The sequence below is a fragment of the Eucalyptus grandis genome, chromosome 11, assembly GCF_016545825.1.
Source record: "Eucalyptus grandis isolate ANBG69807.140 chromosome 11, ASM1654582v1, whole genome shotgun sequence".
In the NCBI taxonomy this organism is placed as follows: domain Eukaryota; kingdom Viridiplantae; phylum Streptophyta; class Magnoliopsida; order Myrtales; family Myrtaceae; genus Eucalyptus; species Eucalyptus grandis.
Genome location: NC_052622.1, coordinates 9,329,612 through 9,459,572, shown reverse-complemented (window position 1 = coordinate 9,459,572; position 129,961 = coordinate 9,329,612). Strand labels below are relative to the sequence as shown.

Below are 129,961 nucleotides of genomic sequence, written 5' to 3'. Positions count from 1 at the left end.
TTAAAGAACAAAAAAATATATGATTGAGGACAACTATATTTTGGTTCGGTTCGGTTGCTGGGTGGTGACAAATTCACCTGGGAACTAATCACCCCCACTATTGATCATTGACTTTTGGCAACACTTGACCCTCGACAACTAGCACTCCGAGACTAGAATCGGTTCACACAGTGCCTTTGGTTGAGAGAGAGAGACGATGAGTAGAGGGAGAGAGAAGTATTGTGCCAATATTCATGGGTAAAAGAGGAATAGCAAAAATTAGTGAAGGCAAAACTAGAATAAAAATTGCACTAATTATGAGCTCCAAATTCTGAAAATACTAGATGCCTGATGCTAGTGAATAGTGGCCTTGAGACAATGGCCTATAGAAGATTTTGAAAATAAGCTCACAAAATTGTCTACCAAACACTTTAATAATTACCCAAGGGCCTTTAAAGGCCAAAAGGACTTTGAGAATCACTTTCCAAATGCACCCTTAGGCAAATTGCTATTTAACGAGAAGTTATTTTGCATTAAAGTCATGTCACGTGACCATAAGACATATTGACACTCGAAGAAATCGACCAATTAGAGATGAGATTTTCTTCTAAGGTTTAAATGTAAATTTGATCGAGAATCAATGCATATTTCATGGACAGGTTAGTTGCACGACATTAGTTCACAATAGATGCACAAAGTAATTTTTTCCATCAAATGCCATTGTTATGAATCTCAATTTTATCTCATTCTTTCCACATGAAAATTGCCACAGCAAACATCATATTAGTGAGCTAATTAGTTAATGACTAAAAGATTCAACACAAATTATACAAGCGAGAGGACTCAATTTCCCAAATTGATCCTTTTTTCTTTAAATTATGATACGCCAAATTTACCAGTCGATTAGCATCAGGTATCTCGAATACTGTACGATGCGCGTGCATGTCCACGGATCCTCGGCTCAAAATTAGCGTTTTCATGTCGGAAGTGGGATTTGGGCCGACAGTGGAACGGCCCATGAGATGCATCTGGTATTTTTTAGAGGCAAGAGCGAGGAATGATTGGATTTGGATAAGGAACGGTCGTAAACCCTCTTTGCTTCGTCCAGGGTTTTTCACACCTTGGCTAAAGCTTAGCTCTAGCCTGATTGAAGCCGAGCTCAGGATCTCCTTCGAAGATTATTCATACAGGTAAAAGGAAGAAAATAAAAACATGGGATTGATTTATCTTTTCTTCTTAGGCTTTGGAATGGTGTTGAATGGAGAAGAAATTCATCTCTGGTGACTTAAACATCGTTTCTTGAACTGTTCTGAAGTGGCGAGAACTTGGGATGCCCTTCAGTTGTTTGTGAAAATGTCTGCTTGAATCGGACGGTGAATCTCTCTCGCTTTTTTCCAATCTGAGGTAATCCGGCCTAGCTTGCGATTCCTTGTTTGGGCGCTTCTTCCGTGTTTGATGTCTGTTTGATGAATTTTCGCAAAATTTGAGAGGAATCCATCGGAGTTTCCAGATAGATATGGCTTAAATCCGATGCCATCTAAACATGAGAATGAAATGCGAAATGGAACATTGTGAATGCTTCATCTAGGGCATTCCGGTTTCTGATAACGTTGATGAACAGCAAGGGTTGCAGATTTTGTGCCTGAATTTGTGTACCATACACCGTTGTTGGATAAGAAGCTGCATTTACAAACATGTCATTTATCATTGTTACATCTACATGATCTCGCATTCTTCCAGGTGAGCTTCATAAGGAGAGATATTCACACATACAAATGGCGAGCATCACCATGACTCCAACTTTCAGCTCTTCCTTTCAGAGAGCAAGCACTGGAGACAGCAAGAAACGTAGTCATGCCCTCAAGAGATGTTGCGGCGTAAGGGCAATGCGGATAGAGAAACCTCTGGAGGAACTGTACAATGTGAGGGTGGAGAGGAAAGTGTCAAAGGAACGGCTCGAGGAGCTCGGGGTTTCGAGATGGTCGGTGTGGAAAACAGGCAAGTGCCGCTTGCCTTGGGACTGGCAAGTGGATCAGCTGGTGTACGTCGAGGAAGGGGAAGTCAGGGTCGTGCCTGAGGGAAGCGAACGTTACATGCAATTCTTGGCCGGTGACCTCGTGCTTTATCCAAAGTGGTTTGAGGCTGACCTTTACTTCAATGGACCATACCAAGAGCGGTATAGTTTCCGAGCATACGGTGATGATTAGCGCTTTCTCATGGCTTCTACTGACAAACTAGTCCTCTATCCGGCACGACTTCTTTCAATTTACTCTGTTCTTGGTAGGTTGCAACTCGGAAGTCCTATGTCATGATGGATGGGTTTTAGATGGTGCTTAGGTTTTGAGCGAATAAGGTCCATATACGTTTGCTAATAGTTCGCTTATTGTGTACACCCATTTCATTCTAGTTCAAGGTGCTGGTTCTTATAGTGATATGAGCTCTGGAAATTTTTAAACCACATCAGAAAGGGGGATGCGTATTTATGTGATAATTTTTTAAGGTTCAAAACGTGACATTATTGGTTCGGAGTTCGGACAACATCAATCTTGCTGCTCAAGCATGCAAGCATTGATCGACATAAAACATGAAGAACCCTATCTGTTTCTTTTTTGTCAGATTTTGCTACTCATGCAAGTAAAATAGATCACGCGCTCCAGAAGTTCCATGGCTCGTCAATTACAATAACAGAGCAGCTAATGAGGAAACACGATGAAGTTTCGGACATGCCCTTTTGAGAAACAGGGAACGGAGCAAATTATAGCAAGAGAATGCTTCAGAGTCAAAAGAAAATAGGTCACGGGCGGTGCGTGATTGTTGTTAGTCAAGTGAAGTAGCTTGTTAGCTTACTTTCTAATCATCCGGGCAGGCAACGCAACTTCAGAAGTACAAAATATAGAGGGGACCAACTCCGATTAAAGAGAAGAAAACAGGAGTTTTGAGAACTTATCTATTGGGATAACTGTTGTCCAACATCAGACTGACATTGACCACCACCACCACGCAAACGTCTTATGATAAAGATCATCATTCCCCTTTCATCCCATTATAAGATTATTCGAGCAAAAGAAGCTTAAATGAGCACAGGGAATACAACTGAATCTTTGGCTCAATAAAAACAAACTGAATCTAACATAAGATAATAATCAAGAGTCATCCAACTTCAGCATAAATACACATTTGCTCTAAAGAGGGACGGACTCACTTTTCAGGCCACACTTAGGGGCAAACACGAAACAGACACATCCCAAGTCTAGCACACACGGAGACATCGGACACCATGCAAGGCTCAATTTTGTGCAAGCATGGTCTTCTTCTCTGCACTGTACAGTTTCACAACAAACACCACTGAAGCAGACGACAAGAAAGTAGGCATCCATTAACCGTTCACAACGTGGTCAATTTGTCATCTCTTCCGTCGCTTAGGCTCCACCTGCCATAATTAAATGAACAAGGTCTCATTAAAGGGGAAAAGAAGTATATCTTACTGACACGATGCGCAAGATCATACAAAAAACAACCAAGTGAAAAGGATAAAAGGTTCTGGTATCGCTAATTACAGAATCATCTAGCACACAAAAAACCCCAAAAGTAGCTGAGCCTGCTAAAAGGACTCGCATCACTGTCAATGTGTTGATAACTCTCATCATGATTCATGATCTTAACCTTTCCTATTTTTTCCCGGACCAGCTGCTTGGTGGAAACAGAATACTTCTCCTAAGGATCATCTCAACCATGTATGTAAGGGTATGATCGGTTTTCTTTAGCATTCCAAAGAAGTAATTGATTAAGCCAACTCGATCCTCTTCCCAAGGGATCCCTGATGAGGGAACACCGTTAAATGTGCTCATTAGCACCTGACTGTAAATAGAAGCTTAGAGGTCTATCAAATGTGTCATTGTGAAACAAGCATGATCATACTGAAGAACATAAGAAACTTCAGGAAGGATAACTCGTATTTGAGAATGTAATTGTAAGTTAGCCAATTTTGGAAGCTCATGGTTTAAATTGTCAAGATGGGAAATTCAGGGACTTCTGAAGGCTTCCAACAGTACAACAGAGGGTTGAGAGATTTCAGCATATAAAATTAATAGCATAAACTAGTTCTGTCCTTCCATCCAATAGTTTATGAGTGCCAGAATTGCATGCCTCTATCAAGAGCCAACATTATCTTATTTTATGAGTGCAATTATCTCAATTTATGGGAAACAGAAATTATCCTAATGAGAAATGCATGCATAATTAATGGATGAGGAAATATGTACAATGCCAAAATTCCTACATATCTGGCAAAATGCTGAAAATTCCTAAATCTGTCTTAAGCACGAATTACATAGCACTTGAAATGGCATCAAAATTCATCATACATCCCTCTCACGTGCACTTGCCAGTGCATGGCGCAAGAAGGGGAAGGGGGAAGGGGGAGACCTTAGTTTCAATAGATGGCGATACAGGAAAGTGATTTAATGATCTGTTCGCATGTTCATTGGGTGAGCAGTCAGAGCACAAGAACCGATCCAACTTCTTAGCATCTTCAATCGTCATACCCATACAAGAAGGATGAAACCTGCAATAAAGAATAACCATAAAAGTGGGATCAGATTTTCGACCAGAAAAAGGTGGGATGAAATTCTTCCAAACAACTACAGCAAAGACAAAGGATCAACCCTTAGGAAAGAAGGACCATGTGAAAGGAAAGGAACAGAACAACCAGATTATTAAAGGGTGCTAGTGTGCTTTGGAAACTAATGGGATGCAACTTAATGTATATGTAGTCCTAATAATTTTGAAATATGAATGACAGACTTATATATGGTCAAACCCAAATAAATTTCCATCAACATAGATTGCAACAACTTATGAACTCCATAAAAGAGAACAGCAACTGCTTCAGATTTTACCAGTCCTTGCATCCCTCGCATTGAACCATTAGATCATCCGGGTTATAAGGCATTTCGCACTTGCAATACCTGAAAAATGAGAAACCGAGAACAACCATTCAAATTGGAACCCCAGTAATGCCAAGTACAAATGCATAAATATCCCAAGAAGTAAGAAGAGACATCTTCAAGAAGCACTATAATCCCACGATTTGACATCCCACTATTCTTAAAGCCAAAACAGAGAAAGAAACCAAGCTACTTGAAGAAGACTAGCAAAATCATTCAACGAACAACACAGAAGAGAGGTAAGGAGACAGAATCGATATCAAAACGACATTTATATGCCAATGTCCAAGAAAAGTATTAGGAAAACAAAAATCATCTAAAGTGCCGAAATAATATGCTTAATCCAACGATTGACAGAAACTATCAAGAGTCGACATGATTCAACCAAATAACAGAACTCACACGGCCACTCCATCCGGTGTGAACCCACCGGTTGCGGCCTTGTACTCGAACCTATAGAAGTAATCCTCAGCCCCGACATTCTCGAGCTTGGTGTAGTTCTTGAACGTGTGCACGACGCACTTCCCTTCGATGGTGTGCGCGCTCTGCACGTCATAGTGATCCGAAAGAAAGAGCTCCTTCGCCCCGTGGAACTGCCTGCGCCCTCCCGCCGACTCCTCCGGCCGATAATACCACCGCACGCGGACCTTAACATTGTTCCGATGATCGGCCTCGATCTTCTCCACCCGCGCCACGTAAGGGGGCTTGTCGGACTCCGACGGGCGCATCAGCACGCAATCACCGGCTGCGAAATCGACGAACGAAAGCAAACAAAAACTCAAACTTTTCCCCACCCCCTCAAACTACGCCCAGCTTAACAGACACGGAGCATACCGCATGGCTATTGGGGAAGCGCTAAAGCTACCGAACCGACTCAAATCGAGAGAAAGGTCTTACATTTACAATGATTTCATGCAATCTTTTCCCTCGCAAGAAGGAATCACAGAGAGTGGAATCAAGCGATGACGAGGGCGAGAGAGAGGGAGAGGGAGAGGGAGAGGGAGGGAGGCGTTACGTCGGACGACTTTGTTGGTGCCTCTGATGGTGTAGGAGTCGAGGTCCTTCCTTCCGGGTTTCGTCTTGGCCATGAACGGGCTCGGCTGAAGCGAAAAAGACTCGAGCTTGGCGCCGGGAGCTGCGACTTTCGCGGAAACCGAAGGGACTCTCGCCGCGACGGAATGCGTCGGAGAAGATGCCGACGGAACTGCGGGTTCAGGCGGCGAGGTTTTAGGGCGTCCGTGGATTGCACGGTGAAATGGGTTCTGAGCAGCGAGAGGAACCCCAGAAACCCTAGCCAGGCGCTGGAGAAGGGGAGCTTCAACTCAGAGAAAAAGAGAGAGAAGAGGAGAGGGAGTTTCTTTTCTTGGGGGGCATGAACATAGCAGGGTGGGTGCCACGTCATCGATCACCATCCATTTCCATTCTTTCTTTTGATGGTGCTGAAAGTCAGAACCATTGCTTGGCAAAAGTCGACTGATGTGGATGCAATACACGAAAGAAGAAGTCAAAACCCATCTTTTCTATAAGTTCATAAATGCAGATGCATAATTGTACTTCAATAATTTCAAGACCCATTTCGTAATTACTGAATATTTACATAGTAGAGTTTACTTTTGAGCGAGAAACAATAATATCGCCGTGTTCCGATCAAGTGTTTTGTTCAATAGTATAAACGATGAATTTATATAAAAACATTGATGTAAGCCGGACATGGCAGTTATCGGTCTCAATCAAGCATCATACAATACGAAGAATCAAGCACAACCGTGTGGAGAAAATGGAATGTACAGGAGTTTTCAATGTCACTCAAACAATATCTCTGGCTTCTCCATCTGGAGAGCTCTCCTATGAAGTTGTACGGAAATGGGGTAGACTTTGCTCTCCTCAACAGAGGCTATTATTTGGCCACTGATGTCCGTCCCTTTTAGCCAAAAAACCAGTGACTCCTCCTAGTTCTCCACTCCAAGCTCCAGCATCAATGTGTGGTTCACTGCTTTTGCTGTCGGTCCAACGAATTGGATGGGACCTGGATTGGGAAAACAGAAAGAAGAAGAAGAAGAAGACAGTAGTTTTCACATCAGGAAGACTGAAAAGTTCGAGTTGTGTTGGCAAAAAAGATTCTATTTTCGACCCACTAGAGTTTTAATTTTTGGTTCCGAGGTTGCTTCGAGAAGAGAAATGGGATGAATCCAGAAAAAAATTTCACAGTTTACTCGACTGAGACCAAAGAAAATTCGATTCGCCATTTATTCTGTCAGTCATCAGCGAGTCCAGCTACATAATTCGGATGACCGTTATTGCAACGAACCTGGACTGATGAATTGATTCTTCAGGGCCCACCCATCACGCATCGACGCGAATTTCTTGAACGGTGCGCCTGAATTTCGCAGCAGGACAATTGCATTAGTATTTCGTAGTGGCATACTGCAGATTACTTGACATTCACTGAAAGAGTAAAATGTCGAAAGCGAAACCGCTGGCAGCTTTACCTTCAAGCTCCACCATCGCCTTCTTAATCACAGGCTTGAACTTCCCTGGAAGACAAAGAGTGCTTAGATCATAATTGCCCAGCAAACCATATCCTAGAAGTTTCTGATATGTTGATAGGCCTGTGCTCTATTCTGTACTGTCCCTGCTCAGCACATTGGTTTTCCAGAATATTGAAGCTCGACAGAGAGAATGTAGCAAAAGTATACCGTGTCTGCGCTCTACGTCCATTAGAGAGGTCAATGCTGTTCCGCCAACCGTCCACTCGTCGACTGGAGCGCTCAAGTTGGCCACCTGCAATTTTAGTTTGAATAGATGACTCATCAGTGCAGTCCTTCAAAAGTATTCATGGTTATGATGGGGGAAAAGGTGGACACAAAAACTAGATACTAATAGCAGGCACAGAAAAAAGATCAAGAAATACAAACCGAGCATATCAATCCGGTCTTCCCTGAATGCAGGAGGGCTCCAGCAGCATGGCCCAGAGCATAACAGTAGTTGGCGTCGAAATCAGTTGGTAAACCACTTCTTCCCTCGTAGCTAGAGAGTTAAGACCAACCATCACATTCAAGTTTGTGTAAAATCACAGAATGTGCTAAAGGAAACAACGCTTGAAGGTAAAGACCGGAGCTTGAATGAATCGAGGAAGTATGTCTGGTTACCCGAAAAAGTGGGGCTGCCCGATGAATTTCCGACCATAGGAACCCTCCTTTCTCCTTTTCTCTAGTTCGGTTTCCACCATCTCGATCAGCATCCTCTCTGTTTCTATTTTAGCAACCTAAATGCGAATCAAAGGATATGCAGCGACACAAAATCGTCAGGAAAACATTGATCATGTTAACTGTTGGAGAGCAAGCATCTTAATGGCAATAAAATAATCACCTGAACGTTGCCATGTGGATCTCTTTCTAGCAGCAACTGTTTCTGAATTTCCTGGGGTAAAAACTCAAAAAGTTCCTTAGATTGGCTTTGGAGTTTCTTTTTCCATATCCCTGCTTCATCGATGACATCATGAGCTAGTATCTCGTTAAGCTCTGAAATAAGCTGTTGAACCTGGAAATTAACCAAAAACAAACTGTTATATGGTGATGACAGTAAGGTTGACTGAAGTGGACATAGATTGAAAACATACTTCTGGAATAAAATCTATCAGGCCTTCTGGTAAAAGTATGACTCCATAGTTGTAACCAATGTCAGAGCGTTTGCAGATTATATCGGTAATATAATCCGTGACGTTCTTCAGTGTCAGCTTCTTGGCAGCCATCTGAAAATTAGAACTGCTTGATCAGTGAAACATCAGCCATGTATTAGGGAAGAATTGACCAAAGAACCAGGTCAAGGTTGCTGAAGAATACAAAGTACAGAAAAGATCATTTGTTTTAAATGGAAGCATCGTGACAAGTAGGCAAACATGGATCGCCAGTTTTACCTAGACACTTCATTATGCTTCTATCCAACAAAAGATATCGCCTATGCAGTGTCAAAGCAGATGTACATGCTAATGCACTATGTTTCAAAATTGCTCATGCTTATGTGAAATGATCAAGACTGGTGCACCGCCAAAGTTTAAACCATACTCAAGTATAGGTACCCACTTCAGAGAGGCTAAGAATCAACCACATAAAGAGGTACCTCTTCCCCAATAATGGTGATGTTTGGATGAGTCTGCAAAGCACACTCCAACGTAATGTGAGACGCTGCACGGCCCATTAACCTCACAACTGCAGAGAGCACGTAATTATGTTTTGTATCAACATTTACTGCTTCCACATTAAAGGCAAACTCCTCTCTAGTCTCTAGCTGTAAAATTCTGTACTATTGCAGTCATCAGAGTGGTGAGCTCGCTGCTGGTTATAACAACCTCACAATGTCCCAGAGCCTTACAATTTCATCATCTGGTATGACTGCGAACTTTAGCGATACAAATTTTCTGCGTGCGGTGTTGAGTTTAAAATGAGGAGGCTACTTACAGTGGTAATATTTCCCGCTAGAGCGACAATCTACCATCACATTCCCTATGAGTTCTGCATATACCTGCGCTTCCATAATGAGGACAACTCATCACTCATAGTAACTGTAGCAACTGTGCATGATTTCGAGAAGAACGTAGCAAAGACCGGATGTAAACTCTATGTTGCTGGGGGATATCCAACTTAAGCGAATATGTCTGGTCACGAGAAGATGATAAATAGTACAGACAAATGTCATTTGAGTATAATCACCTTGCACGCCGTGTCAAACCCAAAACTTGTGGGAACCTCCTTGCATTTCAGATCACCATCTATGGTCTTCGGGCATCCGAGAACTCTTGTTTTCATGTTTTTTGCCCTGACCAAAATGAAGAGACAGATTTTTAAAGGGTCTTCACATGATTGTGACAAGGCAGAGAAAAATGACCATGCTGCAGAATGATCACGTTCCCAATCCAAAGGTTACGGACCCAATAGCCACTGCATACAGATTAATCAGAATCCTAGTCCTACCTGAAGTTCTCGGCAAGAAGGCACGCATTTGTATTGGAATCGTCCCCTCCAATGACCAAAAGTCCATCCAAATCGAGCTTCTTTGTCGTTTCTTCTGCTTGCTTAAACTGAAAAGTCAAAAGTCCAATGCAGTTGCCGGTTAACCGCTCTAGGTCTGAAAGAAGTCTGCAATCTATGATCACTTCAACTTTCATATGAGCGGATTAGCGTAAAAAACCTGCTCTGGAGTCTCAATCTTGTCTCTACCACTACACAGCATGTCAAAGCCACCCTGTGGAGAGGGATCAAATTCGGTCAGCTTTAACCCTGGAGCTAATAGGCTGGTACACATCGCCCGATTGACAAGTTGGAAATAAATGATGAAGATTTCACTGACCTGGTTTCTGTAAGGATAAATAAATTCACTCGACAACTCGATGTATTTGCACTTCATGATCCCGGCTGGACCGCCTCGGAATCCATACAATGTACTCCCGCTAGCGTGCTCCTGCAAGTAATCTAAGTGACCGAAAAAGGAAAAGAAGAGAAGAGTAGAGTCATTACCAAATCCAAGTAATTTTGAGATGAAAGCGAAAACTTTGCCAGATGAGTCCATACCGAAAATCCCAGAAATCACATTGTGTCCGCCCGGAGCCTGTCCTCCAGAGAGAACCACTCCAATCTTCAACGCTTTCTGATCTTTTGTCACACCTGTTGATGAAGTGGATGGCACGAGGCTCGCCGATGGCTGCCCAAATAGATTAGGGAAAAGTTTTGCCATCTCATCTGCAGTGAGAGTAAGCAACCATTACTATGGTCAACGCAGTAACTGGATTGAAAAGCGCAGTTCGAAGGACTATGCAGTTCCTTTGCATTTTTCGACAGCATACTCTATTCGAGCTTTAAGCTATGATTGATCGAGTGTATTAAGACGACTAAGGGAACTTGCTATGGTGACAATTCGATCTCTTTCACACCACTAGCTACAGAAATAACTGATCATACCTCTTCCTGCGACTATATTGACCTGCGTATACTAAAAGGTCGAGCTTACCCAACTTGCCAAGAAATTTTTCCCCTGTTCTCGAGGTTGAAGCATCGAACTTGAGGTGTCTTATGCAGTACGATTACGAGAAACAAGCCGATCGCATTTGAAGATCCAGTATCGAAATTAGTCGCATCATTTTATGCAGTACGATTACCACATCACCCATGTAATGAGTCTACGAAAATTTATACTTTTGATCGAACACAATCAAACACAATCAAACACATCCACCACTCTCCAGTAAACTTTAGTAATATATGTCTGATGATCATAAGTTTCATTCATGTACAGAGCATTCTCATCAGTCACATACAAGCAAGCGTGATGCATAGACAGATAGATAGATACACGTACACAAATGCACACATACAATTCATCAACGCATACCGGGGTCTCCAGCGGCGGAACTCGGAGGGCCATCGACGACATGGAAGGATCCTCGGAGGACGGACGGGAGCGGGAGGGGGTGGTGGAGGCGGCTTCTCTGGACTTCCCCATACAGGGCGGCGCAACGGCCCAGCGCCGCCTGTTCAGGGGCGGCACGGCCATTGGACAAGGCGGCCGAGGACATGATGCCGCAGCAGAGATCAGGCAAACATGCGAAGCAAAGCGTGTTCCAAGAAGGTTCGCGGGGGGGGGGTTGGTTTGAGCGTTGAATTAGAAAATTTAAAGGGAAAGTGACAAATGGATGGAGGGGGGAAGAGCACGCGAGGTTGGGCTCCTAGGATTGTTAGTTGAAGCTTAATGTTGCCCCCAGAGAGATATTTTCTTGGAGTTAGAAAAATTCGATTTCTGTCGAGAATGTCGTTGTTCTTAGGATACTTTTGCACTTTTTATTCGACCAATCGTACGAGTGATTCGATTAGAAAAAGTTCTCCCTGGAAACCTCTTTTTTTTCTTTCTTTTTTTTCTTTTTTGGCATAAATTTTTTCCGCTTTACAGCTTTGAGATTTTTGCCTTCATTGGTTCCGACCATCCACGCATGCCCTCTTTGTCAAGATGATGTCCGTAAGTTACGCGTCAACCGTGAGTTCAACGATTTGGACAAGTTGTTATAAAAAAAAGTCAGCAATTCGAAGTCGGTCAAATGAAAATTAGACAGCGGCTTCGAGAAGGGTCGGTAATTTCATTGGAGAAAAGTTAGGTGATTTACCCAATTTAAAGCTGGTAATTTCCCTTTGACTGAAAATAAAAGTTACACGTTGTGATTTATCTAAGCCGGAGCCGGTGTTCTACCAAATAAATATCAATAATTTAATATAGGGTTAATACCGCGCAGGACTCCAAATTAATATGTTTTCAATAGATTTACTCAAAACTATCCAAAATTAATACATATGACAAATTTACTATATATTAATTTTTCGTTAAATTTATCATCAAATTACTGAGTTAGACAGCATGTGACAATTGATGAATATATAAGTTTGGGGTTTTACCCTCCATTTATCATAAGTATACTAGTTTGTGATTTTTTGTTGTATTAATCCAATTAACGAAAATTAGTAGAAGGTAAAAAAAAAATTAGTAAATTTATCACCAATATATCAGTTTGGAATTTTTTGTGGTAAAAAAAATTAGTTTTTGGTAAATTTATCACATGTGTAATAATTTGGGGTGTTTCGTGATATTATTTGCTAATTAATGGTGAGATAAGCAATTTATCATTCACTTTTTATACCAATAGAAATTCTCTTTTTCGCTCATTTTCTAACCGGTTAATGTCACGAAAGAATCTAAACTTGTACACTTATAAAAAAAAATTAACTCAAACTAATTTTTTGATTATCAAAAACTCTAAACCGATATACATATGACAAATTTACCACCAATTAGTTTCCATTAAATTTTACAAATAAATTACCGAGTTAGATAACATGTGGCGGTTGACGAGTATACTTGTTTATCACAAACGTACCAATTTATGAATGATGAAAACCACTAAAAGATAAATTTTTCATAAATATATCAATTTAGGGTTTTGATAGTCATTAATCTAAATTTACACCACAAATATATCAATTTGAGGTTTTTGGTGATAAAAAAATTAGTTTGGATAAATTTGTCACTAGTTAATCAGTTTTTGGCTTTTCATGGTATTAACTTTTTCTTCTTTTCTTTTTATCAAAAAAAAATTCCTTCTTTTCCTTTCACCAAAAAAAAAAATCCTTTTTTTTTTTTTTTTTTACTTTACCAAAAAAAAACTTTTTCCTTTTTTTTTTAAGTTGGGAGGTTCTCCTGGTTTGCTCGCATTTGAAGTTGGGAGCCCTTGACGGGCGTGCTTTGGGTTTTTCGGAAGCCTCTCCAGAGTTTTTGTGTTGTTGGTGGGGCTGCTTGTATACTGTTTGTGCCCCCTGTTTTCGGTTTTTGTTTGCTTTTGCCGTTGTTTTGGCTTTCCTCTGCTCTTGTGCAGGTTCCTTTCGCCTCGGCACATTTTCACTCACTTTGACTTTTGTCCGAGTGCAAGTTTTTGGCGCCGAGTTCTTATTGTATGTTTCTTGCAACTTTTTGGTTTAAAGTCAATATATTTATTACCTTTTACCAAAAATAAAATAAAATTAAAAAACTTTTCCTTTTTTTAACAAATGGAACGCAAGAGTAGAGCAACAGTTTTGAGACACCTAGAAGAAGACCAAACTAAAGAGGGACAAATTTCAGAGTCTCCTCTCCTGCGTAATATTTTCCCGGAAAGTGTATAGCATTTAAAGACTCTCAAACTATGGGAAAAAGATCAAGATTAGAGCAGCCAATTTGCGAGGACTGCAGTACGGTGGCTTGTCTGTCCCTTAAATGTGAAAATCGGAATCGATGTATGAACTTCTATGAACATATAGCTATGTGTATCTAACCGATATAATCAGCAAAATAGAAAAATTCAGAGTATATGTACAAAGCTTTGTGACTTTCTTCTAGCTCCTCACTTCTGATGTGGCTTTTGGTACACTAATTTGTGACCTTCTTTTACAAAGCATGACTGGCACTTCTTATGAGAGCACGGAAGGTTTGTCATGGAGATTCAAGATATTGACCTAAATCGGTGCTCTAATGTAAAACTATAGATTCAAGAGATCCACACTGCAGCGAAGTTTTGTAAATTCTAAATGCTCGATTACAAAGATACGCGATACTTACGGGACATTTCTTGATGCATAATCTTTCGCCGTCGACCTAATGGCCTGAGCTAGGAAAATTCAAATGCTCCTACTAATACAAGTAGATCAAACCATCTGAATCTTGATATTCCTCCAAGTTTTGGAAAGTGAGGTGTAATGGGAGAAACGAATCCCGTCAACCCCGAAGATCACACAAATTGAAGTTCTCCTTTCTCTTCTGCAATTAGCCCATTTTCCTTCCTGTCGCCATTCATCTCTTTTGAAGCCTTGAGTTCGTCTTCGTCATCGTTGTCGTCTCTGCCATAATTCTGGACTTTGTACTGGTGCCTCATCGAGAAGACCAAAAAAACCAGGAAATTTAGCACTGCTAGGCCTGCGAGCATCCAGTAGAAGTTGTTTAACTTCCCTTGATTCAAATCGCTTTTGAGCCAGCTATCATGTGTTACTTTGTCTACAAGGGACACCAACAAGCTGCTCAGGAAGAATCCCATCGAGATGGCACTTAAGAAAAGCCCTGTGCTCATGGACTTCATCCGTTCCGGTGCTTCTCTAATGAAGAACTCGAGTTGGCCGACATAGACAAAAGCTTCCCCGGCACCCACTAAGAAGAACTGTGGGACTAACCAAAAAGCACTTATCTTTTTACTGTCTTGAACGGCGATTTTCCTCCTCTCCCTTTCAACAATAGCTGCCGCCACCATTGCAACCATTGACAGAATAAGTCCCATCCCAATTCTCTGCAGACTTGTAAGTCCTTGCGCTGTGCGGGTGAGCCTTCGAGCCACAGGGACAATGAACCTCTCATTTAGAGAAGTAAAGAGGAGAATCGATATGAAGAGGAATGCAGAGTAAGTTCCAGCAGGGATGACAAAAGAACCGATATTTCTGTCCATAATCGTAGCTTGCTCAATTGTGAAGGTAGTCATCTGGGAATAGATTGTCCAGAATAGGATGCAGGTGGACCAGATAGGCATTAGCTTCAGTACAAGCTTTACTTCTTCGACTTCTGTCACAGTTGAAACTATCCATGGGTCGTTCATGCTTTCCTTTGTACCGGCATTCTTATCTAGGATTGCCGCCTTATCAAGGCACCTGAAGGACATTGGAAAATTGCAATGAAAATTTCTATCATCTCTTTGAAAAATTCGAGACATTACTGCTTTCAGAGCAGCGGAGCTATAACATCTCGGTGACACAGAGAAGTGCACGATACTTCACAGGACAAAAGCAAAATCTGCTGGCAACACATGCTGTTACTTTTTTCATCCCCTTCTTAAATTGACTCCCTATATTCTAAACATGAACCTCTTTTGATACGTTCTTGATTTCATGAACACATTATGTCTGAAAAACATATATGATTTTTTGTCCTCTGACAATTCTGACCTCAAGCTCTGAATTCATTGGACATATAATTTATCATTATGTGTTAGCTTATTGAATAGGAAGAAAAAATCTCTATTGTATTATTAAATGAGTGAGTTCTATCGATGCTATATAATAGTAAATACCTGAATTTCTGTGTGTGGGGGACCTTGGTATTCTGGAACTGATTCAGAAGGCTTGGGTCAGAAGGATAAGTGTAAGTCCTTTTCTTCCAAGCCAACAAGAACACCCTCCAAATGACAGTTAAAGGGCTTCCTTGTGGCTTCCTGAACCGATAAAATGCTGTCCCGCTTAGTAATATGGTGACTGCAATTACCATTGTCCCTGCTGATATACCATATCCCCATCCTCTTCCAACATTGTCTTGTATGTACACGAGCACTATTACCGCAAATAATGATCCAATGCTGATTCCGAAATAGAATCTATTGAAGAAAAAGATCATGGCCTTCTCTTCCTTGGGATCTGAGACATCAAACTGATCAGACCCGAAACCAGAGACATTAGACTTTATGCCGCCGGCTCCCAGCGCAATAGTGTAGAGTGCAGCATAGAGCAGAGCGAGTTGCTTGCCACTAGCCTCAATGCACTGATTGTGTTGTTGCCTGTAGTCATCGCATGGAGGAGGTCTCATGCCACTAATGGAGGTGGCCAGAGTCAACATACTCACACCCTGCAGAAAGGCAAAAGAAAGCCTCATCAATTGTTCAAGGTAGTGTTACGTACTCAAATTTAGGGGAAACATTTGTCTCTGAGCTAGAATAATGGATTCTGAGGCAGGGTTTCAACGTGTCTATTCTGTTGAGATTCCTCATGAATTTGTCCAAGTTGCTGTTAAATTTCTGTTCCTGTACCATGAATTTCATCTAGCACAGGCCATTGGAATAGATTGTGATAACTTAGCGTTTCTTTTCAACTTATTCTTGACCAGTCTGCTTTGGTCCGCTATCTTTGGGGACGCAGAACAGGCAGATCCTTGGACATGGAGCAGGCTGCTTTGTTTGATCATGCAACACAATCAGACACTAATAGTAATAGATTCAGAACTTTTGCTTTACATGTTCTTTTCACCGCTTCTTTCTCTCCTACACTTTCCATAAAATCTCAGCTCGTAATCTCCATTTTTAATCCCTACTTCAAAAGTATAGTAGCTTGAGCGGCAAAGCTGGATGCGATGAGTACAAATTAACACTTCCTAACATTTTATTTTAAGGACTTAGAAGAGATGGTCGAGAGATTGTATGTCCATCTTTTTTGTCAATGATAACGTTCTCGAGGGGCCAAGTGTGTGAAACGAGGAACTATAGTCTAAACCGGTCCGCATGCTGATAGGTTCCTAGAAAGCCCGAAATTTTGTTTTTTTCCCTTCTCCTTTTTTATTGTGCCGGGGCGAGGGAGGTAACTATAGGGCGAGAAAGGGAAGAGGACCACCATGGACAGCCTTAGGATATGGATATGTGACGGAGCTTGCAGATATGGAGCTGAATGAAATTGACTTTCCATACTCACCACAGCAGTTATGGAGGCGAAAATGGAAACCGTCAAGTAGCGTCCAAGCTTAGCATCGGCCAAGAAACCACCAAGAAGACCGAGAAGATTGAGAGTGCCCAGGAAATTGGTGACTATGTTGGCCGATGTCGACGAGGATAGATGCAGATCTCCGACCAAGTACGTCACCAAGTTCATCGATATTCCCATTACACATATTCTTTCCGAAAGTTCTGTTCCTGCAGTCACCATACATTCATGAAACCATAAGTACTAGCCTTTGAATTTTTTCGGATCTTTAGATGGTCAAGAAGGCTTGAATATAAACATTAGGCTGCTCCAAGACCACCTGCCTTTTATAGTGTCAGAAAGCTTCTACATATTAAATGGGGCTCTGAAAGAGGGGCCATGACAATAAGCTTATTTACCTAAGATTAGACCGGCAGCGAGCCATCCTCCGGTCTTCGTCTTGTCCGCCAGCTTCCCTCGAAAATTGACCACCTCCCCTTCATCGGCACCACCCCCTTTGCTTGCCACCAAAACCTTACATAGAGGAAAAAATGAGGGAAACGAATGAGGAACGCTTGCAGCGTGATGACTGACGAGTAATTTTTAACCTGAAGCGTTGAGGAGGCAGCATTACCATGCTTATTGGTTGCGAGAGAGAGAGAGAGAGAGAAGGAGAGAGATTGCTCAAAGTTTCCTTTGGGAATGAGGTTGTACAAGAGGAGGTGACGGGCTATAAAACCGAAGCAAAGTTACACAGGGAGACGCAGGGACTCAAGAGAGAGAAGCTCGGAAAAAGCGGGCCGACTTAAAGCCTTCCATGGTCCTAAATCTGCTGAGGTGTCCAATGTGGTGATGAGCGTTTCTACGGTCCTTGGATCATCTTTTCGAGCCGAAAGAAAATAAAGATGGGTTTTGATTTTATCGGCATCTTGTGTGGTGGTGGCTTTCGTGTAATAATGTGTCCAGGACATTGGGAAAGGGACTCCCTTCAATCCCAAAGTGGCTTCTGTCCTCTTCTGTTTCGCAGCTCTCGTTGGAGATAAAGCGAGGCGAGCGCTCAGAGCTTGCACGGCCTCTGTTTTTGTCGTGTAGGACTCTGCTCCTATGGGAAAGGGTAAATGTGTGAGGTCCCTCACGCTCAAATGCATCCATTCGGGTGGGGCACCTTGTCACGCGAGTCGGTACATCATGTTTGAGGTCTCCTCATTTCGGATTTGAATCACTTGGTTGGGATGGCAAAGGTGGTTTGAAACTCAATCCTTGACACGTAAGTTCACATCTTCTGCGATAGGTATTTATGAACGATATTACGTGAACCATTTATGACCAGATCATTGGGTTAAGAGTTTCGTCAATACCCAAAAAAATCGACATTGACATTGCATTCTCTTTAAATGGTAAGTCTCAATCAACTTATCAGCTCGTCTAGCTTGTTGAGTTGAGTGCGGTCGTGGTCTAGGAAATGACCCCGGTCCAAGGAGGACGAAAGTGAGAGAGAGAGGATGGCTCTAGAAGACTTAATAAGGACTCGCTCGCGGTCACGACTTTAAGCTCTACCCAACCATTTAGGTAAAGGAAAAGATGTTTGGCCTCAATGATAGCTTGGTAGGCCAGCGAGCCTTATCGTTTTAGGTGGGAACCGTCCTAGGGAGATGACTAATTTCGCGGTGCGATGAGCTTTCCGCTTTCAAGGTACTTGATAGTCTGCGCGAATCTGGGCGAGATGGATGCCTCCCTCCGATTCTGCCAAAGATGGGAAAAAGGGGTCGCGAGAGATATGAAGGGAAACTTGAATGTGCGAAGCGAGGAGGAAATGGTCGCATTGCCGACAGAGAGAACCACGTGCGAATCTGTGGGTCAAGTTTTCGATCAACTTGCGTGTCGCGATCGCATCGAGCTCGTGGACCATGAGACTTCGGCTGTTTTCGGTCTGTTCTGTCCATGTCCACGCTGGCCCCTCCTTCCATGGGATTCGACATCGGCATCGAACGTTATCGAGAGGCGAGCTCGAATGTGTCAGAACTCAGAAGGTAAATAGGGAAAATGTGGGAAGTTCCTGACATCGATTACTCCGAGTGCTTAACTTATGGAGACCGATGAGAGAGATTTGTCGCATTGCATGACACTCTTCTTCACGCAATGATTAAGTGTAGAGCGCAAGGATTTCCTCTGATACTTAACCGTAGAAGCAAATCAATCAATCAAGTGGATGATGAGCTAAACATGCATGTCATTTCTTAAAATTTTAAAATTAGTTACGAAAATACAATTAAGTCCTATAACTTTCAAAATTTGCAATCAAGTTCTAAAACTCGAAATGAAAATGCAATCAAGTTAAAAAAAAATTTCAAGAATTATAATTAAGTCATAAAACCCATTACAAGGCGTAGTCAAATATAAAATTATCAAAAGTGCAAGTACCAGAAAAAATTGATTAAACAAATTTAATAAGTCTTAGGATTTTATTACGTTTTTTGAAAATTTTAGGACTCAATTACACTTCATAACAAGTTTTATAACTTAATCGTACTTTTAAAAATTTTAAAATGTCATTACAATTTCATGACTAATTTTAAGAATTATAATATCCTTATTTCTTTTATATTTTTGACATATGTGAAGACGTAATGGCGTGGCATCTTCAACAAGGCGTGTTCCAATAGAGACGAAGAATCAAAAAAAAATGCCACGCGATGCACGAGTCGAAGGTGGTATTCGTCTACTTTGTTCTTCCGGAGGGGGTTCCAATGAGGCCACTGGCAGGCACTGACAGAAAAGAGAAAATAAGTGGGAGAACATTTTCTCTGTTCATTGATATCTTTGTACAATTACATTCGTCCAATTTGTAGTCTAAAGGATGAAAGGAAAAAGGGAAATAATGTACAGTAAATATATAAAGAATTATATCTTTCCTATACATTGAGAAAATCATGGATTTACTCCATAATTAGAATCGGTGCCAAAATGAGAATCTTCGATTATATCTCCAACAGGCGCATCCAAGACATGATGTATCCCCCAGAAAGAGATGATGATGCACGAATTTCCACCTAAATCTCCTTTTCTGCTCCTTTTCTGAAAGCAAAATTCCAATGAATCGAAACGCCGTTTTACTCTCTACGCGTATCCTCACGTGGGACGGCTTCATTGGCGAAGGGAGCTTTTCAATTGAAAGAAAGCTCCTTGCTTTTCACTAAAGAATTTTTTTGGATTTGATGTAACACAAAGGTTCCTTCCCCCTTTGTTCCTTTTTCTGGCCAGACAGAACTAAAATTCTTCACCCTGGTTTCTTTCCTTATACAACGAATACCCTTTTTTTATTGAGACATATGTCATTTTCTTTTTTGAAATATACCTGTAAGTTGTGTTCAAAAGGTCTCACGTTAGAAAACTCGTGTGATGTTGAGCAGTTAATATATTATAATTAGCATGTGACTCATTAGCTTAAATTTTTTAATCAAAGCAAATCTAATTAGATATGTCGAGGTATTAGACTTCTGTTGCGTGCTTCTAAAAATTCTTCTTATATAGAAATCATGGAAAAATGTATATAATATGATGCATTACAAGGATGGATTAGCATTTCGGGACACCGTTGAAACCCCATTTGAGGGAGCAACGAGGTGGGAATTCTCAAGCTCTCCTGTCAAGGTGGATATCATAGTTTTTGCATTGTCTTGATGAGATAGGCAAGGGCATACGATACATTACAAGGATGGATTGGTTTTTCGGGAAGTCGTGGAAAACCCCTCTTGAGAGAGCGACAAGGCGGGGATTCTCAAGCTCTCCTTGTCACGGTGGATGTCATAGTTTTTGCATTGTCCTGACGAAATAAACAAGGGCTTTCCGAGGCTTCTTGTAAACCATCCAGCCTGAGTTTATGGACCAAGCGGGAGGCTTGTTAAGTTTTTCTTTTTCTTTTTTTAAATCAGTCTAGATGTTTAGTCTATTGAAATAGGTTAAGAAACGTGTCCACAAGGTTCCCACCTCCCCCACAAGGCAATGACATTTCAGACAAACGGGTCAACGTGGAATAAGAAAAAGTTATGCGTATTCAATTATAGAACGATTAGATTGAAAGTGACCGCAAGAACATCGAATCAAGATTTCATATTTTTAGGTGCATGAATGGACAATACGTTTGAGGGCTAAAAAATTACCCAATCAATCTTAAGCTTTTTAAATTTTATCAATTTAGTCATAGATTTTTTCTCAAAACTCTAATGTAATTATTCTAATCAATTTTTGTCAGAAATCTCTGACGTGGGAAACTATTGCTCCCACCACTTTTTAGAATTTCATGTAATTTGACAAGATTAAGATTGAATTAACATCAATATAGTAGGTTTCGACTGATCAGACAATTTCACCCCAAACAAGGTATATTAGGCGGTTGTGCAAGCGAGACTTTGAATAGTATTGATGTCATGGGAAAAGAATCAGGAACTTTATACTCCATCGAGAGCACTTTCGTGAAAAAAAAGTAGGATTCTCGGTTGGATATGTCGATTCGCTAATGCGAACTATTGTGGGTTTGCCTTAGGGTTTTCTTTCTATTGAACCATGTTTTTTGGATTTTTGTTTATTAGAGAAAGTTTTTATTCTCAACTAATCCTAGCATCCATGACATTTGGAAAGGAAGGTGCTCTTTTTAAGTGGTCAACTACTAAATTCAAGTGATGCGAATATATATCGCCTTGTTTCCAATGGGGATACTGTTCTGGTCCAACAAAAAAACGTGGGATATACTGCAGAGAACCGTTTGAAAGTGACAAGCTTTTCTTTCTAGAATAAGAAATTGACATTTCAAGTTTTTCGCAAATGAAAAATGTGCCACACTTGTCGATTAAGGGGCGATTTCATTTCAAATTCAGATATTGAATAGAACAGACCAAGCTAATTTTTTTTTTATTAAAAAAAATTATATTCATCACTCAAAATGATGTAGAAATGTATAGTTTTCATAACAAAGCAAATCAAAACAGCATATGAATACTGAAAAATAAGCCAAATCCAAAACGCAAGGAGGATGATGGAGCATTTGCAAAGTTAAACACAAACTTGTTCCACATGAACAAATCTGTCAATTAAAATCAGCGGCCGATCATTGGATCTCATGTCTTTGTCAGTAAAGAAACACATACTGAAAATTTCTTCTTCAATAATTACAACGTTGCCAGTTGGTGGTCCATGCCCAAGTTGGCTTCCTTTACACCATCGTTGTTAAACAAATACAGATCTAACATGTGGAGGAGCAAGTTTTTATGATTCAACGAGACGCCATAACTCCTGCGATCATCATTGAGGCTAGAGGTAGAAAACATGTACATGAACAGACTAAAGAGACATCGAATCCCCAAAAGCATATTTATTGAACTCTCAAATCTAGATTGAGAGAGTATAGCATCCAAATCTAGAACTAAATTTCAAATCGAGAACAAACTAATTCAATTGTAGATTTTGTTCTAAACAGAATTACAATGGTTCCCAGTTTCAAGGCTGGAGCGGAGTTGAACCGGGCTTGAAGCCTCTTTTGAAGGGAAAAATTACTTTTACAACCATCAAGATTGGAAGCATAGTCTTCAATATGATCAAGCTACCATATAACCACTCGATTAAGGAATCTTTTCCATTGAACTGGTGCAATTCTTTGTCACTACAAAAATCTGGGTTTTTACCCAGAATTCGGTGTCTGAGCAGAACCGGAAACCCGCGTGAAATCGCGGCTCACATGGTTGGTTCGGATCCACCCAAGAACTGATCCTCTTTGTATAAAGATGAGGCCTCGTTCCCCCCATATATATATGTATGCTTTGCCTTTCAAGATTTTGGTCCAAAAAGCAAATGAAGACCCTTTGACATTTTAAGCCCAGGGAGATTACTACACGGGCTTGACAAAATTTCAAGAAAGCAACAAAATGAGGCTTGGAGACCTTCGTCCCAGGCCCCATAAAAAGGGAAAAGAGCACCTCTAAAGAAAAGAAACCAGACTCACTTCCTCTTGTACGAAGCGAGCAGAGACGCTTTCCCATTCGGATCGGCCTCTCGATCCTGCAATCTCAACAGCCTCGCGAAAACTCCAACCAGCGGCGCGGTATTGTAAGTGCAGGCCTCGGTCTGCATGTAATTCCCCCTCTCATCCTGGAAGTTGTCCTGGCAATCGGCCCCCCCGACCAGGGCACCGACGAGCACGTTCGGGTTCGGTCCGGGGCTGCTGTACCAGCTGTCGTACCCTTGGGTGCACCCGATGAACCCCTTGCTCTCCCTGTAGGACACGATCGAGGCCCCCCTGTGGTGGACCCTCGTCGGGTACCTCGGGCCGAAGCCCACCAGGTAGCTCATATTGAGCGGGTTCGAGCCCAGGATGTAGTCGACCTGGGACCTGGCAAAACCGAGAATCTCCTCGGGGCCAAGGGTCCCCTGAGGGCAGTGGAGCTTCCGGTTCCCGCGGCTGAGGATGTCCGAGTAGACCGTGAGGAGGAAGGCGGCGGACGAGACGTACTGCATGTTGTTCCACTGCCGGACGTAGAGCAGACCTCCCGGGGTCCGCTCGACGTTGGTGCCGTTGTTGTTCTTGTCGAGGCAGGAGCAGAGGTAGTGCTCGGCTTTCGAGCGGTACTGCTCGAGGACGTGAGCATGGTCCTTGTGCTTGCCTTCCAGGAGGAGCTGCAATAATGCAAAAGAGCTAGATTAAATATATATATAAATATAGATACAATTTGCATGCATGATTTCGGGTCCAGCACGTGATTCCATATGATCCATGTAGTAGAAAGCAATCTAATTCAGGATCCTTGATGGGATATTGAGGACCTCCAGCCTTAAATAGCCATAGGTCCAAAATAGTAAGGACTGGCTGGCCAGCTATACCAATGTGATAGGCCAGGTCACGAAAATATGCACCTTGTACTTATAAAAATTCATAGCTAGATTTGAATAAATGGGTGGATCTCAATCACTCATCTAGTGAGTTTGATAAGGACCCACATCATCGAATAGATCTCGGTCCATATAAAGATATTTCATATACATAGGTGATTGTAATGCCCTCAATACCTTAAAATCATCCGCATGCCCGCTATCGGAAACTAGACTTGGACTACCCAATTGCAAATTGGAGATGCTAGTAAGAGACGCATTCGCCAGCACCGTCGCTAGCTTTCCTTACCAAGTCCAAAAGCTCCAGCCCCCAAGGACTCTTTCGAAACAAAATAATGGCGAGTCAATTATTCAGAAGCAAATAATGTCCTTTCCACCTTCACACCGCCATGCCCAAGCCTAGGCGTCCTCAATAAACACGACACGATAAAAGTTGTCTAACTAGAAATAGTCATGAATTAGGAAGGACAATGATATTGTCGCTAGACAGTACTTTTACGAAGGAGTAGAGAGAGAGAGAGAGAGAGAGAGAGAAGTGAAGTCCAAAACACTGAAACAGCACGCGGCCTACGATCACTCGACGACGTCCTAGCCCGCCAATTTCCAGGATTGACGGAGATAAAAGCGCCTCTATCTTTCTCCTACGATGTCCTTTTGCGGGCAAGCAATCTTTGTCCATTTCCTTTCCACAATCGCTCCTCCTCCACTTCACCGGTCCCGTGGCGACAAAAATACACATTGACCGACGCAATAAATGGGAGAAACGTGAAGTGGTCTGGCGAGTGGGTCATGCACCCTCGCGGAAAACTCCGCAGCCGAGTCCCACTCAGGGGAACCCGACAAGCCAATCAGACGAGCCATGATTTCAGCTCGTTCGGTTTTAATGACTCGTGTCGGGTGTGCGAGATCTCGACTCGCTCGGCGGACGGACATGAGATGCGCGATCGGCAATTGCCGTGCGGACGGTCGCGGGTGGAAGGCCCCGCTCCGGGGCACGTGATTTTATGCCGCGAACGGGGAGATGAGAATCGATCCTCTTGTTCCCCTTTCGAGCAAAGCATCCCACCCTGATTTGTGCCTTGACTAGGGTCTACTCTATCTACGAAAGCTTTCGGGAAAGCGAAAGGTGCTATGAAGCACTAGTGTTGCATTATTTCTGTGTTTGAAAGCGAGGGAAAAACATGACCAAAAACACAAAAGTAGAGGGAAAAAGCACGATCCTATGAAGATTTGTCGGGCTGAAAGTTCAAATCAAAGCTCTTATGGAATGGGCACTCGCACAATATATTACCCAGGCAAGTCTTTTTTTCTTTTTCTTTTTTTGGTGTGTTGGCCCCAACCCGCTCACGACAGTTGATTGATAAAAATCCTAATGCGAATATTTATAGCGCGTGGGGCCGAATTTATTTGTTCGAGGTGGAGTTTCAAGGCATGGAAAGAAAACTACAAAGGTAAAAGGTAACTATTTTTTAAAATTTCCTCATCAAAATTTAAGACATTATTCAAATTCTAAAAGTTATGAAAAAAGAAATACGTGAATTCATATGTCAATTTTCTTTTTTCTTTTTTCTTTTTATTTTGGTAGGAAGAATTCATATGTCAATGATTATATGGTGTATAAAGTTTGGATTACTTCCAAACTTCAAAACCATATTTACTAGCTCACGAATGCATGAACCCACGTGGTATAAGAACCGACCCCATCTCCATTTAAAGCTCAAGTATCTTTTTTTTTCCTTGATCCTACCTATATCTATTTTACAAGTCACTCTATGTGTTATGTGCTGTGCATAGGTTGCAAAATCCTACTCCCTCATTTACGCGTCCTCCCGAGAAGGTGGGGAGTTCAATTATGGGAGATCGAGCTCCGTTTTTGTGTGGCCCTTATATTGCTATCTCATTCTTTGTTTAGGCGAAAGTGACAAGAAAGAAGAAAGGGGCAAGCAAAAGTCGAGGAAGTTTCATTTGCAAATTTTTTACCTGGGAAGCGAGCAGCTGGAGACCGGCATACTTGACGTCCCAGCTGAACTCGGACATGGCCCATCCGATCCCGCCAAAGCACCCGGCCTTGTCGATCGCGTACTTCAGATAGTCCTCCTTGTCGGTGGCCCTGTGCAGCCACAGCGCAGCCCACAGCAGCTCGTCCTTGTACCCGCTCACCGACGCGTAGTAGTTCTTCACCACCCCGACGCTCCCGTCGTACTTCCCCCTGTGCCTGTCGCCGAACTCGAACAGCTGCCCAACCATGGGAAATATGAAAGAATTCGTCATCGACCCGCCGACGTCGAGCCGCCGGGGGATGTAATTTCAGATCTCAGGGCTATAGTCGTCATAACGCCTCTCGTATGAAAATTATTTGGACCGTCGTCTTGCATGGATGCGAACATATATCGAAAGGTGAAACGACAACATCATAAGTATCTACGGAATGCGCATGACTGGAGACCATTTAAATTACGGGTTGCTCGGTAAAGCAAAATCAGCACGACATCATTCGAATGTGAACTTGGTAACCGACAATCTTTGAAATTAGGCCATCATGAGACGACCCTTTCCGACGTTTTGTCGCCTATAAAGGCGCGCTTCATTGCCAATCAATTATCGACCGATGGACGCGCCAATTACGTGGGGACTAGTATTAACTTTGCCAAGATATTGCAATTTTTACCTCTTGGGCGTGGTGCAGCAGGAGGTGGGCGTAGTGCGGGTTCGACCTCCGGAACACGATCGACGCCGCCGCCATCGCCGCCGCCGTCTCTCCGGCGAGATCCGACCCGGGGTTGCTCTCGTCCACCCTGTACGCCTGCCGGGACGTCGTCATGTCCTCCGGCCGTTGCCAACAGTAGTGGTCCGTATCCCCGTCACCGACCTGCGCAATCGTACGGTTTTGACGAATACACGCGAAATTAAACTAATCAAGGCATGGATTTTTGGAGCATTTTGACTCGGAAAACATTCCCATAATTAAATAATGACCAAAAAATCTCAGTGATGATTAATTAGCTATAATTTAGGTGACGGACCTCAGCCCACAAGACGTTGGGGCTAGTGTGCGCCTTGACGAAGTAGTCCGTGCCCCACTTGATCGCTTCCAGCGCGTGCGCCAGCTCGCCGGCGGCGTCGATCTCGTCGCGGTACTCGATCACGCTCCACGACAGCATCGTCACCGTGAACGCCATCGGGAGTCCGAACTTCACGTGGTCGCCGGCGTCGTAGTACCCTCCCACCAAGTCCACCTGCAAGGATCAGGACAAAAAAGGCAACCGCATTGGACTCGGTCGGGTTCGGAACTCGGGTTTAAATGCCGGACCGAAAGCTCCGACGCGGCGGTCGGGAGGGAGGGCGGCCACTCACTCCTTGCTCGAGGCCGTCGGTGAGGCCGGAGTGGTCGCGCCACGCGACGCGCTGGCCGTGCGGGAGGCGGCCGGAGCGCTGGGACTCGAAGTAGAGAGGCTCTTGGCGAGCGCGTCGGCGTAGTCGAAGGCTCCGGACGCGGCGGAGAGAGCGGAGGCGCAGAGGAGGAGGAGGAGGAGGAGGAGATGGACCCAATGCCGACATTGCGGCGGGTGTCGGCGAACTCCCATTACCCTTTTCTTCTCTCCAGCAGCGAGCCAGAGAGGGTGTGCGACGGAAGGGAAGGAGGAGGAAAGGGAAAGTGGGAGAGAGAGCGAACGAGATTGTTAGCTCTCTCCTCTCTCTCTCTCTCTCTCTCTTCTCTCGTTTGAAATGTATGGCTTTCAAATCAAAACTAGAGCTTTAGAGAGAGAGAGAGAGAGGGGGAGCAGTGAGTATCAGTTGAACATGTGCATTTCACATGTGATTTTTTCCTTTTCTCTGCATTGCCCGTTTCGCTTTTCTGACCCTTTGGCAACCGTAAATTCTGGGGGATGTCTCTTTTATTGCTGTTTTTTCGGTGCGGAACGTGGAATTTCGAGCGGCCCGTAACGGCCGTTGAAAAGGGCGGAACGTGTAGTAGAGAGTCTTCAGAGGACTCGTAGACCTTTGACTCCGGTCTGTCAGACACCGGCCGTCTGTTCGAGTTCAGCCGTGACAGGCGCTCGACTTGTCAATTTTGCTAATGCTGTAGCAGTGTTTCCATCGAGAATTTTCACGGTGGAGATCTGATCCGACTCGGATCTAGGCACGAATTTTCTCCATCTGAAAATTCCATTAATGAAAAGTGGATGCTTCGCTTGAAAATTGACCAAAGTATAGATGACGGACTTCAGTTGTCGATTGAACTAAGCCAATCCATGATTAGTTGCGCATGGCGACTCCGCGTGTGCGTGCGGTTCAGTCGCCATTTGCGGGGCCTATCGTTCAGCGCTCAAATCTCTTCGTGCAAAGGAGGCTCAATCTCACGCCAGCGCGGTGTCCTTGGAGATTCGAGAGGTTGTGGGAGCGGGGCATTCTGTCGGTGCCACCTGGTGCTTCCACGTGTCCGGGCAAGTTCCTGTACTCCAATCGGAGCTCGTGAAGTCGTCACCTAACTTCGATCTGCGCATATGAGCCCGACCCGAAAAGGCAGCTGACGTGTCCAGGCGATTTGGTTTTTCTGGAATTGCTGTGGAGTGGAGCTGGCGTGTTGCCTGGCCGACACTCCAGTTCGACTGTGGAATATCTGAGCCGGGTAAAAGTGTAAATGGACCGATTCAATTATGGCTGTCCTCCTTTTTACCGGTGGTGAAGTCCATCCGGTTCATGGGCAAAGGAACAGACGAAAGTTCACGTTTTTATTATTTTCTTTTCAGTGAAAGGGTGGGCGACGAGTACAATTAACACTTCTTAGCATCGGCCCTTTTCCATATTTTCCATAGCCAATCTCCAAATGTTCGATTGGAGCTATAATTGCACAAGCCACTTGTAAATGCAAGAACCCCTCAACAAGGTCCTAGTGTTGACGCATTAGAAACAGTCTAGTCTCTCCACGTCAAATAGTAAATGTCAAGGATAAAACTAATGATAGTTCTGGCTCAAGCACTTTTCGAACTCGTGATCTCATGGAAGACGATGTGACACATTTATTTTAGCTATAACTATTCTTTTGAGCTCGAGGTTGTGGGTCTCTTATATCTCCGTAAACAAGAATGTGAATCAGCAAAAGGAGCCTTATTACGTACACTAGACCGACCCTTTGGAAACTTACAAGGACTCGAAGTTCCATTCGACTACAAGCCCATGTTATGGCAACTTGTTAATGTAAGCCCTCTAAGATTGTCACCTCAAAAGAAAAGTAGTTGTTACGCAATTCATATCATCTTCCATCTATGCTGTTGGATTTTATTTTATGACATGACATGACAAATCCCGAAGGGAGACAATTGTCGCGGTTGAAAGTGATGTTATGTACTGGTCGCGTTTGAATTCAAAATAACCTCGGCGAGACAAAAAAAAGCCAGTTGCTTTCAATTGAATTGGCCAGGCCCTCGGACATGGACCAAATGCTCCGCACCCCACAAGGAGATTCTTCCCAGCAGACAAGAATCGACGGTAATAATTGAGCCCGCCAGAGCCCTTCTTTTTTCTAACGAGTACTTATTACATAAGGAAATCACGAGGTAATAATTGTTATCCCTACGTGATAACGATGCAAGACGTGCTTACTATGGACTGATTGTGTAGTAGGCGTCGTTGCAGTCGAACTCAGAATCAGATGGGGCGGGTACCGTCACCGGGCTGGCGGGATCTTGAAGCTACGATGCTTTTGGCTTGTTGCTCTGCGCTTGGTGCATCCAAGAATTTTTCAAGTACCGGTGATTAATCTTGTACCTCACCATTACACAAGAGCTCGAGAGAGCTTCGCTAGGGACCACCTTGCCTGCCTAGTAACTCAAATAAGTTGACAGAATTACGTTCCTTATTTTAATGTATTAATACTTGCATGTCTCAATTCGCAATTTAAGAAAATTATTTTTTCTTCTCCCTTCTCATAAGAATACCTCCGAAGCTCAAATGAAATAGTTTAAGGTCATACTCAATATCACCTCTTGATTCTTGTTCTCTTGAAAATGGTTAATATCATTTTAAAAAAACCCTAAATTAGTATACATATGACAAATTTACCAAAAACTATTTTTTTTTATCACGAAAAACCTCCAACTAATATATATATGAGAAATTTACCCTAAATGACTACAAAAACTCCAAATTTATCATCAAATTGACCTTCTGGGGGAACTGGGATGGGACGCGTAAGTTTCGGGCTTGGGTTTCGGTCCACGCCTTCCCATAGTGGACAAAACCTCTTGTGAATATAGTGTAGGAATAGAGTAGATTCTAAAAAAATATATATATAACCTTTATGTATATATGACAAATTTACCTAAATGACTACAAAAAGAACAAATTGATGTAACATTTCCTGAAAATGTACCCTTTTTAATTTTGTTAACCTCCAAATTGGTACATTTGTGACAAATATGACATATGTTAAACTACATTAATGCCACAAAAATCACAAAACTATTGTGATAAACGGAGAGTAAAATCTCAAATTAATGTCACCAACTTGTCATGTATTATCCAACTTAGTAATTTGATAATAAAATTTAAAGAAAACTAACAAAAGATAAATTTATCACAAATATATTAATTTGGGATAAACTTGTCAAAAGTATATCCAAAGTTTTTTGTGGTTAAAATATTAATTTTGGGTAAATTTATGACAAATTTTTAATTTGGGAATTTGAGATTTTTCGTGGTATTAACCATTTTCTTCTTTTTTTTTTGAACATTTTTGGCCTTTTGCCCTAGTTTTCTAAAAAATGTAAAGTCGAAAATTTTTATTTCTTTTATTTTTTAATATTTTTATTTTATTTTTTCTATTTTCTTTCTTATTTATTTTTCCTTTTTTATTTTTTCTTTTTCCTTTTTTTCTTTTTTCTTCTTTTGGCCGGCGACCTCGCCTTGAAAGTGGCTACCGAGCTATTGGCCTCGTGAAGCGCAATTGATTGTTAAGTTGGGAAAAAAGAAGAAGAAAAACATCGGCCAAATTTTGTTTGAAAACAAATGTGTTTTAAAAAAAAGCGAAAAAACGACAGCCTTCCAAAGTGGCTACCATATTGGGCCGTGAAGCGCAATTGATTGTTAAGTTGGGCCCAAATATTGGCGAGTCAAAGTGACACTTTCATCCGTGGGAAGTGGCAAGCCCCACACTCTCCGAGGATATATCGTTTTGTTTTGTTTTCATTTTATTGATTGGCGCCATATAATGCACTCGTCGGTTAGTCAGGAAATTTAGTAATTGTAATGTTATATCTATTACCTTTATCGACCACGGGGAATATATTATGGATTCAGTCGGTGAATTCACATTTTCTTTTAGGCATTTTATCAAAATGGTGATATGCAGCAACGAGAACAAGCTTCCAATTCAATTTTGGCATGACTTTCCATCTGAAAAAACGATGTACATGCATCAAGATCAGACTATTCAGCGATGCACTATTTTACCCAAGCTTCCTCGCGATTTCGTCATTCAAATTTCGTGGCTCATTCTCGGTTAAAACAAGTCATATATAGGGCGTGCCACAGAGAGAGTTTACATACCTTGTTCCTTTGGTGAAATGGAGTTGCTGAAATCGGCACCGATGGAGCTCGGAAACTCTAAAGGAAATCACTAGGCTCTTCACCTCCGAACGGCGAGATGTTCTGGCCGTGTCTTCTCAAGTCGGCCTGGCTTGAACCGTCCCCACCGAGGTCGAGAACGGCAACCACCAACAGAGAGAGCGAAGGGTGGTGAAGGAGTGTGCGCTAATGGTTTCTTCTGGAGAGATTTTTCTTTTTCTGTAGATGTCTCGTCTCGCTCTTTTATCAAATGCTTTCTTTCTCTCATCTACACGGTGGAAGTGAGTTTTATTAGAATATTAATAAGTTTTAGTAATACGGGTCAGGATAAGTATGGGTCGAATACGAATCGGGTCGGGTATGAGTCACTTAATTTATATTATATAAATAAAACAGTTAAATATATAGATCGACTAATTTTTTACCCAACCCAAATCCGATCCAATCCATCAATTTGATGGGTCTATCTCCACTCGACGTCAGCCCCCTATTCTCTCTCTCTCAAAGTTTTCTCACTCACCTCTCTCCTCTCGTCGAATGCTCCACCCTCCACTGTTGTATTTTCATTTGTTTATATATTTCTTTACATTTTTTAATGCTTTTGAGTGCAAGCAGTATTTATAGAGCTGTCCACACATCGAGAGATTGTCCATACATATTACGAAAGAGAATTTTGTGTCACCATAAAAGAGGTTGAAAAGTATGGTTCCCACATTCTATTGGGCAATATGGATGAGTTGGTATTGCCTTATTTGTCCTTTCCTCTTTTCTCAATTTACTTCTTGCTCCTTAACTTCTCCATTACCGCCATAGATTATTACGGAAAGAAGAGTGATGACCATGCCAACCTGGGAGAAGAAAAAGCTCTCTAAGCTGATAAATAAGGGGCTCAAACAGTAAGATTTATCATGGTGAACTCATTTAAAATATTTGCAATCACATGTTGATATTTTTGTTTTTCTAGTATGCGAGCCATTGTATTTTTCAGCACATTTTTAATTTGAAATTGATTATTTAGTGCAGAAAATGGGAGAATTTCCATATCATGACAGAATCCTAGATGCGGATTATCATTGTGAATTATTAGCCCAATTTGTAGACTTAGTGCGAAAGTATGGCATCCCTCAAAATTAGTCCGATTCCAAATTTTTGGAATATGGTGAGAACTAGTTTGATTGATTATTTTGAGTGAAAAATCATTAGGAAACCGAATCGAATTTGTAACTAGTTTCATAAACCCTAAAAAACATAATTTTTTTTTCTAACATCTTTTTTTCTATCTCTTTCTTTTTCTCTGTTTTCTCCAATCTCACTCAAACATTTCACGATTTTCTTTTTCGCTCACAACTCACTCTCATCCTCGCTCACTTGTTCAAGCCTCGTGGCCCTTACTTGTTTCTAACTCACTTTTGCTTACTCATCCTCGTTCACTTTTTACTCCAAATTATTTTGTTAAAAAAAAAAGAATCAGAAAAAGGAACAAAAGAAAAACATGCTCTATTGTAAAATCAAACAGGAAAAACAAGGTAAGTTTTAAAGTCGGTTTCAAAGCAAAGCAAACAAGATAGATCTGAGAAACTAGGGGTGAGCATGGTTCGGGTTGAGCCGGTCCGCCCCCTAACCCTAGGACCAACCCGCACAGTATTAGACCTCAATTTTTGGGATTAAGGACCAACCCTATTGAACTTGGAACCGAGGACTGACTGATCCAATGGGTTCGGTCTAGTTCCAGGGTCAACCCAAAACTAATCGATAATTTTTTATTTCATTTTTTGTATTCCTTAAACAAACGATTGAGGACTAAACTGATACAATGAGTTCAGTCCGATTTCAGGGTCAACCAAAAACCAACCAATAATTTTTTATTTCGTTTTTTGTACTTCTTAAAAAAGCGATTAATGATCGAATTGACCCAATGGGTGGGTCAGTTCGCTTTTAAGGTCAATCCAGGATCAATTAATAAATTTTTATTTCATTTTTTGTACTTCTTAAAAGGGAAAACGAGGATCATACCAACCCAATAGGTGTGATGATGAGTGAGGTCAGCTAAGAAAGACAAGCAGTGAGGGTCAAGTGGGGTGAGCATCATCGAATGTTGAGTAGGAAGTAGCAAGCTAAGCGAGTATTGAGCGGTGAGCGACGTGAGTGACCCGTGAGGCGAGTGTCAAGTAGTGAGCGGAGGAGTTGTTTCTTTTGATTTTGGCAAATTAAGACTAAGAGGACAAATAAGACAGAAGAAAATGAATACTAGAGGATGATGCCATAATGAGCTGTTTATGCCTTTTTGGACGCTATGAGTACTCCTCACAAAAACATTTTCCTCATTTGTAAATTATAACTATTGATGCCGTAAAAAAAATTAAAAATCTAAGTTAAAATTACTTGAACTCTTCACTGGTCAGAACAAGTAAGATAAAACTATACGCAATTTTTTAACTATATTATGAAAGATGAAGAATAAACCTATTAAAGGAATTATAATTCATGCAAAAACTTATTGGTACTTCACATTTGTAAATGGCTCCCTAGAGTCTAATAGCTCAAATGCCATTTTAAGAACAATTGACCGAACCAAATTCTTCTAGCAATTTCAACAGAATTTTATTCTTCTTCAAATTGTAGACCTCATGTATTTAATTTGTTGTATTTGAATTCATTTAGTTGACAAATGGCTATGTTTTTGTAGTGTGAGAGAACTTCGGAGGTACTTATCTCTCTTAAGGTGAGCCAACTCAAGAAGCTATTTATCTCTCTCAAGGTGAGCCAACTAAATATCCAAATAAGGATTTGAAATGCATTCATTTTTTCAAATAAATATCCAAAATGAATCTTATTTTAGATAGAGACCTGAAGTACTAACATTTTCTCAAATAAGGATATGAAATTGATTATATTTATTTCAAATAAAAGCCCAACTTTCTAGTTGGTCAAGAGTATTTTCTTCCTCTGACTTTTTCTAATTTTTTTTCTTTTTTTGACCTCACCGAAAAGAAAAAAAAAAAGAGAAAAGAGAAAAAAGAATATGAAATAGCTTAAAATTAATATTGTATCTATACAAAGACGTAATTGATTGAAGTGGAATATTTAGTGTTGGCTAGTAACCCGTGAGATAAGACCTTTATTTGAAAGTACCATTATTTAACATTGATATTATCACTTTAGGTCCTTATTTAAGAAAATGTGGATTTTTTAGGCTTTTTATTTGCAATTTTCCTTTATTGAGCGATCTTTTTTTATAGTAAGGAGGCATTTAAGTGGATTCATCTTGGCCCTTATATTGCTTTGTGACTTATTACATCCTTCCATCCATATTTTTGTGTTGGACTTTGTTAACATTTCGGTTTTTTTGCTATTATGTTAATCACAAATTCTTGAAGGAGTCGACCCATAATAATTTATTATTTAATTTTTTTATTATTTTGAACATATTGTTATTCTAACAATATATCAAATACTATCGTCAGATCATTTCTCTATTATATTGGATCTATCATCAATTGATAATCCTATCGAAATCGCACGGTTCAATTTTAAGAACATAAAAGTTCCGAAATATTCTAGGTATTATATTGAATGAACCGATCCTATTGGAGTTTGGGTTAAAAAAAAAAGACAAATTACTAAGGATGATTAGATATTGAGGAATTGTCATACACAAAATAAGATGCTTAAATAGAAACGCCATAATATATGACGAGGTATATTAATTTCTCAAAGAATTAAACTTGACATTCGTTTACTCCATCTTAATTAAAACACGTCTAAGCAAGTAATTACCCCAGTGATTATTTTCAAAATGAAAAACAAAATTTCCTTAATTTGTTAAGAGCAAAAGAACATCATCGATTGTTTTTAGCTCTATTATCCTGTTTGGCTCTATTATTAGAAGAGGAGTTGGAAAAGGCACATCGGACGGTGGGTTGGCGTGCGAAGGACGGACGGTCCCGGCCCGTTTTGTTCCCCGATGACATGACACACTCAAGCACGGCCACATCTTCAGAGGGCCGGCAAAGGGTCGAGGAAATTAATATTGCTGTAGGAAATAAAACAACTGAACAAAAACGAGACAAGATGGGGAAAGAGTCGAGTAAACTAAAGAGCACACTCGCTTCCAGAAAAGATTGCTGTTAAAGGAGCCGGAGATGAAAGAAGAAATGCTGTTGTGACGGGCGAAAGATGTTCGACTGGTGACCGGACCAGACCGGACCGGAAGGACTGGTTTCGAACTAGATTTGGGGATTGGTTTTGAGTGTCCCTAACGTTGATCAATCAGTAAATGCAGTATTCTCGACAGATCAACTAAGAGTCAAAGTACTGAAAAAAAAAAAAAAAAAACTAAGAGTCAAAATGGGGGGGAATTCTTTGATGAGGACGTGAGGAATCGACGGTGGTCGGTGGGTGCCTGCACGAGCGAGCGCGGATCGGCATAAGAAGAAACCAGCGGCATATACCGCTTTCGGCTCTGTGGACGTAATTGACGGACGCACCTCCGTTCCTTGGGCTTGCGACCAACGCCAACCACATCTCAACTTTCATGCCAAAAACTTGTGGGCTCTTTTTTTTTTTTTCTTTTTCTTTCTTCTAATTCTTTTTCATATAATTTCTGAAGGGAATATATGTCCCTGACCCAACCCAACGATTTATCTTTTTCCCATTTTTAATCCTTATGGGCCGAAAATAATTAGGTATAATATTGGGAATTCTCTGCCTCCTCGAGATATGACTTGGGAAAAAAAGTAGAGAGGTATGCTTTTATGACTGAGATTTAGTGGCATGTTAACTTGTCGAGCTTCCATAAGATGTTTCGATTTGTATCGAATTAAACCACATGCTCCACCACTCCACTGGAATCCTTTTTAATCCTTTTTCAAGTTTCCGTTCGAATAAAGGAGATAATCATCATGGGCCGTCGATTTGATAAAGAAGGTTTTCTCCATTCATTCATGGAGAGGAAGGAACGGCACTTCAAGGTCTAAATTGCCCACCCACTTTCCCCCTTTTTTGGCGTAATTTAGGCGAACGAGAACCAGCGGTGGAGACTCAACTTCTTGAAAATCCACGAAAGCCTACACAAATCTCGTAATTCTAGTTTAGGCATTTGGGTCTGCAGGTGACCGGCCACAAAGTGCCCTCTTCTTCAATTTGAGTGAATAAAAACCCTTTTTAAAAGAGTTTTCTTAATCATAATAGAGAAAATGAGAGATCGTTTGTTTGAGGTGGGTAATCTGGTGATTGACACCTATGAATTTTATATCACTCTCCAAGGTAATCTGTGATTTATTAAAGTCAAAAATGAGGTTTGTCTCACTTTTTGACTTTCTGAATTTTATCCTTATATTACTCCCCATCTTTCAAAGGAATTCACTCATTTTATTTCTCTACTATAATTTATTCTTCTCATTAAAAGAATTATAGTTAAAATTGTAAAAGTACCACAAATAGAAAACTGCCAGTTACTCAAAAAAAGAAAAAGTACTCAAATTCATTTGCAAAATACATGCGGCCCATGTTGATTCTAGCATCTCTTTAAAACAAGCCACATTAGGCGTGTTGATACTGAAACTATTTACTATTCATTCGAAAATAATAGATGTTTTTAGATTAGTGGAGAAGATGTCGTAATGCCAAGGTGAAGAAGTGCTTATCAAGTTCCTTAATTACAAATGTGTTTTTTTGGTCAAATAATTACAAAAGTTGAAATAGTGTAGATTTTCTCCTTTTCTTCGATAATATTGAGTCCAAGACTCGAAACAAAGCGAGATTTAATTAACGGGCTCAAGAGAAAGATTAACAGAAAAGTTATAAACATATTGTAATTATATGAATTTAATCTTAAATCTTTTGTATTTGTACCATTTTAGTTTATCGCACTAATTTGCTGACCAACGCTAACGTGAACTTTTTAATTTTTTGTGTGACATAAAAAACTCCAAACTATGATAAATGTGACACATTTACCCCAAACTCTATGACCAATGGCATTTCCGTCTCATTTTTTTCTTTTTCCGTTTTTCCTTTTTCTTTTTTTCCCCTTTTTCTTCTTCTATCTTCCCTCCGCCAGAGGAAAGAGAGAAAAAAAGAAAAAAAGAAAAAAAATTAAAAAAGTGAAAGACGAAAATGCTCTATAGTTTAAGATAAATATGTCACACGAATATAACTTCAGGATTTTTCGTGTCACAAAAATAAAGTTTGAGATAAATGTGTCACTGTTAGGAATTTTTTTGATTTTTATGTTGCAAAAAAAAATTTTATGATAAATTTGTCTCTTTAGGTAAAGTTCGGGATTTTTAATGGCTTTTTCCCTATATTTTTTTTTTTCACTTAGGGCGGCCCGGCGGCCCAACAACCCTTACTGGGCATAGGCAAGGCTCGGGACACCCTAACTGAAAAAGGTGAGTATGCAAGGCTCCTCACCCAAATCCGGCGAGGGCGGTGACAAGCAAGGACATACTCGCCTTAAGTGGAGAGACAAAACTAAATAATAATAATAATAATAATAATAATAATAATAATAATAATAATAATAATAATATATACCACTTGTCACGGGTCGATCAATTTCGGTCGATCAAACACCGCGCGGCCTTAGGATCGGTGATCCCAAGTCGCCCACACACACTTCGCTCGAACACAAGAACCGAATGGGCAAAGAGAGTGTATTTGCTTGTGAACGAACCGATTACATTGTGGGAGAGGGATCCCTATTTATACAAGAGTGGGTCGTATCTCGGCCGTGGATCGTCCTCCGATCCAACGGTTCATTTTGAATCCGTATAATCATTACAAGCTATACAACGAACTACTCGAAGGCTACTCGATGGTACGCACCCGGCGAGCCCTTGGGAAGTCCATGGGTCGCGCGCGTCGAGCCTTGGGCGAGACCATGGGCGTATGTCGGGAAGCAAGATCGGGGTTGCGAGTCCGTCGACACGCGACCAGCTGAACCGTCACGGGCTGCTCGAACATCGCTCCGGGTCGCTCATGGCCGCGCATGGGCCTTCCGCTCGTTCTGCTCATGGGTCGTTCGTGGGCTGCTTCCGGGCAGCCTTTTGTGCGTGACACGGTCCCTCACGGACGATCTTGGATCATGCTTGTCCGTGGGCGTGTCATTCTCCCCACCTAATGCGACGCCCTCGTCGCATCTGTGGCATGGAAGGCTTCGATGTGCCCCTTGAATTCCCACAGAGCCTCGGAGGGTTCCCAGCTTGCTTCACTCTCAGGAAGGCCTCTCCACTGGACGAGGTACTCCTTCCTTGGTGCCCGATATTTCTTCCGTATGGTCCGATCCGCCAGGATACACTCAATATCTCGATCATAGGAGGCCTTCGCTCCAAGGGGCGCGCGCTGCGATGTGCCCCGATCCGGATCATCCTCATCCACATGGAAGGGTTTCAGCATGCTTACATGGAACACGGGGTGGAGCCTGAACTTGGCCGGTATGTCCAGCTTTGTACGCCACCTTCCCGATCCGTTGTATCACTCGAAATGGGCCTTCATAGCGACGGATCAGTCCTTTGTTCACGTTTACGTACCGAAGGACGAGGTGCAACTTGACTAGCACCAAGTCTCCGACACGAAACTCCACATGCCGTCGCTTTCGGTCAGCCCATTTCTTCGTTCGTTTCGCGGCCCGATCCGGACACGCCGGGCCAAGTCACGTGCTCACCCCATTCTTTAGCGAGTTTGTATGCGGCCGGGCTGCTTCCTTGATACCCCGAAGCGTCGCACTTGGCGTGAGCGGCTGCCGTCCGGTCACGATTTGAACGGGCTTTGATTCGTGGACTCGCTCCGCCGCAAGTTGTAAGAAAATTGGGCCACGTCGATCGCCGTGCCCGGTTTGCTTGCGTGTTGCTCACATAGTGCCGAAGGTAGATCTCCGAAGAACCCATTCACTCGCTCGGTTTGCCCGTCGGTCTGCGGATGCATACCGGTGGAGAGATTGAGACTCATCCCCAAAGAAACTTGAAGAGTTCAGGTCAAAGCCGTCCGTGTAAACCGAGGGTCGCGATCGCTCACGATCGTGCGTGGAACACCCCAATATTTGACGACGTGCTTGAGGAACAGCTTGGCAGCTTCCTCGGCTGGGCATTCCATTGTGGTTGGCACGAACGTCGCATACTTGGAGAGGCGATCTACCACGACCATGAGAGCCCGACACCCTTCGGATTTGGGCAAATTCACGATGAAATCCATGGAGACACTCTCCCATGGACGTTAAAGGATAGGCAACGGTTCAAGGAGTCCCGCGGGAGACCGTTGCTCTATCTTGTCTTGTCAGCAAACAAGACATGTCCGCACATACGTCTCCACATCATCCCTCATGTGCGGCGCAATATTGATCCTCAACAAGCGCCATGGTGCGGTGGATTCCCGGATGTCCCGCCCATTTGGAGTCGTGGCACTCTTTTAGGATCTCCCTCCGAAGCTTCCCGTGGAGCGGCACATAGAGTCGCCGTCCTTTGGTGTAGAGGAGGTCATCCTCAAGCCAAAATATCCTCGTCAAGCCCTTAGGCGTATTGAAGGAGGGCTTGAGCTCTTTGATCATGCTTCACCCCTCCTTAATACGATCAACCCACGGGCAATCGGGCTGCTCACCATATTGGCCAATTCGAACTTCCCGGCTAAGGCGTCGGCCACGGAATTGACTTTCCGGGCTTATACTCCAGCACATAATCAAACTCGGCCAGGAAGTCTTGCCACCGAGCTTGTTTCGGGCTGAGCTTCTTCTGGGTTTGGAAGTAGCTCGTAGCCACATTATCCGTCCTTACGACGAACCGGGACCCCAAGATATAGTGCCTCCATGTGCGAAGGCAGTGCACCACCGCGGTCATCTCCTTCTCTTGGACCGTGTATCGTCGCTCGGCATCATTCAACTTTCGGGATTCGAAGGCCACCGGATGACCTTCTTGCATCAAGACACCACCGATGGCAAAATCAGAAGCATCGGTCTCCACCTCATATGGCTTGGTGTAGCTGGGCAGCATGAGTACCGGCTCTTTGGTCATGGTCCGTTTCAACTGCTCGAACGTCTCTTGACACCGATCCGTCCACTTCCACGGCCTTTCTTTCTTCAGCATATCCGTGAGTGGCACGGTGAGACGCGAATACTCCCGGATGAAGCGCTGGTAGTAGTTTGTGAGACCAAGAAAGGATCTCAGCTCAGTCACCTTGGTTGGTGGCTCCCAATCAACAATGGCACGGATCTTGGCCGTGTCCATCCGCACACGTCCGCCCCCAACGATGTGCCCAAGGAACGGAATCTCTTTTTGCAAAAAAGCACATTTCTCACGTTTCACATACAAGTCGTTTTCTCGAAGGGTTCGGAAAACACGACTCAAATGTTCAACATGCTCCTCAAGCGTCCGGCTATATATCACTATATCATCAAGATAAACTACAACGAACCGATCAAGGAACGGATGCAGTACCTTGTTCATGAGTGTGCAGAACGTAGCCGGCGCATTAGTCAAGCCGAATGGCATGACAAGGAACTCGTATGACCCGTAGCGAGTCACACATGCTGTCTTCGGCTCATCCCCCTCGGCCGATCCGCACTTGATAATACCCCGATCGAAGGTCGAGCTTGGAGAACCAGCGGGCTTCTCCGAGCTGATCGAACAAGTCGCAATAAGGGAATCGGGTACTTATTCTTGACGGTCGCCTTGTTCAATGCCCTGAGTCGATACACATACGGAGGGATCCGTCGTGCTTCTTTTGGAACAGGGACCGGGGGCACCGAACGGGCCTTAGATGGCCGAACATAACCAGCATCCAACGCTCCTTGAGCTGTTTCCTCGGTTCCTCCAACTCGGGCGGGGCCATGCGATAGGGAGACATGGCCGGTGGTCGAGCATCGGTACCGGCTCGATCCGATGGTCGACCTCTCTCCGAGGAGGCGCTTCTTGGGCAATTCGGGCGGCATCACATCCTGGAAGGCATCGAGGACTCGGGATGCCTCTTCCGTCATCGAGCTTTCCTCCGCGCCCTCCTCCTTCGGTGCCGCGGGAAGGTCGCCTCGCCTTTCTTCAGCCCTTTAGCAAGCTGCATGGCCGACAGCATCTTCCTATCGCGTCCCGATTCTCGATAGATCGGGACCATGCATTGGCACCGCTTGTCCAGAATGCATATGCAATCCGCGAAGGGCATGACACCCGCATTGATCCGGTCGAGAAATCCCAAACCGAGTACGAAGTCATAGTCGTCAAGGGGAATTACCTCGATATCTTCCTTCTTCGGTCCAAGGACCCGTGGTGGAACTCCACGTCCCGGCCATACCGCTGGTCGGGACTTCTCTGGACCACCGTCTTGAGCCAACCCGACTCATTCGCCTCGGCCGGAAGATGCAGCTTCTTCGCGGCCTCTTTGGATATGAACAGATCGGACGCCCGGTATCCACGAGTGCACTCATCGTGGTACCCCGATCTTCACGTCTACGAACATCATCCCTTTTGGTTCTTTGGCCTTCTTGGAGGCCTTGATCGTTCAGGATCCGCAATGATCCCAACCGCGCCTCTCTCGCGGCTTGTCCTCCTTCATGCACGAGCGCAGCAGCCAGGGATGAGACTTGGGAAGCCGCGATGGCGGCCATGCGGGCGGAAATGGCGGAAATGAAGGGCAAGCTCGTGGAGCTTGAAGCGGCACGCGTGAACGGGGTGATCACCGTGCGATCCGTGCCGATGCACCCAAACCAAAGGAGTTCAAGGGCTCCCGGGTGGCAAAGGACGTGGACAACTTCCTTTGGTACATGGAGCGATACTTCCAGACCATGGGGACAACCGACGACGTGATCCAGGTAAACACAGCAGCCATGTATTTATCTGATGACGCGCTGTTGTGGTGGAGACGTCGGTCGGATGGTAGGAATGGCGATCCTATCGTGACATGGGCTCGGTTCGTCGAGGAGTTTCGGCGAACCTACTATCCCGCTTATGCGGAGGAGGAAGCCCGAGGAACTCAAGCGCCTAGAGCAAAAGGGCGGAGTTCGTGAATATGTCAAGCGGTTCTCGGAGCTGTTGCTCCAAATCCCGTCCATGGCCGAGACGGAGGCGTTCCACCGTTCATGGGCGGACTCAAACCTGGGTCAAACGAGCTCAAACGGTGCAATACAACGGACCTCACCACAGCCACTTCGTGGCCGAGTCCCTTGTTGAATATAGGCCGGCAACCACGGCCAAGCCCGACTTTCGACCGAGAGAAAAGGCCAGCGGTGGGGAGATCGAGGCGGTTCCCCGACCAAATGCTTTGGCGAGACCACCTCCGAATCCTCATAGGAATCAACCCGAGTCGAGCAACGGGAGATACCAAAACAAGGTACGCACATACAAGTGCTTCTTTTTGACGGTCCCCATATGGCTCGGGATTGCCCGAAGAGAGGAAAGCTGGCGGCCCTGTGCAATATTATTATTATTATTATTATTATTATTATTATTATTATTATTTTAAAAGGTCCAAATCAATGCTGCAGTGCGCCATATTAGAATTGGTTAAATAAATTGAATTGACATAAAAATAAAAATAAATATAATTAAATTGACACGATTATAATAAATATGAGAGTTTTTTAAATAATTCTTCCCAAGTTGGAGAGAAGCGGGCGTTCAAGCATCCAACAATCGTCGAAACCGAGGTGCCCGCGTCTCTCCTTTACTTTGTCGGCCGGTCTGCGCGTTCAAGTCCACGGTTCAAAGCACTCCCAACTCCACGCGACCTCGCCGGAAGATTCACGTCCGAATCCCCAAAAAAGAGAAAAGACGCGGACGTTGCACCAAGACGCCGTAAACCGAGTATAACAACGCAATTGTACCTTAATTTCATCGAACGAGAAAGGGGCAATGGAAGTACCAATTCTCAGAAAGACCTTGGCAACAAGGGAAGCGAACGTGGAGATTGCTCGGAAACAACTTTTCCTTAACGATCGAACCGAAGTATAAAGCGGGGCCAAACTATGACAATGACAACGTAATTGTCCTTTAGTTGCCTTGAAATGAAAAAGGGGTTGGAGAAGCATTAAATTATCAGAAGGGTCTTGCGCAAAAACGAAGTGATGACGGAGGAACCTACAGGCATTGAGCCCAAAGCAAAAATTGGGAACCTACGCCCCAATGGCTAGGAAATATCTTCAATTTGGCGTCACTCGCACTTTGCGTCTATTATTGTATAAATAAGAATTTATATGTAAGCATTAGGAAAATTCCAAATAAAGATCCGAAGTGGATCATGTTCTATATAAGAGCATAAAATATTATGATTTTCTCAAATAAAAGTATAAAGTGATTATGTCAATTTCAAAGAAGGACCTGGCTTTCCAATTACTTAGAGCATTTTCGTCCTTTATCTTTTGTTTTTGAGTCTTTTTCCTTTTTTCTTTATTTTTTTCTAGTTATCCCTTTCCTCTTTCTGATGATGCTTGAAGAGGGCAAGGCACCCCGTCCTCGATGAGGCCATCCTCGCCCTAGGCTAGGTGACCCTCGCCAAGAACCTAGAACCTTACACCTTCCGAAAAAAGTGGTTAGGGAAGAATTACATTTCTTGGAATGGTCTCATGAAAAAGCGAAGTGATGATGGAGGAACCTACAACTTAAGACCTTGGAAGTATCTTCCTTCTAAATTGAACCCAAAGCAAAAATTGGGAATCTACACCACAATGGTTCTGAAATATCTTCAATTTTGCATAACTTGCACTTTACATGGATTATTGTATGAATAAGATTATGTGTGTGTGTATAAAAGCATTCGAGCATAAAAAAGGCTTCAAATTGACATAACATAACCTTGAAGTCATGGGTTCAACTCTTGTCTCCGCAACATTTTTGTGATAAATAAAAATTGGGTTTGGCTGATGTTACAAGAGTCTAATATCAATACGATATCCATCTTTTTGAGCAATTATTTAGAAATCAGAAAGCTAACGTGATGTTTTCACTTGTTATGTTTCGTTTGTTCTGTACTATGCCTCAACTCCACGTAATTTATGTCTTCGTATTGTAGTAGCTGCATTCGTAGACAATATAAATTGTAATGTCGGTACATAAAAAAAAATTCTTTAATAATAAGGGGTTACAATTAGAAAAGAGAGAGATAATGAAGAGCAAGGGGCAAGGGTAATAAATAGGTAGTAAAATGATAGGAAAATTACAAAAAAAAAAAAAAATCATAAATCTATTGTATAAATGCCAACTTAGTCCCAAATATTTCAATTCAACCAATTTAATTCTAAACTTTTTGACGAATTGTCAATATAGCCATTTCAACTATTTTGACAAAAGAAACCATTGACATAGACACGGATCATCACACATTACATGGCCGATGCCGACGTGGATGTTACAAATTTAAAAAAAAAAATTGTGAAATTTTATAATTTTATATTTTTTATGTGATTCTATGTTATTTATTTTTTTCCATTGAGACCAGCAAGGGTCGACAAGCCTTGTTGGCCACTTGGCAAGGGCCTACAAGCCTTTGTGTAGATCTAATGAGGGCTTGTAGGCTCAATGACCGTCACTAGCCATAATGAGAAAAAAAGAAAAAAATCAGTTTTTTTTTATTTTTAATATTTACAAAAAATTGTCTACGCTCACATGCTAGTCGTGTCATGTAAGATACTTGACATTTGCAAGCGAAAAGTATGCTCCAAATCAAGAAGTCCAATAAAATTGAGGAGGAATATGGTGAGTTCATAATTTCTTGGAAGCGGTTATAAGACTCCTCTGAGTTTTGGAAGCTCTCATATGCTAGATCTAGATTTGGGAGAAGTTACTTAGAGGCATTTATGTGCTCATTCAATATCTCCTAATCTATATATAGATTTTGGAGCCTGTTCAACTTGTATTTTGTGTCTCTAGATGGTGATGGTGTTGAAAGCGTTGAATTTAAGCGTGCACCGTTCATTGGGCAAATTGTAGCTTTTGAAGCAAGAGATTACGAAGTGCACCTATCACTTATGATGATACGAGATTCGGTTCATTATGCTTTTAGGTCGAGATGGATCTATTCCTGTAAGATGAGAGTGTGCTTATTAAGACATTTTATTCTTTTTTGTTCTACTTTTTTGTTTGGGCTTTGTTTTGAACCTCTCATGTATTATCTTGAGTTCTTGATATATGAATAAAATATTTACTTTCAACCAAAAAAAAAATTTGATTAAACTAAAGAGCTTTTGACTAAATTGACATTCGTGCTATAGATTTATGTTTTTTTTTTTTAATAATTATCCCTAAAATGAGTAGAGAGCGTAAAACAAGCGGTCTTTGCCCAAAAAAAAGGATGTATGATTCCTTGTAAATTACAATAACCACGTGTTCAACAAACAACTTTTAGGAAATACATGGCTGTTGTATATTGATATTAATATAGAAAAGGTTATATTGTGCCTCATACTTTTCGTCAAATTACAATTAGTTCGTCACTATATCATATTATGTCATGGGGGTAGTGGGGGTGGTGGGATCGGACTAACATTTTATCTTAGCAATTTGTTTCTTTTTTGCCTCAACCACATCTTTTTCTAACATAGATAAGGTCAATGACTCCTTTGGCTTTTATAGACAGTCGAGCTAATGGTCATGGACAAAAAGAACCCTATCTAAGTCGAATTGAAGTCCTGGTGGCTACAGGCGGTAGCTGAAAGATCACCGGCAATGCACTTATGCCTCAAATTCAACTACCAAAATCCCTTGACGAAAGCCACGAAAGAAGAGAAAAAAGAAAACACAAAAATCAGGAGGTGCATGTCCGAATGATATCAATCCATGACGATAGCAAATATCATCGTTTTGAACGTGCGATGTTCCTATGTCAGGTCCCACTAGATTTGCCAGGTAGGCATGGAAATATCTAAACCGCGTCCGGATCGGATATTCTTGTGAAGCTATGTGGCTTCTTTTTTCCTAATGTACCTATCTTTCATGAATTATGATTTGTTACATTATATATGATTAGATGGTGGTAGGGTATACCTGACCACTTCCACATCATTTTCTTAATTTCTTCAAGCGTGATCACGCATGCCAATTGAGTTCTAATCAAGAGTTCGAAGTAATTAATCAATGCATGAGCTAGAAGAGTGCGACAGGCATGCGGCTTAATTGAAAGTGCTTATTTTCAGACTGCTAAATCACGCTTTTTTTGGGTGTTTGATACCATTCGATGTCAAATACACGAAAAATACTAGCTTGTATTGGAGAATGAATAGTACCCCCTGTTGACACCTAAATTTTGGTATTATGAGCATTTGCATCACTAGTTTTAAAATTTATCAAAAATTATTACAAAAAATTTAAATAAAAAAATCGAAATTTTTAAAAAATAAAAAATTAATAAATTAATAAAAAAGAGAAGAGGAAAGGAAAGAAAAGTAAAAAAAAAATTACTAAGGTATCGTGTTTTCATTATTGCACGGCATATTGAATGGTCTTTATTTTTCCAAAATTGTCAAAAAGAAAGTTTGAAAAAAGAAAAAGAAAAAAAAGATCCATTAAAAGGTATAAAAATCGAATGAGGCCGAGTGTATGTGTCTTTCTTTGTGCATGGGCTTGCCCACATATCCCTTTTCCTTTTCTTTTTTTTCGCACTTGGGCTGCCCCATCTCCTTTTATTTCAACCCGGCCCGTGCGCAGATCATCTTCCTCCCCTCACAACATCCATGCTTCGGCAAAAAAGGAGAAAAGAGGAGGGTACAAACAGAGGGACCTCTCACAACATCCATGCTTTTGCAAAAAAGAGAAAAGAGGAGGGTTCACAACATCCATGCTTTTGCAAAAAAGGAGAAAAGAGGAGAGTACAAACAGAGGAACCCCTCACAACATCCATGCTTCTGCAAAAAAGGAGAAAAGAGGAGGGTACAAACAGAGGAAGAGAGGATCGCAAGGCGAGGACGGCGTGATCCCAGGGTTGGAGATCACGCGGTCGCGACAGGCTGGCGGTGTCAGGAGCCATGCGCGCCTGTCGTTGGCCGAGCTTTTAAAAGGAAGAGAGCAAACAGTAGATGGGGGGTTCTCGACTGGTTTTTTTGGTCGAGAGAGAACAAAGAGCACCGGAGAGCGAGCTTGAGAGAGGGAGAGACGATCGGGGAGAGAGCGTTTCGCCGTCGCCTGAAGTACGCCCGTTGCTCGCCATCCGAACCAGGTAGGCTTCCCGCTTCACTTCGAGGTCTCGGGCCGGAGCTCACGGCCGACCTGTTCACGCGAGCTTCGGCTTCACCGGTCCTCCATGAAAGCTCATAGGTGTCCTAGTGCATGTTGATAGACGTCCAGGCTTGTGCTTGAGCCTATACCATTCCGAAGATCCTTCGTTTTTGTTGTGTATGCTAACCAGTTGATGAAATGTCTGAAAGAGATTCGAGTCTGTGAGTGTGGCTGAAAATACTTGCTGTGTTCACATCTGTTCGAGCGTGATCCTTAGTGGATCTTGAGTGTTGCTTGTGCATATTGTGTTGATCTTTACTCGGATTCGAGCCTCGAGTGAGCCCGTATGCCCCTTTTAACTACTGCACACCCAATGTTTGACAAAATGTCTCAAAGAGAACCGAGAAAAAACCTATGTTCAGACTCGGTCTAATTTGCGCTTGTTCACATATATGTTGGACCATGTCTGTCTTTTATGTTTTCATCGCGATTTCATGCGATTTTGCGATTTTCGTGAAGTAACCATGTGTGTTTGAGCTGGGGGTGTTTGTATCCGAAAATGGTGTAGCAGCCCTCGAAGTTAGATAGCCGGCGTTGATTTGCGTCGGTCCGGGTGGTTTGGTGTTAGAAGGGATGCTAAGTGCTTTGGTTATTGTTGTTGTTCGAATCAGTTTTGGTAAAGAAATAAATTTTGGTGAGGAGTGTCGTGAGGAAGGAGAAGACAGTCTTCGGGAGGGTTGAAGGCGTGCAGGGGGCAAGCATGAAGGAGGAGAAGACCAAAAAAAAAAGAGTAAAAGAAAGAGAAAAAAAAATATGGAAAAAGTAAAAAAGTAAAACAAAATATTAAAAAGAAAGGAAAAGTTAGTCTTGGGAAGGAGGAATCGCAGGAGGGGAGTGTGCAGTGAGAAAAGACTAAGACTAACGGAAGGATTTTTTTATTTTTATTTTTTTAAAAAATTGAAAATGATTTTTTTTAATCCAAAAGTGTTGGATCCGGGTTTGGGTTGGGTCTACGGGCCGGATTGGGTTTACCCGGTCCGAACCCATTTTATTGAAGTATAATAATATTAAATATTAAATATATATTAAAAATTCAAAAAAAACAAAAATTTCGAAAAATGATAAATATTAAAAAAATTTCCAAAATTTCATAAAAATCAGAAAAAATTAAAAAATTCGACTTTTTAAGAAAAAAAATTAAAAATCAAAAAATTAAAAATTAAAATTAAAAATTTCGAAAATCCAAAAATAATGAGGTTTGGTTAGGAATTGCTATGTATTGCCATTTTAGTGTAATTGGGCCTTTCTTTTCTTGTATGTTGTTTTTATCGCATGTTTAATTTGTGTATTTTGTGTTTAATTTGCACATGTTTAATTTTAGGGCAAATAGGATCTTGGTAGTTATGATTATTACTTTATTGATTGCGCACCCACATGCTCACCTCCTATGTTAGTGGATAGGTATGAATCAATCCAAACTGCCTAATGAACAAGATTAGATACCGAAAGAGCACTAATTAGTCAATTAGTACAATTAAGTCCCCGATCCTAGATTCTCTAGTTGCGTAGGAAGTGAGGCACGCTCCCCTATCTCACTTGGTTTCTAGCCGACCCCAATAGGCTAGTGGCGAGTCTTTTTGTGCAAAATTTTTAAGAATATCTCAATGTCACGTAGGGTATGGGCTTGGGAGAGCCCGCACCTAATCATGGGCCTTAGGCCCGTCCTTTAGGCAATACCCCTAAACCTATTCCCTCCCCCGAGAGTAGGTCGCGACACCCCCTATGTCACCTTAATAGCACAAGCCAAAATTGATTTGGTGCTTTGAACACTACTTTCCCTTGAGTAGCTTTTTTCTGATGATAAGAAATGGTATAGTTTTTCTTTGTATTGCTTATTGTACCGCATTACTTATTGATTTCCTTGGTCTGTGGATTGAAGTATTTATTCTCACGCGGGGGTACTGAGATTTCTATCTGTGGTTAGAATGTAGTTCAAAAGTTGGAATCTTGGGGTGTCTGTTGGAATGCATGGATGGAAATTGGAAGTGAAAAGGTCTTTTTTACCGAAGTAAAGTTCTGCATATGGATAGCTTCACGTCGTTAGGAGACCTTGTGGGCTGTTCTGTTCTGTTGGTCCTCTTGATGATTGTTTATGCAGCAACCCTGGAAAGTTATTTTGATTTGTACAAGGTTGTGGTATGGTATGTATCTTTATATCTTATAATGTGAGGGTTGAAGCAAAGAGACTGCAATGTGATGAATTTAGTTGCAAATTACATGAGTTCATTCAAATTGTTATTTCTTGTTCTTTAGGGTTTTGAGTTGTGAACAAAGACGTTTTGAGTTGTGAACAAAGATGTCTACAGGTATATTTCTCTCCCTACTAATTATTAATTATTTTATTTTTTATTTGAAGAATTTATTTTGATTAATAACTAGAGATAAATTTGAATTAATTTTTTTGGTTTGGGTAAATTTAAGGAGACTAAACATGTCCATGGGCAGGCCACGCCCTCTGCCCATGCCCATGTGGATTTCCTTAACTCAAGTTTGTTTTTTTTTCTAGAGATTTATTTTGATTAAAAGTAAACTAAATATTTGTTTTAAATTAAAAGTAAACTAAATATTTGTTTTAAGCTTCAATCAAATTATCCTTTGTTCTAAGCGTCAAGATCAAATTTCCATTAAATTTCCATCAAATTTGTATCATTAACGAAATTAAAACTTAGGATGAAAGGGCATTATTGAAAATTTGTATGATTAACTTTTTTTTTCTTTTTTTTTTTGAGGAACTTAATGAAAGGTTAGCAATATGTGGGGGTGGGCTTGAAGGAGGTAAGTTACTATTCCATATGCCTACTCTTATGGATACTAGAAACCGAGCCTCATAATTATGAGCATAAACTAGTTGTCCCCAAGGCTGAACTTAGTTCCTTCATTGTTTGCTAATTGTGATCTAAGTTTGGGTCTGGGATAAGTTTGAAGCTCCACCTTGTGTCATCCTTCAGCATCTGTTTCTTAGCCTTTGGACATTTGAGCAAATGCTTTCCAGTTTCACTCAGCGCCTCTCTTACAAAGCTCAGACCTCTAACTTGGATACATACTCATATCTCATTCATGTTGATGCATATACATAATACGTTGCCATGGACTTCATATTCTTACTATATACAAACTCCTTTGATCACACTGGTGGTTATTGCCACTGTTTAGATAATATTTCCTTCACCGTAGCAGTCATTGCATGCATATAAAGATGGGCAGTTTGTGACTACTCCAGTCCCGCGGGTAAATGAGATTGTGCCTACCATGATTCTTCCATTTTGTTAGCGGTTGATGGTGGTTTTATATTTTTCTTATGCCTGATTCATTTGTCATTAGAACTCGACTACAGTGTTGTATGTTCTTCTGCTTTGCTTGGTTCATTGAGTCTTTCGATGTTGTTTTGTAGCTCTGTTCTATATGGGTTTGGTTGTTGTGAGCCCTTTTGTCTACCTTCTCATGTGGTACAAGAACATATACTTTGTAATGTGTTCTTATGATGAAGTTCTACTAATTTCAATCTATAGACATTGCGATTGTGTCAACATGTGGGCATGTCTGGATAGATTTTGCTTCTTTCTTGATATTTTGTAATGAATGCCATGAGCTCTTGGATTTGGTCATCATTTACTAGATTCGACAATTGTTACAAACAGATTAAGTGTTCTGTTTTCATGCTCTACTTTAATGACCTGTGCTGTTTGCCATTTTCACATGATTTTTTGTGATAAGATTCTAAAGTTGATGCCTAAATGGAAGTGGAGGTGTGGAGGTCGATGTCCATTCCGACCATAATATAATACTCATTTCCCCGACATATGTATCGGGCTTGCATTTGTTTTATAAAACCCGACGAATTGCGGGTTTTCTGGGGTTCTCTTTTTCTCTTTTAGTTCTATAGATATGTCTTGGTTAGCTTGCAGGTATTATTTGCAATTATTTCTCCTTGCTGGCAGGTACGCCATTATATTTCTCTCCTTAGTAATTTTTTTATTTTGATTAATAATAATTTATTTTTTTGGGAAAATTAAGTTTTTGTGCCCAGCGTTCTAATTAGAACACTTTGGGATTCAAGTTTTTTTTTTTTTTTTTCTAAGTTTTGAGGTAAATTATGGGTGCCCAAAGCAATGGGATTTTGTCAATTTGCATTATTCTTGCATTATTCTTGCATTATTCAACTTTAACTTTTTTTTTAGGAAAATGTTAACTAGGGGCTTAGCAAAATGAATAAATGCCTAATTAGAGCAGTGGGATTTAAAACTATAAATTATTTGTGAATTATTTTTTTGGGGTTAGAAAATGTTAGCTAGGTGTGCGGTTGCTTGGCAAATCTTTGAAATCAATTTCAATAAAAAGTACTTAAAATTTTCATATTACTCAAAAATTAGGCAGGCACGGTAGCAATTCCGATAGGAATTCCTCGGAATTCCTCTAGCTAGAAGAAGAGAAAAGACCTGTAATCGTTAAAAGTTGTGGGAGAAAAGACCTGTAAGCATTGTAAGCGTTAGAAGTTGTGGCATATATGAATAGACTATACCGAAAAAAGATCTGTAAGCATTATAAGTCGTAGCAGTGACTATATGAACAGCTTTGTGTAACCCTGGAGATCCATCTCTAAACTTCCTTCTTCTTATATCTCCAAACTTCCTTCTTCTTAAAAGGGTAGGAGGCCTAGGTGTCGTGTGCTCGCATGACTACATGCCATAACAATCCTACCATGTGGGCTCTGCCCACAATGGCAACTATAGAGCTATGTTTTGTGGCAACTCGCATGATAATATCGAACATGAATCTGTAATAATAATATTATGAATCTGTATTAATAATATTATGGCATATGATGAAGACATTAAGACATCCTAGGTATAGATGTTGGGGACAGGCTAGATCAATGCACACACGGAAATAACTTTGGCAGAGGTATTAAACGAAGCTCAAATTTTGTGAAACGAAGCTCAAATTTTATGAATATCACATTAGGATATTATCGAACATGAATATGTATAATCTATTAATATGAATCTGTATAATTTGTATTAATAATATTATGGCATATGATGAAGACGAAGACATCTTAGGTGAAGACATCCTAAGTATAGATGTTGGGGACAGACATCTAAGCCTAGATCAATGTTGTAACTTTGGCAAAGGCATCAAACGAAGCTCAAATTTTATGAAACGAAGCTCAAATTTTATGAATATCACACCAGGTCATAGACAAGATATTATCAGGTTACAAACAAGATATTATCGAACTATTAATATGAATCTGTATAATCTGTATTAATAATATTATGACACATCCTAGGTGAAGACATCCTAGGTATAGATGTTGGGACAGACATCTAAGCTTAAGCCTAGATCAATGGACACACGGAAATTCATTGTAACTTTGGCAGATGTATGAAACGAAGCTCAAATTTTATGAAACGAAGCTCAAATTTTATTGAAATGTATAATCTATTAATATGAATCTGTATAATCTATTAATAATGTATGAGCAACTCACTTGTTTCTTTTCTCCACCAAAATGTTTTCTCAGGAGGGAAAGTGTTGTAAATTTGTAGTGATAATCTGCGATTGGCTGTTGGTGAGTGACACATTCGGATCATTTGGATCCGGAATCTCCATGTTAAATTGCTGGCACAAATAATGGAAGAGGGACTTCTCATGTTGTGTCATGTGCATGTAAATATTGTTCATTATGTCTTGAAATTAGAAATTAAGAAAAGATCAGAAAGATCAGAATAGGAAACAATAACAAGAGGGGCACAATTTGCTACCTTCTGGGACATGTCTCCCATTATAATCTTTTTGCCCTCTTTGACGGCCATGCAAAATTCAAAATCCGGATTGTTAAGTAAAGTTTTTCTATCCTCCGACAGCTATAGAGCAATAGGTTTGTTATCATTAGCCTGCCTATTTGATGTTAGCAAATGTAAGTATCATAGCCTCAAGCCTCACCTTAGCCCGGTGTTTTACATCTATGTATTTGTTTATCTCATTCTCATTCTTCTTCGTTAATAATTCAGTGGAAAATAACGGCTTGTGAGTAAAGAATTTAATACTCTCCATGAGGATCACCGACCTGCATAAGCGACCCAACTCAAATAGAGTCACTAAGTGCTGAGTCCAATCAATACTCTAATATCTACTCCAATATCTACCCAACAGCTCAAAATTAGTTACCAATACAACACAATACACAGAGCACAATACACAGATCCTGAAGCTCAAAATTAGATACCAATACAGCACAAAAGTCTCAAAACATCCAATCTCCAAGGAAAGGAGTAGTGTATCTACCCAGATACCAGAATCAGCACAGAATACATAGATCATGAAGTCTCAAACATCCAATCTCCAAGGAAGTCCCTTTGATACTCCCTAAGGAATGTATCTACCCAGCTCAAAATTAGATAAATGTCCAATACCACTAACCTCTCTTTCTAACTCTCTTTCTAACTCTCTGAAATGACTTTGAAATCAAACACTGTATTGTATTGAGAGTGTGTTCAGTCAGAGAGTTAGTTATGCTCAAACAAAATCGTTTTCCTCTTCTTCCTCCCACAGGAGGCAGAGCGCAGCTCGGCCCACCTCTCCTCGAGTCCTCCTCAAGCGATTTGCGCCTTAGGTAATGTGTTCGGTCGCGTCGCATTTTCCTCTTTTTCCCGCCACTCTCACTTTGAATGCGAATAGAATGCTTAGATTGATTTTTATCAGAGTTAGAAAGAGAGGTTGGTGGTATTGGACATTTTGTATTGTGTTGTGCCGATTCTGGTATCTAATTTTGAGCTGGGTAGATACATTCCTTAGGGAGTATCAAATGGACTTCCTTGGAGATTGGATGTTTGAGACTTCATGATCTGTGTATTCTGTGTTGATTCTAGTATTTGGGTAGATACACTACTAATTTCCTTGGAGATTTGATGTTTTGAGACTTTTGTGCTATGTTGGTATCTAATTTTGAGCTTCAGGATCTGTGTATTGTGCTCTGTGTATTGTGTTGTATTGGTATCTAATTTTGAGCTGGTGGGTAGATATTGGAGTATTGATTGGACTCAGCACTTAGTGACTCTATTTGAGTTGGGTCGCTTATGCGGGTCGGTGATCCTCATGGAGAGTATTAAATTCTTTACTCACAAGCCGTTATTTTCCACTGAATTATTAACGAAGAACAATGAGAATGAGATAAACAAATACATAAGTGTAAAACACCGGGCTAAGGTGAGGCTTGAGGCTATGATACTTACATTTGCTAACATCAAATAGGCAGGCTAATGATAACAAACCTACTGATCTATTTATAGAGCCGTCGGAGGATAGAAAAGCTTTACTTAACAATCCGGATTCTGAATTTTGCATGGCCGTCAAAGAGGGAAAAAAATATCATGCCAAGATTATAATGGGAGACATGTCCCAGAAGGTAGCAAATTATGCCCCTCTTGTTATTGTTTCCTATTTTGATCTTTCTTATCTTTTTCTTAATTTCTAATTTCAAGACATAATGAACAATATTTACATGCACATGACACAACATGAGAAGTCCCTCTTCCATTACTTGTGCTAGCAATTTAACATGGAGATTCCGAATCTAAATGATCCGTGTCACTCACCAACATCCAATCGCAGATTATCACTACAAATTTACAACACTTTCCCTCCTCAGAAAACATTTTGATGGAAAAAAGAAACAAGTGAGTTGCTCATACATTATTAATAGATTATATAGATTCATATTAATAGATTATATAGTTCAATAAAATTTGAGCTTCGTTTCATAAAATTTGAGCTTCGTTTGATACCTCTGCCAAAGTTACAATGAATTTCCGTGTGTGCATTGATCTATGCTTAGGCTTAGATGTCTGTCCCAAACATCTATACCTAGGATGTCTTCATTATATGCCATAATATTATTAATACAGATTCATATTAATAGTTTGATAACATCTTGTTTGTGACCTGATAATATCTTGTCTATGACCTGGTGTGATATTCATAAAATTTGAGCTTCGTTTGATACATTTGCCAAAGTTACAACATTGATCTAAGCTTAGATGTTTGTCCCCAACATCTATACCTAGGATATCTTCATCATATGCCATAATATTATTAATACAGATTCATAATATTATTATTATAGATTCATGTTCGATATTATCATGCGAGCTGCCACAAAACATAGCTCTATAGTTACCATTGTGGGCAGAGCCCACATGGCAGGATTGTTATGGCATGTAGTCATGCGAGCACACGACACCTAAGCCTCCTACCCTTTTAAGAAGAAGGAAGTTTAGAGATGGATCCTGGATACAAAACTGTTCTATAGTCATTGCTACTGTTCATACTGTCCATACTATTCATATAGTCACTGCTACGACTTCTAACGCTTACAGGTCTTTTCTCGACATAGTCTATTCATATATGCCACGACTTCTAACGCTTACAACGTTTATAGGTCTTTTCTCCCACAACTACTAACGCTTACAAGTCTTTTCTCTTCTTCTAGCCAGAGGAATTTCGAGGAATTCCTATCGAAATTGCTACCGTGCCTGCCTAATTTTTGAGTAATACGTTGAAAATTTTAAGTACTTTTTATTAAAATTGATTTCAAAGATTTGCCAAGCAACCGCACACCCAGCTAACCTTTTCTAACCCAAAAAAAATAATTCACAAATAATTTACAGTTTTAAATCCCACTGCTCTAATTAGGCATTTATTCATTTTGCTAGGCCCTAGCTAACATTTTCCTAAAAAAAAAAATTAAAGTTGAATAATGCAAGAATGATGCAAATTGACAGAATCCCATTGCTCTGGGCACCCATAATTTACCTCAAAACTTAGAAAAAAAAAAAACTTGAATCCCAGTGCTCTAATCTAATTAGAACACTGGGCACGGAAACTTAATTTTCCCAAAAAAAATAAATTATTATTAATCAAAATAAAAAAATTACTAAGGAAAGAAATATAATGGCATACCAGCCAGCAAGAAGAAATAATTGCAAATAATACCTGCAAGCTAACCAAGACATATCTATAGAACTAAAAGAGAAAACCCCAAAAAATCCCGCAACTCGTTGGGTTTTATATAACAAATGCAAGCCCGAGCTTTAGGATCTGTGTATTGTGCTGTATTGGTATCTAATTTTAAGCTGCTGGGTAGATATTGGAGTATTGATTGGACTCAGCACTTAGTGACTCTATTTGAGTTGGGTCGCTTATGCAGGTCGGTGATCCTCATGGAAAGTATTAAATTATTTACTCATAAGCCGTTATTTTCCACTGAATTATTAACGAAGAACAATGAGAATGAGATAAACTATGCATAGGTGTAAAACAGCGGGCTAAGGTGAGGCTTGAGGCTATGATACTTACATTTGCTAACATCAAATAGGCAGGCTAATTGATACTTGAAATTTTCTTTTTCAGAGATCAATAAAGGTTATTAATGATAACAAACCTACTGCTCTATTCATAGAGCTATCGAAGGATAGAAAAGCTTACTTAACAATCCGGATTCTGAATTTTGCATGGCCGTCAAAGTGGGCAAAAAATATCACGCCAAGATTATAATGGGAGACATGTCCCAGAAGGTAGCAAATTGTGCCCCTATTGTTATTGTTTCCTATTCTGATCTTTCTTATCTTTTTATTAATTTCTAATTTCAGGACATAATGAACAATATTTACATGCACATGACAACATGAGAAGCCCCTCTTCCATTACTTGTGCCAGCAATTTAACATGGAGATTCCGGATCCAAATGATCCGAATGTGTCATTCACCTACAGCCAATCGCAGATTATCACTACAAATTTACAACACTTTCCCTCTTCAGAAAACATTTTGGTGGAGAAAAGAAACAAGTGAGTTGCTCATACATTATTAATAGATTATACATTTTAATAAAATTTGAGATTCGTTTCATAAAATTTAAGCTTCGTTTGATACCTCTGCTAAAGTTACAATGAATTTCGGTGTGTGCATTGATCTAGGCTTAGATGTCTGTCCCCAACATCTATACCTAGGATGTCTTGATATCTTCATCATATATCATAATATTATTAATACAGATTATACAGATTCATATTAATAGTTCGATAATATCTTGTCTGTGACCTGATAATATCTTGTCTGTGACCTGGTGTGATATTCATAAAATTTGAGTTTCGTTTCATAAAATTTGAGCTTCGTTTGATACTTTTGCCAAAGTTACAATGAATTTCTGCATTGATCTAGGCTTAGATGTCTGTCCCCAACATCTATACCTAGGATGTCTTCACCTAGGATGTCTTCATCATATGTCATAATATTATTAATACAGATTCATAATATTATTAATACAGATATTAATAGATTATACATATTCATGTTCGATAATATTTTGATGTGATATTCATAAAATTTGAGATTCGTTTCATAAAATTTGAGCTTCATTTAATACCTCTGCCAAAGGCTTCCGATAGCACTCTATTCGCATTCAACGGACGTGCTTGATTTCAAACTCTAAAAGGGCGAGAAAAAGAGGAAAAACGTGACCGAACACACAGCAGCCGAGGAGGAGGATTGCTAGGAAACAACGACCTGGCGAGGAATGTGAGGAGGCAGCAAGTGCAGACTCGTGATCCGATCGGGGATCTAGTCGGATCCAGGGGGGCTGGGCCTGTGGGAGAAGAAGAAGAATTAGGCGGGAAAAAGAAGAAGAGGAAAACGATTTTGTTTGAGCATATATAAAATTCAATCTAAACTTCAAGTTCGGACGTGCTTGATTTCAAAGTATGCGAACACACAGCAGCCGAGGAGACATCGGATTGCTCGAGAGACTTGGCGGAGGAATGTGAGGAGGCGCAAATCACTTGAGGAGGCGGCAAGACTCAAGGAGAGGTGCGATCCGATTGGGGATCCAGGAGAGGTGCGATTGGGGGGGCCGAGCTCTGCGCTCTGCCTCCTGTGGGAGCGGCGATGAAGAAGAAGAACGAAGAAGAAGAATTAGGCGAGAAAAAGAAGAAGAGGAAAACGATTTTGTGACGTGTCCAACTGATATTTATACAAATGAGGCAAAGCTTCCCCGGGTGACATGTCCAACTGATATTTATACAAATGAGGCAAAGCTCGACGCTTTGTCGGTGTTTATATGCGGCGTGTTGAACCGGTGTGGGAAGAGGTTCGAAGACGCTACGAAAAGCAGAGATGCTCGCGGACAATGTCTGGCATCACCGTAAGTTCTCTCTACAATTTTTGCTCGCAATATGTCTGTATAATCAGTTAGGAACATTTTGGATTTGTTGTGGACACATACCTGATTGCTTGCTTGCATATATATCTTTTCTCTGTTTCTACAACGTAAGCAAATGTTGTCGATGTGAATATTGCCATAGAGTTTGGCACCTTGTCTTTCATTGACGTGGTTTAGGAATGGGTTCGATTTCACTCACCACCTAGGAACTAACATACATGCTTCATGATCTGTGTCAAGTCCCTTGATTATTTATCTAGGGGAGATTCAACTCTAATGTGCGGTGCTATCTTCAGCACTTATTGTTTTGCTAATCTACGTCGATTCCTACTTACAACAAATTGCCAAATGTGTAACATGGCACTTCTGTGGAGGACATACTTTGTTTTCCATAATTTTCTAAAGCCATCCAGACCCATCGGGCTCTTTGCACGACTGAACGTTGGACTAGATAAATGATCACCTCTTGGCTCTTCGCCTTTTTCCTGTAAAGAAGAAAAATTAGCTTTGTCCTGTAATAGGAAGCACTGCAGCAGCTAGATAAGCTTGGTTTTGGCTTGTTGTCTGTTCTTTAGTTTATTTGTGACTTGTGAGAGACAAAGCCTATACTTTCTTTGATTCTAGTCTCCTCACGGTTTTCAATCCATGGAATTGTGATGTTAAGAACTCTATTTATACCTGACCTCGACCAATTTGTAATTGTGCTATGTTTGTGTGAAACAGTTAGAACCAGCCCTAGCGTCACGACGCAGCAATGGCTCGACCGGCTCGGGGACAAAAGTGCTTGCGGAGGGGGACAGGATAAGGTATTTCAGCAGACATTTGAGATTCTGCCAGAGAGAAGCTCTTGAAGGCATATGCTTGCTATCTATCCACTTCCATTGGGCCTGTCATTGGGACACTGTATTTGTCAAACAAGAGACTCGCCTAGCAGTGATAACCCTCTTTGCCAATACTCTCCCTCAGGACAGCAACAGTGGATGTATTATAAGGTAACCTTTTCCAATCTTCCCATAATTGCATTTACTCTAGGATTGCTATTTCAAATGGGTAAGCACTGAACTTTTGTCTGAATCATGATAAGTTTTTAATGCATTACAAATTCATAGCCTAAGTTATGATTTTCGTTTCCCCTCTTGTGACTGGCCCGAGTTGTCTTGTGGTTGCCCCTCTTTGGAGAACCTTCATTGGAAAGGACCTTCATTTTACTCATTGACTGTATTACTTCACCGAAACTTGGATAATTTTTTTTGTCATTTTATTCTTATTTAAGCATGAATTATCTGAATGTAGTGAAACATACCCAGAAAAAATTTGTCAAGCTCCGCTGAGCTTCACTCTCCCACCATTAGTTCTTAACGTGCTTTCATCCTGATTGATTGCGTAGGTGGTTCTGCTGCTCAATCAGTTGAGCATTGTTAGTCCTTCTTCAAACAGGTTGAATCCTACTGAAAAGTACATCCAAGTTGTCACAGAGATGGTTATGAATTCTGGTTCATGGGTTTTATATCGTATGACAAGGCTCTCAAGAACATAAATGAGGCTTTACAGCACTATCATGACAATAACATGGCTGGAAGGATACTGGTACAATAACTCACTAGACTGAGGAAGAGATTGACTGTACTTGAATAATTTGGATGTGCGTCCGACTACTATGGATACTCGATTTCTAATGTTTTACTTTGTAATGTAAAATAAAATAAGATAAAGCTTTCATAGTCCCAAAAAGGATCACTAGGGCTTTCTTCATTATTGCTCTTGTTAGATAAGCCCGAATGAATATAGCTAGTCATTTCAGATGCCCATATTTGCCAACGGGCTGAGATATGTGGTGAGTGACCAATGCATGGCATTGGAAGGTTATTGTTTTAGTGTTACTTTCGCTTTGATTTGTAGATAGTCACATGTTGAATAACTGGCTGTCGTATGCAATCTTTCATGGTCCCAGAAAGGATCGCTAGGGCTTTCTTCAGTACTGCTCTTGTAAGATACCACGTGAATGACTATGGCCAGTCATTTCAGATACCCATATTTGCCCAATGGGCTGAGATGTGGTGAGTGACCAATGCATGGCATTGGAAGCTTCTTGTTTGTGTCATTTTTGCATTGGTTTATAGATAGTCACATGATGTGTCCATTGGCTGTTTTGTGCGATCTTTCTTGGCCTGTAGAAACGGAACTTCGAGAGTAACATTTCCTTTTAAAACAGTTGCAGCAAGTAACTATATTCTATGAAGCAGCTATCGGAGCTTGATTCTTCTTTTTTCCCTTTAATAATTGGGTTCTTCAGTTTTGGAAGCTGGCTTCTGATAGCACTCTAGCTGATAAATACAATTATAATCTGAATCACGTTTTACTACAGATGCCTAACCCGACGTGATCTAATTCTTGAAAGGGAAACATTATATTGCAGCAAACTTCTATTTACTTCGGCAACGACTGCGGCCTATCACTAGTCATCTTTAATTGCTAGGCTAATTGCAAGGTTGCCGCCACGACCCTTGGTTACAAAGTCGCATAGGAAACTATACTCTATGCATGAGATGAGGATCTAACTGACACTTTCCAATCATTTTGCCGACAAACTGAGAAGGGAATGTGTACTCAGTTTTGTGCTTTTCTCGTGGCAACGGGCAACCTAAATGTTGAAAACTTTTCAAGAGATAATTGTCCAAAAAATTTTAAATCTATTATGAGTTTGCAGATTTAGTTGTAAATTTTTCATTTTTGACATTTTAGTTTAGATCTTCTTATGATTAGTCAATTTATGGCTCGGAATGCCAAAAGAGAATAGAAAAATGAAGTAGAAAGCTCAATGCTCATCCCCTGGATGGTTGTTTGCTAATAGTTTAGCCTTAAAAAAAATAAAATAAATAAGACATCTTGTGCTTATGGCTATCATTCCACATAAGAACCTTTCTATATGTCCTTACGTGCTCTCTAAGCGTCGGGTCGGCCCATATGGTTTGTCGTGAGACAAGGATTGATGTTCGATTGTTCACGTTTCTTACAAATTCTATTCTCGATAGGATTAGGAATTATAGGGTCATGCTGTAGATGCATTCGAACCGCATAGAAGAATATCAATACTCAATACTCGTAGCCTGTCCTTGTTCCATATAATGGCGTGCTATATAATATAATTTCTCGTCTGATGGTTCTTGTTAGCATGGCAAAATCGTGTCCTCAGCACACATCAATTCTTTTAAATAATCCACACTCTTCTTTCACATGTTAGAGAATTGATTTTCACATGTTACAAAATTGATTTGCTTTGAAGAACATGTTAATCTGTGACAATTCATTGTGTCATAGTTGTGCTTTCGCTCTATATTTTATTAATTCTTCCCATGTCCTGTGTCCATGTACTCGGTTACATTAATCTTCTTCGGGGCAAATACAAGGTTGATTTTTCCTTCTTTTTCTTTTTTGCTTTTACACGACTACCCTTACGTATCTCATAAGGTCTTGTGGTAGAAAAACAATAGCCTCCTGAGGTTTCTTTTGGATCAACAAATCTCTTACCTAGTAAGAGCGCGTTTGGCAACGATTACTGTTCCTGAGCTAATTCGACTAGAAATGATTATTTTTATTCTATTCCCTGAACCGATTCTCCGAGTAAAAAGTGCGTTTGGTAATCTGTTCAAAATTTTTATTCGAATAGAATTGCGTTTGGTACCGTATTAATTGATTATGTTCCAAATTAATTTCTTTTGATTTTTAAATAAATTTTAAATAATTTCTTTACTTTTTTACTTTTTCTTTTCTTTTTTTTTCTTTTTTTCCTATTCTTCTTCTTCTTCTTCATTTGGCGGTCGCCGCCCTCGACGAGGTTGGCCTTCGTCGGCCGAGCCTCGCCGGTGGCCAGCCGGCCTCGCCTAGCCTCGGCGAGGCCGCCCAGGCCACCGACGGCCGGGCGAGCCTCGCCGGTGGCCAAGCAAGCCTCACTCGGCGGCTAGGCGAGCCTCGCCCGGCCACCGGCGAGGTTCGCCTAGCCCCCCGTGGCCAAGCCGGCCTCGCCGGGCTGGGCGAGGCGGCCCGGCCACCGACGAGGCTCGGCCTCGCCGGTGGGCGGGCTTGCCTCCCGGCGAGCTCGCCGGACCTCGCCCGGCTCGGCGAGCCTCCGGGGCCTCGCCGGGCCGGCGACCGGCGGCGGACCGACGGGCGGCGGCGGGCGGTGGTGGACGGCGGCGGGCGATAGCGGATGGCAACCGAGATGATAAAAGAGAAGAATAATGGTTTTACTTGTTTTGATTCTTTTTCGATTCTTGGACGTAGAATCAAATTTTTTTATTCTCAAATCTTGTCCAAAATCGTTCCCTAACAAAAATTTTACCAAACGCAATTCTCGTCCCAAACTGATTCTGGGAACACAAAATTAGAATCTGGCACTGTTTGGCACGTGCCAAACAGTCCCTAAGTGACTTTTGGAAATGCTCGGGGTCAATCCATTGGACGCAACAGTCCTCTTTTTCAAAAGCCTTTTTAATTAAAAGACCCGATGACAGGAAAGGCGCACTACTTAGAACCCCCAATCTCTGAAAAAAATTCTCCGAAGTGGGAACATAGATTTGACATGGTGATGCACGTGACGTCAACAAGGGGAGACCCACGAAGGAGAAGAAGCCAAGCCAATTGTGTGAGCCAGATGTCATCACCAATTATGGCTTAAGGGAATCATCTCCTAGCATCAATTGCAAATCCATCTCTTTCGAGGATAATCGCTTTGACCGTGTTAATGTAACCCGTCTTTTCCACCCGTTTATGTCGATAGACGTGTAAATAGCTGTCCAGTTCGCATACATCGGTCAAAGATCTGTCAACAAAGCAAGAAGCCCTTGCCAGTAAAACCACTTCGATCATCGCTTTTGCCACGTGGTCACTCATGTGCAAGCAAAACGTGGTTAGTTGAGGAAACGATGAAAAAGATGCCGAGGCAGACATTATTCATCAAGCATAGCCTGATTTAGAAAGACCGTCGGCCCTTAAAATTCATAGGGAGAAGGGAGAGAGAAAGAAAAAAGGTACCCTCCATTACCTATTCTAAAGTTTTTGATCGATATCTAAAGAAAAGCTACAAGAAGGAAATTCAAGCAATGTCCATAACTCAAAGAAATCTCTTTGAAATGCATGTTTTATCATCGTATCAATAAAATTTCAAACATTTTCCTCGGTCGCATATAAATATATTATGATTTGATTTTTTTGGGGTCGGAACATGTGTATGATCATCGAAATGCGACTATTCCTTCCTTTTCCGTTAGTGGCAAAGAGATTTCCCATCCGGGCTCCTCTGTCACGTCACACGCAATACACGTTCGCATGTTTGGCCCCCGATAGGAACTCCAGCCATGCGCGATATCGTAAAAAGCAAAAACCCCACGCCAAAAAAAGAAAAAGAAAAAGAAAAAGAAAACGGAAAAAGAAAAATAGAGGAAAAAAAAAGAGAACAGAAATTTAAAAAAAAAGGGAGAGATAAAAACCCAGAGGAGGTTCTTGCTTCGTTGTACGCGCACGGACAATCCCAATCGCGCTCAATCGTACTCTCATCTCCTTCCGTCTCCCTCTCTTCTTCCTCCCTCCTTTGCTTTCTGCAATTCTCATCTCGTCGCCGTCGCTCTCCTCCTCGCATTCCGCTTCCCTCCGCCGCCGCCGCCTCCCGCTCTCGCACTCCCCTCTGCTCTCGCCTCTCTCTCTGCCTCCGTCTCCGTCTCGTCCATCGGCATTCGGGCTGCCGTTTTCCGCCACGCGGCCGGCGGGGGAGCCTGTCCGATTGACGGCGACGGCGTAGGCCGCGCGAGGGGAGGGGGGGACTCGTTCTCGAGCTCTCGCGCACCTCTGCTCCGTGCGCTGCGTGTGCAGGCGCTCGCGCGCGCGGGTGGTGAAACCGTAGCTGGCTGCCTGCCTTGTTTGTTTGGTTTTTTTTTTTTGGTGGTGGTTTTTGTGAAGTGTAGATGAGCCATGTCGATGCCGAAGGAGCCCGAGCTGGTGATGAAGTTGCGGGGAGGTTCTGTGCTGGGGAAGAAGACGATTCTCAAGAGCGACCACTTCCCTGGGTGCCAGAACAAGCGCCTCTCCCCGCAGATCGACGGCGCTCCTAACTATCGTCAGGTTTCTAAGGCCCTTTCTCCCTTTCCCTCCCTATTTATTTATTTTTTTTTAATTTGCATTTCGCTCATTTGCTCTCGTCGATGCGATAAGCGCCGCCCTTCGTGCATGCGTGGATTACCGATCGGTCTTTGTCTCCTAAGTTGATAGCTTTCGTTGTAGGCGGCGATCGGATTACTATTCTGTTAGTTTGCGTCGCGGAGAATTAGTTTCTCGTAGCTGATTGGAATGTTCTGTGAGGTGGTTGGTTTTCTGGTCTGGTAGGCTGGCTTATTTTTGGAGAGAGGAATGTGGTTCTTAAAATGCATTTATAAGTCGATTACCGACTGGTAACATTAATTAAGTAAGATTCCGTAGAGTTATGGGCCGATTGATTCTCTCTTGCGACGCCAATTTGGAATGTCTATCTTGTCATTAGTTTTGTGATACTGTGTGGTGGCTCATTTACAAGGAGATGATTAACTTATGTAGTGTAGGTAGGGGTTGACCTGATTTTATATGAGGTGGAGCACTACAATTAATCTGTCCGTCGGTGGTTTTGGCAATTCTCTGCGCACAGTAATTAATGTGACTAGTAGTGCATAATTTGTATCGTGTTCTCATCTGCTGGGGACTTTCCACAGGCTGATTCGTTGCACGTCCATGGCGTCGCAATTCCAACCATTGATGGGATAAGGAATGTTCTTAAGCATATCGGTGCCCAAATTGATGGGAAGGGAGTAAGAGTTCTATGGATTAGTCTGCGCGAGGAACCGGTAAGTGCATCTAATGGGGCCAAAGTGTTCCAATTAATGTTTTGTTTTGTGTCTGGTAGCTATGTTTTCTTTGAGTTGCATCACCGATGTATGAGTCAGGTATGCCTTTTTTTATGAGTTGTATCTATCTCGAAATGGACCTTCAGTTTCTTTACCTGTCTTTTTCCCCTAAGCAGCACCAGTTTCTCTCTTCAATTAATAATAGCAATCTACAGGGTTGAGCAAAATTTTGATTGATGATGTCGTGTAATTGCCAGGCCTTGCAAGTGACTGGTTGTCCCTCCCCCAACACCCCCAAATTTTTGATTTTTAGATATGGGATCTGAAAATATTGGAGGGACAAACGAACATTAATTTTGTCCATGGAGTTAATATCCTCCTTGATTGCATCACACCACGTGGCAGGTTGTTTCTTGCTCATGGTTTCTTTTGTTCATGTTCTTGTTTGTCCAAAAATCAGTGGAAACAATGGATTCTGATGCTGTCATAAACTGTTGCACAATAACCGTTTGGTTGATACTTCTTAAATCTTTATTAGTTGGACCCCACAAGTGAGACAGTTGTCCGTTGCATGTTGTTGCAAGTAGCAGAATGCAGTGTATGTGAAGCTTATCGATTTTCTTTACCTTTTGAACAGGTTATATACATTAACGGACGACCCTTTGTTTTGTGTGATGAGGAAAAGCCACTTTCTAATCTTGAATTGACGGTATGTTACGCTGTCAAGATACGCCATTTTCAATTAGGTGCTCTACCATTACTGCATGATCAAATGATTGCCATGTATGCTGGTTTTGCTATTGTTCTGCTGGCTTTGTCATTGTTGTCATTGCTTCACATGCCGAGAGATCTCCTTATATATGTGGAAAGATGAGGAAGCTGTGAATCCCAATTACTCTAGAGCTCATATTTAGGTAATCAAATTGTTGAATTGATTGGATGTTGTGTCTTCTAACCTGATTGATTTAAGCTTATATCCGTAATATATTACGAATCCTTGTTTATTTTTTAAAAATGTATTGATGTCGCAGATTTTGTAGCAACATTCTGATTCATGTTTCACTTTTTATACCTGTCCATCTGAATCTTATTAGGGAATCAACAGGGATAGGGTTGAACAAATGGAGGATAGACTGAAAGAAGATATCATGATGGAAGCAGCAAGGTGCATACTTTCTCATCACAGCACCATTTGCTGATTTTAGTACTCGTGGGTTTTCTTGACAGTACAATCATTTGACAATCTCCATAATAGCATATCCCTATTGCGAATTTTGACTTAGCAGATATGGAAATAAGATCCTTGTCACTGATGAACTGCCAGACTATCAGATTGTGGACCAGTGGGAACCCGTGTCCCGTGATTCTGTGAAGACCCCACTCGAGGTATCATACGTATGTCAGACTTATTGCTAGAGGACAACAAGTGCTTCCATTTTCTTATTAATGGTCTCACTGTTATTTCTTTGACACAGGTGTACCAGGAATTGCATGATGAAGGGTACCTTGTGGACTATGAACGAGTTCCCTTAACTGATGAAAAGGCACCAGAGGAACAAGATATTGATGATTTGGTAAGTAAGATGTTTTAAATTTCGTTTGCTTCTTTGGATGAAATACTTACTGTTTAATGAGTGCGAGTGGTTACTAAATTATATTCACCCGATTCATGGAAGTTTCTCTGTTTTTTTGTATTTCAAGTGACCAGAAGGAGGACATCTTTCAAAATATACCAGAATAACTGCATGTGGCTTACATGACTGAGCTTTGCCTAGAATAGCAAGACAGCTTATGTTTTAGTTGATGTAATATTGAATCTTCTCAGAGCCTCCTCATAATGTTCGCTTCCATACTATCTCTGAGTTGTAATTCAGTGCATGCATATGTTAGAGGTCTTGTTATATTTACCAGTTCTTGTCTTTAGGTCTTTCCAAAGTTATATAGGGCTAGAAAGTGAGGGAATATGATACCTTTGTGCTAGATGGATAATTGTTTGGGACATAGTTCCTTCGCTCAGTGAAGCATATTGGTGTATATGACTGCAAAAACAGTAATATGTGGTGCCTGTGCATGTTTTTAGTGAATAGGCAGAGTCAAACCTAGTTTAGACAGCTTTACCAGAAAAAAAAAAAACCTAGTTTAGACAGTGCGAACTATCAGTCCAGAGTATGTTTCAAACAGCTGTGAAATACTGACTGATAATTGGATTGCTTGTATTTCACCATGTGCTATGGTAATGGTGCTATAGATATGATCTCTGTAAACGCTTTTTCTGCACTTGGATCGCTGATATTGACTTCCATCCCATTTTCCTTCATAATTTTAGGTTGAAAAAATTTCTCGAGTTGATGTAAACACGGAGATAATTTTCAACTGCCAAATGGGGTGTGGAAGGACAACCACTGGCATGGTGATTGCAACTTTGATCTACCTCAACCAGATTGGAGATTCTGGTAGTCCTTGTTAGTTTAATGCATAATCTTTATGGCATGAGGAAAACTGAACAATTATTAATCTTGATTCAATATTTAGTATTTGTCTAGATTCTCAATTATCAGGTGAGTAATGTTATTGGAAAAATATTATTACATGCTTCCAGGAAGAAAAGTCACATGAAATGGGTTACTGTATCTTTTGTTTTTAAATTAAGCTTGCCATTTAAACTTAGGTTGATGTCTCTCTGATTATCCCTGTAAAACCATGGTTTCATTTTGTGTCCCAATTGCTGGACGGATGGTGAGGCCAATGCGGTCTTTGATGATAAGCTGAAGAGTAACTTAAAGTCCATCGTTTTCCTTGGCTCTAAAATGATATAGTTTAATTTTAACTTCCTAAGCTCATGTCATGGGTTATAAGTCTCCCAATGCACAAGGATCCCTCTGTATAGATGCCTTCTCTGCAATGTTTCTCTCTCTCTCTCTCTCTCTCTCTCTCATACACCCTTTTAAGTGATTGTTCCTTTTTTTGACATGAAGGTATTCCAAGGACCGACTCAATTGGTAGGGTTTTAGATTCTGGTTCTAATGTGACAGTCAATTTGCCAAATTCAGAGGAGGCAATTCGAAGAGGAGAATATGCAGTCATAAGAAGCTTGATTCGGGTTTTAGAGGTAACTGGCGTTACCTCTTTTCTCATCCTGTGGCTGATTCATAGATTGGGTTAGGTTCTCAACTAATATTATATGTTTAGGGTGGTGTTGAAGGTAAAAGACAGGTCGACAAAGTCATCGACAAGTGTGCATCCATGCAGGTATGTCGTCACAAAGTCACCTAATGCATTTCGCAGAGCCTGTATATGTCCATTAGATTCCTGATTTGACTGATTTATACTTTGCATAAGATCTCCATGAGTTCAGTTAGTCTTTCAATTTTTTCTAAACTACTGCGTGAAATTTGTTCGCAGAATTTACGGGAGGCCATCGCCACCAATCGCAATAATATTTTACGTCAACCTGATGAGATGAAGAGGGAGGCAACACTTTCAACTTTTGTAGAATACTTGGAGAGATACTACTATCTCATATGTTTTGCTAAGTACATCCATTCAGAAAGAGAGTCGTTGTGCTCTAGTTCTTTGGGTCGTTGTACTTTTGCTGAGTGGATGAAAGCAAGACCAGAACTTTATAGCATAATTTGCAGGTAAAATATTGATTTTGTGTCACATTTGGACATTCAGATTGAAGGTTCTGCTGGAGACAAATACAATGATGTGAAATTGAATGAAATCTTAAACCTTTTGGTCAGATGCATGCATGCCTATAAATTGAATTGTCAGAGAAAAGTTAAGTTTCACTGTTCATTTGTTAACCTTTTCTTAAGGTCAGGATAGTGTCAGTTTGACGTGGATCTCTCTTTTTGGATAGGAAAGTTTACTGCATATCTTTCAGTTGCCAAGTTTCTGCCTTCTTGCATTGGGCAGAAGCATATCTCTATCAGTCATTTTACTGGGTCAGCTTTGAGTTTGACCTCAGGTGGAATATGATTGGTTCACTTGCTCATCCCAGCATCTGGGTAGGCTTTTTGATTGCATAACTGATATTACGACAGTTTTTCTCATCATGCTCAATGTTCCTTTGTGTAATTTAGGGTATTTCATTTATTACTAGGCTGTTGAAGGTGAAACTGCACCAAGCAAATGAGGCATTAACTGTACAAATCGAGTTTCGATCTGGAACAAATATTATCATGGCATCTTCCTGAAATAACTAATAGCTCTTATTCCAATCGTGATTATACAAGCATTATGGGCCTTTCTATGGGCAGTGTTTCTAATATCAACAAGTCTGATGGCCTCCACCTTCTGCAACATTGGTTTTTGTAGATTGCTCAGAAGGGACCCAATGGGTGCACTTGGATATGCAAGTTTGGAACCATCTCTTATGAAGATGGCCGAATCGGCTGATGGCCGACCTTATGAGATGGGTGTGGTTGCTGCCAGCAGAATTGGGGAGGTTCTTGGCAGTCAAACTGTTTTGAAAAGTGATCATTGTCCTGGTTGTCAAAACCAAAGTTTACCAGAGCGAGTGGAGGGTGCCCCCAATTTCAGAGAAGTTCCTGGGTTTCCTGTTTATGGAGTTGCAAATCCTACTATTGATGGCATAAGATCAGTCATACAGAGGATTGGTAGTGGCATATGTGGTCGCCCTGTCTTTTGGCATAATATGAGAGAAGAACCTGTGATTTACATCAATGGAAAGCCATTTGTTCTTCGTGAAGTAGAGAGACCATTCAAGAATATGCTGGAATACTCGGTATAAGTAACTTTCTCGTGCATCATTTTGCATGCTGCATTACAACCAGTGAATATTGACAATCTCTTGATTAACATCTTCCTCTGATGGATGTGACCATTGTAATGGGTTGCATAGCAATGAAATGCCTCTTGTAATGAATTGCATATCAATAAAGATCCTTCCAGGATTAGTGTAATGCACAGATCAGCCACATGTACACATATGCACACATGCAAGCACAACAAACATGCATCATCACTGGAAAAAGAGTGTCTAGAACAATCATATATTGGTTTCTTAATAAAAAACTAGTTCGCTATGAGTTGGAGTTTTCTACTGAGTTGTGACAGGTGACTACTACTGTCTCTTACATTTAATATCTACGAGACTCTTATTAGCTGTCTAATATTCATCTCTACGGGAATTGTCGTGATATGTATTTATTTTCAAAAAATGTTACTTCACAGGTGGTAGTCAAGCCCATATTTTCTTTGGTGTTGAGTCTTCCTTCACTTTCTTGATTGTAATAAACTGATGTGCATTCAGGGAATCGATCGAGAGAGAGTGGAGAAAATGGAAGCTCGGTTAAAAGAAGACATTCTTAGAGAAGCTGAAAGATATGGGGGTGCCATCATGGTTATTCATGAAACAGAGAAAGGGCAGATATTTGATGCTTGGGAACAGGTAGATTCTTCTTCTGTACAGACACCTCTTGAAGTGTTTGAAAACTTGGAATCCGATGGCTTCCCCATTAAGTATGCACGGGTGCCCATAACTGATGGTAAAGCTCCGAAAAGTTCCGACTTTGACACATTGGCGATGAACATTTCTTCTGCCTCCAAGGACACAGCATTTGTTTTCAATTGCCAGGTTAGACTACAAGCTGCTTCTTTGAGTTTTTGTAACTAGGAATTTAATCAACTGTAACGAGCTATTTGCTGATTTTTCCTCATATTATCTTATTGTCTATGTGGCCTTCATAGATGGGCAGAGGAAGGACAACAACAGGAACTGTGATTGCTTGCCTTCTAAAACTCAGAATTGACTATGGTAGACCAATTAAAATCCTGTTTGCTGATGCAAAGCAGGAAGAGGTGGATGATGGCACCTCAAATGGTGAGGAAATTAATGGAAATGGTGCCGCTTCTACTTCTCCAGTGTCTAAAGAGAAGCTTAGCGAGGAACAAGGTCGTGCTTTTGGCATAAATGATATTGTACTACTAGGGAAGATAACAAGACTGTTTGATAATGGTTTGGAGTGCCGTGAAGCCTTAGATGCTATCATTGACAGATGTTCTGCTCTGCAAAACATACGTCAAGCTGTTTTAGAGTACAGAAAGGTATTCAACCAACAACATGTTGAACCTAGAGTTAGGCAAGTGGCACTGAATCGCGGTGCTGAGTATTTGGAGAGATACTTCCGCCTGATTGCCTTTGCAGCATATCTTGGGAGTGAAGCATTTGATGGTTTTTGTGGACAAGGAGAAATGAGAATGACATTTAAGACTTGGCAACATCAGAGACCAGAAGTTCAAGCAATGAAATGGAGTATCAGATTAAGGCCTGGACGATTTTTCTCCGTTCCTGTATGTTGTAACCTTCTTTCATTTAATGAATGAATTGCAAATTAAGATTTTGATAATCCTCTTGCATTTTTGTCTCATGGTGATCTAATTCTTTTGATTTTAATATTCAGGAGGTGCTGAGAGTGTCTCAAGAGTCCCAACATGGAGATGCAGTAATGGAGGCCATTGTCAAATCTCGTAATGGTTCTATCTTGGGCAAAGGCTCCATCCTCAAAAAGTACTTCTTCCCTGGTCAGAGAACTTCTAGCCACATACAGATTGATGGTGCACCACATGTTTACAAGGTATGTTCTAGAACCAGATTGTCAAAGTTGAACTTTTATATACATTATGACGGATGGGGTCAGCATTACCAACAGTACCATATGCTTGCGGAATTATGCTGTCCATAAACTTTTCTTTAGTGGTGTGTCCAATGTGAAAGCATGAACCCCTAAAGCATTGAGCCCAAACGTGGATAGTTTAGCTCTCTTTGTATATGTTGAATTTGCTTGAACTCTAAAGGCTTTGTTAATTAATTCAAGTTATTTCTTGTCTTGAAATTTTGCTTAAAGCATAACCAGAATAGTTAGTGCTTCATGTGAGATTTGGTATTCCAGTATGATTGTTTGAAAATGAAAAAATTGTACATAGAGATGTAGTATGCTAGAGTTTGACTTTGACCTGAAGTAGTCTTGTCTATGGTGTGCCACTGAACATCTTTGTCTTTATGCTAGTCTACATTCAATGTACCTTCACTATTTTTTCAAACGTTGAGGTCATCAACAAGTTCAAACTAAAGCAGTCGTTACATTGCCTCCTCTTTGACATGGACGTATATGGTTTATTGTGACATGAAGCACTTATTATAGGAAGCTTCAACTAACCTTTCCTGGCCCTGAGGGAAGCAACTTTAATATCTCTGACATTCACTGTATTTCCCCTCCATTTGTTAAACTCAGCATTTCTCTTGTCTCAGTGATTTATTCATGGTGTGACCAACATGGTCAACTGTGGGTCTCTGGACTGATTCATGAAAGATGGGCTAAAGGCTGGCTAAGCTCCAGTTCCTTTTCCAAGTCGAAAAGCCTAATCCTTTCTCTATGGGTATACTTAAGCAAAACTTGCATGAATGCTATTATGATTAGCTCATAATGTGAGAAACATGTCTCGAAATATAACTTGGCCATTATTTTCAAGCTAACATCTGTATTTGCTTTAGGTGGATGGGTACCCTGTGTTTAGCATGGCAACTCCAACAATTAATGGTGCAAAGGAGATGTTAGCATATCTTGGTGCCAAACCCGCTGCAGGAGTAACATCTCGGAAAGTGATAATAACTGATCTTAGGGAAGAGGCAGTTGTTTACATTAATGGCATGCCATTTGTCCTCAGGGAATTGAATAAACCTGTCGATACACTTAAGCATGCCGGAATTACTGGTCCAGTGGTGTGTTATCTCAGTCACACATCCGTTGTTCTATAAATTAGACATAAGTAAGGTGACTCTTAAATTTAGCTGATTTCTGTGCAGGTGGAACACATGGAAGCACGGCTCAAAGAAGATATATTATTTGAGGTCAGGCAGTCCAGTGGGCAAATGCTTTTACATCATGAAGAATATAACGCCACATCACATCAGTCGAGTGTCACAGGATACTGGATGAACATCCTGACTGATGATATTAAGACACCAGCTGAAGTGTATGCTTCTCTGAAGGATGAAGGTTATAATATCACATACAGGAGGATACCATTGACCAGAGAGAGAGAAGCTTTAGCTTCTGATGTTGATGCTCTCCAATACTGCAAAGATGAGTAAGTGCCGATTCTTGGCTTACACCCTCTCTAAATCTGATCCAGGTCACAAGTTTGCTGCCTGCGCATTCTGTTGATGGATTTGCTTAAAATAGCAAAGTGTTAAAGGATGCCTAAAGGCACTGGGTAAGCTGCAATAAATGTTCCTCATAAATGGCAACCAAAAAAAAAGAATAAAAAAAGGTAACTTTGTGTCCTTGATTTTGGGATAAATGCCTCGGGAGTAGAACTTTTTGGAAAGTCGGTTCAATTACTAAAAATTTGAGGAAACTTCAGTTTTCTTCTCTTTGATTAAATGTCGACTTAAGGCTTCATAATGTGGAACACAGTGGTGGTGGCAAATTGCCCTACATTACTAACTTTATCGTGATTAGCTAATGATTGCAACGACACCAGTACTAAATTTTTCTCTTATAGTCCGTTCCACTTTATGTGGGTCATGGAAAGGCTTCTTAATATTGTTCCTGATATTTTTCCTTTTTATTTTCTTAATACAGAAAAAAACTCTGAAACTGAGATAATTTTTTTTCCTGCAGCTCTGCAGGCTGTTACCTTTATGTTTCTCATACAGGCTTTGGAGGAGTGGCATATGCAATGGCAATTACTTGTATTAAACTTAAGGCAGAGACCAACTGTGATACAAAGACCCCACAACTGCCGGCTGATAAGAAGTTATACTTTGCAGCTGGAGAGAACTTATCTAGGACTTCTGATGATGATGCACTCAAGATGGATGATTATGGAGACATACTGAACCTTACAAGAGTTCTCGAATATGGTCCGAAGAGCAAAGCAGATGTCGACACTATAATCAATAGGTATATTCTCATCTAGGACACAGATTCTTCTTTCTACTGACACTGAATATCTATTTAAGCACAAGCCACGGTGAATGCTGTGAGGTGGTTTGCATGTTAGCACATATTCGTAAAGGAATGTGTTCTGTCCATTTTCTCAGGAATAACTGAAAATAGTTGGCTGTCTCTTAGGAAACATACTTCTACAGCGTTTAAGTTCATTTTTGACTTATCTTTCTCATCATTTTCTTTCTTCATATTTTTAGTTCCTCATGATGCTAATTATATATGGTTTAAACAGATGTGCAGGTGCTGGGCATTTACAAGATGATATTCTTTACTATAGGAAGGAATTGGAAAAGTTGTCTGACTGTGACGATGAAAAGCGATCATATCTCATGGACATGGGCATAAAGGCTTTAAGGTATTCTTTCAGAGGGCTTAAGGCATGTTTGATTTTGTTTGTTTCTTCTTGGCTTGCAAGCCATGGCTGTGTTCATTACCGCTTCATTTGGTGTTCCTGTTCTTGAATCATATCAAACCTGTCCAGCATTGCTTTTGTGAACCCGCCTAGGGGATTTCACTCATGAATTATCTTCTAACACGATGGCCTCTTGGATTGTTGCCCCATGGACCTGTAAAATCAAGAAGACGAGGGGGAATTTTTTTTTTCATAGAGTAAACGAGTGTTTGATGCTTTTGTGATCCGTATTACTGTCCTCATGCTGCTGTCCGCTGTTTGGGAGTGGAATTTGGATTCTCTTGTGCCTAGTCGTGTGCATGAAGAATTGATGATGGGGCAATGTATTGTTTTCGCAGGAGATATTCTTACCTCATCACGTTCCAGTCCTATCTCTATTGCACTTCGGCACCTGCAACAACATTTACATGTTGGATGGATGCAAGACGTGAACTTGGACATCTCTGTAATAACCTGAGAATAGATAGATAGATTTTGAAGGCTGAGTGGCCTTGCTAGAGGATATGTTGTATAGTAAATTAGTTGCTATATAGATATGTGTATCATTCTCTCTTCTCATTGTGGACCTGTAGAGATAAGGAAAAATGTCTAGGAAAATGCAATTTACAAGAAACATTCTTGCTCGGTATATCTTTCCCGTTAGATGTATATAAAATGTGGGTGCAGGTGCTTAATCATGTATTGTCGTCGTTGAACACTGACCTGTTTATTATGGGAGATTAGGAAAAATGAATGTTGACACCATTACTCAAAGCATTTCACTGTCGGGTTGTACTACTTGTTTTGTTCTTTGAGCTTTTGTGCGGATTATTTTAGGAGGGAACCGAAAGATCTCTTTCTTCTGCTGGTGGCCCTTAACCATGTGTTACCTGTTCTACAAGTTGGACCTTATTGCTTTTCAGTGTAAAATCTTGTCAGACTCCTATGATTGATTCTCGTTGGGCTTCGACCAAAGATAATGTTTCCTCCCATGGCCGTCTTACTTTCAAATCGGTTCTCCGGATTTCTCACTATGGAGTAGATAAGACTTGAGGTGCATTGTCTCGATGGTTAATGTAGCAGAAGAGTGACCCCAGTAACTAGGATGGAGTGAAAAGGGGGCGAGAGGAGAGCTAGGATAAAACCGTGGTTTTGCCTATGGAATGCGAAACACATGAAGATCTCGGAGAAGATCTTGGCACTTGATATTCTAGTTTTACTTGGAGATTATGAGCCAACGCATCGGCATCATGTCCGCTAGATAGTGTTATGTGCACGATTGACGGTATCGGGTCCCCTCTTATATTTAGGATCTTGATTGCGAGTTCTTGCTTAGGCATACCTTCAAATACCCTTGACACCCTCCTACCCCCACGCCGCGCCCCCTCCCAAAAATAACAAATAAAAATTGGAAGCACCAAGGACGTTGCCGGTGACTTTGGATCATCATCATATTATAGAGAAAATTATCTATAAATTTCTAAACAGCAGAAGGATGACCTTTAATTTTATATTTCATCCTGGGATCCACCACAACTTCCTGTTCTTAATCTGCTTAGAGCAGATGAAATATGAACATCAGCTTTTCGTGATTCTACTAAGATGTGTAATCACTTTGTAGTTAGTAAACGTTATCAGTACTTTTTAATGCTAATTATTGCCCTTTTTATGGTTATTGCTACTTTGTTGTTAATTAGGTGTTACATGCGTGTTAGTAATATTTAACACTATTGCCTTCCATATACTATTACTCGCTTGTTCTTTGACAACTTAACTATTCTGGCTAAATCTAAATAAAGTTAACCTAGCTAGTATATGCCTTGATTGTTGTTGTCAATGGTTGACAAGCTTCTTGACCGTAGACAAATCTCGCATTAGTTTTTCTCCTCATCAGTAGCTTGACTTATTGATGATCTTTTCGAATTAGAATGCTTTTCAACCAATCTTTATGGATTTTTTTACATCGAATCCTACTCATTTGTCTTCTGCTCCTTGCACCTTTTCGGTTTGAGATCAAGCCCATACCTTTCACAGTCTCATTTTAAATCAGGAATGTCAACAGATGTTGTTCGTTGCCTCATCATGTCATCAAGCATGCAAAACTAGGCATTGAGATTCTTCTGATTTTGGATTTTCTGTCTGTCTTGTTCTACTATAATTTGTTCTACTATTATTTCTTTTAACTGTAGAATCTCTTTGTATGCTTCTGCCTTTATAGTCTCTGTATTAATGATAACTATAACATCTGCTTTCTTGTAGTGGTTGCATCCTGTCTGAACAATAGTGAAGTTCACATTTACAGACTTTCAGAAGACAGGTGGGAGCAAGCGCATATTCTCCAAAAGGTCATTATTGCAGTACTTCATCCTTAAAGAGTAAGTGACTTTGAATTCAAATGACTGAAATAGGGGGACGACAATATACTAAATAGTATTTATGTGAGCACAGAAATAAAAGTTATAAACTATATTTACCCAAAGATAAGCAAAATTGCATTTGTGTTATCTGATTTCTTGTCTTCAGCATGGTAATTCTCCTGCCATGTTTGTTTTTCTCCAAAACTAAAGAAATAGGACCAGAAGACACTCTATTTTAGTTTTCCCACTTTCCTATTGCTTGTCTTTTCTATTGTTCTTTTCTCTCTCCAGTTTATCATATTGATGACTTCTTCTCCACAATGTCAAATGTCATTTCCAAACAGTGATTTGATGACCACATATGACCAGAAAGCTGGAGTTCTAACTTAAGCTCCACATTGTCTTCTTTCCCCTTGGATGTCAAGGAAATGAACTCGTGAATGATGATGTACCTTTGAAATCTGATGTTGCTTGTTTTATCTTGCTAACAAAGCTTATCGGAACCGCCTTGTGTTCTGCCTCCCTTCTACATATTTTCGAGTATCGAATGCATTTTTTTTGTTCTTATGTAGATATGTATGGAATCATGAAGGATCAGAGTGGGTACCTACCTTAGTTATGCTCAGGCTAAACCGAGCTGTGGTTTGCCTTCAATGGAGCCCAAAAGGTATGCAGAATCATTGAGTTTGAATACAGGACGATGTTGAATGTTGCCTGTCAAAGACTTCTTAGAGTATAGAGTATTTACATTGTATTGAAGAAGAATAAAATTATGTTGCAATTGCTAGAAGAATTTGGTTCGAGTCAATTGTTCTTAAAATGGCACTTGGTGTTAGACTCCGGGGAGCCATTTATAAATGTGAAGTACCAATAAGTTTCTGCATGAATTATAATTCCTCTAATGGGTTTATTCTTCATCTTTCATAATATAGTTAAAAAAAAAAATGTATATAGTTTTATCTTACTTGTTCTGATCTCGCAGTTTAGCTGGCTGTAGTTCTTTTTATCTCTATAAGTAAAGAGAAATTCACAATGAGGCTTCAAGGGTGGCAACCTATATAGAAAAAGAGCTGAAAGCCAAAAGAAAGCTCATTTACCAGACGAGTGAGTTAGTTATGATCTCTGAATGTACTTCAAATTCAACCTCTCCCTATGTTTCCAACTCCGCAAATGTCCTTCTAATCCTCTCTCCCCTCCTCCTTTCCTCCTCCTTCACATGTTAGAGATATTTTCACTATGGACTGCTAATTTATTCTGCTTGATTTCCTCTTGTCAAATGGACTGGGTATGATGAGTTAATAAATACTCTCATTGTTTTCTTCTTTTTCCTTGCAGAAAACAAATTTGATGTTGGAACAAGATGGTATTAGCTTCTATTTTCGGGTTTTTCCTCTTCATTGTTTTTTTATTTTATTTTTCAGTCTTATGTTGCGTTGGACATGTATTCTTCTGATGTGCTTTTTAGTAAGTCATCACTGACTGATTAAGGATTTATGGGCGATATGTTTTCCAAACTTGGGGGACAAGTTGGTTGTGTTCACTGCATTTGAACTCATTCTTTTATGATGAAAGCTTTTAAATTTGGGTATGAGCATTGGCCAAGCATTGTCTGCTTGAAGTTGACCTAGGTCATTTTTGAGTATGCAATACTCATGGATGAGCCTTATGTAGTTGTGGAAGCACATATAAATGGAAAAATGCAGAAATTCACGGTACAAGACTTTGATGAGCAACAAATAGTATTCTGGCAGGGTTGATGCTGTTGTACTGCTCATTTCTTCGGTGCAGTTTGTAGTGCAAACTCCAATGGAGACTTTGAAGCAGTGCTATTGCTACATATATGAATCAAATATCCCTCTTGCAGTTACTCCAAGAGTTTAGCATTATGGAAATGAAGACTGGATTAGAAATTAACTAGTTATTGACGCCCTCTATAACTTTGTAAAGAAATGAGATGGTTACATATCAAAAAGACAGGAGATTAGTACACTTAGTTTCTGCTTTTGGTAGCTCTTCGAAGGCGTTATTGATGTATGTTCTATGTTCTTTGTAGGTGGGTCGAAACTCATTAGGAAAAGACACAATTCATCAGTGACAAGTGTTGCTTGGCATCCTACCATATGAGTATGTCCTCTTTCTCACATTTTTGTGGTGTTGGACACTTGCAACAAAGCTTTGTATCTTTTTACTGGCTGCATTCGTGAATGCCTTTGTTATTTATGGTCATGCCTTCGCTTACAATTTATTTGGGTTACTAATAGTCACTCTGTCTGTTTGAGCGAGAGTTCATGAATTTTTAGGCGTACTATGATCTTATTCTCCATATACCTGCATTTGAAAGCCGTTAGGAATGGTAACCGTTTCAGCGGGAAATAGTTAAAAATGCGCGGTGCGTGCTAGAGAAATAGACATAAAGACAGTAAAATTGAAATGGTTCACTAGTTAGATTTGTTATTCCCCGATGAGGATTTTGTATGACACGATATAAGTCCGAGAATAGACTTTGTGATTGGAACGGAAAAAGAGTTGATGAGCTTTCGCCGGTCATTGATTTAGGCATTTTCTTAAGTTAATTCATGTAGTCAAATGCTATTTGAAAAGAGTTTGAGATAGGATTTGAGACTCAAAGCGAGACAAGGGGATAAAAGATGTATGTGACTCTTCTCCTTTCCTTTTTAATATTTAGGGCTGGCACTCCTTTGATATAAATTATCTATTTATCTTTAGGTCTTGGAATCAAAGTCCACATTTGGCTACTCTCAAATTGATTGAGTTCTTCTTGCAAAGCGAAGATCCAACCATCATCATCTAAAGCTTCCTGGATATTTTTGGGCTCAATTTGAGACAAAAATCCATATTTGCGAATTGATCAATGCGAGGAACTAAGGCAACATGTCCATCTTCATTTCGGAACTGTTCCCATCTTTAGTCCAATGCCACTTGAGTAAGAGTTCCATAGAATGGCTAGCATTAAAACCATTCCTTTTCTAGGACGTTATTCGACAAGAGTAGGCGTAGAAGCAACTGTTATAGAACTAGTAGGATTGCTGGCTTCCGCAAAGTCTGCTTCTACATAGTCTACATTTCCAAAAGCAGTTTCTCCTGATTCTGCATCTACAAAGAATTTGCTTCTACAACAACATGATCTTCGGCAGGGATTAGATTTCTCAAGGAATCATCAATGGCGACAAGAATATACTCTTCAAGCGTTTTGGTTCTTTCGTTGGTTCTTTCGTTGTATAAACTATATGCTTTAGGTAAAATAGTATCGTCAAACCTTCCATAGCAAGCACAAATAAGTGCATGAATGTAAGCAACATCAGGCTTCCTACCTTATGTCCCAAGTGTTCTTATCGAGGCACCTACATCCTCAGGCCCATAATGCTTAGGGATTTTGCTTTCCGTTGACAAGATATGGGCCATCTCTTGCAAGGTCCTATTTTTCCTCTCCAGTATCATTTTGTTGCGAAGTCTTATTTTTCCTCTCCACAGTATCATTTTGTTGCGAAGTGTAACCGTGTAAAGAGCAAAAAAATTGTGCGAAATGCCCTACCATCACAAAACGATTCAAACGATTCAAAGTGACGATGGCTTCTAATGCACGAAATGCTAAAGCCCATTCTCCTTTTGGACTTTTTAGTAAGTTTAGGAAATGCATGCAAAGCACCATTGTTATGAGCTAGGAAAAAAGAGCCCAAGTAAATCTAAAATAAATCTAAACCTGCTTTTTCTTATGCAACAGTCTCAAAATGGAAATATTAACCTTGTTATAAAATAATGGGAAAATTTCAAATAAGGACCTACAGTGCCATCATTTTCTCAAAAGAAAATCTGAAGTGAAATTTGTCTCAAATAAAGATTCAAAGTACCTTCATTTTCTCAAAAGAGGACCTAGAGTAGAGTCTGTCTCAAATAAAGACCCAGAGTGATCATTTAGTCTCAAAGAAGGATTTCATTTGCCAGCCGGTGAATAAATACATCTCTGATGCATATTCAGGTAGCCTGATCAGGGATATTTTTGTCAATTTTTTTTTAAAAAATTTTTAGTTGTCTCTTTTTGTTTTTTGTTTTTTTTGTAAGGGTAAGAGATATATTAGCTATTGCAAACCGCAAAACAACTTGTACAGCAAGGGGGCCCCGGCACTAGCTTGCACTAAGAGAGAAAGTCGCAATGAGTGGAGGGGTGCCAGGGGAGGGGGGAGAGAAAAAAGTTGCGAGAAGGATACAGAGTAAGGGGAACACAAGCAGCGGAGAGCACACAAACAACAACGGCTTGCACAAGGAGAGAACTACAAAAGCGGGGACGACACAAAGGACCCAAGAGCCTCGGCTAGGCGGGGACGACGGAAGGAGGAAGCCAAGGCACCCCTTTAGCCACAAGGGAGTGCACAGCGGAAGTCAAAAGAAGCCCGGCAACGAAGAATCAAATCGACAACCTCAATTAAATAAGGAAGGGTGAAGGCCCCACTCAATTGAAGTCTCCTATTAGCGGGAGTATCCCAGGGATCTTGTAGAAAGTAGAAGCCTTGTCTTTGATAGCTTTACGGAGGTGCTCTTTTAGCGCTGGGAAAAATAACCTTTGATTGCGAAATAGAATGTTATTCCTCTCTTTCCAAATAAGATAACATAAGGCCCCAAAGGCAAAGCGAGCCAGGGAATGGTGAAAGGTAGCATCCGATAGGTGATCAATAACCCATTGGAGATTTTCCTTCGCAACTTGATTATGCCAAGGTAGGTTACAATTGGCTGCCCAAAGGAGGCAAGGATGCCAGTAATAGGGCAATCAAAGAAAAGGTGGTCCACTTGAATCCGGCATAGCTAAGCAAAATGCACAAGAAGCATTCGGTATTCTGATATTATTATTATTTTTTTGGGTCAATGGTGGCACTTCATCATCTTCTTCGTCCCATGTTCGTCTTCTTCTCAAGAACATTGGACTTGGGAAGAGCAGTGAGCACTAGCTGTTGGTGAGGATCGGCGAGGGTATGCCCATCGTCGGCGGTGCGAGGGCCACCAAGCCCTCGTCGGCCGTGGGTGAGGGCTTGTAGGCCAACCCTCGCCAAATTTGGCGAGGGTGGCCTCGGTTGTGGCTAGCAAGGGTCGTCAAGCCCTCGCTAGCTGTGGGTGAGGGCTTGCAAGCCCTCGTCGACCCTTATCAATGGCCGGTGAGGTGGGCGAGCCCTCGCCCAAGGCCAACGAGGGGTGACCTCGCTGATGGTTGTGAGGGGCGACCTCCCCCACCTCCACCCGCTACTCCATCAACAACCTTGTCTTCTGCTAGGACTACGACTAGGATGCCCGCGTCGCTTTCTTCATCCCTTCCTCCCACCACCGCTCCTAGATCGACGACTTCTTTGGCTACCCCCTTTGCCCTCGAGGACTTTCATGTAGGGCCTCGATTTGGATGGCCCCCCTCCCCCATGGCCAGCGAGGCTCGATGGCCCTTGCTCGGCCGTCAATGATGGGCGTGGAGCTCTCGCTCGACACCCATCCCCAGCCCTTACCAATGGCCGGTGCTTGCTGGCCTTTTCCCAAATCCGATGTTCTTGATATAAGCAAGAAGAAGTGAACATGGGACGAAGAAGACGATGAATAGGGCAACCAAAAATGAAAAAAAAAAAAAGGACGAAAATACCATAATTAGGCCATCGGAATATACATTGAAGATACATCTATTCACTGGCGGGCAAGTGAGATCCTTCTTTGAGATTAAATAACTACTTTAGGTCATTCTTTGAAACAAACTTCACTTCATGTCCTCTTTTGAGAAAATGATGGTATTTTGGATTTTTATTTGAGACAAATTTCACTTGGTCCTCTTTTGAGAAAATGATGGCACTTTGGGTCCTTATTTGAAATTTTCCCTAAAATAATTAAACTTGCTAAAGATTAAAAAAAGTTACACGTGTCATTTTCCAAAATCTAATTGTATAATTAACTTTTAAACTAGTAATGTACAAAATAAAACCCCTCCATTGGCTTTCTATTTACTATTTTAGGACGATGGAGGTGTCCCACTATATTTTTCATGGAATTAACATCCTAGCTGGCGCGAAGATTCTATAAATTGCTTACTCAGTAATCTGTAAAATTATTTCATTCATTTATATTGAGCTGTGGTTGCTTCTCTTTACATAGTTAAATAAACATCATATGTATAAAGTAAAGACTAGTAAAGTCATTGTTTAGGCTTAAATCTTTTAGTATAAATCCAAAGATTTGGTTGTTGTGCACCAAGTCATTGTCAGACATTGTCAATAAAAAGAATGAATAAAGAAAGACTTATATCTCAATGGGGGTGTTAACTTAATTTATAAAAAAGATATGCTCGTGATTCATCCTCGTCAACACGCATGAAAATATATGGAAGAAAAAGACCAACCCCATCATCATCTTGATCTCTCACTTATCAAACAAACAGGAATCATTATTCATTTGCTTGTCCTACTTTACAATTCCGTGTCAACGTCAAAGGTCAACGTCAAAACATGAGAAAACATCAGTAAATATCAGTAAATATACTCGGCCAGGTCTACCAAGTTGGGCCGACCGAGAGAAAAGTCTCGGAAGCTACGATTCCAAACTCAAAACGGAGGAGATTTCTCCACGTAGTCCCCCTTCTCCCCCTCCCTCACTGTTTAATTGTTCATTGCGGTTGTGGAAAAAGTTCAATACATAAATTTGTGTGCTCTTTATTGAGCAATTCATATCTATCACCGTCAAGATTAATAATTAGTCAAATTTTAGGTCATGACTATGTGATTAATGGTGATAGACATTAATTGTATACTGAAGGGGAAAAGCCACAAAAAATCAAACCCCTATAAACCTCCATTGGCAAACACCTACTTGATCACAAATGATTAAAAAATATTATGTCTCTTGTGATAAAAGGACCTGAATTGTCACATGACTCATTAATCAATGAAATTTCAGAAGTCAAATTAGCAGAGACATTTCCTTTACCTATAGACGTGCAAAATTTGATACTCTTCGGAGCATGTTAGAAAAGTACTTTGACCTATCAATGGGTCTTCCAAAAATCAATACTCTATTTTCAAGCAGTCCGAAAAAAAAATGAAAAGAGAAAAAGAGGACAAAATATGGGCAGCTCGGAGTCGCAATGAATCGAAATTAATAGGGATTGGACAAAAATGGAGCTGGTGGATCATCAAAAGATCATATGAGCGGCCTTTTTGGTCAAAGAATATATAAATCTAAAGTACACTTGTTAATGTATATGTTAGGAAAATAGTTACCCATATCATGCAATGTGGCCACCAACCGTGGGCTGTCGACAAATATAATGTTTGTGACCCTTTTCTGATCAATTTATCGACCCATCGCTGACTTAAGACTTAGAATTATATAGATATTTCATGTGCGTGAATGTGGTTTCCGTGGAATTGATTGATGAAGTCAATCTACTAAGTCAATTCAGAAATCCCCTTTTGATCCTTCGGTCTTCCTAAACTAACGGGCGGGGCCATCTTCGTCTACTTCACCGGCTGTTACCCACCTCAAATAGCTTCCATCTTACAGCTTCATTATAAAGAACAAGCCATCTTTGTTTACTTCACCCATTCAGAAACAAGCACTCACTTCAAGTCCTTCACTCTCGGACTTTCCAATCCAGTGCATCAGCATCAGCATCAGCATCGTCCTCCACTCCCCCAACACCATATTTTTTTTTTCCTCAGGTCCTGCCTTCTTTTCTCTTCAGGTTTTGTTCTCTATCTCCTGCCTTCTTGCTTCTGTTCTTCAATGTTCTTCGTGTGTACCATATTCATCTAAAATCTGCGGTTTAACAGTGCTGCTTCCATAGAATTTTCTTTTTTTCTAGTTCTGTCGTTTTGACATTTCGGTAATTTTCAATGAGCTGATCTAGATCTGTTTCTTTGCTAGTTTATGTGCACTTTGGGGGATATGTGAATTAGCGTTGACTCGGGTCTGCTAGTTTTTTAGAAGCACTTGTTGTAAAACTAGTAGGATTGCCAGCTTCTGTAGAGTCGGCTTCTGCATAGCCTGCATTTCCAAAACCAGTTTCTCTAGATTCTGCTTCTCTATAACTTGCTTCTACATCAACGTAATCTTCAACAGGGATCAGCAAAGATGACAAGTATAGACTCTTCAAGCATTTTGGTTCTTTCACAGAATACCTTATATGCTTCCTTAGTATAAGAGTGTCCAAGAATATCTTTATCCGACTTAGAGTCAAACTTTCCCCACATAATCACTAGCAATCTTAAGGACAGAGCAAAGGAAAAGGGACTCAAGATCATGTCAACCAATTGAAGAAGAAAGTGAATATTATTGCAATTGTGGGCTTAAAAACCACGCTTCCACTTTGGATGCCCACTTCGAAGGTTCAACCTTTCATATCGACTTTCTGATTTTCCGATTTTCCCTCAAGCCATTCGATTTTCTCATTGCTAGTCAGTGATTTCTTTTGAAAAGTTATATTCTTTTGATTTTGTGGGTATCTTCTTATGTGTGTTGCAATTGAAATTTTTTATGTGGCAAGAAGAATTAGGGCTTTCATCATGACAAAACCTGCAAATAGCAATTCATAAGTTTCCGCATATTAGTTCCCAGGATTAGAGCAGTTCGTGTACAGCCAATGCGACCCATTTTTTGCATTTAGCCACAACAGTCCCTCTAGCACCGAAACATAATTTTTTCCCTCTAAGCTCTCGCCTTTTCTCGCGCCAGCAATCCCACATCGCCCACAAAGTGTGCAACCCAAGACTTTATGTTTGTCAAGTAGTTGCTGGGTCGGTACAGGTAGTTGCTGGGTCGGTACGGGTTGGGGATTGATCTCCACCCAATTCCACCTGTCTCGTAAGAGAAATTTCTATCTTTTCCTTAACATGCGATCGAGGTTTCGGGATAAATTTCTACCCCAACCTCCACCTTTTTAATTTGCTATTTGTTATTATTTTCCCTACCTCCCAACCAATCAAGGAGTCCATGGTGCTTCGCGCATATAATTCCTTTTCACAGCTTTCGCATGCAGGTATCACTCAAATAGACAGTGTGAGTAACCCAAATAAATTGTAAACGGAAGGCATGACCATAAATAACAAGGGCATTCATGGGTGCAGCTAGTAAGAAGATCCAAAGCTTTGTTGCTAGTGTCCAACACCACGAAAATGTGAGAACGAGGACATACTCACATTGTTAGGATGCCAAGCCACACTAGTTATCGATGAATTGTGTCTTTTGTCTTTTCCCGATGAGTTTACTCACCCACCTACAACAGAACATACATTAATAACTACTCCTGAAAAGCTACCAAAATTAGAAACTAAGTGGACTAATCTTCAGTCTTTTTGATATGTAACCATCTCGTTTCATTACAAAGTTATAAAGCATATCAGTAACTAGTTAATTTCTAATCTGGGTCTTCATTGCCATAATGCTATACTGTTGGAGTAACTGCAAGAGGGATATTTGATTCATATATGTAGCAACAGCATTGCTTCGAAGTCTCCATTGGAGTTTGCACTCCAAACTCTACTGAAGAAATGAGCAGCACAACAGCATCAATCCTACCAGAATACTATTTGTTCTTCTTCATTGTCCTCTATCGTGAACTTCTGCATTTTGCCATTTATATGTGCTTCCACAACTACATAAGGCTCATCCATGAGTATCGCATACTCAGAAATGACCTACGCCAACTTCAAGCAGACAATGCTTGGCCAATGTCCATACCTGAATTTAAAAGCTTTCACCATAAAAGAATGGGTTCAAATGTAGTGAACACAACCAACTTGTCCCCCAAGTTTGGAAAACTTATCACCCATAAATCCTTGATCAGTCAGTCATGACTTACTAAAAAGCACATCAGAAGAATACATGTCCAACCCAACATAAGATTGTGAAAAATAAAATGAAAAAAATGAAGGGGAAAAACCCAGAAATAGAAGCTAATACCAATTGTTTTCTTGCTCATAGTAGCATATGCACACTGTCTTAGCCCCACTTCCATCAGCAAATTTGTTTTTGCAGGAAAAAGAAGAAAACAACGAGAGTATTTATTAGCTCATCATAGTCAGTCCATTTGACAAGAGGAAATCAAGTAGAATAAATTAGCAGTCAATAGTGAAAATATCTCTAACACGTGAAGGAGGAGGAAATGAAGAGGAAAGAGAGGATTAGAAGGATCATTACAAAGTTGGAAGCATAGGGAGAGGTCAAATTTGAAGTAAAATGAGAGATCATAACTAACTCACTAGTCTAGCAAATGAGCTTTCTTTTGGCTTTCAGCTATTTTTATATATAAGTCGGAACCCTTGAAATCTCATTGTGAATTTCTCTTTACTTATAGAGTAAAAAAGAATCACAATCAGCTAAACAACATAGATGTTTAATATTGTTGATGTAATTTATTTTAAGATTTTCTCTATATAAAAAAATTATAATTAATATTTAGGATTAATTATATATTATAATTATGATTAGTCGATTCGGAACTCTTAGAATCAAGAATCAATCAATACAGTCGTAGTCCAGGAATTTTAGGATCAATAATCGATCCAATCTCTCTAAAAATTGGATCAAGACCGGCAGAGTTAGGTTAATTCAAAGTCAGTACATGATTGATCTTGGTTGATGCTCACTCTTACAAGAAACTAAAATAAGTCGTGGGTTTCAATCATTACGTACGAATAGCTCAAAAACCAGATAAGTTGCTGTTAACGGGTGATGTCGCGTCAAATCTGGAAGGTACAGTCCTATCCGGAGCCGATTCGTCAACCGAACCAGTCCACGGTCATCATTTCATCGCGAGATTCTCTCTCTCTTTCTCTCTAACCCTCCGATGGCCACGGCTGCGGCTGCGGCTCTTCTTCTGAACCGACCCTGCGGTGCCGTTCCGTCCACGCTCCCGTCCCTCCCTTACCGGAGAATCGGCTCCTCCCGTCTCCGCGGCGATCGTTTCTTCAGCCTCGACCTTCGGCTTCGCCGGAGCAAGCCCGAGGCGCCTCCGCCGGCGGCGGCGGCGAATAAGCAGCTTCCGAAGTTGAAGGCGAACGAGCCAGGTCCTTGTACTGAACGTGCTGCTTACCTGTTTTCTCCTTTTCTTTGGTAAGTCGGGGAGTGATCGTTCTGAAAGCTCGGATGTTCCGATGATGCAGGGAGCGAGGATCCGCCGTCTTCGAGCGGCGGTAGCAGCGGAGGCCTCGATTTGGGATGGCTTCCCGCTTTTCCTCACGTGCTGATTGCTTCCATGTCCACTTTCCTGTTCGGTTATCACATCGGGTGAGTCTCTCTGTCGCTCTGTCTTCCTCTCATTTGTCCGAGGCTCTGTCTCCGTACGTGCGTGTGCGGTTCCGTCCTGCGGCGTGCTCTTACCGAGTGCATGTAACGTGCCAACTATATCTGTTGAGCGTGGGTGAAGGAGTGGTTGAACGCATCTCTTTCTGGGCAATGAGCGAGAGGGATTTAGGAACATGATCCTAGAATCATGTTATATGCAGGACATAGCTGATTACTTCAGACGTCATTTGGTTTTAGAAAACATTGTCGTAATGTCGCGTCTTATTGACAATGGAGATGACAATGTTCTGCGAAGATCTCTTTATTATGGGAAGATTTGCAGGAATAGGTTTATTTGGAAATCCTGCTTTGTTGTAGCTTTCTGCTTAAGTCCTTATTCCATGGGGTTGATAATCTAGTACAGGCATATGATTTCGACTGCCGTCGCATAGAACAAAGTCTTAAGAAAAACCTTTCTGAGACCTGCCTATTCCGGTTCTACTAGTGACAAGTTTGGCAGTGTTTAACATCTCATTTTCATCGTGATGTTATATGTTATTTTGTGGTTCATAATTTAGCAAGCTTTGGATTTACTGTGACAACGGATGCAAATTGTTGCCAAAATGCAATTTGTGGAACATAAGTAGATATGCACCCGAAGTTCCACTGCAACGGCATGCTGAAGCAAGGGATATAAACTGTCGACATCATCAGCTCTGAAATTTAGTTAATTAATAGAAAGCCTGATCCCCAGCTTAAAATCAGGCATTAGAGAGCCGGTTTGCTGTTAAAGTTGGAGTTTAGGCAGTGAGGAGATTGGACTATATCCATTTGGAGATTCAGCTGTGAAAGCTGAAACTTGAAGTGGAGCAACGAACTTCCTTACGTATGAGTGCAGAGGAAGGGGGTCACTTTGATCTTTGAGGACCAAATTTGCCCGCGGCTATTTCTTTGTCAGTATGTTGACGAGTTATTTTGAGGGATGCTAGGTGGGGTTGTTCATATAAATTACAGTTGTCTAATCATGCTGATATTTTGAGAATGAAGTTATAGGGAACAGACGACGTCTTTCAGCACAAGCAATAATGAAATGACTATCCGAAACACCTACATTTTTTGTAGTTTTGATGTTGAGAATTGTTATAGGTGCTGTGTAGAGAATCTTTATTGAGCAGTTATAGCATCTGTACGCTGAATTCTTCTTACTGTTATGATCATCTATTTGGTGTTCCATCTTCACAATGTTTCAGTGTCTTCTTTGCAGCGTAATGAATGGACCCATAGTCTCCATTGCAAGGGAGCTTGGTTTTGAAGGCAACCCAATCATTGAGGGACTTGTAGTAAGCATATTTATAGCTGGTGCTTTTATCGGAAGTATAAGCTGTGGTTCACTGGTCGATAGGCTCGGTTGTCGGCGCACATTCCAGATAGATACAGTACCGCTCATTCTTGGTGCAATCGTTAGGTGATCCTTTATTGTACTCCTGCAGCTATGACAATAAATGAGTGCTCCATTAGCTGAAATGATATGCTGAGAAATTTCAGCATACTCCTTCAACCAGATAATAGTTACATATCCATCTTATAATCAGGCCTTATGTTGTTAGGCAGGCTTTAGGTCACTCTCAGAAAAAAATTATGCAGTGCTGAACAACTTTTCAAAATCCAACAGCAATGTATTTTTGTTAACCGGATGAAATCTCATAAGAGTTTATTTTAGCAATGAGATTTGGTTCGGCAGTTGTTATTGTATGGAAGTTGTTGATAGTTTTGCCAGTTTTTATCGCAAAAAGTGCTCTAGTTGAAGGTAGAGGTTGAGGAATAATATCCCTTTAAACAGCTGCTTAAAATCTTTCATTGTTTCTTATGGTTGCATCAAGTTGTCATTAACTTATCGCAGACTGTTCCAAAATATGCTGACCACAAGCTGTTGATTGTTTACATTCCAGTTGTATAGTTCTGCAATTGTATCTTCATTTCTTTAATGTGATAACCACTGGTTAGCAGTTGTGGTAGATGCAAATCATTAACTTATCTATTCTTTTGGGCAAACTATAGATAAAGCTTCCTCCAATTTTCTGAACCACTTCACTCATAGAAGCCCAAGATGCTTCTCAACTTTAGTAGAAGTGTTGTTGGACACCTTGTAGGATAATGCTCATCATACTTGGCCGAGATGTCCTTCTTTCAAAAGTAACACACACATACAAAGAAAAGTAGGAGGAAGAGATAACCTGACCAAGGGGTTTCATTCATTCACTAGGATCTGACTCTGCAGCTTTTGTTACAGTGCACAAGCCAACTCATTGGATGAAATACTTTTGGGGAGATTTCTAGTGGGCCTCGGTATTGGTGTGAATACTGTTCTTGTTCCAATATATATTTCAGAGGTACCTTTTTGTCTTTCGTATTGAATGGTATACATAATTTGCTTATTTGGTTTTTAATAGGAGTTGTGACCAAAGTCCAATTTTAAACTTAGAAACAATCTTAAATTTGCATTGTTAATTCTCAGAAGTTCTGGCTGATAAAATGATTGGTCAGAGTTGTAGCAGAGTGCTGATGATAAGACTTTTTCAGTGAGTTTTAGGGCACAAAGTGTGCTTAAAGTTTCCACTGGTTTTATTGTATGGGTGTTCTTGCAATTGGATTTTTTCTATGAGGACTGGATTTTGACTTACCCGGACGACAACTTTTTTCATCTTAGTGAGAAAATTGTGTTAAAGAGTTAGTTAACTGGAGTCGGTGCTACCTTTCAGGTTTCTAGGTTCCAGGGGAATGCTAATTTCCTTTTCTCGTGCATTATGATCAACACATGAAGAACAGTCTCCTATTCTATATATTATCATATCTTTGCATTGTCATGTTGTAGCATCATTCTTTTCCTGAAAGTAAATGCTCATTTTATAGGTTGCTCCTACAAAATGTAGGGGTTCCCTTGGAACAATCTGTCAGATAGGTACCTGCCTTGGAATCATTGCTTCATTGTATCTGGGAATTCCATCGGAAGATGATCCACATTGGTATGTGTCTTCTTCTTCCTCTTCTTTTCATATTTTTTTTTTTTTGGGGGTGGGGGTTGTGTTATTGCTGATTTCTTGAAAATGATGAATAGTGAATTCAACAGATGGCCATCTTGTCCACTTCTGCCATATTGCTGTCATCCATCTTTAATGAGAATACAGTGGTTTTAATCTCAGCGGATAGTTACCGATAAATGTCATTCGTTTTTAATTCATATGCTCAGGTGGAGGACATTGCTGTATATTGCCAGTGTCCCTGGTTTTATAATTATACTTGGGATGCAGTTTGCTGTTGATAGCCCCCGTTGGCTTTGCAAAGTAAGGTGGCAGTTTGATAATCTGATTTCAAGCACTATTCTGATCTGTATATTTGTGTGGTTTTTTTACTCACGACATTTGTATTCAACTATGTGCATAGGTGGGGAAAGTGGGCGATGCTAGAGAAGTTATTTCTAATCTATGGGGTGCATCTGAGGTTGATAAAGCGATTGAAGAATTTCAGTCTGTTATTAAGAGTGATAGAAGTGAAGTAGACAGCAAATGGTCGGAACTCCTTGAGGAGCCACATTTAAGAGGTTGTATCAAGGTGCTTTGTGAATTTAAACTACTCTGGATAGCTTTATTGGTAGCATTATCAGTAGCACCCTGAAAGTGATGTGAAAATTTCAGATCTTTGTTTTGGCATGTGAGGGAGGATTATGGGAATCCTGAGCCGTTATTAGTTACTCATCCTGTAAATGAAGGGATTGTCATTAAGTAGGAATTCTGTGTTTGTCTGCATTCAAAGTGATCTTAAGGAATTTTTCAGACTAGATGTGATTTCCATTATATTTAATGAGCTTTTCCAATATTCATATCTCTTATGCAAAAGTTTGTTTTTTTCTTTTCTATTGAATTATGGTTGTTAAGAGCATAAACATGTTAGATCATATGGAGAATTTTCTTCGACCAAAAAAAATATGGATAATTTTCAGTTTTTTGATCAGTCTAGGGTACAAAACTGGATGTTCATATATGACTTGCTGGGAAGCAAGGTTGACAGCGGAAATTGTAGATGATGATGTCCTTTAAACTGCTGATCTTTTGGTTGCAGTTGCATGTATTGGAGGTGCCCTTTTCGTACTGCAGCAATTTGCTGGCATAAATGGAGTTCTTTACTTCTCATCCTTGACTTTCCAGGATGTTGGTATCACAAATGGCGCTTTAGCAAGTTTGTTAGTTGGATTGACAAACTTTGCAGGTTTTGAACCTGATATCTGCTTTTATGCTTGATGGGCTTGTTAATGCAACCCTTAATGTGGTCTAATGCTCACCCAATTTTTATAGGTGCTCTCTGTGCACTGTACTTGATGGACAGTCAGGGAAGAAAAAGACTTCTAGTTGGAAGCTACATAGGAATGGTGAGAAAGGAGTGGAATAGGATTCTATTTTTTGTCATACAGGAACACATAAGCTCCACTTGTTCTAATACTTGCATCTTAATTCTTCTCAGTTATGTGAATGAGTTCAGGACGCATCAGGTGTACTGACATTGGCTTGTAAATCATTAAACAGGCAGCAGCAATGTTTCTTGTAGTCTATGCTGTCAGTTTTCCGCTAGATGAAGACCTCAGCCACTCACTATCAATTCTAGGAACCCTTATGTAAGTATATAGTCTTCCTCCAACACAGCAACTGAAATATTAATGCCTCTATGTCAAAATCCTGTTGGGCACTGTCTTATACATGTTTGAAGCTAGTGGATCTTCCACTTTACCTCAGGTACATATTCACTTTCGCTGTTGGTGCTGGGCCTGTAACCGGTATCATCATACCAGAACTAAGCAGCACGAGAATGCGTGGGAAGATTATGGGATTCAGCCTTTCTGTTCATTGGGTATGTATCTTGAGATTTCCGATGAAAAGGGAATAATTAAAGCTCTGATTCTTCATTCACCATTCTTATATGCCTTCATTCTCCTGCTTGATCTGATGGCACAACTTTTGTTTCTGATAGGTCTGCAACTTCTTGGTTGGTCTCTTCTTCCTTGAACTTACTGAGACTTATGGGGTTAAGTCAGTTTATGGTGGCTTTGGTGCCATTTCCTTGTTATCTGCGATATTTGCTTATTATTTCATAGTAGAAACAAAAGGAAGGTCACTCGAAGAAATAGAGATGTCTCTAAATCCCAACTTGCAAGGTAGAGAGAGGGACAACTAATCATATCTTGATCTCAAGGTTTGCTGATGAGGCAAGGAGCTCAATGTAAGTTGAATTCTGATGCTAGATGGACTTTCCAAGAGTTCATGTTTTTATGGTTGATCTTGCGGCCAAGGCTTTCACCTCCAAAGTAAAAGCTAACTAGTTACTCATCAAGGTGGAGGAAGGGGATGCTCACAGTTTCAATTGGATGTGTTGAGTGAATGCTGTTCCAACAATGAATTTGCGCTCTTAAGAGATATTCACTGCAAAATGAAAAGGTGTACGCAGTGGGTACCATGTCAACGGATGAGACGACAATATTGCATGGGCAATGTTCAAGGAGAATCTTCCAGGAATTTTTTTTTTTTTTTTGGGGCCCGAGAATTTTCCAGTAAGTCTCTACAGTTGAGCCCCTTAGTAGATTTTGAGTTTCCATCGTGTACGACTGTCATTATAAGCTCGGATCCTTCTAAAATATCATGATTTTATATTTACTCGAGTTTGATCTAGTATTGCTTATGATATGAATCATCTACAGAAACTGGTGTATTCACTATCATCATCTTCAAGGAAAGAATATGCTGTACCAAAGTCTTTGGGGCGATGCTCTGTAAACAGGACATTGATGTTGTGACTGAAACCCCCTGGTAAGGACACTGACTCTGAAAATCAGTCTTTTGAACGGTGGGCTTTGGGAGGCATACCAAGTCATTCCAAGTTCCAGGTCATTTACAAATTGGACTGTGGCTTCGCTTTCTCTGCCAAAATGTTTATTCCCCACTTGCTTGAGTTGAGGTGACCTTTCTTTTCCGGAATGAAAGTTTGGCACTTTATGGAATCTGGAACCATACAAGTTTCCCTTTTCAGTAGTTGATGGTGTTGCTAGTACTAACGATGACGTGAGGAGAGGTATTAAAGGGCAGATTACATTGCTGGGAATCAAGGGTCAATGACCACATTATCAGATAACGATGCATTTTATCCATTCTTGGGGTTTTTAATAGCTGATCGAATCAAAAGAGTGGAGGGAGGGACCTCACTTAATCACTGTTTGGGGTCTAAAAGATTTCTTAGATTTGACGGGTGGCAATAAAGTCTAGTCAAAAGCTTACAATTTGTGAAAGGTGGGGATGTGATGCTTTATCCGAGTTCAACTGAGCTTGGTGTTTAAAATTAGAGTTTAGCCAAGGTTCAATTCAATGCACATATAGTTGTGTTTTGTTGTAGCTAAGCATAGTTGTGTCATTTAATAATCGCTAGATCTTTTGACTCAATTAATCCGCTTGAACATATGAAATCGGTCTTGTCCATGAACATCGAACAAAGGTGAGGTTCCACATACAATGTAGCAGGCATTGCTCTCGAGGCTAATTTGAACAAGAGATGCGGGATTCACCGCTTGCAAACAAAGTACTTAGCCATTTAACCGACTCATTTGTCATGTTTTATATGATCTTGCATGCGCATAAGGTCTTCTGTTGTTTCCGTTGAGAAAAGATATGACCAAACCTTTTTCTTGTCCACCGCAAATCAGCCCCAAGAAATACAGCAAGAAAACCCCTACAGAAAGGGGGGATTCTCTCGTTAGAAAAAGGGAGAGCAAAACGCAGCGACGTTTGAAATTGGGGAGTCGTTTTAGCGGGAAACGAATTTAGAGTAGCGAAGCTGGGGTTAGGCCGAGAGCTCGCGAAGCAGATTTCGGCGGCCGCACGTGCAACCTCTCTCCTTTCTCTTTTCTGACTTCAGCTCGTACCAAGCCGGAACTACCCTCTCTCGACGCGCTAATTTACGACACTGCCATTGCTTTTTCACGTGTCTCGAAAGTGGCCTCGCTCCACTGCACCACCTTGCCGCGCCGGCATATATTCTCCCCAGTTGCACTGCCCGCTCCCTTTAAAGAAAAAAAAAGAAAAAATGGAATTTAGAAGAAAAAGAAAAATTGGAACAAAACTCGTGGTGCAGTGGCAGTAAATGTGGCAGCACAAGTGCTTTTCGTCTTATTTAATTCTCAACAAATTCTGGAGGAGGAATTTATGTTGTGCGTAATTTAGAGCTAGCAGCATTACTACAAAATTGGATGCTATAATTCGTTAATCGCATAGCACGAAGGTTGTATTTTGCAATCCGAATAAAAAGTTGGATATATATCTGATTCACCCGATGGTGGTGTGGAAAGCTTGAGACCATGACCAAGCTATGGCTCGAGGATGACGATGCAGGGTGGTTGTCATCCTCGCACAATGGCAAGCAATACCATTGTCGTTTTGTAGTTTTGTATTTATTTTTTAGCAATATCCCGTATCATTGTTCCATTTTTAAACACTTCAAATTATATCTTTCCCATGCTGTGAATACACTAGCAAGTAGTCTATCTCGTGTAATATTCGATTAGCTTCCATATGGCTCACGAATAACAAAGGCGAATGATTTTGCTATTCTATCTTATAATCACCGAAGGTCTTCTCATATTATGGAAATTATGAAAGTTAATATTTGCATTCAATATTAGCCATATCAAAATAGTTTATAAAACCGGCATATTACACGAAGTAATAAAGACTCATAGTAGACAATGAATACGACTCGCTTATTTAAACGCTCGATTACTTACTGAGCGTCACAATATTTCGATGCTGTCATTAAGCATTGCTCTAGCATGACACGAGAGGATGAAAGAGATTTCCATGTGGGTTTGGTCTAAAATCCATCTTTTCTCCTCCCCTCCAATGGGTGCAATTACTCTGTAGCACCAACCCAAACAGACCCCCTCTTTACCAATCTCACCAACTCCTGCGAACTGTGCTATTGAGTCTGTAGGGCACAATTCCTGCATTGCATGCAGCGTTTGTTCATTACTCCATCTCCTTTTAATTTTATTTTATATTTTTTATATTTGTAATATTTTGCCAGATAAAGTGGTCGGACTCGGATGAGTCAGCCGAACATATAAGGCCATGGGGCCCGCTCCGATTCTCCGCCACGCCGATTCATCGGATTCTTTCTTAAAAAATGGTGGGCCCAAGTGGCCAATTGGTGGGCCAACCCGGAAGGGCGTACGGCAGTCCGCACGCCAGAGGCCCCCTGAGATTTTAAGATTTTGAAAAATATACAAAAAAGGATAAGACGAAGATGACCATTATTATTCTCCACGAAGGTTTCTTCTGCTTCTCTCTTTTTTCCCACTCCTCCGACATAGAATCACTCCCACAATCTACTGCAACCCGACACCGAGGCTTGTCCTAGCATACCCCCTATCTCGGCATGGCCCGCCCGGCCTCTTTTTGTCCGAACGGACCTCATGGTATTCCCATCATGTCAAGTAAACTTAGCTTTACCCTCCCAAAAACTCTTCCAAGCTCATCGCTTCGACAAGTGGCATGTGATTTTGACCCGCGTTCCAATTTTTGAGGAGACATGCGCAAGAGGTTATTTATTATTTGACTAATGATGGGGACGATGTTGTACGAAACTCGACGGTCCACGATGGACTATTAGAAAATGTAGGGTCAGAAGGTGGGTGGAGCTGACCTTGCATTAGTCAAAATGCTCCACGGACCCCGCTCCTCTCGATTTTAACCTTCACCGGCAGCAGTACCATCGTACCAAGTTAGATCCCTAATAATAAAATAAAATAAAAACACAAATAAAACTAAAAAAAATAACTCAAAATCTGCAAACTCCGAGATGGGACCCCATCGATATTAATTTAATTAATTATTTAATTCCACCTTTGTCCTAATACTCTGGAAAAAAAACAAAAAAAAAAAAAAAAAAAAAAGGAGCAAGCAAGCATGCATGCATTGGGCAGAAGCATGTCGCCCCTGCAGGACCAAGAAAGGAATAAACGCCCCCTCGATTAACGTGCGAGTCTTGCTAAAATTAAGCATCGAATTTAATTAAATTCCCCTCGCCTTCCCCCCGCGACGTAGGTGGGGCCCGGCTCGGTGGCCCTTTCGTAAATACCGGGGCGCGACGGGGGCGAAACGCCTGTTCCGGCCTAACTGCAAGATTTTCGAAAAGAAAATACAGAGAGAGAGAGAGAGAAGCATGGTATCGGCGGAAGAAACTGCAGAGGAGAGAGAGAGAGAGAGAGAAGCTTCTCTCGCTTTGCTTTGCATATTTTTCCGTTCTCTCTCTCTCTTCACCTCTCTTTTTTTCAACTCCTTTTCTCACTTTTTATCTGGAAGTCGCCTTTTCCTTTCTCCTCCTTCTTCATCTTCATCTTCTCAACACCTTCTCGACACCTTCTTCATCTCCATCTCTCTCCCCTTTTCGTCCTCCCTCGCTTTTCCGTCTCCGTGTGGAAGCAAGGACGTGGAAGCTTTCCCCGGGGAGGACGAGGAGGACGAGGAGGACGAGGACGAGGAACAAAAATGGCGGACATAGCGCATCCTCCGATGGACCAGCTCCAGGACCTCGAGTACTGCATCGACTCCAACCCTCCCTGGGGTACACCCCCCTCTCCCTCCCTTCTTCATCTCGTACCTGTCGTTGTCGTCGTCGTCGTCGTTGTCGTTGTCGTCGTCGTCCTCCCGATCGCCGCGTCGCGCCTCGCCGACGCGGCGACGCTGTTTGATCTTTGGCTGGTCTCGCGAGCGGGGCGGGAGGGAGGCTCGTTCCGCGCGCGTCGAGGTGGCGCTCGCGGCGAGTTCGTGCGCCGAGCGACGCGGCATTCTCGTGCGCGCTAGGATTAGCTCGTTCGTGCCGTGTTTATGTCAGTTTTTTTTTTAATGAGCTTGGGGCGTGTGTGCGGCTTTGATTACGTTAACGGAATCGGGTGGCGGTGAGTTGAGCTCGAGGAGCGGACTTGCTCGGAATCGGCATTTTGCCTTCTCTTCTCCGAACTCCTAGTTTGCCGGAGAATTACTTGGTTAGGAAGCTTAAGGTTGCCGGACCTGGCTTTCCGAGAGCTAGCTTCAGCTTCTCTGCTTCTGCCTTCTGATGCTGCTGGTTAAAAACACTTTATGCAGTATAGTTTTGATTCGGTCGAGAAAAAAAATAAAAAAACTCTAGCAAGGAGAAAGGAGTCGAGACTGGAGTCGCGGTTACTTGCTCAGGAAGTGATTTTGTTCATCGATCACCTTTAGTTCGTCCCACTTTTCGGCCGATGCAATCTCTAGTGCATTTTCTAGAGTAGACAGTTGCATCTCTATGAGCAGAGAGGCCACGCAACAGAGGAATGCTTTTAAGAAAAATGCAGTGAATTAGAGTTATGGATGATCGAGAAAGAGATTTTGACGACATTTCTTGAGGTTCCTTTTTGGCAAAAAAGATCGCACCTTAGTGGCTTAAGTTGTCCAGAGTATCCGTGTGCATTGGATGCGCAATGAAAGGTGACTGGTTAAATAGAGAGTAGATTTTTGTAACCTCAGTCTCCATGCTTTGCGGCTTTGCATGGAGCTAGAGGAACCTGCTTGTGATAAATGGGGAATTAGAATTATTCACCTGCACTAAAATTATGGATCGCTGTGTTCTCTTTTTGTAACATTGGAATCCATAACATCTGTCATTTTAACATGTTCCTTACCATAAGCACATTTGTGCCTTTTTCCTTTAAAGATACATGCTCACATGAGGACATGCTGATGTTAAGTGAGTGTATGACAATTTTTACCTCCTTTGCATGGAGCAGGGAAGAACATATAATTCATAGTTTGTCTTGGCAATTTAAAGTCGATACTGAGTGTGTACTTCCTATGAATTCATGAATGACTTCTGCTGAAAGAATGAGGGGCTCCTCTGTTTTGTAGTTTTCCCATTGATTTGTTTAATATTTTACTTTTTTTAATTTTCAAAATTTGTCTTGCAGCTGAAACTGTCTTATTGGCATTTCAGAATTACATTCTGATGCTGGGAACCAGTGTAATGATCCCTTCAATGCTTGTGCCAATGATGGGAGGGAGTGATGTAAGCTAATTTCCACAGAACGACATCTGTTTCCTTGTTAGCTTCTGCCAGACCTTTATAAATTTCTTTTTCCTCCTTATAATGCCTCTTTAGCATAAACCAGCAAGTTGATTTACTCGATACGGATCCATTATACGACACTCTAGTTTGGAATTTCTAGTATGCAGATATTATCTTTGTCTTCCTTAGTTTGTCTTAAAATTTGCTCGTCTGTGGGTTTTTTTATTCATTTTGTCTGTCGTGCACAATGTCTTCTAAGAGGACTCATGAGTAGATTTAATTTTCCCCTTAAGTAAAAACTCATTCGCTGTAATATTGATTTTCTGCTCTTGTGGCTGGTTGGCCTTTCCACTAATATTCTGGCCAACTCAACCAGGGTGACAAGGCTCGAGTGATACAAACTTTGCTCTTTGTTGCTGGCATTAATACACTTCTCCAGGCACTTTTTGGAACAAGGCTGCCAGCAGTAGTTGGAGGATCCTTTGCATATGTTATTCCTATCGTTTACATCATAGGCGACTCAAGACTGCAGAAGATCGATGATCCTCAAGAAGTAAGTTTGTGATTAGTCTATTGGAAACCGATGGGAGTAAATCCATGAAGTTTAAACTTGTTTTTGGACATAGAAGAACTCTTGCTTAATATTTACATCCACAATTAAACTACTCGTTCCTGCTTTTTAAAGTATGCCCCCTTGTCTCTGGGGTATCAACGGTCCTTATATTTATGTAGTTTCCCTTGATATGTTAGCTTAATCTTTTTCAGTTGGACATTCTAACATAACAGCCAAGCTCTACTCAGATTTATTTTGTGTGTGAGGTTCCGCGTTTCATGTGCCATTCTCACCTCAGTTTTCACATGAGAGTGGTATTAAAAAGCATATTTCCCATGGCATGTTTATGGAGTTTCTGTGGGACTTATATTCATTCTGTCTCCCTCCACCTATTGGCTAGTTTTTAGTTTGGACATTATAATTCTGCTATCTTCTTTCAGAGTCGCTTCTCTCCTACCTTTCTTGATTAAAAAGAAATGCATACAATTTTTTGGGCATGGGTATTGGTGCTGATGGTTGTCCAAATACATGTTCGTAACCCTATGTTTAGATCTTATGGGTAAAATTGTATGCCAATAGAAAGGATGAAGAGATTCTTACTGGTGCATCATCCAATGAAAATAGCTGATATTTATCTGGCTTCTGGATGTCATAACAATTCCTGATGTTAAATTAGACTGTCCCATGTGTTTCCTGTCTTCATGGTTTGCTCCTTTGGCAAAGGTTTTGGTTGGTCATTTTTTCTCCAGGTTTGATGAAGATCCTCCACTCTTTCTGGTTTCCAGAGATTTCTGCAAACAATGCGTGCAATTCAAGGAGCTCTCATTGTGGCTGCTAGCATACAAATTGTCTTGGGTTACAGCCAAGTTTGGGGTCTCTTCTCACGGTACTGGGCTGCCACCACAAAGCTAAAAGAAAATCCAACTTCCTTGCACTTGTATTCTAAACAATGCGCTGTTCTTTTCAGTTTTTTCAGTCCTCTTGGTATGGCACCCGTTGTGGGACTGGTTGGACTAGGGTTGTTTCAAAGGGGATTTCCCACGGTACGTGATAATGCAATACTACAAAATGCATAGCATTGGTACCATTTATGATGAATTATTACACCATGACAAGCATCGTATTTATGCTTCAATATTTTTTTTTTCATTTTCTTTTTTAATTGACTTTTCCATATGCATAGTACAAAATTTGAGCCTTAGGACTAACAAGATTAATATGTTTCTATAACTATGGGGGAGATTCTTGTTTTGTCATCATATAAGTGATTCTCCTGAAATATTATGGTGGTTAATCCTTAAGGATCTTATTTTCAGTTGGGCCAGTGTGTGGAAATTGGGATACCCATGCTGCTGATGGTCATTGGAGTGTCACAGGTATGTTGTTTCAAACATTCCTTTGGTCTAAAGCTTATCCATGTCAGTCAATTCTATCTTTTTTTACGTATACTTGCCTGTGTATTGCAGTATCTAAAGCACGTAAGACTAATGAGAGGTCTCCCTATCTTCGAGCGATTCCCTGTACTGATTTGTGTCGCAGTCATCTGGCTCTATTCGCTTATCTTGACCGCCAGTGGGGCTTATCGAGATAGGCCGGCCATAACTCAACAAAGTTGCCGTACAGATAGGGCGAACCTTATATCTACTGCTCCATGGTATTTCAATGACTTCACCTCATTTTCTGATTTTTGCCGAATCCAATAACTTTATGTTTGATCTCTTACAGGTTTAAATTCCCTTACCCTCTACAATGGGGGCCACCAACTTTCTCAGCTGGCCATTCTTTTGCAATGATGTCTTCAGTTCTTGTGTCAATGGTTGAGGTACGCAAGTGATTTCTGTGTGCAACCATTGTATTTGGAAGTGAACCGTAAGGCAACTCTAAAATGATTTGTGATGTCCCACTCTTGTTATGAATTTTGGAGCCAGTTACATTAATCACGGTTCATAAATTTTGAATGATGCCTCAAGGATTGAAATACGTTAAAAGACTTGCTGTGAGGTTTGTTAGTTGAAGGATTTTTCTGTCCTTTTGGAATGACGTATTAATATTATGGATCATGTCCAGTCCACTGGTGCATACATGGCAGCTTCTCGGTTGGCAATTGCTACTCCACCTCCGGCTTATGTATTGAGTCGTGGCATTGGCTGGCAGGTAAGTTGGTTCAACACAGCAACAGTGAAACAGTTCTTTCTTGCGTCCTGTCCTGCTAGCTTTTTGGTGCAAACCAGTGAAATGTGATTTGAAAAAAGAGGAGGTTCAACACAACAAAGTTTATGTGCTTAATGAAATCATTGTAAATCTATGATAGCTGTCACTACTCACTAGGGTGTTAAAAGACCTGCCATTAAAAAATATCAATGAAGTATGTACCATCAGTTACCTCATGCAATTACATACACATTTGTCAGCCACAATCTTTTTGTTGGATTGTCACCCACGGTAACCAGTGACACTTATAGCATTCTCGATATCATTTCTACTTGGTTCCATACGTGATGTCTTGTGTTCACTGGTTTAATAATGGCAATGCTGATATGGTGCTTATGGGAATTCAAGAAACTTAAACAGTGCTGATAATATTATAATTCCGAATTCCTGATTAGTAAGATATCCAGGAGCAAATTGCTTGTAACAAATTGAGGGATGATCCCTGTGGCAGTGTTAATTTATGTCAAAGACAATATGGATGTAGCTGGCAGTAAAATGGAAATCAGTCCGAAGACTTTCCTGTTATATTGCTAAATCGAGTATGATTGATCAATCATCGGAAAGTTGGAATAATGAATTTAAGAAATATGAAATAAGTTTAATTACAGAGAGAAGGCCAGAGTTTTGCTAGCATCTTCCTGCATGACATGTTTGAATATACAGAGATGTAAAACATGTTTATATGTTCAGAGTGATCTTCTCAGTATTCTGCCTAATCCAATTGAATGCTTAGCTTATCAGTGTCTTGCTGAAAAGTTTTCATTTGGCAGGGGATTGGAATCTTACTAGATGGTCTTTTCGGAACTGGCACTGGCTCTACAGTTTCTGTGTAAGAACGCATGCTCCACTGAGCTATATTGTGACAACTTTTGTTTGTGTCTGTACGGCGATCAGCATATGCTTGACAGGGATCTGATGTCATCTATTTCAGAGAGAATGTGGGACTCCTTGGACTAACACGGGTTGGAAGTCGGAGAGTTGTGCAATTATCTGCTGCCTTCATGATATTCTTTTCCATCTTAGGTTGGTATTACTTACGACATGAGAGAATAATTGCATGTATGGTGCCATTATTCTCTGCTTGATGCGGCGAACCCTTATGACAAGAGAGATTTGAGCCTGCAAGAGCTAAATTGGTCGACCATGAGCAAGATTTTCTAATGTCAGATTGCTGCGGATTCAGTATTTGACATAATAGTTCAAATCTATTTATTTTGTTCATACGTTTTCAGGCAAATTTGGAGCTGTATTTGCATCCATACCCTTCCCAATATTTGCTGCGTTGTACTGTGTTCTCTTCGGCCTTGTAGGTATGCAGCTAACTCGTGTTTGCCTACTTGTTTGTCATTTCAGCCACCATGATTACTGATTACTGTTATCCATGTTTCTTGCAGCTTCCGTAGGATTGTCTTTCCTTCAGTTCACAAACATGAATTCTATGAGGAACCTCATCATTACTGGACTCTCACTCTTTCTTGGGATATCCGTTCCCCAATTCTTCTATGAATACTGGACTCCCAATCGCAAGGGCCTTGTTCACAGTAATGCTGGATGGGTAAGTAGCTTCCTGATGACTGGTCATGTTTGTTGAAAGGCTTATGGAAACTGGCTATACAGAGTTCATGATATTGATTAAAAGTTGAGCGTGGCCTGCCATTGCCATTCCCTTCGCCTTACGGAAACTTACACGAATTTGCTCTCCTGCAGTTCAATGCATTTCTTAATACCATATTCTCGTCCCCGGCAATGGTGGGCTTGATCGTCGCTGTCTTCCTCGACAACACGCTGGAAGTCGAGAGGTCGAAGAAAGACCGTGGGATGCCCTGGTGGGTGAAGTTCAGGACGTTCAGAGGAGACAACAGGAACGAAGAGTTCTACACACTACCATTCAATCTGAACAGATTTTTCCCTCCCACTTAAAAAACGTTGTCCATGTCCGTGTAGGTGCAGGATCAAAAGTTATTCTTTCTCATAAATGCATCGAATCCCAAATCTAATTTGTGGGTACATGCTCTATTTAGGAGTTTTTGTAGGGCCACTAATTAGATCAACGATTAGCAAACGCTAATTTTTCTCAGGAGCATCGGTTCTCAATTTATTTTTTTGCAGCCCATTTTGTAGGATGGTCTGAAATTTCATATATTTGTCATCAACTTTCCAGAAGTAATAAAAAGGCTGGCTCGATCTCCGATGTGAAGATGTCGTGCTCATTAAAAGTGCGAGAGACTTCATGAGTTTTGACGTCCCAAATTTTCTCCTATTAGAATAGCTATATATACAATAGGACATCGGATTCTAGTTTTTTTTATTTCTTTTCCCGTTTTTGAAAAATGAAACTTCATTCTTTTCTAATAATATCTTTGAAAACTGCTTCATTAATTGATTTAGACCTTATGCAAAACAATTTTTATTAGGAAAGAATAATTTTTCGATAGATTAGATGTTATGCAAAACAAATCATTTCCGAGTAAATTCTTACGTAGTTGTCCGATCACTCTGGAATTTGGCAAGTTCGAGTTTTCTTTAGATTGACATTTGTTTTTATTACACAAAGAATGCTTTACCCATCTGATTATTTGTGCCCAAAACCAATGAATTGTAAGCAGAAAGCAAATTTAGTTCTTCTGAGACTTTTGTGGAGTGTATTATGTCTGGGCAACACGCCTCAGAAAAAGAAATAATTTTCCTTGCAAACTAAAATAAACACAAATAAAAAAGAGCAGAAAATTATTGTACGGGAAGCCTCAGATAAACAGCCAGTGTATTTGACATCAATGCAAATTCAGCCGGTAATTCCAACAAAAAACACAAATCCTCATTGGCTTCTCGTCCTATTTCGGTCCATTTCCAAATTGCATAAAACCCACAACAAAAATTTTCACGCAAAGGACGTCCAAATAAACCCAAAAAAAACAAAAAAGCAAACTTTTTGCAAGAATGTGATCGCCCAAAACGGCTCCGTAGACCACAGAAATCAAGGTCCACAGGTTCCTATCAAAGAACGAATCAGATCTCTCTCGGTCCGATCATAGCATCGCCGGTCAATGCCCTTTCCGGCTACCGGCGACGTGGCTCAGACCTTCAAAAAAAGCTCGGAGCTTTTCGATTAAAGAAAAATAAAAGGAAAGAAACCAAAAACCCTCAGAGACCCGTTTCAAATCACCCACGACTAGCGGGGGCCACCGCCACCAGACCGCCGTCGGCCGACCACGGTCCCCGACCGATCCCGAGAGGCTCCACAAAGGAGACTCTCTCGAGATCGGTGGATGGGGAGAGGGGCGAGCGCGACGGCGAGGCCAGTGAGCCACCCCCGCTCGCCGTTTTGGAGTGTCATACGGCACTTCCTATCTTTAAGGGTGTGCTTCCTCATCGGGATCTTGATTCTGCTTCGCGAAAGGAAACCCTAAAAACCCCCAAACTCACCCTCCTTCGCAACGTCGCCGTCGCCGTCGCCGTCGCCAGATCGGAATGAATCAGAATGAAGAAGAAAGGGGATGCGAAGCGATTTTTATAGGGACGGAGCGAGAAAACCCTAATGCTAACTTCGGCGGCCGCGAATTCCGAGGCTAGCCCCCACACGCGGGTCTGAAGTCGGACTCCGAAAGCGGTTCCGCGCGTCGTAGGCCCATTAAATGTGGGCCGGGCGAATTGGATGTCGGTGGGCCCAACTACGGACTGGGCCCATTTCGGTGTCGATGGGCCGGCCAGAAACCACGCTGTAATTTCAATTCAAATTGCCGTCCGGGAAAGAGAGAGGGAGAGGGAGTTGGTGGAGGTGGTGGCAATGGCGATGGGGAGCGAGGCGACGACGTGGGTGGGGAAGAAGCCGCTGCGGCGGATCGGGGGCATGTCCGATGCCCTCTCCATCGCCTCCGATCTCGGCTTCTCCATGTCAGCTCCTCGATCGCAGGTCATTTCTCTCTCTCTCTCTTCCCCTTTCCCCTTTCGCTTCCTTCGCTTTCGAATCGATGAATTCGCCGTGCTCGTTCTCCGATGCGTCGTGCTCGATGAGTTCTTTCTCCTGCTCAAATCGGTGTTGGCGGTGTTGCTTCTCCCGGCGTGCGAGTGGCTTTTGCGGGAAGCTCTTGTGTAGCTTTAGCTTGGAGTGTGAAATCCGCTTCCTTCTTAAGAAGCAATGTGGCGCTCGTCTCTGCTAAATGATCAGCTGATCTGGTCGACAAGCTGTTTTTTGTGATCTGCAGTCGTAATTCGAGTGATATTTGAGAACTTTTTAGGGTGAATTGCTTCTTGCCAATTGTGCTGAAATCTAACTCCTCGTTAAGGAGCAAGAGCCTCTGTTTGTGGGGACCCTTAGGTCGCGGTTCTTCCTCTGGTTCTGGTAGTTTTGGTGCATCGGTGGTGACTGGGTCTTGTCGAGCTATTTCTTAACTCTCTTTTTTGGGTTGTAATTCTATCGAAAGGTTCTCTGGATGGTTCAGCCCCAATGCAGTTTAAGATCTGGCCTTGTTGATTTTTGTATCTGTTTGCCAGCGTTGCTGACATTTTTGGTCTGCGACCATGAAATTCTTGTCTTGTTGGTTAACCTTGGTTATTTGCAAAGTTGGAGATGTGCGCCATTGAACTTGAGCACTCCACTATATGCTATTATGTATTCTGGTGAAACTGTTGCCTTGGGTTCATTATGCAAACGTACTAATTTTTCCTTGAGTAAACTTGTCTTTGATTATCATGCCTTATCTCACTCAATCAATGTGTGGTTTTCATAGGAAGAAGTCCAAAACTTGACCTTGAGTAATGGTGAAAAGGGTGATGACTTGATAAGGGTTCTAAGGGAGCTCACTGCAGTGCAAAGAAAAATTGCAGATCTGCAGGTGGAACTTCAGGGCAGAAAGGTGAGTTCTTCTGCTTCAATTTACTGGGTTTCTTTTACTGTGTGCAAAGGTGGATCACCAGTTTTTTTATGTTGAAATCGATGGATTAGAGTAAACTAGGCGTGGTGTGATTGCCAAAAAGATGCTACTCTGGAAATTATCATTCTGCAGTGAGTGGCTGTGTAGTTATTGATTTTTAAATCTGTTGGTTAATAATATAACACATTATGGCAGTGGATTTGTTGAATGCTTCCTCTTGATCGATTCATGTATAGTAATTAATGGGTGTATCATGACTGCTCATCTGTTAGTAGAAAGTTGAATGTGTTGTAAAAATTGTGTAATTCTGGTGTCATTGCAATCTCTGTATTCTTTGGTCTCAAAGTCCCTGCTCTACTCATTTGACACACGGTACTTTGAAATGGGTAGGATGATAGAAACGTGTCACACTTGACACATGTGAGCGAGATGGAGAAGAAGATTGAGACTTTGGCAAGGATCACAACAATATTGAAAGATGTTATTCAAAATAAGGTAATCTTTTGTCCTTCTCCCTATTCCTGCATGAACCTTATGAATATTACCTGATGACTGAATTTAACCATCACATTCTGTATAAGTCATAGTGTGTTTATTTATTTAACGTCATCATATATTTCTGAGTGCCATGAGAAGAACAAATGAGTGTGTTTAACTTCTCTTCTGACATAGAAATAACAGCATCGGTGTTAATGAGATGTTTATGGGGAGTATGTATTTCATTCTTGTGAAAAGGAGTTCAATGTGCATTCACATTCAAATTGTCAGTAAGTCAAAGAAGATCATTTTGACATGTATCAAGGGCTTCTCAATCTCAACACGACTTGAAATCCCCAAAATTGTTCCTTCTTATGCTAACCTCTTTATACTGTAGAGGCTTGCAGGGAACAATTTGATTGTTTCCTGTAGAAGTAATTGTGGTCTGATGTCGAAATGTAACAAAATGCCGTCTCCTGTGACTAATTACCTGGTTTATGGAAAATTAAGTTTTGTCAATATGAAACCAGGGAGTAATGTGTATCTTGTAGAACTAATTGTGGTCTGATGTCGAATTGTAACAAAACGCCAACCATTGCAACTTATTATCTGGTTTATTGAAAATTAAGTTTTGTCAATATAAAATTGCTGTGCAGAGTTAGACTATTACAAATTAAGAATTGGAGGTAGTATATCATTTGGAAGATCGATCATTTTTTTTAAAACTTGTATAGGTCTTTTGTTGCTCTTTTAATTCTTTAATGACATCATTATTAAGTTGATCTATAGCCAAAATCTGTTGTTCTTCTCTTAGGATCGCATCATAGCTCGGCTACAACAACCCTATTCCCTTGATTGTATTCCAGTGGAAGCAGAATACCAGGTTAGTTGCTACATCTTTCTCCTGTATGTGAAGAGTCAAGTCGTATATGCTTGTTACTTTGGCAGTCTTGCTACCCATAAATAATTGCCTGTGTGCAAAAAAGGAAGTTGACATGGATGGAATGTTTTCGCAAGATGGAAACCTCTCTTGTGGCTAAATGGGTAAGTTGGTCTGTAATTTAGGCCACCGATCTTAATTAACAGTGATTCGAATATGACTCTCTTAACTAAACAGTTTGATATTTTTTTCTCTCATTTTTCATTACCTGATTTGTTATTAACTGATAGCCTGGAGCGTAAAAATTAACGAAGTTATGCAACTACCTAATAGTGCATTGGCTTTCTGACAACTGCTTCTAAATGGCTTCGGAGTACACAAAAAAGGGAAAAAGTCTTCAGAAACTCAGTTTAGTAATTTTTCTTCGGATTGAAGTGGATTTCAGCAAAGGACGTCTTGTTAAAATGTTATCAATTGCTAGCTGACTGGTATGTCAAAGAGTATTCAGTTTGGATGTCATCCTTCCAAACCTTATACCTACGTGTTGATAAATGCCGCTATTAGAGCCTAATAATCAACCTTGAAAGAAGGAATCAACATTTTAGTGCTAAATGCTTTGTGTTTTTCAGTTTTGGAGTGGCATCATACACAGCAATTGTGGGAGAAATTCTAGCTTGTGTGTTAATCAGACTGTTGTTAGACAATTAAATAAGCAAGCATGATATACTGTATCTCTTTCTCTCTCTCACGTCATTAACAAGGATTCATTACCCAAAATCTAGGAAACAAAATTAGAATGGAGTAGAGAACTTGAAAGCTGAAGAGGTGGGCCGGTATAATACCTCTACAGGAAACAGAGGAAAGACCGATGTGAATTGACCTTATAAAAATGAGATGCATGAACTGCATGACATTGAAGGTCTTTAAAGCAATGATAATGAAGATCAGTCCCAGGTGCCAGCTCGAGGACTTTACTGCTACAATTGGAAGGGAAAGGTTACCACGGAGTGATCTAATGTGGATTTTTTTGGCCAAATAGACAGATTGCTTTGAGTTGTACTCTTGCTAGTAGCTAATGAGAATTATTAGAGTGCCAACAGCTTGTGCGTTAGAAATGGGACTTTTCTGTGGAGGATCGCTCAGTGTGTGTTATTTTGAGCAAGCTAGAAGAAATACAGGAAAAATCCCTTTGGTAAACAGAAGATGATTAAAATTAATCCTGCTTGTGGAGATATCCAAACTTAGATTGATGACATTATTGCAATCTGCTATGCAGCTCAGCTGCTAATCTGTTTGAAATTTCAATTAGAGAAGCGACTCATTTCTTTGGAATGGTGTCTTTGCAGTTATATATGGATTTCTATCAGTTGGGGCAAAAAAAGCTTTACTTCGATACTAACGGCATTTCTTGGTTAAATGACAGAAACAATTTTCAGAATTGCTGATGAAGGCTGCCGGCGACTATGGTGCCTTGACAGCATCTGTTGGGGATTTCCAATGGAGCCAGAACTTCAAGGAACCTCCTTCAGTTTGGGGGGTAAGTTGAGGAATTCGTCTCTAGATCACAATTATGAGCGCTCTTTTAATGGAGATGTAATGTTGAATCTGTCCTGAATAAAATATTAAACATTTGCGTGATGAAATTTTGGAACTCATAGATCATTCTTCCTTAATGATGCAGGAAATGCTTCGCCCTATTCCTGTGGCCTTAGCATCATGCACCAGATTCTTCGAGGCTATGTCTGCCATGAGAGAGTCGTTTGCCACCCTTCAAAAGCTGAGAGTGGGTCAATCTTTCCCCTCTTTGCCCGCGACACCAAGTGGGGATCCCTCACAGAAAATCCTAGGAGTGTCCGACTGCGTCACTCCACCTTCCTGGAGAAATGAGTCAAGCATCGATGACTTAGCCATCAGGAGCAGGAGAGGACAAGGAATTGAGCGTCCTGAAGACGACAACAGCGAGGTTGCGGAGCACCATCCTGCCGATGGCACGGGTAACCGGAGATTGTCCTGGCCTCCGATAAAGAAGGGCAGTGCCTAGTTCGAAGGCAAGGATCTCCCATTCGTTTGTAAAGGCTAATGATTTATCGGTTCTTCTGATCAAACCCATTGGAAACCTGTAAAATAACACTGAAACCACGGTTCACTGTGAGCCTGTGAATTGATGGGAATGTGCCATTGGATGGCATTATTTCCTACATACACTAAGGAATTGTTCAACGATTCGATGGAGTAGAGTGATCTTGAAGTCTTTCGGATGTGTATCGTTTTCATACATTATTTGGACGTCGCCTCTTGACCAGAAATGTGCCTATGATGATGTGTTCATGGGCTGTTCGATGGAGAGGACGGCAACGTTTTTCCTAGATGTGGCGCAATCGAGGCATTGCGTGCTTGGACCTCCAAATGAATTGTGGCTGCAGTTCTCCCTTCTTTATCTATATTCCCATTATCCTTTGCCCTTTTTTCTTCCCCTTTAGGCTTTATCTACCTTTTAGGTATTCCATTTTATATTCCGACCTTAACACGGAAGTCGTTGCAGGCACAGCAATTTCAACACGCATATATCCATTTGATTATCGAAATCGACTCATGGTAGCCTATGACAACAGGAATTGTGATGTCAAGTGAAATGCGCGTTACTAGATGCGATATTCGATAATCATTTGGCACCATTTTAGATTATAAAAATAAATTTATTAGAAGTCTTAAAACTTTGTCACAAATATACAATGAAGTTCTAAAATTTTTAAAAAGTTTAATTCAATTTTAAAAATTGTAATGAATGTACAATCGAATTCTAAAATTTTTAAAAAGTGTAATCACGTTTTCAAACTTATCAAATTGATTTAATTAAGTCATTTCATTAATTATATTTTTTGAAATCATTAAAATTCAATTATACTTTTACGACATGTTTTAGGACTTTATTAAACTTTTTTTCGTAATAAATTTTAAAACTTCATTAAATTTTTAAAAATTTTAAAATTTAATTACAAATTCGTGATAAATTTTAGAACTTCTGATATACTCATTTCTCAATTATATATGATCGGTGTTTGGTAACGACTGGAGGCTTTATATCGTGGGTCCCGACATTAAAAGTGGTTTTGATTAGTAAATATGTGGGTGGAAGATACAAGGTGAGGGCCATTAAATTTAATAATGGGAGTGATCTCACTATGCAAAGAGAACTACTGTTGGGCTTTATGAGTAAATGTCAAGGAAATCTCGAAGGTCTAGAAGAGCAAAAGGGGATGTCCAATCAAGCCGCTGATGAGACAGAAGAACGAGGGAAAAGGGGGGGGGGGGGGGACAGGCGGACAGCCAAAAGTTCCTTATGAGTTTTGAATGAGTGCGGGCGCACCTTTGCTGGTGGGCCCCCGCCGAAGTCACCGACCGCCGCTGATTGTGCCACGTGCCTTCCAGATGCGCACAAAAACTCCTTGTGGGTCCCGCGATCCATCGCAGCAGTCGCAGTCAATCATGGGCCTGTGGGGCCCAGAGCCTTTTGAAGGATAAGGATAAAATATAGGTTTTGGTGATGCCGCGAGAGTCGTAATAAAAAAAAAAGGAAGGCGCATCCTGCCGTACTATATAGACTATTTATAGGCAGCCACATAGGAAAAGGTCAATATGTGCACATTGCATCCGCTCTAAATTCATGCTAATGGATGGGAGATTTTCATGGATGCAGAGAAAATGAAAGATACGTAGAAAAGGGAAATTTTTTTATTTTTTTGTTTTTACCTTTGGACCCAGATTCGTTTATTGGACTCATTTATCATCGATTATGTGAGTCCTATGTGAATTTTGTATGTAAGGCCTACGTATTCAATCATCGAAATGGAGCTATTTTAGTTGATTTAGATCCGGAGTTTAGGTAAGTATTTTCGGCAAAATAGGAAAGTGCAAAAGCAAAATTTTCCCAGTTTATGTCTAGAAGAGTGACCGATTGAAAGTAAAGAAAATGAAAATGAGAGCTTATACTCATCAGGCGCATAGAAAATCTTGGAGTCAAATCTCCCGTGCTGATTACCCCTAGCACTCCCAAACAATGAGAATTGTTTTCATCCCTAACTTTTTGAGAAAACTTTTTCATCCCCCTCCCTTCTTTGGAACGCGATATTGATGCCTTAATTGTGTCAAATCAATTAATTCGGTCAAATGCAATTGTTTTCATACAATTAATATTTCATTTGAATCAATCTAAACCAATTCAACCTCATCATATTTAATCATATTTGGGAATCTTGTTTGATTTTCAGTATGGTTCTAATAAAAAGGCCCTTGCTTATGTAATGAATTCACAAATCAAGTACTATCTGATTTGGGTTATAATCACGATAAAAGGGCAGAACCAAAAATTGTTGATGCAGCTCTAAGGAAACTCTAGTGAGAAGGCAATTAATTTGGCATATTCTCATGTCTCAATTGTTACTCTTGAATAGCCATCTTCATTATTATATAAGGTCATTCATGTCAATAATGTATGTGTAAAAGCGTCAAATATAAAAAAGGGAAAAAAAAATTATGCTGGCACTGACGTTTTTCTTAAACAATGAACACCCTCCCTATTTGGAAAAAAAAAGTGGGAAAAAGAGAGGGTAGGAAAAAATAAGGAAAAAAATGAATTATTCTTTTCTTGTTAGAAAGGAAAAATTGAAATTGATTGCTGCAAAAAAAAATAAAATGAGATTCCTATTCCAAATCCTAAGTTCCTAACCCCCCATGTGGCCACGAGCATTTTGATGCTTTCTATGCTTCCTAGAACTCGCATGGCTAAGAACCCATGATGGAATTCTTCCTCCTCCTTTTCTTAAAAATGGTCACGCCCCTAAGAATCCACCGTTGCTCCTGCCACCTGCTGGACTCATGATGATGATGAAGATGAAATTCAGGACCACAAGCTTTGAAAGTCACTTTGCGATTCTCATTTAATGAGATGGAATTAAATTCTCCCACTCACATAATTCAACTCGGTCATTAAAAACGGATTTGTACTTCAATCACGTCCGTGACAAGGGCTCGATTTCTTCCTTATCAAAAAAAGTACAGAACGATCCAACAACCGAGCATGCATTAGAGATCTCATTGGCACGACACCTATGAATATCTTTAATGGACTCAAACACGACCGCTGAATTTGGATACTTAAATGTCCTTTTCAACTCCTGATGGAAAAAAATGTTAATTTTGCCATAATTAAACAAGTAGTGCATTCTAGCTATATCGCTATCGCCCGAAGACCGGTGCGTATTGATGAGGTCCAATGATTTTTCCTTTTTATTTTTTTAATTTTTAAACCTAAATGAGGAGCATCCGAATATTAGCAAATAATATTCCGTCCTTTTCCGCGGGTTTTCTTTTCTTAGCTCCGACCCTCTTTTCCCGAAACTTCCTGACTCCATCCCTGACACCCCGCGTATCATTGGAACCGGCCGTCCTCATTTTACCGTCCTACCCCTCTCCCACTCGCTTATTTACCATACCCACCCCCACGCGCCACGCGCCACGCGCCACGCGCCGAGGAAAGTACGCACGGCCGGCATGGAACGAATGGATCTATCTTATTCTTCCATCGCCGCATCGACGGTTTCCCCACCAGAAAAACTGGCTTAACCGCGTTCGTTTTTCTTAGCCCAGTTCCCTAAAACCTCCGATTTCAATTTCATTAAAAAAAAAATTCCCGAATTTTATTCTAATCTCAAATGTAATGAAAAATCATCACTACTTTTTTGAAAAATACTACCATGAGAAACGGTCAGAGATTTATTATAGAATCCGCATCTTTGTTAATGTTCTCACTTTCGTATAAAATAATAATAGCCTCCCGATGTCAATAATTTCAAAAAGATCAATAATGATTTTTAGATACCTAAACAGATTTGTCATTAGAATGAAGGTTTATGATTTTTTCCACTAATGAAAATGCTACGGATCAGTTATTTTTAGTGAAATAAATCAAGCCAACATGAAACGTTGACGGTTGGTTCAATGCTCGATGTGTGATGTGTCGATATCCTGAAAGAAAAATTGCACGTTATTTATATATTCAAACCAAATATTGACATCATCATCATCATTCATTAGTGAATTTATTAATAGTATGACCTCAGCGCGTCCCACTAGTCCCCGAAATCTTGAAGCGGGATTTTCCGCTTGGTGCATGGCGCCGGACGTGACCGGACGGTCGGATGACGTCACCTTTTCCTTTCCATATTTTCCCCTAATTTCTCTTTTTAAAACAAAATAAGAAATTCTTTACGTGCCTCGGACCCTTGACTCCTTCCTCTCTTTTTCCTTTCTTTCCTTCTTCGTTTATTCTTGCCGGAAAAAACACAAATCCGAAAATCCAAATCCCGTTTGTACTTAAAATCCGCGAGACACCACCGCCATTCACGAAGCCTTCGACGTCTCCACCGCCGTACTCCTCCCGGCCATCGCCGTCGCCGTCGCCGTCGCTTCGCTTCGCTGCGCCGCCTTCGGAAGGAAGCGTCAGCGCCTCGGGTTCGGGTTCGCTCGCCTGTCGGTTTCGGCGCCCCCGCGTTTTCTTCGCGTCTCCCGCGTCCGAGTTGGCGGCGATGACCTCCGGCGCGCGTCGCCTCCGTCGATGAAGCTCGGCCGCCATTGCGGCGTCGCCGGCTCCTCCTCCTCTTCTTCTTCTTCTTCTTCTTCTTCCACCGCCATGGGATTTCGCCGATCCAGGTTCGTCACTCCGCCTTGTCTTTTCCGTAGCATTGTCCACGTTGCTCGCGTCTTGCTTTGTCTTTCTTGCTTTTTTGGACGTTTGTGCCCGAATTCTCGTCTCGCGGGGTTCTTTTTCCGGACTGACGAGAGCTTGCTTCGTGTTTTTTTCTCTTCGTCTAATCGGCGGGTGCAGAGAATTCCGGTGAGCTCGGTGGCGATGCCGGGTCCGATGGGGAAAGGTGACGCCGGCCGATGCGTTTTCCCGCTCACCAGCTTGCAGATTGGGTATGTCCGCGACGAGGATTCTCGTTCTTGAATTGGAATCGGCCTTGCATTCTGGGTTCTTAAGATTCTAGATGAGAATCGGGGCGGGTCGTGATTGGATGGAACAGTTCGGCGTCCGTTTTTCGGTTGCTTTCGGGTTCGAATATGCGTGCTGCATGCGAATCATCTCCGTTGTGCAATCTTGGCAGTGTCTATGGATGGAATTGTTGAAAAGTAGGGTGACTAGCGGGGGCTAGATATGCTAATTAGTGTCTTTTGTCCCCTAATTTGGCCCCATTGCACTTTTGCAGAGACCTGCAATCTTATCTTTCAGATCTCAGCATCTTCTTGGCCTGTGAGAGTAAGAAATTTTACATATTGGTGGACAATCGGCCGTGGTTGAGAAACTTTAGCTCGCGCCCAGCCCGAATATGGCAGTTGATGGTTACAAAGGTTCGTGTTTTTACGTGTTTTGATATGCCCTGTATTGTTTACCCCCAATTCCTCGCATGATGGTTTCCTCTGCTTTCTGTGCAGTCGAGGCTATCCCCTTTTGCGAAGAGTAAAGCACGGAGGAAGACAAAGGAGGGAAAGGAAACTTGTTGCAAATCTGACGCCAGTGAGACCAAAAAGTTTGAGAAATGGTTCAAATTAATCGACTCTGCAAATTTGTCCCGGAAGAGAGTTCTCATGCCGGTGGAGAAATTGCGGAATTCTTTGCTTCTAGATAGCAAGTTGCATGGGATTTTGCATGGCTTTATAGTTTTTGAGGTTGAATGGAGTAATGTTCGAGGTATAAATTATTTGAATGAGCTTCAGGTATCACTTGCTACTGTTCCTCTACATTCTGTTTGTTTGTAATTGTTTATAGGAGATAAATTTTCCATCATTTCTTGCCCTTGCAGACTGATACATCTCTGGCCCTAGAGGCCAAAATAATGAAAAGGTGGGAGTTTGATAGCATAGCTCAAGCTGAAAGCTGTATGCCTTCATGGTTTTCAGGGACCCCTTCTGAACGGCAGATTCTGAAGGCATATTTGGAAAGTTCCATAGGTATGTGTCTTTATGTCAAATTATTGGCACTGCAGTTGGTGCATTTTCGCTGTCACTTGTTTTCCTTGAAAGAAGCATTCTTGTTGGTATTTGCGGAAACGTGCGTTTGATGTGTGTGCAAGAGAGTGTTTTGTGTGTGAACTATCAAGAGAGCAAACTAATAACAATGTGGGCAAGAAATGGTTGGGCAAAGTAATAATAAGAATGTGTAAAAGAGAGTGGCAGCAAGGGAGCACCAGGGAACAAAAGAATTTTTTTTTTATTTAGTTGTAGTACAAAGGGAAGGGGAGGAGCTTACTTTTTTGGTCTGCCCCTCAAAATGGACGACCACAAGGCTTTTTATAGGCCTACATCACCGACTTTACCAAGGAAAATCTTCTGCTCTTGTCAGAGATTTTTCACTTTCCCTCTTCTCCTAGATACTTCTACACTTGTGCTTTCTACACTTTTCATTGCCACCTAAGATAGATTTTCTTTTTTAGGATTTTTCTTGACTTTCTAGCTAATGTCTATCTTGAAGTTTCTAGAAAGTGGATCAACAATTCAACAATTCTTCATCTGGCATTGATGCAGTCAACCACATATGGATATTTACATAGCATGTTTATAGAAATTATGGTATTTGTATATCTCATCAGCATGGTTTATGTGTGGCCGTGGTGGTTTCAATGTACACTGGTTGAGTGTGCATGTAGGCTTGCTTTCTTGTCAGTACATTAATTGCAATAAGTTCGCTTGCTCATGTAATTTTAACCTGTATAACAGAAATAACCAAAATTTGCTTGGACAATCCAAGTTGATATGACTCCTTTCTGACTGCTGTGACCGTTGGTTCTCTCTGGATTATTTCTATTGGTGAGAACAGAACACATTGGCTTTGTTATTTACTCTTGTTCTGAATATCCAGGAGAGACGTTCCACGATGCTCAAGACAAATTTTCAGAGTCTAGTATTGATTCCCATGAAGATACTTGCTTTGATGTATTGTCTTCTGGGAATAACTCTTCCCAGCATGTTCACAACAATTGTCATGCCTTTGCTGCTTCCCCCGAAATCCATATGAGTGAACCAAGCACTCCCCCGACCAAGAAGAGAAGAGTGATTAGATCCAATGACGCTGGTGTTGAGGTTGATTTCTCTGCAGATGAAAAACATAGTGAAAGTGAAGATTCAGTGGACGATCCTGAAAGCTGTTGTGCTAGTGATTCTGATAATGCAAGCGACTCCTTCCAGTATAAGGATGTCTTGATCTTGTTTAGGTTTAATGACCATGACCTTCCATTCAAATTGAGGGAAATAATAATGGCAGACGTGAGGTTACTTACACTGTTGGAGTCGGGACTTCCCTCTTGGGTCATATTCCTCCAGTCATATCCTGGGTTTTGTCACCTGTATCGCCCGTGGATGTGTCCCTTAGCTAGAACTTTCTATGTGATTATGTCAGTGGTAACCGTTCTGATTGGATTCTATGATCTGTACAAAAATGTCCCTGTCCTCAAGGCAACAGCCGCACATTTGTGTGGCCCTCTTTTCGATTGGATAGAATCTTGGGAGATGGTATCTCGAATCAAGTACTTGGGGACAATGCTTTTTCTTCATAACTGCCAGAAAGCAATAAAATGGTTCCTAATGGTCATGGGCACCACTCGGTCCTTTTTTTCAGTTCTAGCTCAACCCCTTGCAGAACCTCTTTTAGAGCTTTTTGAGGGCCTTCTTCCTTTATGGAATGTGTGCTCTGGAGTGGTTGGGAGCTTCTTCTCGGTCACTTGGTTTGTTATTGAATCTTCTTGCAGTCTAGTGGAAAACCTATCAGACATTTTACTGCAGCCACTGTGGTTTATACTCTCAGCAATCTGGACAATTGGTACGTAACATATGTGTGCAACCATTTATTGCCTTCAGATTTTTGAACATTTCCGCTTTGATTTGATGATTATGGATGCAATCTATTTTGTGAGATTACATAAATAGCGTATCCTTTTGGTCTTTTGGTATGATATTGCTGTAAGTATCTTGATACATAGGCCTTGAGCTGCATTGCAGGAACTTCCATCTTGTGTCCCATATTTTGGGTCCTCTGGGAGACTCTGTACTTGCCCATCCGCATGGTCCTTGCATTAGGGAATATGGTGACTTTTATGTGGACCTCCATGTATGGCTCTATAATTGAAGTTTGGCAGACCCTTAGGACCATATTCCGGAGTGCCTCTGCTGCTAGTACTGCAGTGAAGACTACTGAAGTTTCCATGTGGCGTATGCTTTGGAATGATCTTTTTTCTCATGTATGTCATATATCAAATTGCTTTGGTTAATTGACGATGCAAGATGGATTCTGATTTGTTGTTCAAAAAGTCTTAATGTCCATTTGTTGTCAGGTCTTCCGTGCTGTGAGGAGCATATTAAATGGGTTCGTTGCCTTCTTCTCCGCCTGCAACAGGCATCGCCTCAGGTGTGGATACATTTTTATGATTTGTTTTTGGCATCGTAACATATGCGCCCTCCTCCATAAATTCTGGTTTCCAAGATATGTCACTGGAGATCAGTACAGAAGCGAGGCAGCCTTTGTGGCTAGTGGCTTTCATTTGGTTTGTGAAAGTAAGATTGTGGAAATTAACCTCAGACGAGTAAAATATAGCAACATGGTTACTTCCTGGTCTTGTAATTGTAGAATGGGTCGACCAGCTACAACCATTAAGCTCAGGTTCGATATTTGTAACAATGTTTGTTCTATTGCAGAGATGCCCTTGGAACAATATATTCCATGGCTTAAGATTAGGATGCTTTTATTTCTTTTTTCCTTGGTGTTGGCCAATGACTCTTCACAAAGATATAGGAAACCCCATCGCCTTATGTGGTCTTTTTTTTTTTTTTTCAATGACTTTGAAGCCTTCTTACCTTTGGTCATCCTGTATGATCTCATGCAGCATTTATAATCACAGTCAAGGATTTGCGCGAAGGTTGGGTCATACTTCAGGGTCACACTCTCTAGATCATGGTCATCACAGGTCAACACTTGGAAGCGGAAGCCCGGTAAGTAAACCTCAGATATCATAAATTAGTGGATTAGGAATGCAAACTTCAGAGCATCTCCACAAATTTGATTATTTGCATGACGAATTCATCATGAAAATGGATGATAGTTTATTCTAGCGCGACGTCTCGTAAGTCATTCCTGGATGGTGGTGGAGGGGAATTGCTCTTTTGTCCTTATAGTATGATTATGCAAACCGCGGAGCATATGAACTAATTTATTATGCGCATTGCTGATCATGACATTGAGCTATAGCTTGCCTTATGCAATGTGTTTTGCATTCTGGATTATATCTGGTCTCCTGGGGGAAATTTTTTCTTTCATATTGTCACTATATTCTCTAGCAGAGTGAAGGAGAAGAATTGCTTAATTGGAACTTGTGATTTTCATTTTTAACAAATTTTGCCTAGAGCTGATGCTGCTGTTGACATGATCGAAAGGAATTTATCTCTCCTTTTTTTATGTTCAACAGAAAGAGAGGAGGAAAAGCCACGCAAGTTAATCCTTTGTAATTAACAAAAGTGGAGGAATTTTCGTATCAAACAGAATTGCTACGAGTCGGGGCATCTGACAACGCTAGTATCAAGGCCTCCAAGAATCCTCCCTAGAAAGCAGCTCCAAAGAAAAGCAGGGAAAGAAGGAAAAGCAGGCATCGCAGCAGTGGCCTGAATCCGTCCTAGAAGCGGATTGGGATTTGCCTCTTCAACATTCCCACTTCAATGTGCTCATCCTCATCTGGAGATTTACAATTTACACGGCTATCCATCTTCACCTTTCTCCATTTGTTCATTCGTTCTTACATCCTTTTGTTTCAACGTGTATATATTATATGCGCGTTATATCCTTTTCCAGTGTAAGTTAGCCTGTACAGCTGTTGAGTATCCAATCTAGTGCGGGAAAAGATAAATTTTGCCTGATGGATGCGTTCCAAGTTATTATTGCATCGTCATGTGCGGTTTTATATTTATCCTGCGTTCTGCGTTGATCGCAGGGTCGAGTTTATTATTGTTATCCTGTCGTCTCTAAGCTGTGCAGCTTCACGTGACTCGCTTGATTTGAATCAATCTCGAGACGATGGAATCAAACATGTGGCGACACTGAGATGAACTCCACTGGTTAATTTAAAGGCTTATCACATAATTTTAGCTAGTCTCTTGCTTACTAAAGAAACGTTCTTTCCACTCTGCCGCAGGTTGCTGATCCGCAATTTACCAATCATATCATATACAGAACCGAAAGGATCTAATCTCCTGGCTCATTTTTCCGTTCCCCTGGCTCTCTGTACGTCTTGTGCTGCTATGGATACCTGTTTCGAGGATCCCGCTGCGACAGATACATGTTTCGAGGATCCCGCCGCGACGGATATATGTTTCGAGGATCCCAGCCATATTCTATCTCGTAGCCTGAACTCAATGCTCCCATACTTGAACAGGAAAATTGGCAAATTCTTAGAGCATCAATGCGATACTCGAAAAGTCCACGCTTTCATTCAGGTGTTGGATGGCAGTCAAGGAAGATTTTTGGGACAATCGTTGCACTATTGTCAGGATAGAGATCTCCATTGCCATCGACAAAGTCAACACCTACTTTTTATTGTCGACTCATGGGAGAACACTATGGAACGGCTTACGATAAATGAACCGTCCCTTGAATTCTCTGCCTACAAACCAAATGGGAGATTTGATTTTCAAGTATTCAAGTATCCAAGAATGAACCGATTTTAATAACCAGAAGCAGCCAAATATTCAAGCACGGAAAGTACCAATCAATGATAAAAAAGCACCAGCTAAAGAAGTCTTCCTATTATCAGAATTCAGCATGACAAACCAGGTTACTATGCAGGTGGTTGGGGGGGACGAGTCCTAGCAAAGACACCTATGAGAAAAGGCTCATAAGGCAAAGTCTCCAGCATAGTATTTTCCACTACTGGTGATGTTAAATATAGGTATTCTCACATAGCATAATATCATATTTACAGACCACAGAGTTTCAGAAAGAAGAGCCTAAGTCAAAGTCCTAGCTCCGCCAGTCTGGTGCAACATCGCATCGATCTCGTCTCCATCCTCCATCTCTAGCTGAAATAGAAAAAGAGAGAACTTGGCATCTCAAGAGACTGTCTGAAGCTTAATACTTAAATTTTTCAATCACTTTAGCAAGGTATCTATGCAAAAGAGAAACAGACCTCATCAGGAGTCTGGTCACCTCGCAGACGGCGGCCATCAAACAAGAATGCAATTGAGTTCATTTCCACAGACTGCCTATCACAATAGGCATTCATGAGCTTCTTCAGCTGAGTGCTCCTTTTGATCCTAAAAAAGACTTCATTTCCATCCTTGAAGAAAAGAAGGTGATAGTCAGTCAACAACACAGATTAATATGAGTATTTGCCTTCACTTTTAATAAAAACAACTTCTACAGATTAATATGAGTATTTGCCTTCACTTTTAATAAAAACAACTTCTAGTATCATAGGAAGTAATTTTTCATCAGCGAAGTAACTATATTTGCTATACTTATCTCAAAAAAAGAAAAAAAAAAAACTCCATTCTGTTTATAAGACAATATAATTATAGGACACACAAAACATTTAATGTGAAGTCCAAGGTTCACCTTCAAACAAAAAGCTCGAGTGTACTACTCCATAGGAGTGCCTCCTCCACAAAATTCAATTGGATAATAACAAGAATGAACAATCATCAACGCTTAGAAACTAAAATGACAACTGACAATGCAAACAATGGAATCTGCATAAGGATTGGGAGATAAATGGATGATGAAGTCGTACTGAGAAATCACAGCAAGAGGGACAAAGCTAGAGATTAGTACTATTGACATAGAAGAGCAAAAACATCCAGAGCATCAAAACCATGAAGGACACACAAAACCACGCATAATGCACCAAATTCAATTTTAATTGATAGGCTATGATGGGCAAACAAGAAAAAAGACGTAACTATGACTATATTTTAGACTATATTTTAGCAACGCCACCAATGACAGATCAGGGCAACACATCTCCATCCACCATGGTCACTCTCTTAGTGTAATTTTTACTAAATATATCGTTTAAGTCTTCAACATTTCCTATAATGTGTCAACATCCCTCTCCCGGGCGAGGGTATCGCAAAAGGTTGTATCTCGACCTCCACTAATCCAAGTTTATGCATCTGCGACCAGCAGACAACCTTCACATGTCTAACTTCACATGAACGTTTTAACTCATCCTCGAGGAACCGATCTTTGGGGACTGGCAAACAATGGGTTACGAAAAGAAAGAGATCTCAACAATACAGTTCGAAGTTTTTGAAGAGTTTGCGTACTTCCACATTTCCTAAAGACGGACGTCAGGACAGACGATTGGTTTGTCGAGAGAACATAGAAAGCCCCAACATTTGTATGCAAACAGTCTACTTTTCCACGTCAAAAAAACCAAGCAGCATTACAAACACATTTTCAGCGGGCCAGCAACTCGCCGCGAGAGGTACTTTCGAAAGGGTCATTAACCTGCTCATTCGGCGATTATCATCGTCCCAATCTCCTCCCAGAAATGCCCATCACACGCGCAGCTTTCGAAAAGCCCTCTCAAGAAAACGATCGGGCATGCGGAAAACAGCAGAGTACGAACCCAAGAAAGTCACATGGTAGTAGAGGGCAAAACCCACAATTCAAAATCACACCAGAGACAAGGAATACAACCACGAACGAGCCAACAAACCGAAAAAGATCATCTTTTTCTGGCGAAAGATCCCGCCTTTACCACACCACTCGAAAGAGCACGAGCTAACTTCCACAGACAGGACAATGCGGCACGCGCATCGGGCAGGAAAACCCACACAGAAACGAGGATCGAAATGCCACGCCGAGCCGTCGTTCTCGGTCGGAAGAAGAGAGAGAGAGAAAACACCAGAGGCGGTACCTGACCCTTGACCTTGAGGTTGATGTGGGCGGACTGATCGTTCGGCTTCTTGTCTTCCTCGTGCTGCTGGGTCACCCCTGAGGCCGACATCTCTCTCGCTTCTCTCTCTCTCTCTCTCTCTCTCTGTGATCGTCGTCTTCGTCCGAGGAGACGACTCGGAGATGCAGAGCGGCTTAGGTTTTGTGGTTCTGTGATCCCGCAACTCTTTCTCCGCCTTCACATTCAATTTATTTTATTTTAGTTGCCTCGAAAACGAGTTTTTCTATATGGCTTCTTCGAGAAGTAATCTTGATTGACTTTGGAGTCAATCGGATTTTGTATCTATTCATTAATTCCCCCACCCAAAAGAATCTTCCGTTTTAGATCTTATCTCATATTAGATCCTTATCACTATTCTGCATTGAAAGTCTTAACTTTTAACCCTAATCTCAAATTTGCCCTCCCAACCCAATGTCCATTTTTCAAAATTATCAACATGGGGATTTTGTAAATGACGAGTTAACAGGGGCAAATTTGATATCGGAGTAAAAGTTAATAATTTCTTTTAGAGAAAAAAATGTTCGGGATAGAATTAAAATTGGACCTAAATTTATGATTTTTTATTTTTATTTTTGGAAATTAGTCCTATTTGCATCTCAACACACATAAGGACATGTAATCAATTTTGGTACTATTGACTAAATACCATTTCAATCAATTTTATTTTACCTTCAATTATTTGACCCAAAAAAAAAGTCATTCTCATTTACTTTATTCTTAGAAAAATTACCAAAAAAAAAAAAGAATAAGTCTATTACACTTGAAAAAAAAAAAAATCCTAAACTGGTGACAACAAGTGAGGGTCATCAGCCCTCAGTCCCCCTCCCCCCAAAAGAAAAGAAAAGAAGAAATAAAAAAAAAATGGTAGGATGAATTTAATTATCAAAATATGAAAATGTTTAAGACTTAATTATCATAATTAGAAAGTTTGGAATTAAATTGGCATAAGTAAGTTTATAAATTTTTTGGTCATTACCACCTTTAATCTTCATAGGTCATTGTGAACTAATCGAGAACATAATATACCTTCTCATAGAGTGACAAGATTTTTTTTTTTTTTTCAAATCCTCTAATTCCCCTAAGAAAAGAAGAGATCAAAATTTAGGGTTTTGCGATGGGAATTATTCATTGACTTTAGCTATATATATAATTTAGTTGGTCAATTCCATGTGAAGCTCATACAATTTCCAAGGGTTGTGATCATGTCATTTACGATGAAAAGAAAATCTCAAATTTGTGGATATTTAGACATATGAGAATTTGATTGGAAAATGGTTTAGGCAGAATAAAAGTTTTTTACTGTTTTTATCATCAATCTTCATGACTAAAACCAATCCAAAGTTTCTCAAAATATTTTACTAGTGGATAAGGCCTTTTTTTGTGATTAATTTTAATTCAAATGTATATTTTCTTTTCAATAAATTCCTTTTTTTGCCCTCAAACTTAGAGCAAATTATCTAAAGATTTTAGCCGCTCATTACTATTTATGATAAAATTGGTCTTTTGTGATTATTTTCAGTTCAACCCTATATGTCTAATAAAACTTATTTTTTTCTCAAACTTGGGTAAATTATCTAAAGATTTTGGCTACTAAATTTGTAAAGATTTTCTATTATACATCAACATATTTATCACTTTTAATTTTAACTTGAGAATTCTTTCCACACCATATCATTTTTATTATTTATCACTCCCGTGTATAAAGCCTTACTAAAAAAGCAAAGTTGTGAATGGCAAATAGATCAATTTATTTTGTACATAGTGCAAATAAAAAGATTCAAGTAGCAGTCCTTTTTTGGTGATTTTGCCTTACAGCTCATTTTGGGTCAAGTCAAAAATTTGGTTGCCTACCTTGGATTCTTCCATTATTTCTTTTGTTAGCTAACTTAACTAATTGAAATGAGCAAAAAAAAAAAAAAAAATCACAATATAAACTCGAAAATAGCCCAAAATGTGTCAAAAAGTGGATTGCGGTTTCTCAAAATAATTGATGTTTAGTAATTGTTTAACTTACCAAAGATATTTGTTTAAAAAAAAAAAAAAACTTACCAAAGATTGAAAAGACAAGTAAGGTTATTAAGTTGATCCAAAATTAAATTTTATGCAAGGATATTAAATCAATACCGAGATTATCTTATAACTCCCTTTATGCTTTAATATTACAAAGACACCCGTATTTTTCTCCAACTTAACATGTAATAATCAAACTAGAAAAGATTAACATTGAGATTTGGTTAAAACAAATAGATATTTTGTAAATTTCCTCCGTCTTTCCTTACTTTTCAATGTGGCTTTTCCTATAATGTACACTAAAAGAATCACTTGTACTATAAACATGGAAAAAAAGTAGCTAAGCATAATTATTCCCTAAGCGAGAGTAGAGAAAATATTGGGCAGCTTTGATCTGCTATAAAATCCTGTAAGACCCTTAAGTCACATGTCGCCTCCTTTTACTTCTAAAGATATTGGGTTCCATGATGATTGCGCAACTACAAATACAAATTTTATTTCCTCTCTCCCTTTTAGAAGTAGTAGCAGTTGACTGCTGTTATAGAGGAAATTTTTATTTCCTTAATTAGTCCCCTCAACAAAAGCCAAAAAGACGAAAGAGAAAACGCTCATAAAAAAATTAGTATTTACAGGAGATGGTCCGCACTCTATTTTCACATACGTGTCTCCTCTCTTCATTTTCCACCCTCTCCCTCTCTCTATTATGATCTGTTGGAGAATGAGGAGATTCTTGAAAACCAAAGAGAGGAAAACAACAAGAGAGAACGTAGGAGTAGGAGCGGCTTAAGCACTCGCAACTATCAAATTGGTATGAAAGGTCAATTTATATTTTGATTTTCAGTGTTATTTTTTGCTTTGAAATATAATGCTATCGCTTTGGCCTTTGCTTTCTCATCTTCCTTTATTAATGCATTTTGGGCCTTGAATTTTAAAAAATTATTGATTTTTAAAAAGTGTGAGTGTATTAGAAGTATAGTATCCTAAGATTAAATAAATATGGTGGAAATTGCAATTTTGAATAGGTAAAGAGGGTTATTATTATTATTTTTTAGTAATCTTTCCATAAAATTTCTTGAAAATATTCATATAACAATTTGAAATTTGTTGGATACTATTACATCCGTCTCACTATGCTTAATTCCAAGCAGACTTTTATTTCTTTTTGCCTTTTCAAACTAAGTGGATCCATTAACAAATAATTTTGTAGCGTGCATTTGTGAAAACAAGTGCAGATAAAATTCAAGGAAAAGTCTTGAATTTTCCTATCTCATTAAGCTGCCAAATAAGCCTCAATAAAGAAATTATAATCCTATTTTTGCACTATTTTCTAGTCCATTCTTAAATACATAAGCATACATTTACCCTAGCCTAAGAAATGCTTATTCCCTCATTCCATTTCTCTGGCCTATTTTCTGGTAGTTTATGATATTTCATGATCGGAGGCCCCAATCCGCTTGGGGAGAGGGTTTGGTGGTGGTTCGGGAGGTAGGGGGGAGGGAGTGATGTGTCCTCCATGGACAAACATTTTGAGCTAGACCACAAACATATATTGAAATCTTGGGCTATTAATTACTGTCGTAAAAAACTTACATATTTGTTGATTAAAATTTTAAAAATGTTCCCCCAAAACAATAAATAAGTGAAACCTTAGAATTAAAATTGATTGAAAAAATCAAATTACAATAATTGAGCATTCAAATTAGGCACAATCTATTTAATAGAAATCTAAATCCCAACTATGGTAAGTATTTAGGTAATTCTTTATTACGGGGTTTTTTTGTTAAGTGTCTTCATTGAAGTATTTTAGTAAATGTTATTGACATCCACCTCATTCCCATTCCCGTGAGCTCATTTGGGTAAAGCCAAAATACCTATTTTAAACTTATAATGATGTCATCTTTGGAATTATTATTGAAATTCTAAACTCCATAAAGCCAACTCTATCCAACTTGTACCAACCTTTATGATAAGTATCATTTCATGTAAATAGTTATTTTTTATTCCACTTGATTAGAAATTGTGAAGATAGGTGACGTACTACATAAAAGAGCGAGCCAAAAAGAAGTGGAAAGATTTTAAAAACTTGAAAAGTTTCAATTATGAAGATCAGTCACACGCACATTATAACGAGCCATATTGCCTCCAAGTGTTGCCCTGTAAATTTTTCTTCCAAATGGTTATAATCCAAATACAAATTTCTTATGGGAAAAGATATTAAACCAATTTGTCCAAAACAATTGCATCTTTGAGTTTTCTCGTGGATATACTTTGAGTTTAATTGGTTATCAACCATTGCAACCCTTGAATTTTCTTCATGAATAGTCACAACCTTTTAGCTCTTCTTTTGTTTTGATACATTTTTCAATCTTCATGCAAATATTGAAATAAACCACTGCCACACAAACAAAAGAATTATGGTTGTTGACATATACACATATATATTTATCAAATTAGATTATAGGTAAATTTTTTAAGCATAAAATTCTAAACATATGTTTTCTTACCTTGACATCAATAACCTAAAAAAATTTCTAGAGAAATCCTAAGATGTTATACATATGCAACAATATTAAATGAACACGTATTGATTACTATTTATGATAATGCATTTTTTTTTTTGTGATTAGTTTTAATTCAACCGTATATTTTCTTTTCAATAAATTCATTTTTTTCCCATCAAACTCGGAGCAAATTATCTAGAGATTTTAGCTGCTCATTAATATTTATGATAAATTTAGTCTTTTGTGATTATTTTCAGTTTAACCCCATCTATCCAATAAAACTTCTTGTTTCTCAAACTTGGGTAAATTATCTAAAGATTTTGGCTACTAAATTTGTAAGGATTTTCTATTATACATCAACGTATTTATCACATTTAATTTTAACTTGAGAATTCTTTCCACATCATATCATTTTCATTATTTATAACTCTCATTGCTGAAAAAGTAAAGTTGTGAATGGCAAGCGGATCAATTTATTTTGTTCATGGTGTAAATAAAAAGACTCAAGCAGCAATCATTTTTTGTTGATTCTTCCTTATAGCTCATTTTGGCTCAAGCAAAAAATTTGGTTGCCCAGCAAAGATGCTTACGAGAAAATGCTCATAAGGCGAAATTTCCAACACAATATTTTTTACCACTAGCGATGTTAAACATAGGTATTCTCACATAGCATAATATCATATTTACAGACCACAGTTTCAGAAAGAGGAACCTAAGTCAAAGTCCTAGCTCCGCTAGTTTGGTGCAACATTGCATCGATTTCGTCTCCATCCTCCATCTCTAGCTGAAATAGAAAAAGAGAGAACTTGGCATCTCAAGAGATTGTCTGAAGCTTAATTTTTTCATCACTTTAATAGGGTATCTATGCAAAAGAGAAATAGACCTCATCAGGAGTCTGGTCGCCTTGCGGACTACGGCCATCAAACAAGAAAGCAATCGAGTTCATCTCCACAGACTGCCTGTCACGGTAGACATTCATGAGCTTCTTCAGCTGAGTGCTCATTTTGATCATGAAAAAGACTTCATTCCATTCCTTAAAGAAAAGAAGGTAATAGTTAGTCAGCAGCACAAATTAATATGAGTATTTACCTTCACTTTTAATAAAAACAAAATCACACTAGGAAGTAATTTTTCCTCAACGAAGTAGCTTTATTTGCTATACTTATCTCAAAAAAGAAAAAGAAAAAGAAAGAAACTCCATTTTGTTTATAAGACAACTATAATTACAGGACACACAAAACATTTAATGTAAAATCCAAGGTTCACCTTAGAATAAAAATCATGCTCGAGCGTGCTACTCCATAGGAGTGCCAACTCCATAGAGCCAACTCTATCCAACTTGTACCGACATTTATGATAAGTATCATTTCATGCAAATAGTTATTTTTTATTCCACTTGATTAGCGATTGTGAAAATATGTGACGTACTACATAAAAGAGAACAAAAAAAAAAAGTGGAAAGATTTAAAAATGAGCCATATTGTCTCCAAATGCTAACCTATAAATCTTCTTTTCAAATGGTTATAATCCAAATACAAACTTCTAATGCGAAAAAATATTAAACTAATTTGTCCGAAACGATTGCATCTTTGAGTTTTCTCATGGATATACTTTGACTTTGCTTGGTTACCAACCATTGCAATCCTTGAATTTTCTTCATGAATAGTCACAACATTTTAGCTCTTCTTTTGTTTTGATACCATTTTCAATCTTCATGCAAATATTGAAATA

General features: G+C 40.5%; 11 protein-coding genes, 2 long non-coding RNA genes and 3 other non-coding genes across 25 annotated transcripts; 8 read left to right on the top strand and 8 right to left on the bottom strand.

Annotated features, from left to right (window-relative positions):
• The first annotated feature begins 1,014 nt into the window (after positions 1-1,014).
• Positions 1,015-2,470, top strand: LOC104424737. Of its 3 annotated transcripts, none has more exons than XM_039304377.1 (3): positions 1,035-1,169; positions 1,613-1,651; positions 1,720-2,470. In XM_039304377.1, the coding sequence occupies exon 3, from the start codon at positions 1,755-1,757 to the stop codon at positions 2,184-2,186; it is 432 nt and encodes a 143-aa protein (XP_039160311.1). In that variant the 5' UTR covers positions 1,035-1,169; positions 1,613-1,651; positions 1,720-1,754; the 3' UTR covers positions 2,187-2,470. The 3 variants fall into 3 exon arrangements, with proteins under 3 accessions (XP_010035536.2, XP_039160311.1, XP_010035537.2); XM_010037235.3 differs by lacking the exon at positions 1,613-1,651 and adding an exon at positions 1,295-1,383; XM_010037234.3 differs by lacking the exon at positions 1,613-1,651 and having other exon boundaries at positions 1,015-1,169.
• A 518-nt stretch (positions 2,471-2,988) lies between these two features.
• On the bottom strand, positions 2,989-6,340 carry LOC104424736 (chromatin remodeling protein EBS). The gene is made up of 5 exons (XM_010037232.3): positions 5,941-6,340; positions 5,328-5,670; positions 4,878-4,946; positions 4,405-4,543; positions 2,989-3,409 (listed from the first exon to the last, which is right to left on the bottom strand). The coding sequence occupies exons 1-5, from the start codon at positions 6,011-6,013 to the stop codon at positions 3,383-3,385; spliced, it is 651 nt and encodes a 216-aa protein (XP_010035534.1). The 5' UTR covers positions 6,014-6,340; the 3' UTR covers positions 2,989-3,382.
• A 226-nt stretch (positions 6,341-6,566) lies between these two features.
• LOC104424735 (pyrophosphate--fructose 6-phosphate 1-phosphotransferase subunit beta) lies at positions 6,567-11,654 on the bottom strand. Its single transcript, XM_010037231.3, has 16 exons — positions 11,310-11,654; positions 10,493-10,660; positions 10,272-10,393; positions 10,113-10,166; positions 9,896-10,002; positions 9,635-9,740; positions 9,383-9,446; positions 9,045-9,133; positions 8,545-8,676; positions 8,295-8,465; positions 8,075-8,190; positions 7,841-7,952; positions 7,622-7,706; positions 7,415-7,459; positions 7,234-7,302; positions 6,567-6,951 (listed from the first exon to the last, which is right to left on the bottom strand). The coding sequence occupies exons 1-16, from the start codon at positions 11,491-11,493 to the stop codon at positions 6,875-6,877; spliced, it is 1,701 nt and encodes a 566-aa protein (XP_010035533.2). The 5' UTR covers positions 11,494-11,654; the 3' UTR covers positions 6,567-6,874.
• Positions 11,655-13,807: 2,153 nt separating this feature from the next.
• On the bottom strand, positions 13,808-17,983 carry LOC104424734 (protein NRT1/ PTR FAMILY 6.4). The gene is made up of 5 exons (XM_010037229.3): positions 17,553-17,983; positions 17,338-17,452; positions 16,931-17,148; positions 15,547-16,094; positions 13,808-15,127 (listed from the first exon to the last, which is right to left on the bottom strand). Exons 1-5 carry the CDS (start codon positions 17,553-17,555, stop codon positions 14,224-14,226), a joined length of 1,788 nt encoding a protein of 595 aa, XP_010035531.2. The 5' UTR covers positions 17,556-17,983; the 3' UTR covers positions 13,808-14,223.
• Positions 17,984-22,522: 4,539 nt separating this feature from the next.
• Positions 22,523-27,963, bottom strand: LOC104424733 (endoglucanase 11). Its single transcript, XM_010037228.3, is given in 6 exon segments — positions 22,523-23,584; positions 25,778-26,032; positions 26,466-26,666; positions 26,821-27,033; positions 27,152-27,249; positions 27,252-27,963. Coding segments are annotated over 6 exon segments (1,572 nt in total). The 5' UTR covers positions 27,382-27,963; the 3' UTR covers positions 22,523-22,909.
• A 19,065-nt stretch (positions 27,964-47,028) lies between these two features.
• LOC108956231 lies at positions 47,029-59,553 on the top strand. Of its 3 annotated transcripts, XR_005547432.1 has the most exons (7): positions 47,029-47,488; positions 49,801-50,322; positions 56,756-56,878; positions 56,959-57,122; positions 57,198-57,395; positions 57,985-58,747; positions 59,489-59,553. It is a non-coding gene; the product is annotated as an uncharacterized LOC108956231 (long non-coding RNA). The 3 variants fall into 3 exon arrangements; XR_005547431.1 differs by having other exon boundaries at positions 56,756-57,122; XR_005547430.1 differs by lacking the exons at positions 47,029-47,488; positions 49,801-50,322 and having other exon boundaries at positions 55,911-57,122.
• A 4,713-nt stretch (positions 59,554-64,266) lies between these two features.
• LOC104424732 (paladin) lies at positions 64,267-75,777 on the top strand. 2 transcript variants are annotated; one of them, XM_039304754.1, is made up of 19 exons: positions 64,267-64,879; positions 65,500-65,631; positions 66,269-66,340; positions 66,726-66,796; positions 66,918-67,026; positions 67,107-67,205; positions 67,958-68,084; positions 68,607-68,740; positions 68,821-68,880; positions 69,034-69,269; positions 69,952-70,381; positions 70,910-71,233; positions 71,347-71,949; positions 72,060-72,233; positions 73,151-73,378; positions 73,463-73,746; positions 74,283-74,564; positions 74,845-74,967; positions 75,363-75,777. In XM_039304754.1, the coding sequence occupies exons 1-19, from the start codon at positions 64,730-64,732 to the stop codon at positions 75,493-75,495; spliced, it is 3,771 nt and encodes a 1,256-aa protein (XP_039160688.1). In that variant the 5' UTR covers positions 64,267-64,729; the 3' UTR covers positions 75,496-75,777. The 2 variants fall into 2 exon arrangements, with proteins under 2 accessions (XP_039160688.1, XP_010035529.2); XM_010037227.3 differs by having other exon boundaries at positions 64,730-64,879; positions 66,918-67,017.
• Positions 75,778-77,234: 1,457 nt separating this feature from the next.
• Positions 77,235-78,987, top strand: LOC104424731. The gene is made up of 3 exons (XR_721522.3): positions 77,235-77,378; positions 77,933-78,027; positions 78,696-78,987. It is a non-coding gene; the product is annotated as an uncharacterized LOC104424731 (long non-coding RNA).
• A 9,107-nt stretch (positions 78,988-88,094) lies between these two features.
• On the top strand, positions 88,095-94,791 carry LOC104424729 (probable plastidic glucose transporter 1). 5 transcript variants are annotated; one of them, XM_039305502.1, is made up of 13 exons: positions 88,099-88,405; positions 88,502-88,625; positions 89,887-90,087; positions 90,913-91,012; positions 91,533-91,645; positions 91,870-91,963; positions 92,064-92,220; positions 92,739-92,885; positions 92,972-93,045; positions 93,200-93,288; positions 93,407-93,521; positions 93,642-93,890; positions 94,003-94,336. In XM_039305502.1, exons 1-12 carry the CDS (start codon positions 88,186-88,188, stop codon positions 93,843-93,845), a joined length of 1,638 nt encoding a protein of 545 aa, XP_039161436.1. In that variant the 5' UTR covers positions 88,099-88,185; the 3' UTR covers positions 93,846-93,890; positions 94,003-94,336. The 5 variants fall into 5 exon arrangements, 4 of the variants coding, with proteins under 4 accessions (XP_039161438.1, XP_039161437.1, XP_039161436.1 ...); XR_721520.3 differs by adding an exon at positions 94,366-94,791 and having other exon boundaries at positions 88,100-88,405; positions 93,642-94,218; XM_039305503.1 differs by having other exon boundaries at positions 88,096-88,405; positions 93,385-93,521; positions 93,642-94,336.
• A 3,214-nt stretch (positions 94,792-98,005) lies between these two features.
• On the top strand, positions 98,006-104,418 carry LOC104424728 (nucleobase-ascorbate transporter 1). The gene is made up of 14 exons (XM_010037222.3): positions 98,006-98,276; positions 99,637-99,734; positions 100,111-100,287; positions 101,073-101,173; positions 101,255-101,330; positions 101,604-101,663; positions 101,754-101,941; positions 102,013-102,109; positions 102,355-102,441; positions 103,269-103,327; positions 103,430-103,521; positions 103,731-103,808; positions 103,893-104,053; positions 104,206-104,418. The coding sequence occupies exons 1-14, from the start codon at positions 98,201-98,203 to the stop codon at positions 104,416-104,418; spliced, it is 1,563 nt and encodes a 520-aa protein (XP_010035524.2). The 5' UTR covers positions 98,006-98,200.
• An 816-nt stretch (positions 104,419-105,234) lies between these two features.
• On the bottom strand, positions 105,235-105,323 carry LOC120290084. The gene has a single exon (XR_005547958.1). It is a non-coding gene; the product is annotated as a small nucleolar RNA snoR77Y (small nucleolar RNA).
• Positions 105,324-105,433: 110 nt separating this feature from the next.
• LOC120290095 lies at positions 105,434-105,578 on the bottom strand. Its single transcript, XR_005547969.1, has one exon. It is a non-coding gene; the product is annotated as a small nucleolar RNA snoR2/U65 (small nucleolar RNA).
• A 230-nt stretch (positions 105,579-105,808) lies between these two features.
• LOC120290096 lies at positions 105,809-105,873 on the bottom strand. The gene has a single exon (XR_005547970.1). It is a non-coding gene; the product is annotated as a small nucleolar RNA U49 (small nucleolar RNA).
• Positions 105,874-106,245: 372 nt separating this feature from the next.
• Positions 106,246-111,163, top strand: LOC104424727 (AUGMIN subunit 2). The gene is made up of 6 exons (XM_010037221.3): positions 106,246-106,408; positions 107,226-107,351; positions 107,760-107,864; positions 108,661-108,729; positions 110,150-110,263; positions 110,408-111,163. The coding sequence occupies exons 1-6, from the start codon at positions 106,283-106,285 to the stop codon at positions 110,765-110,767; spliced, it is 900 nt and encodes a 299-aa protein (XP_010035523.1). The 5' UTR covers positions 106,246-106,282; the 3' UTR covers positions 110,768-111,163.
• Positions 111,164-115,028: 3,865 nt separating this feature from the next.
• Positions 115,029-120,681, top strand: LOC104424726 (hypothetical protein). The gene is made up of 10 exons (XM_010037220.3): positions 115,029-115,434; positions 115,610-115,701; positions 115,992-116,133; positions 116,218-116,499; positions 116,586-116,733; positions 117,641-118,597; positions 118,777-119,015; positions 119,109-119,182; positions 119,658-119,763; positions 120,237-120,681. Exons 2-10 carry the CDS (start codon positions 115,634-115,636, stop codon positions 120,264-120,266), a joined length of 2,046 nt encoding a protein of 681 aa, XP_010035522.2. The 5' UTR covers positions 115,029-115,434; positions 115,610-115,633; the 3' UTR covers positions 120,267-120,681.
• An 833-nt stretch (positions 120,682-121,514) lies between these two features.
• Positions 121,515-123,913, bottom strand: LOC104424725 (small ubiquitin-related modifier 1). The gene is made up of 3 exons (XM_010037218.3): positions 123,681-123,913; positions 121,947-122,096; positions 121,515-121,839 (listed from the first exon to the last, which is right to left on the bottom strand). Exons 1-3 carry the CDS (start codon positions 123,768-123,770, stop codon positions 121,768-121,770), a joined length of 312 nt encoding a protein of 103 aa, XP_010035520.1. The 5' UTR covers positions 123,771-123,913; the 3' UTR covers positions 121,515-121,767.
• Positions 123,914-129,961: the final 6,048 nt, after the last annotated feature.

Excerpts from the sequence above, each read along its gene's own strand:
- LOC104424737 (XM_010037234.3), top strand. The coding sequence starts at position 1,755 with ATGGCGAGCATCACCATGACTCCAACTTTCAGCTCTTCCTTTCAGAGA.
- LOC104424736 (XM_010037232.3), bottom strand. The coding sequence starts at position 6,013 with ATGGCCAAGACGAAACCCGGAAGGAAGGACCTCGACTCCTACACCATC. Across the intron at positions 5,671-5,940 it reads CACCAACAAAGTCGTCCGAC|CCGGTGATTGCGTGCTGATG; the intron begins GTAACGCCTCCC and ends TCGATTTCGCAG. Across the intron at positions 3,410-4,404 it reads CGCCATCTATTGAAACTAAG|GTGGAGCCTAAGCGACGGAA; the intron begins GTCTCCCCCTTC and ends TAATTATGGCAG.
- LOC104424735 (XM_010037231.3), bottom strand. The coding sequence starts at position 11,493 with ATGTCCTCGGCCGCCTTGTCCAATGGCCGTGCCGCCCCTGAACAGGCG. Across the intron at positions 10,167-10,271 it reads TTTATCCTTACAGAAACCAG|GGTGGCTTTGACATGCTGTG; the intron begins GTCAGTGAAATC and ends CCCTCTCCACAG. Across the intron at positions 8,191-8,294 it reads ATCCACATGGCAACGTTCAG|GTTGCTAAAATAGAAACAGA; the intron begins GTGATTATTTTA and ends ATTCGCATTTAG.
- LOC104424734 (XM_010037229.3), bottom strand. Across the intron at positions 17,149-17,337 it reads CGCTGCCGGTCTAATCTTAG|GAACAGAACTTTCGGAAAGA; the intron begins GTAAATAAGCTT and ends TGGTGACTGCAG. Across the intron at positions 15,128-15,546 it reads CCCCACACACAGAAATTCAG|GTGCCTTGATAAGGCGGCAA; the intron begins GTATTTACTATT and ends AATGTCCTTCAG.
- LOC104424732 (XM_039304754.1), top strand. The coding sequence starts at position 64,730 with ATGTCGATGCCGAAGGAGCCCGAGCTGGTGATGAAGTTGCGGGGAGGT. Across the intron at positions 68,881-69,033 it reads ACAAGTGTGCATCCATGCAG|AATTTACGGGAGGCCATCGC; the intron begins GTATGTCGTCAC and ends ATTTGTTCGCAG. Across the intron at positions 72,234-73,150 it reads GTGCACCACATGTTTACAAG|GTGGATGGGTACCCTGTGTT; the intron begins GTATGTTCTAGA and ends TATTTGCTTTAG.
- LOC104424729 (XM_039305502.1), top strand. The coding sequence starts at position 88,186 with ATGGCCACGGCTGCGGCTGCGGCTCTTCTTCTGAACCGACCCTGCGGT. Across the intron at positions 91,964-92,063 it reads GCCCCCGTTGGCTTTGCAAA|GTGGGGAAAGTGGGCGATGC; the intron begins GTAAGGTGGCAG and ends CTATGTGCATAG. Across the intron at positions 93,289-93,406 it reads TCAATTCTAGGAACCCTTAT|GTACATATTCACTTTCGCTG; the intron begins GTAAGTATATAG and ends ACTTTACCTCAG.
- LOC104424728 (XM_010037222.3), top strand. The coding sequence starts at position 98,201 with ATGGCGGACATAGCGCATCCTCCGATGGACCAGCTCCAGGACCTCGAG. Across the intron at positions 101,942-102,012 it reads CTTATATCTACTGCTCCATG|GTTTAAATTCCCTTACCCTC; the intron begins GTATTTCAATGA and ends GATCTCTTACAG. Across the intron at positions 103,522-103,730 it reads GATATTCTTTTCCATCTTAG|GCAAATTTGGAGCTGTATTT; the intron begins GTTGGTATTACT and ends ATACGTTTTCAG.
- LOC104424727 (XM_010037221.3), top strand. The coding sequence starts at position 106,283 with ATGGCGATGGGGAGCGAGGCGACGACGTGGGTGGGGAAGAAGCCGCTG. Across the intron at positions 106,409-107,225 it reads TGTCAGCTCCTCGATCGCAG|GAAGAAGTCCAAAACTTGAC; the intron begins GTCATTTCTCTC and ends TGGTTTTCATAG. Across the intron at positions 107,352-107,759 it reads TGGAACTTCAGGGCAGAAAG|GATGATAGAAACGTGTCACA; the intron begins GTGAGTTCTTCT and ends TGAAATGGGTAG.
- LOC104424726 (XM_010037220.3), top strand. The coding sequence starts at position 115,634 with ATGCCGGGTCCGATGGGGAAAGGTGACGCCGGCCGATGCGTTTTCCCG. Across the intron at positions 116,734-117,640 it reads ATATTTGGAAAGTTCCATAG|GAGAGACGTTCCACGATGCT; the intron begins GTATGTGTCTTT and ends CTGAATATCCAG. Across the intron at positions 119,764-120,236 it reads CACTTGGAAGCGGAAGCCCG|AAAGAGAGGAGGAAAAGCCA; the intron begins GTAAGTAAACCT and ends TATGTTCAACAG.
- LOC104424725 (XM_010037218.3), bottom strand. The coding sequence starts at position 123,770 with ATGTCGGCCTCAGGGGTGACCCAGCAGCACGAGGAAGACAAGAAGCCG. Across the intron at positions 122,097-123,680 it reads ACCTCAAGGTCAAGGGTCAG|GATGGAAATGAAGTCTTTTT; the intron begins GTACCGCCTCTG and ends CTTTTCTTCAAG. Across the intron at positions 121,840-121,946 it reads GTGACCAGACTCCTGATGAG|CTAGAGATGGAGGATGGAGA; the intron begins GTCTGTTTCTCT and ends TTTCTATTTCAG.